Source organism: Heteronotia binoei, chromosome 4, assembly GCF_032191835.1.
Source record: "Heteronotia binoei isolate CCM8104 ecotype False Entrance Well chromosome 4, APGP_CSIRO_Hbin_v1, whole genome shotgun sequence".
Lineage (NCBI taxonomy): Eukaryota > Metazoa > Chordata > Lepidosauria > Squamata > Gekkonidae > Heteronotia > Heteronotia binoei.
In genome coordinates this window covers 20908713-21043385 of record NC_083226.1, presented here as the reverse complement: position 1 = coordinate 21043385, position 134673 = coordinate 20908713, and the positions used below count along the sequence as shown (strand labels likewise).

At 49.1% G+C, this 134673-nt stretch overlaps 4 protein-coding genes across 6 annotated transcripts; 1 reads left to right on the top strand and 3 right to left on the bottom strand.

The window, feature by feature from the left end:
* Positions 1-41190: 41190 nt before the first annotated feature.
* On the bottom strand, positions 41191-50614 carry LPAR5 (lysophosphatidic acid receptor 5). The gene is made up of 2 exons (XM_060236903.1): positions 50153-50614; positions 41191-43576 (listed from the first exon to the last, which is right to left on the bottom strand). Exon 2 carries the CDS (start codon positions 43320-43322, stop codon positions 42207-42209), a length of 1116 nt encoding a protein of 371 aa, XP_060092886.1. The 5' UTR covers positions 43323-43576; positions 50153-50614; the 3' UTR covers positions 41191-42206.
* Positions 50615-66508: 15894 nt separating this feature from the next.
* On the top strand, positions 66509-82505 carry LOC132570352 (protein Wnt-4-like). The gene is made up of 4 exons (XM_060236902.1): positions 66509-66732; positions 73053-73184; positions 75228-75370; positions 81996-82505. The coding sequence occupies exons 1-4, from the start codon at positions 66585-66587 to the stop codon at positions 82461-82463; spliced, it is 891 nt and encodes a 296-aa protein (XP_060092885.1). The 5' UTR covers positions 66509-66584; the 3' UTR covers positions 82464-82505.
* Positions 82506-89795: 7290 nt separating this feature from the next.
* ACRBP (acrosin binding protein) lies at positions 89796-114626 on the bottom strand. The gene is made up of 11 exons (XM_060236490.1): positions 114578-114626; positions 108703-108915; positions 106521-106615; positions 105548-105647; positions 102276-102317; positions 99348-99750; positions 97523-97655; positions 95727-95909; positions 94557-94721; positions 94376-94462; positions 89796-90352 (listed from the first exon to the last, which is right to left on the bottom strand). Exons 1-11 carry the CDS (start codon positions 114624-114626, stop codon positions 90236-90238), a joined length of 1587 nt encoding a protein of 528 aa, XP_060092473.1. The 3' UTR covers positions 89796-90235.
* Positions 114627-118060: 3434 nt separating this feature from the next.
* On the bottom strand, positions 118061-132434 carry ING4 (inhibitor of growth family member 4). 3 transcript variants are annotated; one of them, XM_060236899.1, is made up of 8 exons: positions 132277-132434; positions 128901-128972; positions 128434-128600; positions 126574-126688; positions 123676-123784; positions 122232-122379; positions 119490-119551; positions 118061-118853 (listed from the first exon to the last, which is right to left on the bottom strand). In XM_060236899.1, exons 1-8 carry the CDS (start codon positions 132371-132373, stop codon positions 118814-118816), a joined length of 810 nt encoding a protein of 269 aa, XP_060092882.1. In that variant the 5' UTR covers positions 132374-132434; the 3' UTR covers positions 118061-118813. The 3 variants fall into 3 exon arrangements, with proteins under 3 accessions (XP_060092882.1, XP_060092883.1, XP_060092884.1); XM_060236900.1 differs by having other exon boundaries at positions 122232-122376; positions 132277-132406; XM_060236901.1 differs by having other exon boundaries at positions 126583-126688; positions 132277-132406.
* Between the last annotated feature and the right edge of the window lie 2239 nt (positions 132435-134673).

The window sequence follows — 134673 nt, the reverse complement described above, 5'->3', positions numbered from 1 at the left end:
CCCAGTGAGGCATCCCATAATACTACCAGCAACTCTTTTAGCCACTGCCTACCAGGCATCTTTCTCCCCCCCCACCCCACCTGCCCTCCCCCTGGTCACACAGCCCATAATAATCCCTGGCACACTGTTTCTCCTTCGGCCAGCCAAGCCTGCATGGAAAAAGGACCTTGCTGAACAGTTCACAAGACCCAAATAGCCCCTCTGGACCAACATCTCCCCACTAAGAAACACCCATTGGGCATAGGATAATCCTACCCTGCCCCCCTAGCCATGTACAGACCGTAAAAACCACTGGGGGGCATAGGGCCAGTGGGCACATCCCATAATACTCTGGCATAGCTTGCCAGGATTCTTTATTCCTTCCTTCGGAAGATGCAGACTCTGTGCATCCCATAATCTTTTCATGCAGTCCAACACAGACATTGGGAAAGTCAGACCTTTATAGGCCTCTAGGGCAGACGTCACCCGTGCACATAAGCCTGCGCACATAACAGACAGACAACATGGGAATATGGCATGTCATGGCATCCCCATAAGATACCAAGATACACAAAGACTTTGGTGATTGTCACAGGCATAAACAGTTCTTCTAAGGCACACTCAGTTCTACTTTCCTTATACCTAGGATTCCTTAAAAAACACATACCAGTGTTTTAAAGCATCATATAAACATTTCACTATCAGTAGCTGGGAATATATGCACACATGGCACATCTCATAATGCTACTATCATAATACAAAAATGCAATTTCATAACTGCTCTTTCTTAGATTTCCAGATCACCAATTTAAAAAGAACAACTTAAGTATCTGCTTCTATAAAGCTATAACTACAGTTTTACATGTGCGTATCCCATCACCATAAATCTGTTGTGGCATGCCAATAACCACTCTGGGACCCAATTCGGCAGCATTGTAGAGTACAAAGGTTTTAGAAAAATAACTTGAGTATGCCATAATATTGCCCAAAAGGTGGACAATAATATTCAACCATAATAAACTATAGCGTGCTCCCTCCACTATTATAATCTTATTATTCTTGTGAATTATCCACAATCCAAATCAATCCCATATATACAAAGAAAGATATATTGTGTGTATATTTTAGGGCATTCCAATTTGTTACATTTTTGAAGCGGCCCACTGACATAAGGCTGAGTGTAGCTAGCATGGCTACATTTCAAAACCAGCCTACACTGGGAAGTTATGAGGAAAGGGCAGAGAATCTCAAGTATCAAATTCAAGGCCAGCCTGGTGCTACATTTTGCAAGCATAGATCTACAGAGCAAAATTTCTGTATAATCATAGCCACAAACTTCAGATCATTTTGGGAGAAGCCATGGTTCAGTGGTACAGCATCTGCTTTTTTTGGGATTCAAAAGGTCCCAGGTTCAATCCCTGATGTGATGATGTGGAAGACTTGATGTTTGGGAAAGATGCTGTCAGCCGGAGAAGGCAATACTGACTTTGATGGACTAAGTCAAAGACTTAGTCAAAGTCATGTGTTCACTTAAGATCTCTTGAGTTGACAACATAAGAGAAGTCATGTTGGATCAGACCAATGACCCATCCAGTCCAACACTCTGGGCGTTTTCGCACTCACCTTCAGCCGGCGCGACCCCCCTCTTCACCTCGCAGGATCTGCGCGGATTTCGCACTAAATGCCGCGGAGCAGCCGGAAGAGCCGGAAGCTCCCGGCGCAAAAGTCGCTCAAACGTAAACCGCCAAAAAGCAGTTTCCGTTTGCGCGGCTTTTGCGACGGGAGTTTCCGGCTCTTCCGGCTGCTCCGCGGCATTTAGTGCGAAATCCGCGCAGATCCTGCACGGTGAAGAGGGGGGTCGCGCCGGCTGAAGGTGAGTGCGAAAACGCCCTCTGTGTCACACAGTGGCCAAAAAACCAGGTGCCACCTGGAAGTCCATCAGTGGAGCCAGGACACAAGAAGCCCTCCCACTGTTGCCCCCCCAAGCACCAAGAATACAGAGCATCACTGCCCCAGATAGTTCCAATAATATGCTGTGGCTAATAGCCACTGATGGACCTCCGCTCCATATGTTTATCCAATCCCCTCTTGAAGCTGTCTATGCTTGCAGCAGCCGCCACCTCCTGTGGCAGTGAGTTTCACGTGTTAATCACCCTTTGGTGATGAAGTACTTCCTTTTATCTGTTCTAACCTGACTGCTCAGCGATTTCATTGAGTGTCCATGAGTTCTTGTATTATGAGAAAGGGAGTTTTATTATTTTGCTTGCTGCTAGTCTAGTTTTAAATTTGGGAGTCTAATTTTACTTGGGTTTTAATTATTGTTTTTTATCGTTTAAACTGCTTTAAGGCATGTGGTGGGAAAGTGACCTAGAAACTTATATCTTTAAATGTGCATTAACAGGACTCACCAGAAAAGACAATAGTGCTAAGAAAAGTTGATGGCAGTCGGAAAAGAGGAAGACCCAACACAAGATGGATTGATTTCTGTAAACTTCAGGAAGCCCCAGCCTTCTGTTTGCAAACCCTGACCAAGACCGTCAATGATAGGACGTTTTGAAGGTCATTCATTCATACTGTCACCATAAATCGGAAGTGACTTGACAGCACATAACATACAGAACCCAGCTGTACAGTCCTAGTTATACAGGCTGTTTCTGCATAGAGGTTTTGCTCCAATTTAACATCCAAACTAGAACTCTTCTATTCATTTATTTATTTCAAATGACCATAATGTCAGCTTGGTTTCGGAGGTTAGCTGTGGTGGTCTACTATGGAACGGGTCCATTAGAGTCCAGGAGCAAAGTTCATAACCCTCAAATCTTGTTGGGCCATAAGGTGTGACTGGATTCAAATCTAACAATTGTCAGCCCACAATCATCCACTTTCCAGGTTTTTTCCTGCTTTGCTCCCATCTTTCCAAAACCTGATTTGATACAATCTTTCTGGAACAATTACAGTCTGAGTATGTTTGCACACCACGCGGACACAAAGGTATGCACTTTTTGTATGCATGCATCCAATACAAAAAGAGTATGCTATGTTCCTTTCACAATTATTTATTTTACTGATAGGTATTAGTGAATCTACTGCTGCTATAGATCAATTACAATTTATTTTGTTAGAGTCTAGTGGCACCTTTAAGACCAACAACGTTTTATTCAACAAAGTATGAGCTTTTGTGTGCACACACACTTCTTCAGATATAATGAAAGGGGGAAAAAACACACATGATAGCTCATAAAGAAGGCTGCCTTACACCAGGGGTGGCCGAACTGTGGCTCGGGAGCCACATGTGACTCTTTCACACATGTTTGGCTCCTGAAGCCCCCGCCACCCTGTTACGCAGCTTGGAAAATGCATTTAAAGTTGCTTTCTTTCCACTTCTCTTCCTCCCTCCCTGATCTATTTGTCTTCCTTTCTGTCTTGCAGCTCACAAACATCTGATGTTTATTCTATGTGGCTCTTACATTAAGCAAGTTTGGCCACCTCTGCCTTACACATATTTGCCGAAGTTAGGCCAAGGTATCTCCACCAGTTGAACATGTCCATGGTAGGCTTACTATTTCCCCACTTCTAGTGGGAGGGTTTTTCCTCATAGGTTCTCATGGTCCCCTACGTTTGACTCCCACTCCTCAAACTTTGAAGCTGTGGCTCCATGGCGGAGGGTCTACTGGGCAGTCCCAGGTTCAATCCTTGGTATCTCCAGTTATTAGGATGAGGCAGAAGGTGCTTTGAAAGACCTGAGAACCAGGAGAGCGTCTGCCAGTATGAGTAGGCAACACTGTCCTGGATGGACCAAGGATCTGATTCAGTATAAGGCAGCTTCATGGGCAAACTGGCTGGAGAAGGTCCAGGGCAGGAAATGATGTCACATAACACCTGACACGCTTAGGTCGCATCTGGTTTGGGAGGCAGATGTGATATCGCACAACATGTGATGCCCCATATGCCCCTGCTGTACCCCTAAATCTCCCATGGATGCCAGCCCCTCACCTGAGCAAAGTTTCCGGCATGTTTAATTGTCTATAAGTGGGGTCCCCAACCTTTTTGAGCCCACAGGTGCCTTTGGAACTCCGATGCGGTGGTGGGTACAACCACAAAATGGGCGCCACAGCACGCAGAGCCAACCATAGAATTAGGGTTACCGTTCCACAGTTCAGGGCTTTTTTTCTGCAGGTGCCGACAGGAGCGGAGCTCCGGCTGGGCTGGCCAGGGCTCTGGCTGGCCTGACTTGCCATACAGCAGCCACATGCTCCTAGGCCAGGCAGTGTGGATTTTTTTGAGCAGGAATGCACAGTAATGCAGTTCTGGCTGTTTTGGCATCAGGGAGGGTGTGGCCTCGGGTGGAATTTTAGCAGGAGCTCCTTTGCATATTAGGCCACACACCCCTGATGTAGCCCACCCTTACAAGAGCTTACAAAAAAGAGCCTAGTAAGCTCTTGGAGGACTGGCTACATCAGGGGTGTGTGGCCTAATGTGCATAGGAGCTCCTGCTAGAATCCCACCCCTGTGTGGCCTAAGATGCAAATGAATTCCTACTGGGCTTTTTCTACAAAAAAACCCCTATGTGAATAAATGGTGACATCAAGGGGGTGTGGCCTAATATGCAATTGAGCTCCTGCTGGGCTTTTTCTACAAAAAGAAACACTGTCCCAGTTCCAGGCAGGGATCCTCTGGTTTGGGGGGCTTCTGCCCACCGCCAACCAGCCGGCTGGTGGGGAAAACCCCAGCCCGACAGGAACATTGCACGCAACATCCTAGACATGCTGACACCACATGGAAGTGACATCATCACGTTGGAGATGTTGTACAGTGACGCTCTGGTTTGGGGGCAAAATTCTATGGTTTGATGCTGATTTTACCATAGAGCTTTGCCCCAAAACCAGAACTTCACCCCTGATGTCACCAATGCGACAATGTCACCCGGAAGTGACATCAGTGTGTTGGGGATGTCTCCACCCATTCCCAGAATGCCCCCCAAATCCCTCCATTGGCAAAACAAAGGAACCAGGAACCCTACACAGAATGTTAGGAAGTGATCCATAACTCTAATAGCTAAACTCCTTGCAAAGGGACCTTGAAAACTGATACCCTGAAATCTTGTTGGTATCTATGGTGCTACTGGGCTCAAATGTAGCTGTTCTAGCGCAGACCCTTTGAAAATAACTAACTAAATAATGAAAAGTTACATTTCAGGCAGAAAGGCATTTGTCTGTTTAAATCACTTCTCCAAGCCAAGCCAGCTGGTGGCTTGGACAGTGAATTTAAAGTTAAAGTTGCTTTCTTTCCACCTCTCCCCATCTATTTGCCTTCTTGCCTTTCTTGCAGTTCTCAAACATCCAATGTTCATGCCTTGTGGCTCTCAGACATCTGATGTTTATTCTATGTGGCTCTTATGTTAAGCAAGTTCGGCAAAACCTGTGCATTTTGCAGATTTTTTTTTTAAACAGCCAACTCTGGGGTTGCCAGCTCTAGGTTGGGAAATACCTGGAGATTTTTGGAGTCGAGCCTGGACAGGGAGGGGTTTGGGAAGAAGAGTGAGAGAGCTAGTGTGGTGTCGTGGTTAAGTGCAGCAGACTCTGTTCTGGAGAACTGGGTTTGATTTCCCCACTTCTCCTCTGCATGCAGCCAACTGTGTGACCTCTCTGCCCCACCTACCTCACGGTACCTGTCGTGGGGAGAGGTAGGGAAAGGCGAATGTAAGTTGTTTTGAGACTCCTTAGAGAAAAGCAAGGTATAAAAACCAACTCCTCCCCTCCTCCTCCAGGTATAATGCCATATAGTCTATCCTCCAAAGCAGCCATTTCCTCCATCAGGGCTGGCCTTAGACTGTCTAGCCAAGGCTAACTTTTGGCACCTGCTCCCCACTGCACTGATAACATCACCACATTTGGTGCCCCCAGATAGCCAGCACCCTAGGCAATTGCCTAGTTGCAGGGTCATCCCTGTCCTCCATAAGGACTGATCTTGGTTATCTGGAGATCAGCTGTAATAGCAGGACATCTCCAGGTGTCACCTGGAAGTTGGCCACTCTAACCTACACCCTGGAGAAACAGGGGTGCTGTTTTAGACGCCTGGTGTTAGACCCTCTATGCTATTGGGCTCTGAAAGAGTTAATTAAGGAGTGGGATTTCTGTGGGGGGGAGGGGGAGGAAAAAATTCAATTCATTCTGTGTGCGTTTCTGAACTCCCTTGCAGGGTAGGACATGGTATTCTGGACACCCACATTCTTCACCTGCCCAGCCCAACTTTGGACACCCTTAACCTGGCCCAACTTTACCGAAGCACCAGATCTAAGAGTTATCATTTGAAAGGTCCTATGCTCTTGTAGGATTTGCAAGTCCAGTTCAAGAAATATCTGGGGACTTTGGGGATGGAGCCAGGAGACATTGTGGTGGATCCAGGAGCAAGGTTCTGACAAGCATGATTGAACTCCAAAGGGAGTTCTGGCCATCACATTTAAAGGGATTGCATGCCTTTTAAATGCCTTCCCTCCACTGGAAACAATGAAGGATAGGGGCCCCTTCTTTTGGGGCTCATAGATTTGGACCTCCTGGGCCAATCCTTTTGAAACTTGGAGGGTATTTTGAGGAGAGGCACTGGATGCTATGCTGCAAATCTGGTGCTTCTACTTCAAAAAACAACTCCCCCAAAGCCCCAGTTACCCATGGATCAATTTTCCATTATTCCCTATGTGGGAATCGATCTCCATAGGAAATAATGGCGTGTCCAGCAAACATTTCCCTCCCCCCCAGGTTTCTGATTACCCTGAAGCAGGGGAAGGGCTTCGAACCCAGGGGATCCCCTGCCTCCACCTGGGGATTGGTAACCCTATGCTCTTGAGAGCCCCTTGGCCTGCAAGATCGAATCAGGCAGTCCTAAGGGAAATAAACCCTGACTGTTCCCTGGAAGGTCAGATGGTGAAGCTGAAGCTCAAATAGTTTGGCCACCCAATGAGAAGGGACATATGGACATATGAAGCTGCCTTATACTGAATCAGACCCTTGGTCCATCAAAGTCAGTATTGTCTACTCAGACTGACAGCGGCTCTCCAGGGTCTCAAGCTGAGGTTTTTCACACCTATTTGCCTGGACCCTTTTTTGGAAATGCCAGGGATTGAACCTGGGACCTACTGCTTCCCAAGCAGATGCTCTACCACTGAGCCACCATCCTAGGGAGCGCTCGCTGGAGAAGATCCTGATGCTGGGAAAGACAGAAGGCAAAAGAAGAAGGGGGCAGCAAAAGATGATGGCTGGACAGCGTTACTGATGTAACCAACATGAATTTGAGCAGACTTCAGAGGATGGTGGAAGACAGGAGGGCCTGGTGTGACTTGGTCCATGGAGTCGGCAAAGACTCGGACTCGACTGCGCAACTGAACAACATTTTTCTCTCCATATTGTATCAGAAGCATGTACAGCAGCTGCAAAACTGAAGAGAAGATATAATTTTTGTCCAGAGAGCAAAGAGAAACAACCACCTCAAGGCCTCAAACAGCAGCGTGGCAGAGAGAACTCTAGCTGATGGGAGTTTTTCCCCCATCCCATTTCCAGACCAGAAAAAAAGCTTCACCTGCTTCTTGTCTGTGCCACAATCTGTTGTTGGAGAAGGTTGCCAACATCCAGGAGGGGACTGGATTTCTCCCACAATGCCAACCGATCTCCAGGCCTACAGAGATTGGTTCGCCTGGAGGAAATGGTTGGAAGGGGGACTGTGTGCCTTTATACCCCACTGAAGTGCCTCCTGTCTCTAAACTCTGCCCTCCCTGGGCTCCACACACCCCGCTGCCCAAGAATTGTCTCTGGCAACTGCGTGTTAAAGACGCAAGAAGCGCTACAGAAAACAAAGGCATTTGGCGAGGGCCTTCTCTCTACGGGGAGTGTGTCCATGATCAGAAAAGAGAGACCATTGCAAAAAGAGGCTCCCTCCGCAATGCCAAGCGCCTCGTCCTCGTCTTTCTCCCCCGTCTCCTCCCTCCTCCTCCTCCTCCTCCGCAAGGACATGCTGCAAAAGGTCTCCGAGCAAACCTCCTGGGCAGGCCCCACCCAGCAAAAAAAACCTAGGCACATCCCATAATATCTCCCACAGGAGACATTCCCTAGCAACTGCCCCCACCCCCACCCCGCACGGCCGCCATCCCATAATAGCACGCCCGCTTTACTGGTTCTGAGAGTTGAGACAAGGGAAGGAGGGGGGGGGGAAGACCCAGGCTGGGCTGGTGGCAAGAGCAGGCGGCTGGAGAGACGAGGGGGGGCCCCAGATTGCTGCTGGGGGGGGGGGGGCAGCTGCTTGGCCACCGGCCCAGCAGACGCAGCCAGACACGCCGTCTGTGCCAGCATCCCATAATATTCCCCCTCCCCTCCCTCTTGTCCACAGCATCCCATAGGCAATTCAGAGAGACAGCCACATCCCATAATGAGCTCCCCCAGTCACGTGGGGGCTGAACCGCTGAGATATCCCATAATAGTTCAAACACTCGGGCTTGGAGCGCACACGCACACACAGGCATGCACTGAAACAGACACCCCCCCTCTGCCTGCCTTGCCATCCCATAATAGCCATGGCCTCTCATGGGGCACCATCCCATAATACTCCCACCAGCTGCAGCAGCAGCCACCACATCCCATAGTACTCTCCACCACCACCCACCTTTCCTCTTCCCCTCCCCGCCAAAAAAAAAAGAAGAAAGAAAAGAAAAGAAACCTCTGGTCACAGAAGGCCTTGCTGCCGTTCCATCCCAGAATACCTCTTCAGCTTTCCTGCCCTGTCACCGAAAGCTTCCACAGGCCGTAATAGTGCCAGAGGCCTGACTTCTGAGGGCCGAACCCCAGCCTGCTAAGCCAACTAGTTCAGGATGATGCTGGCACTTGCACATGGGACTTGGCACTGTGGTATGGGAACCAGCTAGGTTTCAGGGCAATGCCAGGCGAATGCCAAGGCCCCCCGAATGAGGGCCTGGGCCTCAGCCAGGATCGCAGTGAAAAATCAAGCGGTGTGGTGTACATCTTTTCTGTGTGGCCAGGCCTGTGCATGTCGGGAGCGTGAAAACTCAGAGGCTGGCTGGGAATCTTCAGTCCCACTAGCTCAGGGGTGTCAAATTCGTTTGTTATGAGGGCTGGATCTGACATAAATGAGACCTTGTTGGGCCGGGCCATGTCGGGCCAGGTCATGTGTGTACCTATTTAAGATTAAGTAGCAGAGCTATACATTTTATAACGAACACAGACAAACACAAATATATATTTTAAAAAACTTGAAACATGCTGAAAACGTTAGCACTCATTGGTCTTAAAGATACTTTCTTTGTATTTCTCCCACGGAATCCAGGGAACTGGACAAAGGAAGCTCTGGCTCTTTCCTTCCTTTGCCAGGAAACTGGGGGGGGGGGCAAGGAGCCTCAGCCAATAGAAGGAAGAGAGGCTTGGCTCAGTAGCTCTGCTGTGCAATCGAGAGAACCTGGCAAAGCAAGCTGTTCCTCTCCAAGGGAGAAGCCTCAGCCAATGGAGAAAATAGAGGTTTTGCTCTGTAGCTCCTGTGCAGTAGAGCAAGCCTTGCAAAGCAAGCTGTTATGCAGAAGGAAGCAAGAAAGAGGGAGAAGGAAGCAGATGACAGTCAGTTACTGATAGGAGCCCTCCGGGGGCCTGATTTGGCCCCCGAACTGCATGTTTGACACCGCTGCACTAGCTGTTTTCCCTATTTTTTTCATGTCTCTTCTCATATGCTTAACTTTCCACTCTGGGATCATCATGTTCAGCACCCTTAACCTGTCTCCCTGTCCCTCTCTTTTGAGCAATTGAATTAAAACACATGCAGTTAGGGCTGCCAACTCCAGGTTGGGATGTTCCTGGAGAATTGGGGGTGGAGCCTGGGGAAGGCAGGGTCCTCAGCAGAGTATAATGCCATAGAGTCCATCCTCCAAAGCAGCCATTTCCTCCAGGGGAACTGATCTCTGTAGTCTGGAGATGAGCTGGGATTCCAAGAAATACCTAGGCCCACCTAGAGGTTAGTAACAGCTTGCAAAATTCCCACAGGTCTAGAGGCAGTAGCTAGAGAAGGCAGAGTTTGGGTGGGGTGGGGAGCCCAGATGTCACTCTAGGACTTAGGCTTCCCAACCCTCCCGCCCTGGCGGGGGACCCCTGGATTTCCAGCCTCTTCCCCCGCTCCCCAAAAAAACGGAAGCGGGAGGAGGGGGGGAAACGGCGCCAAGGAGCGTGGCGAGCCACCCCATCTCGGAGCGGGTGACACCACTGCGCAGCTGCCGCCTCTTCTCCGCTTCACCGTAGCGGCTCCTCCGAGATGGGCTCAGGCTGAGCCCATCTCGGAGGAGCAGCTACGGTGAAACGGAGAAAAGGCGGCAGCTGCGCAACGGCGTCGCCTGCTCCGCTCCGCCTCTGAGGTGAAATCAGAAAAGGGGAGGGTGGAGGGAAGGAAGGCATTTAAAAAGTTGTGAGGTCCCTTTAATTGTGATGGACAGAACTCCCTTTGGAGTTCAATTGTGCTTGTCACACCCTTGCTCCTAGCTCCACCCCAGTGTCTCCTGGCTCCACCCCCAAAGTCCCCAGATATTTCTGGAATTGGACTTGGCAACCCTACTAGGACTTAATGTTTTTCTTAGACTCTATGGTATACCACAGAGTCAGTCCTCAAAAGCTGCCATTTCCTCTGGTTTGTTTGTGGAAATTGAGCTCTGTAGTCTGGAAATGAGTTATAATTCCAGGAGAACTTCAGGCTCCATCTGGAAGATTGCAACACTAATAATACATGTGCTTGGTATTATTACATTTTAACCTTATACGGTTCTTCCCCTCTTCCCAATATCTCACAAAAATACTGTGTTCCAGTTTTAGTGATTTCTGTGGACATCCGAACATGTTATCTATGGAGTTTGGAGGGGGCAATGGGGGGAGGACTTCTAGTGTCCTGGCCCTACTGATGGACCTCCTGATGGCACCTGGGTTTTTTGGCCACTGAGTGACACAGAGTGTAGGACTGGATGGGCCATTGGCCTGATCCAACATGGCTTCTCTTATGTTCTTATGTGACACAGAGTGTTGGACAGGATGGGCCATTGGCCTGATCCAACAGGGCTTCTCTTATGTTTTTATGTGACACAGAGTGTTGGACTGGGTGGGCCACTGGCCTGATCCAACAGGGCTTCTCTTATGTTCTTATGTGACACAGAATGTTGGACTGGGTGGGCCATTGGCCTGATCCAACAGGGCTTCTCTTATGTTCTTATGTGACACAGAGTGTTGGACTGGGTGGGCCGTTGGCCTGATCCAACAGGGCTTCTCTTATGTTCTTATTTGACACAGAGTGTTGGACTGGATGGGCCATTGGCCTGATCCAACAGGGCTTCTCTAATGTTCTTATGTGACACAGAGTGTTGGACTGGATGGGCCATTGGCCTGATCCAACAGGGCTTCTCTTATGTTCTTATGTGACACAGAGTGTTGGACTGGGTGCGCCATTGGCCTGATCCAACAGGGCTTCTCTGATGTTCTTATGTGACACAGAGTGTTGGACTGGATGGGCCATTGGCCTGATCCAACAGGGCTTCTCTTATGTGACACAGAGTTTTGGACTGGGTGGGCCATTGGCCTGATCCAACAGGGCTTCTCTTATGTTCTTATGTGACACAGAGTGTTGGACTGGGTGCGCCATTGGCCTGATCCAACAGGGCTTCTCTTATGTGACACAGAGTGTTGGAATGGGTGGGCCATTGGCCTGATTCAACAGGGCTTCTCTTATGTTCTTATGTGACACAGAGTGTTGGACTGGATGGGCCACTGGCCTGATCCAACATGGTTTCTCTTATGTTCGTATGGGACACAAAGTGTTGGACTGGATGGGCCACTGGCCTGATCCAACATGGTTTCTCTTATGTTCTTATGTGACACAGAGTGTTGGACTGGATGGGCCATTGGCCTGATCCAACATGGTTTCTCTTATGTTCTTATGTGACACAGAGTGTTGGAGTGGATGGGCCACTGGACTGATCCAGCATGGCTTCTCTTATGTTCTTATGTGACACAAAGTGTTGGATTGGGTGGGCCATTGGCCTGATCCAACAGGGCTTCTCTTATGTTCTTATGTGACACAGAGTGTTGGACTGGATGGGCCACTGGCCTGATCCAACAGGGCTTCTCTTATGTTCTTATGTGACACAGAGTGTTGGACAGGATGGGCCATTGGCCTGATCCAACAGGGCTTCTCTTATGTTATTATGTGACACAGAGTGTTGGACTGGATGGGCCACTGGCCTGATCCAACAGGGCTTCTCTGATGTTCTTATGTGACACAGAGTGTTGGACTGGATGGGCCACTGGCCTGATCCAACAGGGCTTCTCTTATGTTCTTATGTGACACAGAGTGTTGGACTGGGTGCGCCATTGGCCTGATCCAACAGGGCTTCTCTGATGTTCTTATGTGACACAGAGTGTTGGACTGGATGGGCCATTGGCCTGATCCAACAGGGCTTCTCTTATGTGACACAGAGTTTTGGACTGGGTGGGCCATTGGCCTGATCCAACAGGGCTTCTCTTATGTTCTTATGTGACACAGAGTGTTGGACTGGGTGCGCCATTGGCCTGATCCAACAGGGCTTCTCTTATGTTCTTATGTGACACAGAGTGTTGGACTGGATGGGCCATTGGCCTGATCCAACAGGGCTTCTCTTATGTGACACAGAGTGTTGGAATGGGTGGGCCATTGGCCTGATTCAACAGGGCTTCTCTTATGTTCTTATGTGACACAGAGTGTTGGACTGGATGGGCCACTGGCCTGATCCAACAGGGCTTCTCTGATGTTCTTATATGACACAGAGTGTTGGACTGGATGGGCCACTGGCCTGATCCAACATGGTTTCTCTTATGTTCGTATGGGACACAAAGTGTTGGACTGGATGGGCCACTGGCCTGATCCAACGTGGTTTCTCTTATGTTCTTATGTGACACAGAGTGTTGGACTGGATGGGCCATTGGCCTGATCCAACATGGTTTCTCTTATGTTCTTATGTGACACAGAGTGTTGGAGTGGATGGGCCACTGGACTGATCCAGCATGGCTTCTCTTATGTTCTTATGTGACACAAAGTGTTGGATTGGGTGGGCCATTGGCCTGATCCAACAGGGCTTCTCTTATGTTCTTATGTGACACAGAGTGTTGGACTGGATGGGCCACTGGCCTGATCCAACAGGGCTTCTCTTATGTTCTTATGTGACACAGAGTGTTGGACTGGATGGGCCATTGGCCTGATCCAACAGGGCTTCTCTTATGTTATTATGTGACACAGAGTGTTGGACTGGATGGGCCACTGGCCTGATCCAACAGGGCTTCTCTGATGTTCTTATGTGACACAGAGTGTTGGACTGGATGGGCCACTGGCCTGATCCAACATGGTTTCTCTTATGTTCTTATGAGCTTCACATATGGACCCTTTTTATTGCAGCTGGTGCCCCCAACTTGGATGGCCCAGGCTAGCCTGATTCCATCAGATCTTGGAAGCTAAGCGGGGTCAGCCCTGGTTAGTAGTTGTATGGGAGCCCACCAAGGTTGTCCACCATCACTACCAGGGTTGCCTGGTCTGCGTTGGAAAATACCTGGAAGTGGGGTAGATCTGAAAGAGGGCGCGATTTGTGGAGGGGAGGGGCCTCCACATGGTCCAATGCCTTAGAGTGCCCCCTACAGAGCAGCCATTTTCTCCCGGGTAGCTGATCTCTGCCAGCTGGAAATCACTTGCAAAAGCGAGAGATCTCCAGGCCCCACCTGGAGGCTGGCAACCCTAACAGAGGCAGGCAATGGCAAATATCTGAACATCTTATATCTTGAAAACCCTGTAGAGCTGCCATAAGTCGAACGCAACTCGATGGATCTTTCCACCACCAGCTTTGCAGTTGACACATGGAAACCATGGATATTCTTCACCTTTTTCAGATTTGAGGCCTGGAGGCTACAGTTGTGGCCCAAGGGCTGCCTTGGATTAGGATGCTTGAACCTGTCAAAGGGAGAACCCAGATTTTTTTTTAATATTGAGCCAAGACTTTCCCACTCCAATGGGACAGCTGTGCACCGCAGGGCCTGCTCCACAACGGTGCCGCTTTCTTTCCTCAGAAGACCTTTCCAAATCAGAGCTTGACTATGCAAGTCTAACTTTTGAGGGCTGGGACTGATCAGGTTTTTAAACAGAGGCTAGATGGCCATCTGACAGTGTAGAGTATTGGAATCAGCACAGCGCCGCGCAACCCGAGCCGCCCGCGGGTCGCCTTGCGCAGCGCGGGAAAGCCACCCCAATCAGCTCCAAGGGCGGGAAGTTCAACTGGCCAGGATTGGGCTGGCCAGCAAAGGGGATGTTCCGGGATGCTTGTATATATTAGCGGACCCGACCGCGTGTTAACCAGTTCGGTAGTGTGCTAGCTATTAAATACTTATGCCTTCACCACGACTCGTCTCTCAGTACACTACACTGGCGACGAGGATGGGATCTAGCTAGGCCAGGCCACCCCGCGGGGAACCAGCCCTGGCCGGAGACGAGGAAGGTGAGAGACCGACGACCGAGCAGCCCGCCGCCACCATGGCGAACTCTAGCGTAACGACGGGCCACCTTGCTGAATTCAACCCAGAGCACCCCGAGAGATGGGAGACCTACACCGAACGGGTCGAGTGCTACCTGAGGGCGAACTTGATCACTGATGATGACCGGAAGAGAGACGTCCTGCTGAGCGTCTGTGGGGAAGAGACTTTCGAAATCGCACGAAACCTCTCCGCTCCAGAAAGGCTGACCGAGAGATCCTACGGGGAGATCGTGAGACTCCTCACGGGCCACTTTGCGCCCCAACCCTCCATCGTCGCCCGCCGATTCCTCTTCCACAAGAGGGACCAGAAGTCGGGGGAGACAGCGGCGGTCTACCTGGCGGCACTTCGGCAAATCGCCGGGAACTGCAGTTTTGATAAGAGGGACGAAGCCCTGAGGGACCGTTTCGTCTGGGGCCTCCGAGACGAACGGCTGCAACAGAAGCTCTTCGCAAAAGAAGAGCTCACCCTACAACAAGCCTTCAACGAGGCGACGGCGTTTGAGAGGGCCACCAAGGCGTACGGCCAGCAACGCGGGGAGGCAGTACACCAGGGTGAAGCAGAGCCAGAGGTCCGAGCAGAGGGAGACGCGTTCCAGCTCCGACGACCGCAAAGAACCGACACACGGGCCCCCGCGAGGCCACGAGCAACGGAGAGGCCCACCGCCACCACCGGTTCCAGGTGCGCCAGCTGCGGCGACCCCCACGAGCGAAGGGACTGCCCGTACCGCCACCTGGACTGCCGCAGCTGTGGGAAGACGGGCCACATCGCCCGGGCTTGCCGGGCCAAAAACAGCCGCCGCCAACCGTCAGCGCATCACGACTCCTTGGATGCCTACACGACGGCTTCCACCAGTCTACAGGTACTGAACCTGCCCCTTGCAGCCCCCGACAAGGTCAAAATGTCGGTCCTGATCGAGGGCGCCCCATGCCTCATGGAAGTAGACTCGGGTTCCTCCATCTCGATCATTTCGGAGGAAACCCTCAAGAGACTATGCCCCCGCCGCCGCCTCCATACGAGGCCAGCGGACTTCGTATTAAGGGATTTTCAAAAAAACCCGGTACACATCGTGGGGTGGGCCCGGGTGAATGTGGAACGAGGGAGTTTTAGAGGACCCCTAGACATCCTGGTGGTCAAGCGCCAACTGACCACACTCCTAGGGCTGGCTTGGTTCCAGCCTCTGGGAATCCAGCTAGTGGGGGTAGACCACATGCGGACCAGCAATTTCGACGGGGTCTGCCGGGAGTTCCCAGAGGTCTTCGACGGGTCCCTGGGGAGCTACAAGGGGCCGCCCATCACCCTACCGATCGACCCAACGGTCCGGCCCATAAGGCTCAAGGCGAGACGCGTCCCGTTCGCCCTAAAACCGAAAATAGAGGCGGAACTGGACCGCCTCACGGCCCAAGGCGTCCTAGAGCCAGTCACATACGCCGACTGGGAGACCCCTATAGTGACACCCGTAAAACCCAACGGGGAGGTGAGGATCTGCGCTGATTACAAGTGCACGATCAACAAGGCTCTACAGGACAATCCCTACCCAGTCCCGGTGGTCAGCCATGTCCTCGCAGCGCTAGCCGGGGCGAAGGTTTTTGGGAAGCTGGACTTAGCTCAGGCATACCAGCAACTGCCGGTCGACGCTAAGACAGCAGAGGCACAGACAATCGTGACCCACAGGGGGGCGTTCAGGGTTAAACGGCTGCAGTTCGGGGTGAGCGTGGCTCCGGGGATTTTCCAAAGCATAATGGACTCTCTCCTTAAAGGGATCCCCGGAGTCCAGCCCTTCTTCGACGACGTTTTGATCGCCGCCCCTACCGAAGGAGAGTTCAGCCGCCGCCTGCGAGAGGTCCTCAGACGGTTCCAGGCGGCGGGGCTGAAGGTGAAAAAAGAAAAATGCTTGTTGGGTGTTCCGCGAGTGGAGTTCCTGGGCTTCGCAGTGGACGCAGCGGGAATCCACCCAACCGCGGACAAGACCAAGGCCATTGTCCAGGCCCCTGCCCCCAAATGCAAAGCAGAACTACAGAGTTTTCTCGGATTGTTGAATTTTTACCACTCATTCCTGCCGCACAAAGCCGCGGTGGCGGAACCATTACACCGTTTGCTCGATAAACAAGCCCCATGGGTCTGGGGAAAGCGCCAAGCCGCGGCGTTCCAGGCGGTCAAAGACCTCTTAGTCTCAAACGCGGTTCTTCATCACTACGATGAAAACCTTCCCCTGATCCTGGCTTGCGACGCCTCTCCCTACGGGGTGGGAGCGGTCCTGGGGCACCAACTCCCGGACGGGAGGGAAGTGCCGGTCGCCTATTACTCCAGGACTCTGTCCCCAGCCGAGAGGAACTACGCCCAGATCGATAAAGAGGCCCTGGCGATCGTGGCGGGAGTCCACAAGTTCAACGACTACCTCTACGGTAGGCGCTTCACCATTGCCACGGACCACAAGCCACTCCTCGGCCTCCTAGCCCCCGACCGGCAAACCCCCCAAATCCTTTCACAGAGGGTTTTACGGTGGAACCAGTTCCTGAACTCGTACACCTACACGTTGGTCCACCGCCCAGGGAAAGCAATGGGGCACGCCGATGCCCTCAGCCGCCTGCCGCTGCCCGCCACAGACCCAGATCCCGCCCCGGCCCACGGGGTGATGCTTATAGAGTCCCTCCCCGAGCGCCCACTACACGCCGAAGAGGTGGCTCGAGCTACGGGCAGAGACCGCATCCTAGCGCGGGTCAGGGACTGGGTGGGAAGGGGGTGGCCAGCGGGCAAGGTGGAAGATGCATTCAGGCCATTCACGTCCAGGAAGGACGAGCTATCGACCCACAAGGGGTGCATACTCTGGGGGAGCCGGGTGGTGGTTCCCCCCCCCTTGCGCAGACAGGTGTTGGAAGATCTCCACGAGACCCACCCGGGCATCGTGAGGATGAAAGCCCTGGCCCGGAGTTACGTGTGGTGGCCAGGCATGGACGAGGAAATAGAGGGGTGGGTTAGGAGGTGCCAACCCTGCCAGGAGTCCAGGCCCAATCCGCCGTCCGCCCCGGTCCACAGGTGGGAGTCAAACGGGCGGCCGTGGTCCCGCCTCCATTTAGACTTCGCGGGGCCGCATCAGGGGCAACTCTTCTTTATACTGGTAGATGCTCACACAAAATGGTTGGAGGTGATCCCGGTCACCTCGACCTCCACCGCAGCAGCCGTCCGGGCGCTCAGAAGGGTTCTCTGCACACACGGGATCCCTGACACCCTAGTGACGGACAACGGCACGGCCTTCACCTCCCGGGAATTCCGAGAGTTCACCGAGAGGTACCTGATAAGGCACATAAGGTCCGCTCCCTTCCATCCAGCCACCAACGGCCAGGCGGAGCGGATGGTGCGGACCACCAAGGAAGCCCTAGGGCGCATTGTCCAGGGGGATTGGGACCACCGCCTCTCCGCGTTCCTGTTCCACAACAGGATCACCCCAAACCCCACAACTGGTTTCAGCCCCGCCGAGCTGCTCATGGGGAGGAAACTGACCACCCGGTTAGATAGGCTCCACCCGGACAGGGCGCCGGAGGTCCGCGGGTCCCCCGAGGTTCGCGAGGCAGTAAGGGGATTCTTTCCGGGCGACCCGGTGTACGCGAAAAACTTCGCAAGCGGCCCGGAGTGGGTAGCCGGGAGGGTCCTGAGAGTAACCGGCTCCCGATCCTACGAAGTGACCACAGCAGGGGGCCAAGTACTGCGGCGACACATCGATCAGCTGCGCCGCCGCACCCTGCCCGAAGAGCCGGAGGCAGCCGGGATCAGGGAACTGCCGGAAACGGAGTCCCCAGAAGGGGCCCCGCCGACTCAAGAACAGCCCATATACGAGGTCCCCGGGGCCGCGGAACCCGTACCAGAGCCGCTACCCGACCCGGACCATCCACCGCCAGAAACGGAGCCACCCGCAGCTGGGTCGGGCTCCACACCAATAGCAACCCCGAGGAGATCAACCCGGGAACGCAGGGCACCAACGTACCTACAGGATTATGTAGTTTAAACTAGGAGGGGAGGAGTGTAGAGTATTGGAATCAGCACAGCGCCGCGCAACCCGAGCCGCCCGCGGGTCGCCTTGCGCAGCGCGGGAAAGCCACCCCAATCAGCTCCAAGGGCGGGAAGTTCAACTGGCCAGGATTGGGCTGGCCAGCAAAGGGGATGTTCCGGGATGCTTGTATATATTAGCGGACCCGACCGCGTGTTAACCAGTTCGGTAGTGTGCTAGCTATTAAATACTTATGCCTTCACCACGACTCGTCTCTCAGTACACTACAGACAGCAATGAACATCCTGTGAATTAAGGGGGAGGTATTTGTGAGCTTCCTGCGTTGTGCAGGGGGTTGGACTAGGTGACCCTAAAGGTCCCTTCCAACTCTATGATTCTAGGTATGAGGCAGTGTTAATTATCATGTCTTTTAGTGTTTTTATAAGCATCTTCCTTGTGGGGTTTTTATCAGTGTTTCGGTTGTCACATCGCTGCCTGCCCTGAATTCTCAAGAGAGGGGGCAAAGCCAGAAATATTTATTACATGATACTGCTGTGTGGCGCAGAGTGGTAAAGCTGCAGTCTGAGCTCTCTGCTCATGACCTGAGTTTGATCCCGGCAGAAGTGGGGCTCAGGTAGCCAGCTCGAGGTTGACTCAGCCTTCCATCCTTCCAAGGTTGGTAAAATGAGTAGTGTAGGGGAAAGTGTAGATGACTGGGGAAGGCAATGGCAAACCACCCCATAAAAAATCTGCCATGAAAACGTCATGATGCGACGTCACCCCAGAGTCGAAAATGACTGGTGCTTGCACAGGGGACTACTTTTTTTTATTTTTTTTACTGCTGTGTTACATTTTACCAATTACCAGGGCTTTTTTTCTTCTGGAAAAAGAAGTACCGAATCTCTCAAGAGGGAAATGAAGGAGAAAGCCATTGATACTCCTTGTGAGCTTGTAAGCTTTTGAGGATTTTGTTTCCACAAAGAGGTTCCAGAACTCCATTCCTCTGGGTTCCCCCAGGGGGAAAAGCCCTGCAATTCACCTACAAGAAAAGCTTTTTGTGTTCCTTCCATGATTCAGTTTGAGGGCACTAATGCTAGGCTCTGTCCGTCATGGCACCCTTACCGTGAACAGCACTCTTACAGGGCTTCTCCAAAATTACAAGGTTTGGGGGGTTTTTTTTAGCAGGAACTCCTTTGCATATTAGGCCATACCCCCCTGATGTAGCCAAGCCTCCTGGAGCTTACAGCAGGCCCTGTATTAAGAGCCCTGTAAGCTCCAGGAGGATTGGCTACATCAGGGGTGTGTGGCCTAATATGCAAAGGAGTTCCTACTCCCCAAAAAGGCCTGCGTGGCAGGTATGAAAGAGTGAGCCGCTTTCCCAGAAGTAGTTAGTTGCAAGCTGACCTATCGTTGAAGCAGTTCCCAAATGAGCAATTCTGAACTTGTTCAAGGGCTGATGGTAGACTTGCCAACATTCAGGTGGGGCCTGGAGGCCTCTTGGAATTACAGCAGCTTTCCAGATAATCAAGAACTGTTCCTTTGGAGAAAATGGCTGTTTTGGGAGACACGTTATACAATGCCAGGACCCCTCCCTGCCTCAAACCCCAGCTTTGCCGGGTGCCACCCTCCAAGGCTGGAATTTCCCAGCCCTTCATTAGCAGCTCTAGCTGTAGATAAGGTTGCCAACTCGTTCCTGTTGCCGGTTTTGTGTAGCGTGGCTAAGAATGTGGGCTCTAATCTGGGAGAACTGGGTTTGAGCCTCCTCTTCTCCACATGCAGCTGCTGGCGTGACCTTGGGTCAGTCACAACCAATACTCCCTCTAAGCCAGGGGTGTTAAACAAATGTTAGAAAAGGCTGGATCTGATATATATGAGACCCTGTTGAGCCGGCTCATGTCAATATATATCCCTTAAAACGTGCTTAAAATGTTAGCACTTGTTGGTCTTAAATGTGCTTTCTTTGTATCCCATGGCATGGGATCCAAGGAACTGGGCTAAGGAAGCTGTGGCTCCTTCCTGCCTGCCTGTCTGCCTTCATGTCTTGCAGCTCTCTATCATCTGAAGTTTATTTTATGTGGTTCTTACATTAAGCAAGTTTGGCTATGCCTGCTCCAGAAGAAAATGCTGGGGGGGGGGAGGTGTGTCTCTTGTCCCTCCCCCTACCTAAAAGTTATCCTGCATGTTCCTCAAAATCTTCCAGGTCGTATGGAGTACAGGGTTCTCTGTACATGGAGGACACCTGTCTCTATTTCTCCCTTCATCTCTCCCAGGTGAGAAGGTGCCATACCTTTACATGGACCTCAAGTCAGCTCCAACTTTGATGGGACCATTCTCTCCTTAAAAGATCAGGTTTCCAGTCCTCAGGTCCTTTTGGGTTCAGCCTTGCTCCTAGACTTTCAGATGTCTAGAGAAGGGGGTGGCCCAGAAATGTCTTTATAAACTTTGTCTCATAAGCCAGCGGTGCCATCTGGTGGAAGACTCGGACCACTGTTGTTCCCGCCTTCCTAATTCTAAACTATTGTCATGAGCTCTATCTGGGTCTTCCCAGCTGGTTCAGAAACCACAACTGGTGCAAAATGCCACTGTCAGATTAACATCAGGTTCAAAGAAGCAGAATCAGATCATGCCTGTATTAAAGTAACAAGGTTGGCTTCCACTACATTTCCAGGTCCAATTTAAGGTGCCACCGTACAAAGTCCCTGCTCCTATAAGAACTTCCCCGTACTTCAAAATAAACCGGCAGGTCCCCACGGCAACTATCAATTTACTTAGAATTGATGTATAAAAAACGGCTTCCCAGGTTGTTGCCCCAGAGCTCAGCAATACCCTTCCACAGGTTGTTTGCCTAGTTTGCGCTCCAGTGGGGGTTCAGGGTACATTCACACATGCTGAATAATAATACCCTTTTAATCCACTTCAGCGACCGTTTGCAAGTAGATTTTGCCATTGCACAAAGTAAAATCCAGATACGAAGTGCACTGAGAGTAGACTTAAAGTGCATTATTTACTGTATGTGAAAGCTTTTTGGAAGTTAGCCATTACAGTCCATCTGTTTTTGTTGATGTTCTGCTATTTTTCTTTTGTAATTTTGTATCATCTGGGCTTTTACAATGTTTTATATCAGTTGGGTTTGTTGTTAAATGTTTATGCTCCTTTAATACTTGTTGTATGCTGGTTTGAAATTTGTCAGTGGTTCATTAAATCCAGTTCAATGAACCATGAAATAAGTCAACCTGGAAGAATGTATATACTCTGGGGCTGTTATGATATCTGAATGTGATCAGGGAAACCCCCAGATCTAATGGGGTTGGGTTCCCACTCAAACCTTTCCTGTTGTTGTTTGTGTTCAAAACCTTGCCTGTGTATAGCTGCTCCAGGCTTCTCACCAGTAGCGCACCAGAACATAGACAGGCTACATCAGGGGTGTCAAACTTGCAGGGGCCGAATCAGGCCGCCCAGAGGGCAGGGCCGGATCTAGGAGGGTCAGAGGGGGGTTCTTGCCCCGGGCGCTAATGGAGGGGGGCGCCAAATTGGGTATGGAGTCCATTGTATTCTATGGGACCATAAGACAAAATGGCCCATAAGGGGGGGGCGCCATTTTTAATTTTGCCCCTCCTCAAAAAACATGTAGATCCGGTCCTGCCGGAAGGCTCTTATCAGGCCCCCGAGCAACTGGCTGTCATCTGCTTCCTTCTCCTTCTATCCCGCTTCCTTCTGCGTAACAGCTTGCTTTGCGAGGCTTGCTCAATTGCACAGCAGAGCTACAGAGCAAAACCTCTGCTTCCTCCTTGGGGAGGAAGGGGGAGGAATAGCTCGCTTTGCCAGGCTCTCTCATTCGCACAGCAGAGCTACTGAGCCAAGCCTCTCTTTCTTCTGTTGGCTGTGCCCCCCCCCCACCGCAGTCCCCTGGAGAAGGAAGGAAAGAACCAGAGCTTCCTTTGCCCAGTTCATACGAACATATGAAGCTGCCTTCTACTGAATCAGACCCTCGGTCCATCAAAGCCAGTCTTGTCTACTCAGACTGGCAGCGGCTCTCCAGGGTCTCAAGCTGAGGTTTTTCACGCCTATTTGCCTGGACCAAGCAGATGCTCTACCACTGAGCCACCGTCCATCCCCAATGGTTCCCTGGATCCCATGGGAGAAATACAAAGAAAGTATAAGAACATAAAAACATAAGAGAAGCCATGTTGGATAAGGCCAATGGCCCATCCAGTCCAACACTCTGTGTCACACAGTGGCCAAACCCCCCCCCCCCCCAAGTGCCATCAGGAGGTTCACAAGTGGAGCTAGAAGCCCTTCCACTTTGCCCCCCGCCCCCCAGCACCAAGAATACAGAGCATCACTGCCCCAGACAGTTCCAATAATATACTGTGGCTAACAGCCACTGATGGTCCTCTGCTCCATATTTTTATCTAACCCCCTCTTGAAGTTGGCTATGCTTGTAGCCGCCACCACCTCCTGTGGCAGTGAATTCCACGTGTTAATCACCCTTTGGGTGAAGAAGTACTTCCTTTTATCCATTCTAACCCGACTGCTCAGCAACTTCAGCCTCTAACTCACACATTTTTGCCTTAACTCAGGAAAAATGGCCCCAGAGCACAATAATTTATGCAGTAGCTCACAACTTTAATACCAGTAGTTCACAAAGTAGAATTTTTGCATGCAAGACTCTGCAGCTTAAAGGGAAAATGGTTGCCAGCCCCTTTGGATGGAGCTGAGGGATCCCCCACAACCAGGCCTCACTGATCCACTGGCTGATGGGGAGGGGGTGGAATTTACCAGAAGAGGGGGGGGGGAGGCCCAGGCTATGTTGCTGGTGACATATGGCAGTCTCGCCTCAGGATTACACCAGAAGTGTCATCATTGTGTTGCCGACACTCTGGGATTTGGGCAAAAACTCTACAGTGGAGGCCATTTTTACCATAGAGTCTTTGCTCAAGTAGCAGAGCATCACAGCACCATCGCAGCATGATTATATCACTTTCATGACATGCTGGAAGTGACTGTCATGTTGCCGGCAAGGTAACCTCCCTCCCGCTCCTGGTAAGTCCTCCCCCCCCCCCCAGAACTGAGTAATTCTCCTGTTATGGTCAATGCATGTCCAGCTGAATGTGTAGTTGAAGCCCTGCATTTATGAACCCTTTCATCAGCTTCCCCTCCTACAAAGACAACTCCCGGTCATTGTCAGTAACTAGGAAATGAAAGATCCCAGTGGGCAGCCGTGTTGGTCTGAAGCGATAGAACAAAGCAGTAGACAAGTGCACCTTTAAGACCAACAAAGTTTTATTCAGAATGCAAGCTTTCGTATGCTCTTAAGCAGACTTCATCAGACAAAATGGGAATGGCAAGCAGCGATTCTTAGCTCACTGCCCGCTTATATTAAGAATTGCTGCTTGCCATTCCCATTTTGTCTGATGAAGTCTGCTTAAGAGCATACGAAAGCTTACATTCTGGATAAAACTTAGTTGGTCTTAAAGGTGAACTTGTCGGCTGCTTTGTTCTAGGAAATGAAAGGATGGTGGGGAAGGGGGGAATTGCTGAAACAGGCTGAATTGTTGGTACCGAAGGCAGAAACCTCCTCAGGGAACTCTCTCTTTAATGTAGGTGTCATTGTCTAGGCCTAGGAGGCCTGGAAAAGCTAGGGTTGCCAAGTCCAATGGAAGAAATATCTGGGGACTTTGGGGGCGGAGCCAGGAGACTTTGGGGGGTGGAGCCAGGAGCAAGGGTGTGAGAAGCATCATTGAACTCCAAAGGGAGTTCTGGCCATCACTTTTAAAGGGACTGCACACCTTTGAAATGCTTTCCCTCCATTGGAAACAATGAAGGATAGGGGCACCATCTTTTGGGGCTCATAGAATTAGACCCAGTGGTCCAATCTTTTTGAAACTTGGAGGGTGTTTTGAGGAGAGGCACCGGATTCTATGCCGCAAATTTGGTGCCTCTACCTCAAAACACAGCCCGCCCCAGAGCCCCAGATACCCATGGACCAATTCTCCACTACACCCTATGGAAATCAGTCTCCATAGGGAATAATGGAATGCCCAGGAGACATTCCCCTCCCCCCTCCCGCTTTCTGATGGCCCTGAAGTGGGAGGCAGGCCTGCCTCCATCTGGGGACTGTACTATTCCAAACTGGCTCTCAAACTGGAGAGAAAGATATAAAACTGGAGACTGGATATAAATGAAGTAAACCAACATCAGGATAGTTCTTTCTCCCTTTTCTTTAAGAAACAGCATTCAGGAGGGTAGAATCATAGAGCTGGAAGGGATCTCCAGGGTCATCTAGTCCAGGGATGGCCAAACTTGCTTAACGTAAGAGCCACATAGAATAAACGTCAGAGGTTTGAGAGCCGGAAGACAGAAATGTCAGATGTCTAAAAGGGAGGGAGAGGTGGAAAGAAAGCAACTTTAACTTTAAATGCATTCTCCAAGCTGCCAGCTGGCTTGGCTTGGCAAACTGATTTAAAGAGAGAAATGCCTTCTCCAAGCAAGCCGATGGAGCGGTGGAGGCTTTGAGAGCCACACAATATGTGTGGAAGAGCCACATGTGGCTCCCGAGCTGCAGTTTGGCCATCCCTGGCCAAGTCCAACCCCCTGCACAAAGCAGGAAACTCACAAATACCTCTCCCCACCCCCCACCCCACCCCCCCCGCCCGTGACATGCTCCCTGTCCAGAAGATGGCAAAAAAAAACCCCACAAACAAAACCAACCCTCCAGGATCCCTAGCCAAACTACCGTGGAGAAAAATTGCTGCCTGAGTTTGAGGTGAGAAAATGGCTTCCTCAAATAACTGGCTGGTGAGAATTTTTAACATACTGAAAACTGAAGACAGATACTTCGCTCAGAAGTCGCCGCTTTTAGCAGAATGCTGGTAAATTCATTCACCAGGGGGCAGCAGAGGAACAGCTACACCGACGCTCGGGGAAGAAGCAGGCGGCCGCGTGTTCCCCTTCGCAGCAGGCAGAGGTCGGGCGCGGGCGCTGCCCTGTACCCAGACGATGAAGCACGTGCGCCACCTACCGGTTGTAACAAAAAAGGGAACGCTACTCAACAATGCTGAGAGAAGCCACACTGGCACAGTGCATGCAATTACGGTCATGGATAAACTCTTGGGTGGGATTTACGTGAACCAACAAGTGACGATTGCAGCGTGCAGGTGCATTAATCCCCAAAGTGCGATCTGCGGGCCTAGTGAGACGTTTATGTGGAAGCGCAAGAAACGCATGACAAACTTCGACTTCCCAAATTAAAGCAAACCAAAAAAACAGATTCAGCAGAACAAAGTCTGAGTCCAGTAGCACCTTTATGACCAACAAAGTTTTATTCACTACATAAGCTTTCGTGTGTAGTTATACCTTGAATTAAATTTTGTTGGTCTTAAAGGTGCCACTGGACTCTAACAACAACAACAACAACAAAAAATGCCAATCTTGTCAGGAACTGAGAGTGGGGAGAACTTGGATCATGGCTTTAGCATTGGGAGATATGTTGAACCTCTCTCCTTTGTAACTTTCCACACAGTGAAAACTGCCCCTAGGGTTACCAAGTCCCCCAACCACCGGCAGAGGATGGGGCGGTTGCCAGCTCCAGGTCAGGAGATACCTGGAGATCTGGGGGTGGAGCAAAGAGACCTCAGTGGGGCACAATTGGAATTTTGATAACGCTTTTGGATACTGCCTTTGGAATTGGGACTCTTTAGCTTGGAGAAACGTCGACTGCGGGGTGACATGATAGAGGTTTACAAGATAATGCATGGGATGGAGAAAGCGGAGAAAGCAGAGAAAGAGGTACTTTTCTCCCTTTCTCACATTACAAGAACTCGTGGGCATTCGATGAAATTGCTGAGCAGACAGGTTAAAACGGATAAAAGGAAATACTTCTTCACCCAAAGGGTGATTAACATGTGGAATTCACTGCCACAGGAGGTGGTGGCGGCCACAAGAATGGCCACCTTAAAGAGGGGTTTAGATAAAAATATGGAGCAGAGGTCCATCAGTGGCTATTAGCCACTGTGTGTGTGTATATATATATATATAATTTTTTGGGCCACTGTGTGACACAGAATGTTGGACTGAATGGGCCATTGGCCTGATCCAACATGGCTTCTCTTATGTTCTTAATTCTGATACTGCTTTCTGGAAGCAGCCACAAAATGGCTGCCTTGAAATGGCTGCCACAGAAGGCGCAGCCAATCACAAAATGGCTGCAGCAGTGTACCTTAAATCCCACAGTAAAGATCCTTGTGCAGCAAAAGCAACTACCGTCCGATCAGTGTTTTTAGTTATCTGAACCGTCAATCGAATCTCCGATAACCAACCAGAAGCTTTGCTGGGCAAAAGCCCCACCTGGGCATACCTGCTTTCTCTCCAAAGTATCCATTTTCTCCAGGAGAACTGATCTGGAGATAAGCTGTAATTTTGGAGGATCCCTAGATCCCACCTGGAGGTTGGCACCCCATTGTCCTACTGGGGATAGTGGGCTAGGAATCTTCTACCGAGCATAATCTCAGTTCAGGGAGAGTGTAATTTTGATCAGGGAAATGGTGCAGGAGTTATAACCAGGTCTCAGATTCAGCAGGAGCTCACAGGAGTGCAGCTCCTGAACCTTTCTAAGGGTTCCCCCTCTTCCTCCTCACCTACCTTGTCCACTGAATAGCAGGTGCAGCTGAATAAAAATCCCTGGATTAGGAGAGCGGGCAACCAGCCAGCCACCCGGGGTTTTGCCACGCCCCCAGCAGCCCTAATTAACCCCTGGAGAAGCCCACGCCATCCTTTATCCACTTCTAATGTGATTTTGGGCGGTGGGCGGCTTGCTGGCCTTTTGATGGGGGGGGCAGCAAAACTATATGATCTTAGCGTACAGCTGTGTAAATAAAAATACCGCTAAGAGACATCATAAATTTTAAACAACAAAACAGTGTAATGTAAAGGTCAGTGGTGTCCTGACAGAGCTTGCTCATAGAACCTCAAATAGACGAGAGCATGTAGCAAGAAGACATTAACGGAAGACAGTTCAAAAGCAGTCTTTTCAATCACCAAGGAGTGACAGTTTTCCAGTATTTAGTTCATGGAACTAAAGAAGCCCTTCCAAAGACGTCTGTTCTAGATATCAAGACGTTTCATCCGTCTTTCTTCAGTTTGGAGGCTTATTTATCACTGGAACCCAATCTTTACAATACAATACATTCACAGGAGACCAGCAAGGTTCAGAACATGTCTGTAAGATAACCTGGAAATCTTACAGACATGTTCTGAACCTTGTTGGTCTCCTGTGAATGTATTGTATTGTAAAGACTGGGTTCCAGTGATAAATAAGCCTCCAAACTGAAGAAAGACGGATGAAACGTCTTGATATCTAGAACTTTGGAAGGGCTTCTTTAGTTCCATGAACTAAATACTGGAAAACTGTCACTCCTTGGTGATTGAAAAGACTGCTTTTGAACTGTCTTCCGTTAATGTCTTCTTGCTACATGCTCTTGTCTATTTGAAGTTCTATGTGCAAGCTCTGTCAGAACACCACTGACCTTTACATTACATTGTTTTGTTGTTTAAAATTTATGGTGTCTCTTAGCGGTTTTTTAATTTACACTTTTGATGGGGGGGGGCAGCCCAGGAGAGTCCTGGGCGAGCAAGGCCTGTTTGGGCAAGCAGGCCTCACTTGCCTGGGGCTCTCCTTTCTTGCATCAGGTTGCTTTTGGCTGAGGTGATATATGCTAATGAGTTATGCTAATAAGCTCCGCCACCTATTTTTTTACAAAACGACCCCTAGTTATAACTTACCTTGCTTATGCACAGCAGAGAGCCTGTGATGGGGAGGGGGCACAAAACACTACAGGGTTTGGTGGGGGGGGGCAAGAAAAATAACCACACCAGGAGATTCCATCACAAATTTCCAAAGTAGCATGTCGTTTGGCCCATCAGAACAATGTTTAGCATAGGCAAAACCAAAGACAGACATCAGAATAACAGGTACAAACATGCATCACTAAATGTTACCATTTCATAGAACAGGGGTGGCCAAACTGCAGCTCTGGAGCTGCATGTGGCTCTTTCACACATATTGTGCGGCTCTCGAAGCCCCCACCGCCCTGTTGGCCGGCTTGCAGAAGGCATCTCTCTCTTTAAATAACTTCTCCAAGCCAATCCAGGCAGTGGCTTGAGGAATGCATTTGAAGTTGCTTTCTTTCCACCTCTCCCTCCCCATCTCTTCCCTTTCCTCCCTGGACTTCCTGCGGCTCTCAAACATCTGATGTTCATATATTACGGCTCTCAAACATCTGATGTTTATTCGATGCGGTTCTTACATTAAGCAAGTTTGGCCACCCCTGTCATAGAATGTTAACTGTTAGGGTTCTGTTTGGGTCTTCCCCCCCTCCCCCATTTGTTAAATGAAGGCACATCCTTGAAAACAGGGCAGCAAATTGTTGTTATTTGGTGAAATAATGGAAAGAATGCATTTCTTTTATGGCAGGTTAAGCCCTGCAGGAGTTTTGTATTGGGCAGGGAGAGTAGTACTTTCTGGGTGTATCCACACTTGCACTGACTTAAGAGTCATCCCATGAGAATTTTGGAAATTGTAGTTCTGAGGTGGAATGAAGAGGCGGATCGCTAACATAATTTTCAGCACCCCCCCAGAGATCACAATTAAGCGGCCAACCCATGATCCTTGGGGTGCTTGGGGCTATGTGGTGTCACTTCCAAGTGACACTCTGGGCTGCCTCCCCGTGTTTCTATGGTTTTCACCACAGAGGCTGCATTTGCTTGGAGTCATGCAGTTCCTTTGACCAGTTTTTTCTCCCTTTTGTCAGACTTTAGAATGTATGTTTTGGGGAGACATGATCCTGCCTTTTTTGCTTTTGTTTCTACCATTGCAAAACTGACTTATGCCATATAAAGAGTTATAACTGGTGGACTACTTCTGCCAGATCTTTCAGGAACATGTTGCCACATGTTCTTGAAGTGTGTGCTCCATTAACCTCAGTCCATGAGCTGGCATGATGGTGTAGCAGTCAAAGCGTCAGAGCAAGCTCCAGGAAACACAGGTTGAAAACCCCACTTTGCCACAGAAATTCGCTGGGTCAGTCACTCTCTTTCTCAGCCTAACCTACCTTACAGGCTGTTGCTGCGAAGGTAAAAGGGAGAATTCGTTTAGCATATGTGTTCCTTGGAGGACCTATTGAGGTAGCAGATTTGATATCTGTGAAGGCACAGTCAGCATGGTCAAACTAGGAGAGGGGCCCCTAATCTTTTTTGAGCCCTTGAGTACATTTGGAATTCTGATACCGCTTTCTGGGAGCAGCCACAAAATGGCTGCACTAAACTGGTTGCCACAGAAGGTGCAGCCAGTCACAGAACGGCTGCTGCAGTGTACCTTCAATCCCACAGTAAAGATCCTTGTGCAGTGGAGGCAACTACCACCCAATCAGTGTTTTCAAATATCTGCACAGTCAATCAAATCTCCAATAACCAACCAGAAGCTTTGCTGGGCAAAAGACCCACCTGAGCATACCTTACAGGGCTTTTTTTGTAGCAGGAACTCCTTTGCATATTAGGCCACACAACCCTGATGGAGCCAATCCTCCTGGAGCTTACAGTAGGCCCTGTACTAAAAGCCCTGTAAGCTCTTGGAGGATTGGCTCCATCGGGGGGGGGGGGGGTGTTGTCAAGCATGCAGCTTCAATGACGAGTCGATTGGATGCAGAACTACGTTTATTGATAGACTGATACGCTTTCTTAAGACAGGTTCTTGAGAGTGATACAGATAATACATTGATACAGTTCTTTTAAGGCACACTTCAAAGGGTTCCCAAAGGTGGGGGCTAGGGATGCTCTCTAACACCTAAACTATCATAAATGTCTACATTCTCACAATGTTATCAGTATCTCGTCCTTGCTTTCCCCCAGATGTTTTCACACTCCCTACCAGGAATGTATAGGAAGGTGTTGAGTACTCTTTATTTTGTTAGTTTCATTTCTTTCTACTCTACTTCACAGCAATAAGCAGGAAGGGGGGAGGGGTAAGAACTACTACAGTCCTCCATGAGTCAAACTACTTCAGTCCTCCATGATACTTCACAGGCCAACTTTATGGAGGGCCATTAAACCATTAGTTACCACTGGAATTTTACCATGCTTGATAGGTGTAGCCTAATATGCAAATGAGTTCCTGCTATAAAAAAAAGCCCTACTAAAAACACTTGGCCAGGGAAGATGCTGGTGGGCACTGTGGTGCCAACAGGCACCAGTCTGGGATGGGACCCCTGGATGAGTATCTGTGAAACCAAGTTTGAATCCCTACTAGGCTATTGGGAAGAAAAAGTGAGATATAAATGTCTCAATCAGTACCACCTTAGGACTTGAGTTTCTCACCAGCCATTCTGGACCCCACACTGCTGCTTCCAGAACATTGCTTTGGTTTACAGGGTAGAGTCAGTTTAGGATTGCCAGGTCTGTGTGGGGAAATACCTGGAGACTTTGGGGCTTGATCTGGGAGAGGGTGGGGTTTGGGGAGGGGAGGGGCCTCAGCATGGAACAATGCCATGGAGTCCTCCCTTCAAAGCAGCCGTTTTCTCCAGGGGAGCCAATCTCTGCCAACTGATGATCCCTTGCAAAAGCGAGAGATCTCCAGGCCCCACCTGGAGGCTGGCAACCGTAAGCCAGTTGCAGTCACTTACCTGAGGACAGGAAAGAAGGCTGTTGAACAACCCACCATGTATTTAACTCCTCTAAACAGGTAAGCCTGGGGGCTCCTCTGCCATGGTAGCTTTGTTAATCTGCTGCAGCGAAATATTCAGGAGCCTTGGAACAGTCTGACGATTGCCATTTGTTCCCATCCAAAGTTTTGTAGGCTGGAGCTCTAGTCCACTGATGCTTCTGCAGGAATAAAGTGTCGTCCAGCTTGAAGATGCTGCCGGGCTCCTGTTTGCCTTAACAGCTAACAAGCCAGACCAGAGCTGAGGGATGACTGATTCTGAAAGCAGACAGCTCTCCCTTCCCTAATCAACAGTTAGCCAAAGCATGCCCCTTTTCACCAGTTGCTTGAATCTATTTATTTATCTCCAGAAGGGCTCCTGTCATTCTCATCTCCTCCATTTTCTCCTCACAACAGCCCCGGGAAGGTAGGTTAGAGTTTGTCACTGGCCCGAGGTTGCCCAGTGAAATTCCAGAAGAGCGGGGGGATTCGAACTTCGGTTTCCCAGTTCTTAGCCTGACACTTTAACCACTACACCATGCTGACTGTGCCTTCTGAGACACTGAAGTTGTTGTCGCAACAGGGCCAGATTAACAGTTAGGCCAAGCAGGCACTGGCCTATGGACCCCCATGCCTTTAGGGACCCCGGGCTGGCTTTCCCCCCAGTTTCCCCCCTGCTTGCAGCCCTCCCAGCCTTCATGCGCAGCCAGCAACTGAGCTGCTCTTTACCCCACTTGCCTGGTGCGACTGATGCTGAGTCATCGCCAAGTTTGCCTCTCTCTGGCTCTCCCCCGCAGCTTTGTCAAAGGAGCTTTTGAGAAGGTGCCTGCAGGGGCTGCAGGCAGTGGGGCGGCTGCTCCAACTCTGAGATAATTTGTAAGGGGGCTCCTGAGATTTTATCGCGTAGGGGCCTTCACAGCGTTTTAATCCGGCCCCATGTCTCAACAAGTCCTCCAATAAACTCATATCTTTAATTTATGTAATGATCGCCTCTCAGAGCCTTTAAAAGAAAGAAAGAAACCCAGCATTCCTTGAGGACTAGTCTTCTAGCATAGCTTCATGCAGGGCTTTTCTTGTGGCAGGAACTCCTAGGATTACACCTGAATTCCTGTGCACAGAGATCTGTCCCTCGGAGCAGGGGTCTCCAACCCCTGGGCTGTGGACCAGTACCGGGCCGTGGCCTGTTAGCAACTGGGCTGTGAGTTGTATAATTATTTCATGATATATTACAATGTAGTAGTAGTGGTAAATAATGATGATGATGTCATTGGGTTTATATCCTGCCCTCCACTCCAAATTTCAAAGTCTCAGAGCGGCTTACAATCTCCTATATCTTCTCCCTCCACAGCAGACACCCTGTGAGGTGGGTGGGGCTGAGAGAGCTCTGACAGAAGCTGCCTTTTCAAGGACAGCTCTGCGAGAGCTATGGCTGACCCAAGGCCGTTCCAGCAGCTGCAAGGGGAGGAGTGGGGGGACCAAACCTGGTTCTCCCAGGTAAAAGTCCACGCACTTCACCACTACACTAAACTAATAGAAATAAAATGCACAATTGTATCATCCCAAAACCATCCCCCCCCCCCCCCGTTTCCTCCTGATCCATGGAAAAAGTGTCTTCCATAAAACTGGTCCCTGGTGCCAAAAAGGTTGGGGACCGCTGCCTTGGAGGAAACAGCTGCTTTGATGGGTCGGCTCTGTGGCGTTGCACTCCACGGAAGTCCTTGTCCTCCCCGGGCTCCATCTCCAAACCTTCAGGAATTTCCCAACTCAGAGTTGGCAACCCCACCTTTGCTACAAGATGCCTCTTAGCCCTCACGGTTGCCCCTGAAGAGGCTGCCAGGGTGCGGCTGTGGGGATCTGATCTGAGATGCATGTGTTTGAGGAAGTGGACATATGCACGGAAACTTACACCTGGAATAAAACTCTGTTGGTCTTAAAGGTGCCACTGGACTCAAACTTTGGTCTACTGTTTCGGACCAACGTGGCTGCCCACCTGAATCTTGGGTAGACAGAGTTTTGTATTGTTCCAAACCCCACAAGATCTGAATTGACCAGGCTTACAATTGAAAATGTCTGTATATACCCTAGAAAGCAATGCCTAAGTGCTTTCTGCTCTGGTAAAATCTGTTGTGTGGACTGCAAATGACACAGCTGAGCATTTCTGGCCACGCAAACCTTAGTTTCTTCCTTAGGCCAGGGGCAGACAGCTGTTTTTAAGAGAACTGAAAGTCGTCTGAGAGAGGCACCTGTTTCCCTGAGGTACTCATCTTTTTCTTCTCAGTGCTGCCTGTGGTCAAAATGGGTTTTAAGAACAATATCAGGCTCTCCAAATCTCCTTACTGGCAGCTCAGGCGAGGGGAAATTACGATTCTTGAGGAAAGAGGGTGGGGCAGGATCAAGAAACATCAATATGGAACTGCTAAAGCTAACTTTTTTACCTCACAGTCACTGAAAGGTCATGAGAGGAACAGTTGTGAGCCTAGCATGGTGTGTTTGCCTCTGCGTGAGAAACTAGCATAATGTTTTGAAGTAATTTTTAATCGTCCACCGCAATCCGAAAGCCAGGGACACTGCAAACATCCTGTTCACATGCTACAGAGCCCATACATCCTGCATGTATGCACTTACATCTGTATGGAAGAAAGATCCAATGCGTGTTCATTTTATACATGGCAACTAGCAGCAGTACCTCGATAAATGTGAATGTTCAGTTGTATGTTCAACCGTACACATGTTGAATAGAACATGAGAACTATTGAACACAATATAGCGTAGTGGCTAAGAGCAGTGGACTCTAATCTGGAGAATTGGGTTTGATTCTACACTCCTCCACCTGAAGCCAGCTGGGTGACCTTGGGTCAGTCACAGTTCTCTCAGAGCTCTCTCAGCCCTACCTATCTCCCAGGAAGCCTGTTCTGGGAAGAGGAGGCAAGGGCAATTGTAAGCTGCTTTGAGACTTCTTAAGGCAGAGAAAGGCTGGGTAAAACGTGCCAGTTTAGTGTAGTGGTTAAATGCGTGGTCTCTTAATCTGGAAGAACTGGGTTTCATTCCCCACTCTTCCACTTGCAGCTGCTGGAGTGGTCTTGGGTCAGCCATAGCTCTCACAGAGTTGTCCTTGAAAGGGCAACTTTTGGGAGAGCTCTCTCAGCCCCAACTACCTCACAAGGTTGTCTGTTGTGGGGGGAGGAAGGTAAAGGAGATTGTGAGCCACTCTGAGATTCAGAGTGAAGGGCAGGGTATAAATCCAGTATCATCATCATAGAATCATAGAATAATAGAGTTGGAAGGGACTTCCAGGGTCATCTAGTCCAACCCCCTGCACAATGCAGGAAACCCACAAATACCTACCCCAAATTCACCGGATCTTCATTGCTGTCGGATGGCCATCTAGCCTCTGTTTAAAACCCTCCAAGGAAGGAGAGCCCACCACCTCCCGAGGAAGCCTGTTCCACTGAGAAATCGCTCTAATGGTCAGGAAGTTCTTCCTAATGTTGAGCCAGAAACTCTTTTGATTCAATTTCAACCTATTGGTTCTGGACCTACCTTCTGGGGCCACAGAAAACAATTCCACACCCTCCTCTATAGGACACCCCTTCAAGTACTTGAAGATGGTGATCATATCACCTCTCAGTCGTCTCCTCTCCAGGCTAAACGTACCCTGCTCCTTCAACCTTTCCTCATAGGACTTGGTCCCCAGACCCCTCACCATCTTCGTCGCCCTCCTTTGGACTCGTTCCAGCTTGTCTACATCCTTCTTAAAATGTGGTGCCCAAAACTGAACACTGTACTCCAGGTGAGGTCTTAACAGAGCAGAGTAAAGCGATACAATCACTTCACGTGATCTGGTCACTATACTTCTGTTGATACAGCCCAAAATTGCATTTGCCTTTTTAGCCACTGCATCACACTGTTGACTCGTGTTCGGCATATGATCCACTAAGACCCCTAGATCCTTTCCGCACATACTACTGGGGTGCGTTCAGACACTCCTTTAGTTCTGACATAGGCACGTTTCCCATTCGGATTTCCTGAGCACGTTAAGACTTCCACATCTGTCACTTGGTAGCAACTCGTAGTCATCCCGACCTGCCCTGGATTGATCTTGCCGCAATTTGACCCCAGAGAAAGTCCGGTCCTTCCTGCTTGGTGCGTCATACAATCGGGTTATTTTTGCCTGAACAGCTCATCTGTGATGCAGCCGGTTTGCACTTCCCTCGACCGTTTCTGGCGCCATTATTAACAGACGAATTCATGCATGCGCATGACCACATAACCGTTTAGCAGAGTTTTGCATTTTCCCTGTCAATACAGGTTGCAAGGGAGCAGAATCTTTAGAGGAACTGGAATATAATATCCCCATTATGTGGGATTCTTCATGCGTCAAAGTCCCATTTCTCCCTGTAAGTAGTTCTCTGCTGATCGGCAGGTTGAATGAGTCTGGCTAGGCTTCTCTCCTCCCTCCCCTTGCAAGGATCCCTTCTCACACAACAGCTGTTTTTCAACTGCACAAAATGCTTTGCAACTACCTCGGGCTTTCCCCCCCAAAACACACGCACTGAAATTGTTATTCTCCAGGAAAAGCTCCGGCTTCCCCACACACTCTCTTCCAAAAGTTTTAAGTGCATCCTTCAGCTCGCCCTGTAATAAAAGAACATCATCCAGATTCGACTCTTTCTCTTTTTAAAAAGGTTTTGGAAAGGGCTGCTTTTCTTTCTTGGAAAGTGATCCGAGATCAACAATAACACTAATAACGGGAGGGTGGGAAGGGTTGCAGGAGGCGTGGAAAGCAAGAAATCTCTCCCTGCTGAACCATGGGTCTGAACCCAACTCCTTTCCCCTCGCCATCCATCTACAAATGTCTTGAGTTCTAGAGCAACCATATTGACAAAGAGATTGCAACTCCTCCCCCTCCGCAAGAGGTTTGTGTATGTGTGTGCGCGTGTTGGGAGGGGGAGAAGAAAGAGGGAATTCAGGGATGCTGCTTTTAGCTGAGGTGCAACATGAAATCCAACTAATGGTTCCTAGGGAAAGAGGCAATAAGGATCTCTTCACTCCCCCCCCCCCACCGCCGCCAAGTGTGTGTGTGTGTGTTTGCTTCTCTCTCCACTCCAGGTTTTGCCGGAACTTGTTATTTCAAGCACAAGGAAGAAGCGATACAGGTCTGCAATGTCTGATCATTCAAATACGGGACCGTTCTCTTTCAGGAGTGGTCGTCTGATCAGAAATGTGCCAATACAAAATTGGGCGGTTCAAACTGGAGCGTGATGCATTCGCTTTTAGTTTAACTTCTGACCGCACCCCTGCTAAGACAAGTCTCCCCCATCCTATAACTATGCATTGGATTTTTCCTACAGAACTACATTTATCCCTGTTAAAATTCATTTTATTGGTTTTAGCCCAGTTTTTCAGCCTGTCAAGGTCATCCTGTATCCTGTTTCTGTCTTCTATTGTATTTGCAATCGCTCCCAATTTAGTATCATTGGCAAATTTAATAAGCATTTCCTCTATTCCTTCATCCAAATCATTTATAAAGATGTTGAACAAAACAGGTCCCAGGGCAGATCCTTGAGGCACTCCACTTGTCACTCCTCTCCAAGAGGATGAGGAACCATTCACAAGCATTCTTTGGGTGCGATCTGTCAATCAGTTACAGATCCACCTAATGGTAACAGGATCCAAACCACATTTTACCAACTTGTCAACAAGGATAGTATGTGGAACCTTACCAAAACCCTTACTGAAATCAAGATAAACAACGTCTACAGCATTCCCCTGATCCAGCAAGGTAGTCACTTTCTCAAAAAAAGAGATCAGGTTAGTTTGACATGACTTGTTCTTGAGAAACCCATGCTGACTCTTAGTAATCACATCCATTCTCTCTCCTAATATTAGAACTTACCCATTGGTAGATCTTAGATTCAGGACAGACAAAAAGAAAAGGAGTATTCTTTGCACAAGCATAATTCGTTTATGATCCTTACTGGCAAGCAATGATACCTTAGATCATTTTAAAGAATTAGATAAATCTCCAAGAACATAAGAGAAGCCATGTTGGATCAGGTCAGTGGCCCATCCAGTCCAACACTCTGTCACACAGTGGCCAAAAAACCCCCAAGTGCCATCAAGAGGTCCACCAGTGGGTCATGATATTGGTCTATAAGCCATGATGATAGCTCAATGGAGCCCCCATAGGAAGAAACAGTGTACCTTTGGATCCCAGTTGTTAGGGGGCAAACAGTGAATTAGGGATGACGCCTTCATGCCCTTCTTGTGAGCTTCCAGAACATATCTGACTGATTGCTGTCAGAAACAGGAGGTTAGATCAAGTGGACCTTTGGTCTAATCCAGCGTAGCACTTACGGTTTCCTACATATTTGCATTTATTTATTTCTATCCCGCTTTTCTCCCTACGCCACACTGATTCTTTGTGTGGTAGTTCTCCCCCCCACAGCTGTCTCTTCTGTTGGGCCCTCTCCAGGGCTTTATTTTTCTAGCAGGAACTCCTTTGCATATTAAGCCACACACCCCTGATGTAGCAAATCCTCCAAGAGTTTACAGTAGACCCTGTAAAAAGAGCCCTGTAAGCTCTTGGAGGATTGGCTACATCTGGGGTGTGTGGCCTAATATGCAAAGGAGTTCCTGCTACAAGTAGGAGAAGAAGAATGTAGATTTATACTCTGCCCATCTCTCTGAAATCAGAGTATCCGAGTGGTTTACAATGTCCTTTATCTTCTTTCCCCACAACAGACACCCTGTCAGGTGGGTGAGGCTGAGAGCGTTCTTAAAGCAGCTGCCCTTTCAAGGACAACCTCTACGACAGCTATGGCTGACCCAAAGCCATTCCAGGGGCTGCAAGTGGAGGAGTGGGGAATCAAACCCGGTTCTCCCAGATAACCACTACACCAAACTGGCCCTCCCTGTTTCCTCTGCTCCTTTCTCCCTTCAGCCTGCGTTCTCCCTGTATCCTTTCCACAGATCCTGACGCTATGGTCCATTCACACACGCGGACCATCGTTTCCTGTCACAGCCCTCAAGCGACCAATGAGAGGTTGCCCGAATGCAGCCTGGAGATTCTGCAGGGCCCTCTGCTCTGGAACTGGGAGCCAACACCGGCCGCTCCCCCCTTGTCTTCCTCCCATGTCTTTGCATCTGCAAGCAGAACTCCAGGTGTGTGTCAGATGAGGGCAGAGATAGGAAAATGGAAGAGAGTGGGGAGAAAAAGAACTGGGAGCTTTCCTTTGTCTTCGGCTTCACCAGTAGTTTAAGGAGTGACAGTGAATGATCCAGCTGGGGCAACCCATACACACCTCTGTGAACCAGCCCGAACTTGGCAGTTTCAAATTTGCAGGTGTGTTTGCAGGTAGGCATGCCATACCCTGCTTCCAGATGTTAAATTTATTGACTATCGCAGTAGTGATCTTTTTCCCCCCAGGGAAACTTTTTGGGCAGTTAAAGCATCCGCCCTCATTGTTTATTTAATACCTTTTTTATTCCGCCCTTCTTCCCAAGAACTCAGGGCAGCATACATTATTCTCCCCTCCTCTGTTTTATCAGAAGAGGAGGAGGAGGAGGAAGAAGATATTGGATTTATACCCCGGCCTATACTCTGAATCTGAGTCTCAGAGCAGTCACAATCTCCTTTACTTCCCTCCCCCCACAACAGACACCCTGTGAGGTAGGTGGGGCTGAGAGAGCTCTCCTTTCAAGGACAGCTCTGTGAGAGATATGGCTGACCCAAGGCCATTCCAGCAGCTGTAAGTGGAGGAGTGGGCAGTCAAACCTGGTTCTCCCAGATAAGAGTCCACACACTTAACGACTACACCAAACTGGAGGAGGAGACTGGATTTATACCCCACCCTTCACTACCCAAAGGAGTCTCAGAGCGGTTTACAATCTCCTTTCCCTTCCCCTCCCCACAACAGACACCCTGTGAGATAGATGAAGTTGAGAGAGCTCTGACAGAACAGAAACTGCTCTTGAGAGGAACAGCTCTGGGAGAACTTGTGGCCGACTCAAGGTGACATCAGCAGGTGCATGTGGAGGAGTGGGGAAACAAACACGGTTCTCCCAGATAAGAGTCCATGCACTTTAACCACTACACCAGACTGGCTCTCAAACAGCTCTGTGAGGTAGGCTAGGCTGACAGAGAGAGAGAGTGACCTAAGGTCACATGACAGAACGGGGATCAGAAGCCCGGTTGCCTAGATCCTTACCTGATGCCTTGTTCTGGTTAGATCTGTCATGTATAATATGGGGGAATGACCTTTCTGTTAAATATTTACATCAAATGGGACCTATGGCTTAGGCACCTCTCCCAATCCAAATAACGCACACACACTCGCACCGAACCCCAGCATGAAACTCCAAAAGCCTATCTGTTGATTGCTCACATGTCCGCACACTATGTGCGAACTGGACCTAAGTGGCTCCAGAGAGCTGATGCGGTGGTTAAGAGCGGCGGATTTTAATCTGGAGAACCGGGTTTGAAGTTCTGCACTGCTATGTCACTTTACTGTTATGTCACTTCTAGGGAACTGCAGCTCTAGGAACCACTGGAACAATTCCTAGAGCTACCTTAACCCCAGGGGTGGCCAAACTTGCATAATGTAAGAGCCACACAGAATAAACTTCAGATGTTTGAGAGCTACAAGATATGAGCATCAAATGTTTGAGAGCTGTGAGGAAGGAAGGAAGGAAGGAAGGAAGGAAGGAAGGAAGGAAGGAAGGAAGGAAGGAAGGAAGGAAGGAAGGAAGGAAGGAAGGAAGGAAGGAAGGAAGGAAGGAAGGAAGGAAGGAAGGAAGAAAGGAAGGAAGGAAGGAAGGAAGGAAGGCAAATAGAAGGAGGAGGGAGAGGTGGAAAGAAAACTAACTTTAAATGCATTCTCTAAGCCGCCAGCTGGCTTGGCTTGGAGAAGTGGTTTAAAGAGTCAAATGCCTTCTCCAAGCCAGCCAACACGATGGTGGGGGCTTCAAGAGCCACACAAGATGTGTGAAAGAGCCAAGCTACAGTTTGGCCACCTCTGCCTAAGCCACTTCTGGGCTTTCCCTGAAAATGGCATGGTGGCACAGAGGGTTCTTAAAAAGAAAACAAAAATTAAAAACAAAAAAAATGTCTCATGCTACCTCTTGGAGAAGTGGTGGGCAACTGGGGGAAGGGGTCTGGCAGCTCTAGCAACGTCTGAAGAGTCCTGATAATTAGATATGTTGTCCCTGCTGCTTGCATAGGCAGTCTAATATGCTGAGCTTGTGCACCACTGTGTGAACTGTCTGGAAGGCACTTTCAGAATTTTATGGAAACGTTCACAGAAATATCTGCATCTAAGAGCCCCATGGCGCAGAGTGTAAAGCTGCAGTACCGCAAGCACTTGAGTTCGATCCCGGCAGAAGCTGGATTCAGGTAGCCGGCTCCAGGTTGACTCAGCCTTCCATCTTTCCGAGGTCGGTAAAAGGAGTACCCAGCTTGCTGGGGGGAAAGTGTAGATGACTGGAGAAGGCAATGGCAAGGAAAGAAAGGAAAGGTCCCCTGTGCAAGCATCAGTCGTTTCCGACTCTGGAGTGACATTGCTTTCACAACGTTTTCATGGCAGACTTTTTTATGGGGTGGTTTGCCATTGCCTTCCCCAGTCATCTACACTTTCCCCCCAGCAAGCTGGGGACTCATTTTACCCACCTCGGAAGGATGGAAGGCTGAGTCAACCTTGAGCCGGCTACCTGAAAACCCAGCTTCCGCCGGGGATCGAACTCAGGTTGTAAGCAGAGCTTAGGACTGCAGTACTGCAGCTTTAACACTCTGCACCACGTAAAACCACCCCGTAAAAAGTCTGCCGTGAAAACGTCATGATGCGATGTCACCCCAGAGTCGGAAACGACTGGTGCTTGCGCAGGGGACTACCTTTACCTTTTTTTTAAAAGAGCCAACACAATTCCCACATCACATGCCAGCCACAAGTACGACCTGAACAAGGGCATAAAAAGATCATATATTTAATTATTAAAATAATGTTCAACTATATGTTTTCTTTTCAGTGCAGAACCCTTTAGCATGTTCTCAAGATCGCCGATGAGTAGCAAGATGTCAGAGCTTGCTGAGGAAGGGCTGCGGTTGCGTTGTTACAACTTTCGTTGTCGCTGTGCCAACAGCCAAAAGCAATAAATAACAGCCTTTGAATAACATTCATGGGAAAGTTGAACACTGGAAATGGCTGATACAGGATTGGATGGTAGCACCTAGCTTTTTGTTGTTGTTGTACAGCTATGTACAGGAGCAGTCTCCCTGAGCAGTGTGAACCTTGAGTTTCAAGAGCCTTGCCCCTGAAGATAATTTTTAATACTCTTTGATGCTTAAGGTCCCCAACCTTCCACTGGGGGCGGGGCTTCCCCTGATTTTGTGGCCTCCAACCTGCTGGCACAGGATTGGCTGGCTGGGGGAGACCCATCCCCAAAGAGCTCTGTCAGGGTCCGACATGCCCAACACGATGACGTCACCTGGAAGTGACATAATCGCACCGGGCACATCACACAGGGGACGCTCTAGCATTTTGGTAAACCCCCCCACTCTATGGTGCCATAAAGGTTTGTGGGTTTTTTACCAAATATTAGAGCATCTCCACATGATGTGCCCAGCACGATTACATCACTTTCAGGTGGTGATGTCGCACAGCACACACTTCACGCGCACGAGGGAAGTCCCCCTACCAGAAGCCAGGCAAGACCTGGCAACCCACCGTTGCTAGTTTCTGGGCAGAAATATAGCATAAACTTGTGCGTTTGCCCTAGACATAATACAAGTGACAACACTGCAGTCTTGTATACAGCATGTGTGTGAAACAGACCCCGCCCAAGAATGAAAACAAACACCTAAAAATAATGTCTGAAACCACCTGAGAAAACATGGATCTGCTTTTGCCTGCCCCTCCCTCTCCATTTTCAAGTTTTCATCATCATTTCCCACCCACTCCGACCTGTTCCAAAGTTGCCAGCATACTTATATTTCAGAATCTTCGATGGGACTGTTTAAAAATATCTTGGGAGGAGCAAACGGCAAATCCTTGCGCGGGAGGATCAAGTGCCGAACCGGGAATCGTTTGAGTTCTGACTTAGTGTCCGCCTGGTGAGGTTTGCTTTGCATCACTCGAGTCTGAAGCGTCCCCGTCTCGGAGTCCCATGCTTGCCCCCTCCGCAGTTTCTTTAAAGTGTTTCGAAAACCCTCCGTATTGAAGTAATAGATCAAGGGGTCCAGGGTGCAGTTCATACTGGCCAGGAGCACCGTGACGACCAGGGCCTGGCGGACAGAATCCTTCGTCTGTTGTTCCGTCGGGAACACCCGGGCCTTAATCATCCCGTAGGCTGCTAGGATGATGTTGTAAGGGACAAAGCAGATAATGAAGATGACCAGGTTCACCACGAGCATGCGAATTGTCTTCTGCTGGCGCAGGCTCTGCTCCCGCCCAGGCTTGCACAGTTTCCGGAAGATTCTAATCGAGCAGTAGGTCACGGAAGTGAGAGGCAGGAGAAAGCCGAGGATCTCCGCCAGAATAACCAAGGGAAAGAGTCCTTTCTGCCACAGGTCATTACTGAAGCTTTCGAAACACAGCGTGACATTCCGGTTTTGTTTCTGACAGGATGTGGTTCTGTGAACGCCAGCCACTGGAACGGAGCCCATCAGGATAAGCACCCACACCACCAGGCAGAGCAGCCGCGCCACCTTAGGGCGTCGGAGGTGGCGCCAGCGGAGCGGGTAGACGATGGCAACAAAGCGGTCCAGGTTGATGCACATGAGGAAGAGGCAGCTGCCGTACATGTTGATCTGGAAGACGGAGCCGGAGACTTGGCAAAGGAAACTCCCAAAGGGCCATTCCCCCACGGCGTAATAGTAGATACGGAATGGCAAAGACACCGTGAAAAGGAGGTCGCTGACGGCCAAGTTCAGCATGTAGATGCTCACCACGGACTTGATGCGCAGGTAGTACAGGAAGATCCAGATGGCCGCGACGTTGAGGAGCAAGCCGGCTGTGAAAATTAGGCTGTATCCGACCAGGTGAAGTTGGTGGCTGGCACTGCGGTCCGTGCACGGTTCCAATGACTGGTTGGAAGCTGACATCCCGGTGATCGCCGAAGGGCTTCAGAAGGACCTCTTGGGATGCCGGGAGGATTCGAGGCAGCAGGAGGACTTCTCCCTCAGAGAAAAGGGGGCTGCGCGAAACCCCCAGCCCCCCGCTTGGAGCACATTTCTTTCCTTGGCAATTCAACTGGACATTCTCTGTGACATTGTTGCTTGGAGGTCTAAGCCCCAGACGCCTTCAGAGATCCTGGTCAGGAGACTTCGGTGCCATTCTGGCGCCCAAAACGATGAGCCTGAAGGGAAACAAGAGGTCATTTCTAGCAGGTGACTTGCTTCCAAAGAAAACCAAGGAACGGAATGGAGGTGGGAAGAAAAATGTAAAACCAAGGAAGGAAGGAAAAGGCAACACAGACAGGATCACAGATATATCAAGGGAGGGGTAGTACGGAGGTTATTAAAAACTTCAGAGGCAGAAAAGGAAGTTGTCTAGACTCGGCTGGTTATCTGTACTAATTTAGCAGCTAACTATGTATCAGATGCAGATATAAGTAATTAAACCTGCAAAGGTTTGTTTTTTTAAAAAAAAAAGTTTCAGGTATGGGTGGTTTTGGGTGGCGAGACAAAAAATGCGACTTACACCTACTCCTGCATTTTGACTCTGCGCTTCATACAATCCCCCGACCACTTTCCCTCGCAACAGGGTTCCAAACACAGTAGATTTAGGGTGGCCAGCTCTGGGTTCGGAACGGAGCCGGGTTGCGAACCAGAGATCTGTACCTCTGGAGAAAATGGCCTCTCAGAAGAAGATGATGATGATATTGGATTTATATCCCACCTTCCACTCCGAATGTCAGAGTGGCTCACAATCTCCTTTATCTTCCTCCCCCCACAACAGACACCCTGTGAGGTAAATGAAGATATTGGATTTATATCCCACCCTCCACTCCGAAGAGTCTCAGAGCGGCTTACAATCTCCTTTACCTTCCTCCCCCACAACAGACACCCTGTGAGGTGGGTGGGGCTGAGAGGGCTCTCACAGCAGCTGCCCTTTCAAGGACAACTCCTGCGATAGCTATGACTGCCCAAAGGTCATTCCAGCAGCTGCAAGTGGAGGAGTGGGGAATCAAACCTGGTTCTCCCAGAGAAGAGTCCACACACTTAACCACTACACCAAACTGGCTCTCTAGAGAGGTAGACTCTATGGCACTATACCCCATGAAGGTCCCTCCCCTCCCCAAGCCCCACCTTCCCAGGCTTTGACATCAAATCTCCAAATATTTTCTGATCTGAGTTGGGGGGGAGATTTGGGGGGGATGGAGCCTGGGGAACAGGGTTTGGGGAAGGGAGGGACCTCAACAGGGTATAATACCATAGAGTCCACCCTCCAAAGCAACCATTTTCTTCCTGGAAACTAATCTTAGCTGTCTGAAGATAAATTGTAATAGCAGACCTCCAGGTGCTACCTAGAAGTTGGCAACCCTACACTATACTGACAAACCTAAGGGTCTGTATCCTACCACGCCAGTAAGTCAAGTGGGAAGCCTTCTTCCTATTTGGCTCTTCTATTGGAGGAAATTTCTCTAGCCTGATACCACCCAAGGTCAGAACAGGAGGAATGCGGATTTGAAAGGCGCTATAAATTTGAAAAGGGGCTACAGAGGAGAACCAGAAGGGAGAGAATTAAGAGCCCCCCATGCACAGCATCTCCCCACAAATACACTACACTCGCTCTACATTTATTTTGTTCAGAAAATCTGAGCAGCCAGTATGATGTGCCTTTCTGGCTTCAGCTCCGCAACTTTAAATCTTGGCCGACTCCTAAGTGGAGAAAACTGTTTCTAGGGCTCGGCTTCATCGAGGAGAGGAAGAGAGTGTTAGGGAATTCCGTTTTAAATTCTATTTCTTGATCTCAAACAGTGCGATGGATCACTGGATCAAATAATCATTGAGAGGCCTTTAACATGAAAGCAAAAACATATTTATTTCTACAGGGAAAGGGCATAGGGAGGTGAAAATAACAAACACTATAGAACTACATGCTTACACTAGGTCATGAAGACAATAGGGAATCAGGCACAGTGTTAACCCTATAATGACTGGAACTTTAGAACATTGCAAAGGACATACAGAACAGATATATATTTAATACAGAGACAACCTTCTAATCCTGGGCTATGATTCCAGTTTAAATTTGGTCGCATCCACACAGGACTGGCTATCGCACAGTGGTTGCCCTCTAGCAGTCATTCCTAACTGGGCTGTCCTGAGGGAACGACGATTAGACCAACTTACGGCATGTGAGTCGGCCTTCCGTATTGCCTAATATCTGTGATTAATTGCTCTGGCAGAGGCAAAAGCTGCACAGGAGGCTCAAAACTTGAAGAAAAACAACATCAGCATAAATCATTCCTCAGCTGAATTCCAGAGGGTGGGGAGGTTGACGTCACAGAAAAGATCGCACATCTGCTGAAAGGATCTCTGGGTGGGGCTGAACTGTAAGATTTTGTTATAACTTGGACTCCTTTCACTGGTAGGGTTGCCAATCCCCATTCCGGACAGAGGATCCCCTAGTTCAGAGACCCTCCCCCTGCTTCGGGGTTAACAGAAAGCAGGAGAGGGGGTATGAATGCCCACTGGTCCTCATAGGGTATAATGGAGAATGGGTACCTGGGGCTCTGAGGGGAGGGGGCTGGCTTTTTGAGGTAGAGGCACCAAATTTTCAGCATAGCATTCAGTGCCTCTCCTCAAAAAAGCCCCTCAAAAAGATTGGATCAGAGGGTCCAATTCTATGACCCCCAAAAGAAGGTGCCCCCATCTTCCATTATTTCCAGTGCAAGGAAGGCATTTAAAAGAAGAAGACTGCAGATTTATACCCCGCCCTCCTCTCTGAATCAGAGACTCAGAGTGGCTTACAGTCTCCTATATCTTCTTCCCCCATAACAGACACCCTGTGAAGTGGGTGGGGCTGAGAGAGCCCTCCCAGAAGCTGCCCTTTCAAGGACAACTCTGTGAGAGCTATGGCTGACCCAAGGCCATTCCAGCTGGTGCAAGTGAAGGAGTGGGGAATCAAACTCGGTTCTCCCAGATAAGAGTCCTCACACTTAACCACTGCACCAAACTGGCTCTACACCAAACATGGTCCTTTCAAATGTGATGGCCAGAACTCCCTTTGGAGTTCAATCATGCTTGTTACAACCTTGCTTCTGGCTCCACCCCCAAAGTCTCCAGGAATTTCCAGAATTGGACCTGGCATCCTTTCCATGACAGAGAAAGGGTTTGAACACAGTCTCTCAGAGATCCTCGTCTGCCAGTCTAACCATGACCCCATGCTGTACCTCAGATGGGCTTTCAAATGCTGCCCAGATGCTTTCATATGAGTCTCCACAACTGCAAAGGCAACAGTTCCTTTCAATAATAGATAACAATGGGAACTCAGCCAAAATGCTAACTGCTGACCACCATCTCCAGTGGTCGACACATGTCAGACTCCCATCCTGTCTAGAGGGAGCTGTTCCTGTTGGTAGCAGAAGAGAGGACTCGTGAGAATGGGTTTCAGTTAAGGGCGGGGAGGTACCGGCTGGATATTAGTAAAAAATTTGTTACAGCAGGAGTTGTGCAGCGGTGGAATCAGCTACCTAGAGAGGTGGTGAGCTCCCCCTCACTGGCAGTCTTTGAGCAGAGGCGGGGCAAATACTTGTCAGCAAGGAAAGGAGAGCCAGTTTGGTGGAGTGGTTAAGTGTGTGGATTTTTATCTGGGAGAACCAGGTTTGATTCCTCACTCCTCCACATGCAGCTGCTGGAGTGACCTTGGGTCAGTCGTAACTCTCTCAGAGCTGTTCTGCTCAACAGCAGTTTCTGTCAGAGCTCTCTCAGCCCCACCTACCTCACAGGGTGTCTGTTGTGGGGGAGGGGAAGGGAAAGGAGATTTGTAAGCCACTCTGTGACTCCTTCACTTAGTGATGGGCAGGGTATAAATCCAATCTCCTCCTCTATGCTGATCCTGCATTGAGCGGGGGGCTGGACTAGATGGCTCCTTCCAACTCTGTGATTCTACGGTTCTATGAACCCGCCCAGCCTCCCCCCCACACACAATTTTTGATGGACCCTGGAATTTCAGCAGGGTGCTGACATTTCTCCTCCCTGCCAGGCAAGATGGAGGAAAGCCATTCTATATCGGGGTGGTCTTAGCTAATGGGCAAAAGGGGCAGCTGCCCAGGGCTGCAAGGAAGCCTCTGAAGAGCGTACTGTGCTGTGCACTGGGCAAGGGGAGTAAGGGGGTGTCTAGTGGCACCCCCAGGTGGGGTAGCGCCCTAGGCATCTCCCTACCCTGCCTACTCTCACATGCCGGCCCTGCTTGTGGGAGGGGGATGCTGACTCTCCACAGCCCTCTCCTTCAAAGGAGGGAAGAAAGAGGAAGAGCAGCTTCCCACCATTCCCTGTACCTGCCCCATCTGGGGCTTGGGCTGCTATTTTCCAAGGGCAGGTGTGGCTCCTGCCCATTGCTTGAGAGGCAAGGGCCCTTCTTTGCTTGGCTCAAATATCCTTGGTGGTGGTGAGGAGGGTGACAGCAGTGGTTCTGAGGCTCCATCTTGGACTTTGGCTCGGAATCAATGAGGTCACCCCAGTTGTATATAAGTCTGAAAACTCGTTTTCATTTCTTGTTCATTCTCTTTAAATTAAACTTTTTTTAAAAAAAATCCCCAACAAACAATATACAACTAGTGCCGTCGAATATTCACAAAATCTTAACCCTTTAAATCCCCCCTCTCCCCAGACAAAAACCTGTAATAACACATCTATACCATTATCCTGGGATCAGATTCAAAGTTCAAGAAGTAGATACGAGATGATGAAGAAGAAGATATTGGATTTGTATCCCGCCCTCCACTCAGAAGAGTCTCAGAGTGGTTCACAATCTCCTTTACCTTCCTCCCCCACAACAGACACCCTGGGAGGTGGGTGGGGCTGGAGAGGGCTCTCACAGCAGCTGCCCTTTCAAGGACAACCTCTGCCAGAGCTATGGCTGACCCAAGGCCATTCCAGCAGCTGCAAGTAGAGGAGTGGGGAATCAAACACGGTTCTCCCAGATAAGAGTCTGGGAGAACCGTGCAGGAAATTCGCAAACACCTCCCATACACACACCTCCCATACACACACCCCTCCAGTGACTCCTGCTCCATGCCCAGAAGATGCAGACAAAACAACCAAATTGCTGCTCCCTATTGGTGGAACCTCACCCAGTTCTGCAAGGCCTGTTAGATGGCTGTATTCCGGCTAGCCTTCAACCGATTAATAAAGACTGTACCCCATCGAAAATGAAATAACATCAAACGATATTAGTGCCTGACTGTTTTAATGTTGACTTGTAATTTTAATTATGATGTAATTATGTGTTGTTATGTGCATTGCGATGTTATGGGTTGTGAGCCGCCTTGAGCTTGCTTTGGCAGGGAGGGCAGGCTATAAATTTAAGAAGAAGATAGAAGATATTGAATTTATATCCCACCCTCCACTCCAAAGAGTCTCAGAGCGGCTCACAATCTCCTTTACCTTCCTCCCCCACAACAGTCACCCTGGGAGGTGGGTGGGGCTGGAGAGGGCTCTCACAGCAGCTGCCCTTTCAAGGACAACCTCTGCCAGAGCTATGGCTGACCCAAGGCCATGCTAGGAGGTGCAAGTGGAGGAGTGGGGAATCAAACCTGGTTCTCCCAGATAAGAGTCCACACACTTAACCACTACACCAAACCAGCTAATAAACCTAAACCTAAATCAAAATGGTTATACTGACCAGATAACTACGTATATGCATTGATATTAAATACAGTCCATAGAAAACTTAAAATATACAATTCCCAAACAATACAATTCCAACAAAGGAGTCCCGACGTGCAGAGAGTCGACTTGGTTCCTCCTGCTTTGATTTCTCTTCTAGCACAGGGTGCTCCATAAATCACATTCTTACAAAAGGCACAATGCCCTGAATAATGCTGCAACACCTCGCAAGGTGCAACGCTCTAAATGGTTCTGCAGCAATGTATTCCAAAACAATTTCAAACTGGCCTTGAGCCATCCCAGAGTGAAGTGCCGGTTGGAAATTATTTTGGAGACTTTTTTGTCCCGTTCATCCATTGAAAATTCTGAAGGGAAATAGAAACGTCGTTGCAGAACCATTTAGAGCATTGTACCTTGTGAGGTGCTCTCTGTTCGGCACCAGAAGGGGAAATCATGCATTGCACTGGCAACTTTCGGAGTTCTGTTGGTTAGACCCAACAGCTCCTTTGGGTTAAGTCTTCACTGGGGGAAGAATTACCCAAAAGATGCCAAAAGTGTGCTCACATCAGGCCTGAAAACCCACCATGGTTCTGTGTTAGGCCTGAACCCTCTCATTGTACAAACAAAAACTCAGGTGCTTAAACCCACATTCTACCATCGCATGCCTAGGACTGCGCACCCCCCCCCTTGGGTTGGTGTTGGAAAACACCTTGAGACTTGAGGGTGGATCCAGGAGAGGGCTGGGTTTTAGGGAGGAGAGGAGCTTCAGCATGGTACAGTGCCCTAGAGTTCACCCTTCCAAGCAGCCATTTCCTCCAGGGAAGCTGATCTCTGCCAACTGGAGATCAGTTGGAAAAGCGGGAGATCTCCAGGCCCCACCTGGAGGCTGGCAACCCTACCCCACATCTCTCCATAGCAGCTGTTCTGCAGGGAACTGCATCTCATAGCGTGCATCTCCGTGACGGGAAGATCTTGACTTTCCACGTGGCACGCGCACATCATGCTCCAATTGAAGAACAGGTGACCTCAGAGAAATCCCACCAAAAGGCTTCATACCACCTGCAGCACCTAAGCCCTTCCGCTAGTTGTGCTTTTACCTCTTTTGATGGGAAGCTTTGTGAGGGGCTCCCGGCCTTCTAAACTTCCTCAGATACGTTGGCAGAAAGCAAGAGCACTTTGGGGCCCACCTGCCAGGCAGCAGACAAGACGCAGCAAGAGCACCAGAAGCAAGGCAGGAAATTTCCCAGCCCTGAGGACTTCCCCAGGTCCTTCCAACCTCGCTGTGTCTGACTCGGGTTTTCCCCCCTTCTTCTTTATAGGTGTTTATCTGCTTTTTTTCTTCTCCCCTGCTTTGTCATCCTCTCTGTGTGGTGGAATTCGGCATCCACAGTAAAGGCAACATGTGGCTTTTGAGAGCTGGCCGCCCACTCTGGTCTCAGGAGCGACTGAGGAGAAAAACAACATCCTTTCCTCGCAGAAATTGTTCTTGCCTCGGAACGTGTCACAGAACGGAAGCGGTCGAGGGGTACCTTGGTTTGCTTTTTTCTTCTCCCCTCCCACTTCCTTATTTCTGTCATCTTTACGTCGATGGTAGAGAAGAGAAACAAGGCTCGGAAATTAATCATTAGCCAGTATCTGCCACATCAGGGATCAGCTGAACAGAGACAGCAATCCACACCAGAGTGTTGGTTTGCCGGGTACAATTCAAGGTGCAAGGCTTTGACTTATGACCCCAATAAACCTCAAATCCATCTAAGACATTTTATCTCACGCTTCCTCCGAGGAACGCCGAGCAGCGTGCTTGGCAGTGTTCCCTCTAAGGTGAGTTAGTGTGAGCTAGCTCACCGTTTTTTAGCCTCCAGCACACACAATTTTCATCTCTGCTCAAGAAAAATGGTCCCCGAGCAAGCTGATGGATGCAGTCGCTCCCAACTTTCATGCCATTACCTCATGAAGTAGAATGTTTGCTCACGAGACTCCACAGCTTGGACGGAGCGTCTGCTCGGCTGTTCTCCCTTCCCTGTTTTTATCTTCACAACAGCCCTGTGAGGTAGGCGAGGCCAAGAGAGGGTGAGTGGTCCACTGTTCTCAAGAGAGCTTCATGGCAGAGTGGGGATTCGAACCTGAGTCCCCCATCTCCTAGCCCGACACACTAACTGTTAACCCACACTTACGAGTTGCCAGGCCCCCCCTGCTGGCCACTTGCAGGGAATGGGGGTGGGGGTGGGATAGGGTTATCAGATTCAGATTGAGAAACTCCTGGAGATTTGGGAATGGAGCTTGGAAAGGACAGAGACCTTCCCAATGCCATAGAACCCACCTCCAAAGCATCCATTTTCTCCAGGGGAACTGATCGCTAGATGAGCTGTAATTCCAGGGGATCCCCAGGTCCCACCTGGAGGCTGGCATCCCTACATTGGCTGCCTTCTTTCTTTTGTACCACAGTAATAGTTAAGATCTGTGAGAGTCACAGCAAAGATGTTTCAGTGCAGGAAATCCCTTGCCCATGATGGAAGCAACGAAAGAGAATATATGGTAGTGTTTGGACTGAGACCAGAAAGCAGGGACGGCCCTGTCACTAGCCAATTGCCTAGGGCGCTGGCCTTCTTGGGGTGCTGAATTGGGCACCCCCATGTGACTTGGTGATGTAATCAGTGCAGGGTGAGGTGTCAGAAGTTAGCCTTGCCTAGGGTGCCAGACTGATCGCTAGAGGAGCTGTAATTCCAGGGGATCCCCAGGTCCCACCTGGAGGCTGGCATCCCTACACTGGCTGCCTTCTTTCTTTTGTACCAGTCACAGTGGTGGATCCCCTCAATCTCTTCTGCTGGCAAAGGCTTCATTTAAATTATAGGAAAGAGCCTTCTCTAGAGGAACTGATTCATAAGATTTATCCCACAGCCTCCAAATCTCATTTGCCTAACTGGGTTGGCGAGTAGCATCACGTACGCTGCCCTAATGAAAACATATATGCTCAGACTGCTTCCCTTTACCCCTGTATTTGCTGTCTAAGGCAGACAGGCCTGCTGACTTCATGCTCTTCATTAAAACAACCAGGCCACCTAAAGAGAGATCTTTTTGGTTCTGTCCAATCAACAGGTCAGTGGTCAGAGATGGGAGAGTGGACCGTACCACTTCATACTGCAGGAGAGGGACATCAGTTCTGAATGTTACCCTACAGTCACCCTCTCTGCAAGAATTACAACTGGTCTCCATAACACAGAGATCTGTTGCCTTGGAGGAAATGAGAGGGGGGGTAGGACGGGCTGCATCAGTGCTTAGTTTTCCTGGCCCTTTCTTACACCCCCAGGAAACTGCTGTTCACCACTTTTGGGTCAGGCAGCAATTTTTCTCCAGGCTAGTTTTGCCAGGCATCCTAGAGTTTCTCTTTCTTTCTTTCTTTCTTTCTCTTTCTTTCTCTTTCTCTCTTTCTTTCTTTTTCTTTCTCTCTTTCTTTCTCTCTTTCTCTTTCTTTCTTTCTTTCTCTCTCTTTCTCTTTCTCTCTCTCTCTCTCTTTTTCTTTCTTTCTTTCTCTCTCTCTCTTTCTTTCTCTCTCTCTTTTTTTCTTTTTCTTTTTCTTTTTCTTTTTCTTTTTCTTTCTCTCTCTCTTTCTTTCTCTCTTTCTCTCTCTTTCTTTCTTTCTTTCTTTCTTTTTATTTCTCTCTCTCTTTCTTTCTTTCTTTCTTTCTTTTTCTTTCTTTCTTTCTTTCTGGTGTCACTAGGGGTGTGGGGGAAGACATTTGTGAAATTGAGGGGAGGGACGGTGGCTCAGTGGTAGAGCATCTGCTTGGGAAGCAGAAGGTCCCAGGTTCAATCCCTGGCATCTCCAAAAAAGGGTCCAGGCAAATAGGTGTGGAAAACCTCAGCTTGAGACCCTGGAGACCTGCTGCCAGTCTGAGAAAACAATACTGACTTTGATGGACCCAGGGTCTGATTCAGTATAAGGCAGCTTCATATGTTCAATTTCCTGCATTCTGCAGGGCGTTGGACTAGATGACCTTAGAGGTCCCTTCCAGCTCTCTTATTCTCGAATTCCAAATGGCTGCTTTGTAGGGTGAACTCTACAGCATTATCCCCTTCCCTTCTCCAAGCCCCTCTCCGCAGGTGCCGCCCCCAAATCTCCAGGAATTTCCCCACCCAGAACTGCCAACCCTACTAGCGTATCCCGTTCTCACCTGGCACTTCTCTAGGGGAAACAGCTCAGGGCTGAAGAAGCCCCTGTCCATTCCAGCCTGATGGCCCCAATTCAAACACCTTCTCTCCAGCAGCTAAGCTTGAGTTTCACTAGGGAGAGATCTGGTCTCCCCAGAAAAGGTCAATTAGGATTTCCCATAAATAGGATGGGGGAGACTTGTCTTAGCAGTAGTATGTGCAAAAAGGATCTAGGGGTCTTAGTGGACCATACGTTGAACATGAGTCAACAGTGTGATGTAGTGGCTAAAAAGGCAAATGCAATTTTGGGCAGTATCAACAGAGGTATAGTGTCCAGATCATGTGAAGTGATGGTATCGCTTTACTCTGCTCTCGTAAGAGTATTGTGTTCAGTTCTGGGCACCACATTTTTAGAAGGATATAGACAAGCTGGAACGGGTCCAGAGGAGGATGACAAAGATGGTGAGGGGTCTGGAGGTCAAGTCCTATGAGGAAAGGTTGAAGGAGCTGGGCACGTTTAGCCTGGAGAGGAGGTGGCTGAGAGGTGATATGATTACCATCTTAAGAACATGAGAGAAGCCATGTTGGATCAGGCCAATGGCCCATCCAGTCCAACACTCTGTGTCACACAGTGGCCAAAAAAAAAAAAACAAGTGCCATCAGAAGGTCCACCAGTGGGGCTAGAAGCCCTCCCACTGTGCCCTCCCCAAGTACCAAGAATACAAAGCATCACTGCCTCAGACAGAGAGTTCCAACAATACGTTGTGGCTAATAGCCACTGATGGACCTCTGCTCCATATGCTTCAAGTACTTGGAAGGGCTGTCATCTAGACAATGTGGAATTGTTTTCTGTGGCCCCAGAAAGTAGGACCAGAACCAGTGGGTTTAAATTAAATCAAAAGAGTTTCCGGCTCAACATTAGGAAGAACTTTCTGACCGTTAGAGTGGTTCCTCAGTGGAACAGGCTTCCTCGGGAGATGGTGGGCTCTCCTTCCTTGGAGGTTTTAAAGCACAGGCTAGATGGCCATCTGACAGCAATGAAGATCCTGTGGATTTAGGGGGAAGCTTTTGTGAGTTTCCTGCATTGTGCAGGAGGTTAGACTAGATGACCCTGGAGGTCCCTTCCAACTCTATGATTAAATAGACTAGCAGAGAGCGGGACTCCCTCCTTGAGTCACGTGTCTTTTCTCTTTGCACCTTCTGCCTGTTTGGTTCTACTCTTGTTTGCCTTTCTCACTCTCTGCGGACACTGCCCCTTCATTCAGAGGGTGACATTCCCGGGGATAAATATGTCCCGGCTGCCTATAAATCCTGGGAGGAGACAAAAGCCTCCCAAACCACTGATCTCATCCCATCTGGTTTTAGTGCCTGTCCCTTTCGGAGCTGAGCCTTGTTGCTGGGATCTTTGTTCCCCGACCTTCTGTGCCTTTTCAAGAATCCAGGCCCTTAAAAAAGCCTTTGAAGGGGAGAGGCTGCCTAAATCTCTTCTGTGGGAGCTCACAGGAGGACAGGAACGGCCTCAAACGGGCACGTCGGTCAGCTGCACGGGGTATAAAAAGCAGCTGCAAAATAATATAATATCTATACCTGTGTAGCTCATTTCAACTGGTCAACCTGCATCAAAAGGATGTCCTTCTAGACGAAGGGTGGCCAAACTGTGGCTCAGGTGGCTCTTTCACACATATTGTGTGGCTCCTGAAGCTCCCACCCAGGGCCAGTGCTAGGCTTTCTGGTGTCCTAGGTGAATCACCCGCTAGCGCCTCCCCACCCCCCACCCCCATTATCAAAAAATATAGGGAAAATGAAGAGTGCCAAACTTGAAATTTTTTCACATTTTTAATTTACTGATTTTTGATTTTTCAAAAAAAAAAACGTGACAAGTTATTTTAAAAATCGTGGGAATAAGTGCTTGTTGGCTACACCAGGAAAGAAGATGGTGAGATAGGATGAGGTGGGAGGCCAAGTCACACATCGGGGAGAGGGGGGTGGCTTGGCTTTGTTGAGGGCAGCTGGGTGATGAGAGAGGACAAGGGGACAGTGGTCAGGAGCCAAAGTCATCATGCATTGGGGAGGGGGTGCCAATGGTGCCCCCTAGGCCAGGTGACGCCCTAGGCGACTGCCTGCTTTGCCTACTCCCACGCACCGGCTCTGCTCCCACCACCCCTTTGGCAGACTTGGAGAAGGCATTTCTCTAAATAGCTTCTCCAGGCTAACCTGCAGCTTTTGTAGAAAAAGCCCAGCAGGGACTCATTTGCATATTAGGCCGCACCCCCAACATTACCTTGTTTCACGTGGGGCTTTTTTTGTTGGAAAAAGCCCAGCAGGGACTCATCTGCATGTTAGGCCACACCCCCTGACTCCAAGCCAGCCGGAACTGCATTCCTGCGCATTCCTGCTCAACAGAAGCCCTGACTTCAGCGAGGTTGACAAAGGTGGTGAAATCCCTTTTCTTGCCTCTTCGGTCTGTGAAGCTATTCGTTCACTCACATGGTTGCCATGAACCCCAGAATTCATTTTCCCAAGGCCGGAAGTGAGAAAGAGCCGCAATCCTTGCCTTACACAGAGGATCACTGGATCCACCCCAGCGGCTTACACAATTTTTGGTCGGGAATTCCACAGGCAAATTACCTGTTTTGTGAAAAAGTACCTTCTCTCTGACCTGAACCAGCTGCCAAAACATTCCATAGCTATACCCCCAAGTTATTAAAGGGAGGGGAGAAATGTCACTATCTCTGTGCAGGTAGGTTCAGGTGGGCAGATGTGTTGGTATGAAGCAGCAGAACAAATGCATCATGGTGCGTGCTAATTTACTGCCTATATGTATGGACTGGGAAATTCCCAGTATTTGAGGAAGTGTGCACACATAATGCACACGAAAGCTCACACCCTGAATAAAACTTTGTTGGTCTTAAAGGTGCCATGGGTCTTCCACTTTGTTTGTCTCTCTGTACATTATTCATAATATTATAAACTGTTATGGTGTGTTAACCCTTAGCTTTATAAAGCTGGCCAACATATAGTCATTATCAGATTTCTGGTCGGTTTCAGATTTCTGCAATTCAAATTCTCTTGCTCCATTTACTGGATGTCCTGTCCTGTGAATTGTATTAGACTCACATTGTATAACAGGGGTGGCCAAACTGAGGCTCGGGAGCCGGTTGTGGCTCTTTCACACATATTCTGTAGCTCTCAAAGCCCCCACTGCCCCATCAGCCAGCTTGGAAAAGGCATTTAAAGTCTCTTTAAATCACTTCTCCAAGCCAAGCCAGCCGGAAGCTTGGAGAATGCATTTAAAGTTGCTTTATTTCCACTTCTCCCCTCCTTCCTTCTTTCCTTCCTTCCTTCCTTCCTTCCTTCCTTCCTTCCTTCCTTCCTTCCTTCCTTCCTTCCTTCCTTCCTTCCTTCCTCTCAAACATCTGACATGTCTTGCAGCTTACAAACAACTAATCAAAGATTTCAGGTTTTCACGGCTGGCATCATCATTAGGGTTTGTAGAATCTTTCGGGCTCAAGTGCCGTCTGGAAGAAAAACTTTCTCCAGTAGAACAAGGCACTTGAGGCCGAAAGATTCTACAAACCCTAAAAAACATCAACTAATCCTTCCTCCCTCCCTCTCAAACATCTGACATTCATGTCTTGCAGCTCACAAACATCTGGTGCTTATTCTGCGTGGTTCTTACATTGAGCGAGTTTGGCCTCCCCTGCGATCTAAGATGCCTGGAGTCACAGTGAGCAAGGCACACCGTAAATAACATAAATAAAATAAGCATCGTTTCTTTTTGAAGCTTTACAAAAATTACTTTCTGAAAAGCCATTATTAACTTTTGCAGAAGTCTTAAGTCCTTTTCAGATGTTGCTACCATGTATATGAAGAGGCCACCAATGGCAGGATACAACATCCACAATGCCCCTAATATATGCCCAGGAGGTTGTTACGTTCGGCCTCCCAACATCTGTTGGCCGTCCACGGCCCAAGAGATGCCCGCCTTGCCTCAACTAGGGACAGGATTTTTTCAGTCCTGGCCCTGACCTGGTGGAATCAGCTCCCTATTGAGATCCGGGCCCTACCTGGCTTATTAGCCTTCCGTAGGGCCTGTAAAACGGAGCTGTTCCGCCAGGCTTTTAGCTGAGGCTGCGGGCGTCTATTCTTGATTTGGTTGGCCTTCCTGGCCAGCACTGTCATCTGTGCTAGGAAATGGAATAAAAGCTGCCATAATGTGAGACAGCTAGGCTGGGCAATATGTGATGACATGGTAATCTGAGTGCTGTTGAGTTGTTTGTTTACAGAATGTTTCTATTGTATTTTATTGTTTTCTCATATGTTGTACTCCGCCCTGAGCCCTACGGGGAATGGGCGGAATAGAAATATACTAAAATAAAAAATATAAATAATACAAGTAATCACCATTTCATGTATATAGGACAACACACATGTACCGATGCTGTATGCAAATAGTAAATCTATGCATTCTCTGTTAACATCAAATGGCAACAGCATATATGGGCAGCATCATGGGTAATGCATGTTGTCACTGGTGGGTTCCTGGTACATATTGCTAACATCTGGAAGGAACTCATACATGTCCTTTTGTTATTTACCTAGACTTGCAGCAACTCCAATTAGCAGGCAACTTTTATTGCCTTTTATGGCTATCCAGACCAAACGGCCTTCTAATTTGTCACACTGTTCTGCTGAGAGAGATGGTGGCTCAGTGGTAGAGCATCTGCTTGGTAAGCAGAAGGTCCCAGGTTCAATCCCTGGCATCTCCAACTAAAAAGAGTCCAGGCAAATAGGCATGAAAAACTTCAGCTTGAGACCCTGGAGAGCCGCTGCCAGTCTGAGTAGACAATACTGAATTTGATGGACCGAGGGTCTGATTCAGTATACGGCAGCTTTATATGTTCATATGCCATGTGATCCCAGCTTTGTATCAGTTTGCCCTCTTAACCCACCAACTACATCTATTTCAGCCCACTGTACCTTATTCCCTCGTCTGAAAAAGTGTGCTTTTAGTACACGAAAGCTTGCATTCTGAAGAAGAAGAAGATATTGGATTTATATCCCGCCCTCCACTCCGAAGAGTCTCAGAGCGGCTCACAATCTCCTTTCCCTTCCTCCCCCACAACAGACACCCTGTGAGGTGGGTGGGGCTGGAGAGGGCTCTCACAGCAGCTGCCCTTTCAAGGACAACCTCTGCCAGAGCTATGGCTGACCCAAGGCCATTCCAGCAGGTGCAAGTGGAGGAGTGGGGAATCAAACCCGGTTCTCCCAGATAAGAGTCCGCACACTTAACCACTACACCAAACTGGCTCTCCTGGTTGGTCTTAAAGGTGCTCCTTGACTCCTACTTTGTTCATATGTGTCACATATCTCATAATATGTACTTAATTAATAAACTGAAACACAGTTGACTGATATTATCATCTTTACAAGTTGGAGACCCGCAAGGGACAGGAGAAACGGCACGAATGACCAGGAAATATCCAAGGCTGGCTCTGCCACTAATAGAAGACTGTTGATCTCTGAGGCTCCAACTGCAGCTATCTATACAGCAATTGTCAAAGCTGGAGAGTGTCCTAAGCACAAATGTGAAGGAAATACTGGGTATTCAGTCATTGAATTCAAGGCTTTACCTGGTGTACTGCAGCCTGAAGAAGGCTAATGAAATGGATAGCGACCAGTGTTCCCTCTAAACTCAGTTAGCATGAGCTAGCTCACAGATCTTTAGCCTCCAGCTCATACATTTAGCTCAGGAAGGATGACCCCACAGCACAATGATTTATGCAGCAGCTCACAACTTTAATGCCAGTAGCTCACAAAGTAGAATTTTTTGCTCACAAGACTCTGCAGCTTAGAGGGAACATTGGCTGGGACGTAGGCAATACATTGCTGCTGTCACTGTAACATTACTCCCATTGCTGTAATATCAACCCTCTGTTGTAATTTCGCCAATTGTTGTTAAATTTTGGCATCTCGTGTTGTTTTGTTAATCATACTGAAATTAAATCGTTTGTTTCAAATTATAGAGTAGCAAGCCAAGACTTGTATTAACAATTGTTACTTCTATACAGTTCTTCTTTTGTTACAAGTGAAGATCTGGCTTTTGTGGGGAAACAACCACCTTTACCTCCCTCAATGTCAGAGAGGCATTTAAAAAGAAACTTATTTTTGTCATCGTGCTCCGAGGCCTGCTAAGCTGAGAGCTCCCCGGGGCTTGGAAGCTGGGAACGTTGAGAAAACTCTGCTTGTCCCTCTCGGCTGCAAATTCAAGATTCAGGTTCGCTTACCTCAAGCTGCACGGATTGTGGCCGGGAACAGAAGCTGGCAGAGAGCTGTGTTGTCCGGCCTCCGCTCCTGTCAGAAACACGGCAGAAGAGCGCCCGCGTTCCTTCACCCCCTCGCCTGAGCTGGCAGCTGGTAAAACCAGACTTCTGGGGTGTGTTGGGGAGTGTCAAAAGATGCAAATCCCAACATGTCTCTGGGACGCAGAGTTTACAATCTTGGAAAATAATAATAAGAGTTAGGTACAAACACCAAACCGAGATGTAACCTCCAACGCTTCCCTGATGAGGACAGGGATAATGGTCTTGCGGACTTGGAAAGTCTCCATCCCCACATCAGGAGTCTCCTTCTTTTCTAGGGCTGCTCACTTTAGGTTGGGAAATACCTGGAGGGGTTTTTTTTGGGGGGGGGGGGAACCTGAGGAGTACAGGGTTTGGGGAGGGGAGAGACCTCAGCAGGGTACAATGCCATAGAGTCCACCTTCCACAGAGTTCATTTTCTCCTGGTGAACAGATCTCTGTTGCCTGGAGATCAGTTGTAATCCTAGGAGATCTCCAGCCACCACCTGGAGGTTGGCAACCCTAACAGATGCAGCCTTGAATGTTGCCAGTGACTTGTGAGTTACATTTTGTGGTGCTGTGAATACACATGAATGCGCATGAAGCTAGCTGCCTTATATCAAATCAGACCAGGGCTTTTTCTGAGCAGGAATGCACAGGAACACAGTTCTGGCGGGCTTGCAAACACTGAGTGTGGCCTACTATGCCAATGAGTTCTTGCTGGGTTTTTTCTGCATTCCCCCGTGAAACAATGTGGCCCAATATGCAAATGAGTTCCTGCTGGGCTTTTTCTACAAAAAAGCCTTGCGGGAAACAATGGTGATGTCAAGGGGGTGTGGCCTAAAATGAGTACCTGCTGGGCCTTTTCTACCCCAAAAACCCTGTGTGAAACAATGGTGATGTCAGGGGGCGTGGCCTAATATGCAAATGAGTTTCTGCTGGACTTTTTTGTAGGAACAAGAGTGCCACCAGGGGGTGTGGCCTAATATACAAATGAGTTCCTGCTGGGCTTTTTTGTAGGAACAAGAGTGCCATCAGAGGGTGTGGCCTAATATACAAATGAGCTCTTGCTGGGCTTTTTTGTAGAAACAATGGTGACATCAGGGAGTGTGGCCCGATATGCAAATGAGTTCCTGCTGAGCTTTTTCTACAAAAAAGCCCTGCCAAAGACCATCCAGAGGTGTGGGTGTTTGCGTGCATAAACACAGAGCTTCTCCTGGGGAGATCAGCCACCATTCCACATGACATTGGCGGCTCAGCAGAGCGAAGCAAGGAGGCGGCTTTCATTCCCCCAAGGGGGGGGGGCCTTTCTTTCTCCCAAGACAGGGCACATGCGCTGGAGACTGGGTTGGGCTCATTCTGGAAGTGCCCCTCTCCACATATGCTTACTTGAGTGTAAGCACCGCTGAGTTTATTGGAAATAAGCCCACTGGAACCCTGACCTAGAAAATTATGTAATGGAAAAGGAAAGGTCCCCTGTGCAAGCACCAGTCGTTTCCAACTCTGAGGTGACGTCGCTTTCACAACATTTTCACGGCAGACTTTTTACGGGGTGGTTTGCCATTGCCTTCCCCAGTCTTTTACACTTCCCCACCAACAAGCTGGGTACTCATTTTATCGACCTCGGAAAGATGGAAGGCTGAGTCAACCTTGGGTTGGCTACCTGAATCCAGCATCTGCCGGAATCGAACTTAGGTCATGAGCAGAGAGTTCAGACCACAGTACTGCTGCTTTACCACTCTGCACCATGGGTCCGCTATCATGGGGGAGGGGGGGCATTACAAATGATCAGTTCTGGGTGTCAGATATGCTGGGTATTCCACTGGAGCTGTGTACCTGATGCAATTTAGGGAAAGGAATTCAAAATGCTTGGGGGAGCCAATCAGAGAGACCGCTCAGACTTGGAGAAACGCGCAACCAGCAAGGGGTGAGACACATACACCAGGAACGACCCTCAGCTGTAGTGTGATGGGTGGGGAATCTAGTTTAACAGAGTTCATGCAGCCCCCATGAGGCTGCTGAAATGCTGCAATGCTTCAGCATATGCATCCCCCGCCCCCAAATATCCCCCCCTCTCCCAAAATGCAATCTTTACTGAGATGGAACTGTGATGGGAAAAACACTGGGCGGAAGGCTTTTTTTTGTATCAGGAACTCCTTTGCACATTAGGCCCCCCTCCCAGATGTAGCCAATCCTCCAAGAATTTACTTAAGGCCCTGTAAGAAGAGGATTGGCTACATCAGGAGGGTGTGGCCTAATATGCATAGGAGCTCCTGATACAAAAAAAAGCCCTGATATTAGGCCACACACCCCTGGTGTAGCCAATCCTTCTGGAGTTTACGGGGCTCTTAGTACAGGGCCTACTGTAAGCTCTTGGAGGACTGACTACATCAGGGGTGTGTGGCCTCATATGCAAAGGAGCTCCTGCTAGAATTCCACCCCTGCCTGAGGGGGAATGGAAGTGCAAACTGATTGCAGCAATAGTGCGATCATCAGAACTGCCACCACTCCCACAAAAACTCCAAAGGCGGCCATGAGTGACAGATCCCATATCCTGTGGGAAACCCCAGAGAGAGGGATATTGGGAATGGCTATAGTTCACAAGTGGAGCACCCGTTTGGCATGCAGAAGTTCCCAGGTTTAATCCCTGCTATCTCCAGGTAAAAGGATGGGATAGTGGGTGATGTGAAAGACCTGAGACCCTGGAGAGCTCCTGCCAGATAGAGGAGATAGGATTGATCCTGAGGGACCAAGAGTTTCACACACTAGAAGGCAGCTTCACAGATGCAAGTGTCATTCAGCCCACCAACAGTAGTTGCACTGTTTCTTTCTCTGTCCCTTTCTGCCTTGAAAAATGAAAACTCAGAGGAGGAGGAGAAGAGTTGGCTTTATACCTCACCCTTCACTATCCAAAAGAGTCTCAGAGCGGCTTCCAATTGCCTTCCCTTCCTCTTCCCACAACAGACGCTTTGTGAGGTAGATGGGCCATTCTCTCCAGGCGAACTGATCCCTGTCATCTGGAGATATTCTGTCATTCCAGATCTCCAGGCCTTACCTTGAGCTTGGCAACCCTGCACACTCTGTATATTTATAATATGGTTTTACTTCTTTTCCCCGCTACATCACAGCCCATGTTGTTCAGCTGACAGTGAAGACAATCTGTGATAAACTTATCCAGAAGCCATGATTAAAACTAAATCGTTTTAAGATGAGCCATTCTTAATCCTATTGGAAACAGGGGAAGGTCTCTTTGATTTTGGAAAATGCTGTGCTTAAGAATCACAAAACGGAGGGGGACAGACGGTTTTGTTCCATTCCTTACAAGTAACAAAGTCACAGAGGTGAAGTGAACAGTGGCAGGACCATACAAGGGTTAAACTTTCCTTCAGCGCCTCAGAAGGAGGGTGACTGTTACCCAGGTGAAACAATTTCTGTCAAGATGCATTCACCCCTACCACCCCTTCATGAGTTTCAATTCTCCCTGTTTCGGGAGCTTTCCCAGTCCTTTGCTGGGGGAGGGAGAGCAAACGGACCCAGCCAGAAAGAGGCCACTGAAGAAAAGGCTTTAGCGGAAATGTCACCTTTTGTGTCCAAATCTAGTATTAGAGGGGGCTGAAAAGAGCCCAGAGGCATAAGAAGGAAGAGACCCAGAGGACGGCAGTCTGAGCTGTCATTTAATGTCACCACAAAGGTGTGGGATAGGAACAAGACATCTTCCCCACTGAACAGGCAGGCAAGAAAGAATCTCCAAAGCGGTCCGACTCCACAGCCGCAGTGAACCCAAGCAGTTTTCTGCTCTTTTTTCCTAAGGGCCTTACCTCAGGACATTCGCTTGGGGCTGCATTGGTTTTGGGATTGGAAAAGGCAGAACAGCGAACCGACTGAAAGGAGGAGTGAACTCCCCAGCTGGGTCTTGAAGCGACAACGGATCCGGGTCAGCGTGATGGTGAAATGCTGAGGAGCTTATGCCCCAACTTGGGTGCATTCCCCTTTATTGATTGAGTGTGAGGCATGAATATTCAAGAACGAGCAGAGAAAAGGACCGGGTGAGAGAAAATACAAAGCAACAATCTGAGCTGTGGATGGTTGGCTTTAAAATCCAGATGTACCTTTGTGGAGTGGTCGGGACTACAATGGAAGCCTCCCAATTCTGCAAAGAAAGCATCGGCATGGATGTCTTTCTGATGTTCACTTGGGGCGATCTCACTCCCCATGCATGGGATATGTACTGACAGGAATTCAGAGGCACCTCATGCTTGCCAAGGGGGCAGGAAAACCTGCCTTCCAACCAAGTGGATTGGTCCCGGACTGTGATTAGACCTTTAGCTGACCTGAGGAGGGAAGACAAAGCAGGAGGATCTGACCAGTGGCATGATGGCCACCTTCCACATGTGGTCCATGATGGTTTTGGTCCGCCACACTCTCGCGGTGAGCTGGTTGTAAGTATGCCACCTTCTGCTCAACTTTCTAAACCTATCAAGCAATGTTCTCTCTAAGCTGCAGAGTCTTGTGAGCAAAAATTCTACTTTCTGAGCTACTGGCGTTAAAGTTGCGAGCTACTGCATAAAGTATTGTGCTCTGGGGTCATCGTTCCTGAGCTAAGACCAAAATCTGTGAGCTGGAGGCTAAAAATTTGTGAGCTCATGCTAACTCAGCTTAGAGGGAACACTGCTATCAAGTTTGCTACTGCATGGCAGTTTCTTTCCACTTTGGAATTAAAACCACAGTCCTTTTTTGTTTTAGAGCCATGTGCTAATCATCTGCCAATCGTCCTTTCCCCATCCTCCGTCTGCTCTTTCTCAAACCTGTGTTACTTCCACTCTTTTAGGAAGAATGTGATCCAGATGTGTTATCATCTTCCAGACAGAATGTGGTGCATTACCATGGCCTGTAAAGGTCCAATCCGTATTGGCACCTTTTTCCTATCATCAGTCCCTTGTGGTTTTATTTATTTTGTTTTTTTATTTGTGTGTGTGCGCGGGCACGTGCGCACCTGGAAGTCATGGTGACCTCTGGTGACTGACCCCTACTGGGGGGAAGGAGGATATTCAGATAGGTGGCTGAATAAAGCATGCCCCTGCCTCCAGGTGCTGGTATTCCAAGAAGGTCTCCCATCCGAGCACTTGCCAGAGTCGACCCTGCTTAGCTTCCAAGATCTGATGAGATCAGGCTTGCCTATGACATCCACGTCAGAGCTCATCAGTCCCTTGCTGATGCCAGTTTCCCCACTGTTCTACCGGAGGGTTTTAAAGAAAAGCAATTGCTATAGCACTATATACCTATAATGCAAAAGCGCTATAATGCTATAGCAATTACTGATTGTTATTATTTTAAATAAAGCCCTCTGGTAGTACAGCAGGGGAGAAATGCCAGCGGCTGATGGTAGAAAACACTTTGCATTCAGAGCTGTGATGAAAGGAACATGGAGCATCCTTGCTCAGTAGAGGCAGCCCCACGTGCTTGAATAAAGGCAGGCCTGTAGCCACAGAAGGGTCTGTGGGGGAACTGCCCCCTGACTTCCAGACAGGGTCCCCTCACCTCCAGGGGGACAGCCTGTTTATTCCCCCTTTTTTTTTGCCATGGCTGAACCACCAAAGCATCAGCAGCAACAGCAGCTGGAGCCGAGAGAGCTGAGCAGGGCACAGTGCACTGCAGCAGCAAAAGTAGCAGGTAAAGAGGAGGGAGGCAGAAGAGTGGGGAGCAGAGGAAGCCCCGTGGAATGGGCCAGGAAGGGCAAATGGATGGATCTGTTGACTGCAAAGTGCTGGGGTGGAGGGAGAGGGAGGTGGAAGGACCCCCCCCACACACACACACACACACTTGCATGCAAGGTGCAGTCTCTTCTTGACTCCAAAGTTTTAGGGTTGGCTGCCTTGACTTGGCCACTTTCAGAGCCTCCAGCTTTTGCCCTACTCCAGAAAGCTTCTGAGAAGCAGCAAGCCTCACAGTGAATGGGAAAGGGTGCCCTCTGACTTTGTAAAAAGCCCCCTGACTTTTAAAATCCTGGCTATGGCTTTGAATAAAGGGGCTGGGGAGGCCGCACTGCAGGAGTGTGGGTTTCACAGGGAAGCGAGAGGAACAGCTTTCAAAACAGGACTGCAAGCAAAGCCAGCCTAAGACGTTTGGGTATCTGAGACAGACAGTTCCAGATATTCGCCGTGCAGGACACCAGCCCAGTGGGGAGTTCTCTTGCAGCAACAAACTGGGAACAAACTGAAGATTCACAAGAGCACTTCCGTCATGGTCTGTGGTTCTGCCGTGACTCAGTCGCCCTTATTAACGCCCCAAATCCTCCACTGGGACGGATGTCTCACCTTGCCTTCTAACTACAGCATCCTTCTGTAGGAATGTGATCGGTCTCTGATCTCCCAGAAAGATGATGACGATATTGGATTTATATCCCGCCTTCCACCCCAAAATCTCAGAGTGGCTTACAATCTCCTTCACGTTCCACAACAAACACCCTGTGAGGTGGGTGGGGCTGAGAGAGCTCTCACAAGGAGAGCATTCAAGGACAGCTTTGCGAGAGCTACGGCTGACCCAAGGCCATTCCAGCAGCTGCAAGCGGAGGAGCAGGGAGTCAAACCCGGTTCTCCCAGATAAGAGTCCGCGCACTTAACCACTATACCAAACTGGCTCTCAAGATGGGGGTGAGTAATCCTATTGCTGTGTGTGTGAGGTGCCACCAAGTCCCAGCCAACTTATGGCAATTCTGTAGGGTTTTCAAGGCAAGGCAGGAACACAGGTGGTTTTGCCATTGCCTGACTCTGCATAGCAACCCTGTGGTCTCCCATCTACATACTATCCAGGGCTGACTCTGCTTAGCTTCCCAGATCTGACTGGACTGGGCTAGCTTAGACCATCTAGGTCAGGACAATCATATAGCGAAGGGAGTCTCTTCTTTCTCCAACGCTCTCTGGCCTCGGTCCCCTTTCTCCTGTTGCGCAGATATCTGGCCAAGCAGCCACCCCCGCGAGGGCTTCAGCGGGATCCCGGGGCCTGCGATAGCCTGAAGGGTTTGGCAGAAGAGCAGGTGAGGATGTGCCACCGCCAGGCGGAAGCCATGGACACCGTGAAGCGCGCGGCCGAGATGGCCCTCGAGGAGTGCCAGCACCAGTTCGGCAACCGCCGCTGGAACTGCTCGACCCTGCAGGGGCTGCCGGTTTTCGGGAAAGTCATTCTACAAGGTCAGATATGGGGAATAAAGCAGAGGCCTTAACACTTGGTGCTGGGTCATACACTAACCGCAACCTGAACCCTAGCTGTGTGTAGAACCTCACGGTTTCACACAGTAATAGGACTTCATGCCTATACTTGCTGCGCTAGAGGCTTTGAGTTTGGTAGTTTCTGGTTTAAGTCTCAGGTTCAAGGCCTTCTGATCAGTTTGTAGACCAGAGCACAAGAAGGAAGGAAGAAGAGTTTGTTTCCCTCTTGAGCCCATGATCATATGAAGCTGCCTTATTTGAATCAGGGCTTTTATTTGAATCAGGCACTCCTTTGCATATTGGGCCACACACCCCTGATGTAGCCAATCCTCCAAGAGTTTACAGTAGGCCCTGTAAGAAGAGCCTCGCAATCTCTTAAAGGATTGGCTACATCAGGGGGTGTGGCCTAATATGCAAAGGAGTTCCTGCTACAAAAAAAAAGCCCTGATCAGACCACTGGTCCATCAAGGTCAGTATTGTCTACTCAGACTGGCAGCAGCTCTCCAGGGTCTCAAAGCAGAGGTCTTTCACATCACCTATGGCCTGATCCTTTCAAGTGGAGATGCCAGGGATTGAACCTGGGACCTTCCGCATGACAACCAGATGCTTCTGTCTAAACTCAATCAATTGGGGTTAGAGGTAGATGATTTTTCTACCGCTGATGAGTCATATATCTTCAGATGTATTAAACTGAGACTATGGGAATCGGAGGAAACGAAATTACGGCCAACTGACCCTTATATTTGCTCTCCAGCTTCCTTAGGTCTTTATGCTTTTTGTGGCAAAATGCCCAATTATCTATCAGACCTAACCACTCCAAGTCATCGCAGGGCATTTATGTTGGCTAGACTAAACGTGTTTCCCTCCAAAGTTTTACAAGGGAGATATCAGCGAGTCCCTTTAGCCGACAGACTTTGCTCCTGTGGAGCAAATACCCCTGACTCAATCCAGCATATATTGCTCGATTGTTCTTTATACCATAACCTCCGTAAAGATTTATTTGGCAAGCTTTCTTCTTCTCCAGATTTGTCTATTCTGCCACCCTGTTATTATTTATTGAGTGATACTGAGGGGGTGGTTAGTGAGGCTGTGGCAAAATTTCTGGCTGACATCCTTAAATTTAATTCTGACCATGTTTGAATGCATCTGTAAACTTGGTTTTATTTTGATTTTATCTCCAATGTTTAATTTTTTATATTCTGTGTATTTTTATCTGATTCTATTATGCCATTAAAGGTTTGGTATGGTATGACAACCAGATGCTCTGCCTCTGAGCTACGGTGCCTCCCCTCCTGCCTCTTCAACCTGACAAACTCACAGCCTCTGCATATTTCTTCAGCCTCTGTCCCCAGAAGCCCCACAGAGCAGCCAGCGTTGTAGTAGATTATGCAGTACATCACAAACTATTTTTTTAAACATAGGTTTCAATTTCAGGCCGAATCTCCCTCTCTTGAACTTTTTAATACGTAACTATGATGCTGCCTCCCGCTTAGTCAGAGCATGATCTACCAAAATTAGTATTTCCTGTGGCGAATGGCTGCAAGCAGCAGAATGATCTTTCACCTCATCTACTTGCCTGATCTTTTTAAGTGGAGATGCTGAATTTGTGACCTCTTGCAAACAAACCAGATGTTCTGCCACTGAGCCACAGTCCCTCAAGCTAGTCCAGATGACTCAGTGATGCAGGGAATGGATGAAATTGTGTTGTGTGTGTGTGTGTGAGGAAATGATTCCTTTCATAAAACACCAACAGGGCTATTTTTGGAGAAAAAGCCCAGCAGGAACTCCTTTGCATATTAGGTCACACCCCTGATGTCACCATTGTTTCACACAGGGCCTTTTTTTTGTAGAAAAAGCCCAGCAGGAACTCCTTTGCATATTAGGCCACATCCCTGATGTCACCATTGTTTCACACAGGGCCTTTTTTTTTGTAGAAACATCAGAATAACTAGAACATCAATGTGCATCTTGGACTTTTAACGATTATAATATGGAAATGATTTTAATTGTTTTTAATTGCTGTTTAATTTATTTTAATGTTTGTTTTTCATTGTTGTTAGCTGTCCTCAGCCCGTCAGGGGAGGGCGGGATATAAACCTGATTAAATAAATAAATAAGTAGATAAATCACCATTGTTTCACACAGGGCTTTTTTGTAGAAAAAGCCCAGCAGGAACTCCTTTCCATATTAGGCCACACCCCTGACAACACCGTTGTTTCACACAGGGGGGTTTGGTAGAAAAAGCTCAGCAGCAACTCATTGGCATATTAGGCCACACCCCTGACATCACCATTGTTTCACAATGTATACGTCCCTGATACCAAGCCAGCCGGAACTGCGTTCCTGTGTGCTCCTGCTAAAAAAAAGCCCTGAGCACCAACAAAACACTTTCTAAGGGAGTGACATGCATCTTTCGGAAAACACACTCGGGTTGCCAAGTCCAATTCAAGAAATATCTGGGGACTTTGGGGGTGGAGCCAGGAGACATCCGGGGGGGGGCAGAACCAGGAACAAAGGTGTGACAAGCATAATTGAACTCCAAGGGAGTTCTGGCCATCACATTTAAAGGGACAGTGCACTTTTTAAAATGTCTTCCTTCCATAGGAAATAATGGATAGGGGCACCTTCTTTTGGGGCTCATAGAATTGGACCCCCCCCCCCGGTTCAATAGTTTTGAAACTCAGGGGGTACTTTGGGAAGAGGGACTAGATACTTTACTGAAAATTCAGTGCCTCTACCTCAAAAAACAGCTCCCCCAGAGCCCCCGAAACCTCCAGATCAATTCCCCATGATACCCTATAAGAATCGATCTCCACATAGGGAATAATGAAGTGCTCAGCAGACATTTCCCTCCCCCCCCACCCTGCCGTTTCTGGCAATTCTGAAGTGAGGGCCTCTCTACACACGAGTTGCTGCCAACTTCTTCCAAGTAACACAGACACACCATCCCAAGAGGAACCCTTTCAATCGGAGACTGAAGCCTCCGGAGGGGGAAAGGCACAAGATCCTCTGGGAGAGGGGCTTCCCCCCATCAGCCAGCTGATGGGGTGGGAAGGAGCCTGGGAAAGCGGAAGAACCCCCCACTGGGACCTGGGGATTGGCAAGCCTAAAACTCACACTGTGTACACTCACTTTGCACATGTGTATGTATCTCCCCATCTCACAGAATCCCTGCGGGTGGTGAAGGGTCCCCCTGTGCTGGGGGGAGCAAAGTAGACATTGGATTTATATTCCGCCCTCCGCTCAAGAGTCTCAGAGCGGCTCGCAATCTCCTTTATCTCCCTCCCCCACAACAGACACCCTGGGAGGCGGGTGGGGCTGAGAGGGCTCTCACAGCAGCTGCCCTTTCAAGGACAACCTCTGCCAGAGCTATGGCTGAACCAAGGCCATGCCAGCAGTTGCAAGTGGAGGAGTGGGGAATCAAACCCGGTTCTCCCAGATAAGAGTCCGCACACTTAACCACTACACCAAACTGGCTCTCAAAGTAGGTTTTTTTCCTGGTCAGAGTAGCACTTTCCTATTTCCATATAGGAATAAATGGTGCTGTAGGTACGGCCAGCCCTGCCGCTAGGGAAACTAGGTGATTACCTAGGGCACCGATCTTCTGGGAGTACCAAATTGGGTGCCCCCCCATGTGACTCGGTGACATTGTCAGTGCGGGGGGGGGAGGGGTTGCCAGAAGTTAGCTTTGCCTAAGGTGCAAGACAGTCTAGGACGAGTCCTGGCTTCAGGGTTGCTATCTGATCAATGGGCTTGGCCTACAAGAACTGGAGTTGCTATAGCGATGTTTATGATGTGTTTAGGGTTGCCAAGTCCCTCCTGGCCACTGATGGGGGGGTGGGGGAGCAGCCGGGTTGCCAGATCTAGGTTGGGAATCTCCTGGGGACTTGGTAGGGTTGCCAGGTCCAACAAACGAAACATCTGGGGACTCTGGGGGTGGAGCCAGGAGCAAGGTTGCAAGAAGCACGATCGAACTCCGAAGGGAGTTCCGGCCATCACGTATAAAGAACTGCTCTATATGGCAGATATCATAACATACCCTACCCGGCCAGACTATGTCCATGTAAGTCTGGATCTATTGAAACCATTTCACATATTCTCCTGTATTGTCCTTTTTATCTAAGTATTCGTGGTCGATTTTTGGATCCTATTCTTTTAAATAAGATGGTTCTGGCTGATTCAGATAAGGTCCAGTTTCTTTTGAAGGATGTTATTCCTGACATAACTGTAAACACTGCCTTATTTCTGTACTGGGCCAAAATGATTCGTCAAGACAAGGAACAGTCTTGTTGTCCCATTTAACTGTGATCTTATGTAAATGTATTTTAATCCTGATGTCCAGTATTTTAACCTATTTTCTGTTTTTCAACCCATTGTTCTTTTAACCTGTTTTTACATGCCATTAAAGGTTGATTGATTAAAGGTATAAAGAACTGCATTCCTTTCAAACACCTTCCCTCAATTGGAAATTCATATACAAAAGACACAATTACTCAAAATCCATCTTTATGCAATGTGCACAAATATAAGGCCTGTGCCAAACACGGCATAAATCCACAATTTCCGGCATGTGAAAGGCTACACAATAAAGTATAGCTTTCATAATAAGCTCTGAAGTTGTTACGGCGCCCAAGAGAAAATAAAAGATTCCCCCCCCCCCCTGTGGATTGACGACACAGAACTCTGCATAGTTTTAGTGGTTATTTTCTACCTTGTATATCCAGCGGGTTCACTGATGAAGGTTATTTGAACTAGATTTGTACCCGGGGTTTCTCGTGTGAACAGAATGTGAACTGTATATTTGAGGAAACTGATCCTCCAGAATCCTTGTCTTGATTGCTCTGGCATATGCGAATTATGAAGGCAACGCTTTCTTGTGAATTTTCATTGTATGCACTTTGACTTGTGGATTTATACAGCGTGTAGCACTGGCGTCATCAGGGGTGGAATTCTAGCAGCAGCTCCTTTGCATATTAGGCCACACACCCCTGATGTAGCCAATCCTCCAAGAGCTTACAAGGCTCTTTTTTATAAGCTCCAGGAGGATTGGCTACATCAGGGGTGTGTGGCCTAATATGAAAAGGAGCTCCTGCTAGGACCCCACCCCTGGGCATCATATTTGAACCAGGGCTTTCTTTGTAGAAAAAGCCCAGCAGGAATCATTTGCCACACCCCCTGACACCAAGCCAGCAGCAACTGTGTTCTTGTGCATTCCTGCTAAAAAACAAAAAACCCTGATTTGTGCACATCACATAGAGTTGGTTTTTGAGTAGCTGTCTTTTGTATAGATCACTCTCTGGATTTTTTGTAATTTTTTAAATATATAGATTGAATTATTAAGCTCTATTACAGTAATTTTTCTTGTGTTAGTACCCACCTGGAGGCTGGCAGGACCAGTGGTTTTGATAGGTCTCCTCTCTTCTTCTTTTTACCTTCACAGGAACCCTGCGAGGTAGATTAGATTGAGAAGTCCAGGACTTTTTTGGTAGAAAAAGTCCAGGAGGAATTTATTTGCATATTGGGCCACACCCCCTGACATCACCATTGTTTCACATGGGGCATTTTTGTAGAAAAAGCACAGTGGGAATCATTTGCATATTAGGCTACACCCCCTGATGCCGAGCCAATAGGGTTGCCAATCCCCAGGTGGGGACAGGGGATTCTCCACTTTGGAGGCCCTCCCCCTGCTTTAGGGTCATCAGAAAGCGGGGGGAGGGGAAGGAAATATCTGCTGGGAACTTTATTATTCCCTATGGAGATGTATTCCCATAGGAAATAATGGAGAATGGATCCTCAGGTATCTGGGGCTCTGGGGGGGCTGTTTTTTGAGGTAGAGGCCCCAAATTTGTAGTGTAGCATCTGATGCCTCTCCCCAAAATACCCTCCAAGTTTCAAAAAGATTGGACCAGGGGGTCCAATTCTATGTGCCCCAAAAGGAGGTGCCCCTATCCTTCATTATTTCCTATGGAAGGAAGGCATTTAAAAGGTGTTCAGTCCCTTGAAATGTGATTGCCAGAACTCCCTTGGAATTCAATTGTGCTTATCACAACCTTGCTCCTGGCTCCACCCCAAAGTCTCCAGGCTCCACCCCCAAAGTCCCCAGATATTTCTTGAATTGGACTTGGCAACCCTACGAGCCAGCCAGAACTGCGTTCCTGCGCCAAAAAAAGCCGTGGAGAAGCCCAAGATCACGGAGCTAGTTTCCGTGACCAACTGGGGATTTAAACCTGACCCCACCCTAGTCTGACTAACCTTCTGGCTGAGGGGAACGGCTTCTGTATAACTCACCTTTTCTCCTGCAGGCACACGAGAGTCAGCTTTTGTCCACGCGATCTCCTCAGCTGGGCTCGCTTTTGCCGTGACCCGGGCCTGCAGCCGGGGGGAGCTGGAAAAGTGTGGCTGTGACCGCAAGATCAGAGGAGTCAGCCCTGAAGGTATCACAGAAGAACCAAGCTAGAGGGGACTTTAGTAAGCCTTTGCTGGGGGTGGGGGGCGGGGAGAAGAGCCGGGGAATACGACAGGAAGAAAAACAAGAGAGAACGTCTAAGCCAGGGGTGGCCAAACTTGCTTAACGTAAGAGCCGCATAGAATAAACATCAGATATTTGAGAGCTGCAAGACATGAATGTCAGATGTTTGAGAGCCGCAAGGGAGGGAGGGAGGGAAATAGATGGGAAAAGGAGAGATGGAAAGAAAGCAACTTTAACTTTCAACGCATTCTCCAAGCTGCTGGCTGGTTTGGCTTGGATAAGTGATTCAAAGAGAGAAATGCCTTCTCCAAGTCAGTTGACGGGGTGATGGGGGCTTCGAGAGCCTCACAATATGTGTGAAAGAGCCACATGTGGCTCCCAACTTGAGCCACAGTTTGGCCACCCCTGGTCTAAGCAAACTGTACAGTAGGAAAGGAGGAATCTCCCTGTTTTTAAAAATACTAAAAGTAGGGTTGCCACATGCCCCATGGCCACTGGGTAAGGTTGCCAAATCCAGGTTGCAAAACTCCTGGAGATTTGGTGGTGGAGCCTGGGCAGGACAAGGACCTCCATGGGGTCCAATGTCATAGAGTCCACCCTCCAAAGCATCCATCTTTCTCTAGGGGAACTGATTTCTGTAGTCTGGAGATGAGCCCTGAAGAGGGCCTCCATTTGGGGAATGGAGGGACCTCAGCAGGGGACATAACACCTTAATATTGGCCTTTCCCGTCCACATTTGGACTGGTTTCCCTCCAGTTGCTCATGGGCCAGATAAGAGCTCTGAATAGGCCAGTTCCATCTCCTGGGCCGTATGTTTAACATGTCTGCTCTAGAGTTTCAAGGGAATCCTAGAGCAACCCACCAGCACAATGATGTCACTTCTGGGTTTTTACTGGAGGTAATGCTGTGGGGCTGGCTCAATGCCTCCTTGCATGTTCCCACCCCATAAACCACCCACCGGTTGCCAGCTGCTTAAGCTAACAGATCTTTCCAGATTATAAAGCAACCAATTCAAACACAATAATTTAAATAATCCTAACAGACAAAGCAAATAAACACATTCCCGGCGGGTCGGATTGCTAATGCTGGCCCCAAGCCACGGGCTGAGAGCCAGTGAGCAAGAACCTTTTAGGCTGGTTCCTCTGGCCACACTGTAGCAAAGGGTTGCCAACCTCCAGGTAGTGGCTGGAGATCTGCCGCTATCACAACTGATCCCAGGCGATTTTGTCTAGACAAAATGGCTACTTTGGAAGGCGGACTCTATAGCATAGCACCCTGTTGGTGTCTCTCCCCTCCCCCAAGCCCCACCCTCCCAGGGTTGCCAACCTCCAGGTGGGGCCTGGAGACCTCCCACTTTTACAAGTTACAGGGTTCAGTTTCCCTGGAGAAAATGGCTCCTTTGGAAGATGGGCTGTATGGCATTGTACCTTGCTGAGGTCCCTCCCCTTCCCAAATCCCACCCTCCCCAGGCTCCACCCCCCAAAAAATCTCCAGGTATTTCCCAACCAAGAGTTGGTCCCTCTACTCCCTCTTCAGGCTCCACCCCCCAAAATCTCCAGCTATTTCCCAACCTGGAGGTGGCAACTCGACTTCCAGCCAAGGAGAAAACCACCCAGAGGTGTTCCAATCCATGCTCCCTCGAAGCTGAGTTAGTGTGAGCCAGCTCACCGGTTTTTTAGCCTCCAGCTCACCCCTTTTTGCCGTAGCTCAGGAAAAATGGCCCCAGAGCAAGCTAATTGATGCAGGAGCTCCCAACTTGAATGCCAGTGGCTCACAAAGTAGAATTTTTGCTCACAAGACTCCATAGCTTATTAGAGAGAGTATTGGTTCCTGTTTGTTGCTAGCAAGCTTGGAAGACCCAGTGTCCCAAAAGATAGGAAATGGGCAGTGTGGGGAGAGAGAGAGAGTAGAGATGGGAAAACCCACCAGCCCCTCACAAGATTTGGCCTTTCCCCGTCGAAGAAGTCTGCAATCCACACCGCCTTTGCTCCTGGGCTTTCCCCGACAGGGTTCCAGTGGTCTGGCTGCTCGGACAACCTCTCCTACGGCCTCGCCTTCTCCCAGGCCTTCGTGGACGGCCCAGAGCGGAGCCGCGGAGCCTCTTCCAGCCGGGCGCTCATGAATTTGCACAACAACGAAGCCGGGAGGAAGGTAAGGAGGCGGTTCGGAAGCGAGGGGACTGCCTGGGAGCGCTCGGGTTCATCAGGGCAGGCAGCTGCTTTGGGAAATATCCACTGGCTAGTTTGGAGCAAATCTAATCCAAGTAGGGTTGCCAATCCCCAGGTGGGGGCAGGGGATCCCCCGGTTTGGAGGGCCCCCCCTCCCGCTTCAGGGTCATCAAATAGCGGGGGGGGGGGGAGGGGGGAGGGGAGGGAAATGTCTGCTGGGAACTCTGTTATTCCCTACGGAGATTTATTCCCATAGAAAATAATGGAGAATTGATCCACGGGTATCTGGGGCTCGGGGGGGGGGGCTGTTTTTTGAGGTAGAGGCACCAAATTTTCAGTACAGCATCTAGTGCCTCTCCCCAAAATATACCCAAGTTTCAAAACGATTGGACCAGGGGGTCCAATTCTATGAGCGCCAAAAGAAGGTGCCCCTATCCTTCATTATTTCCTATGGAAGGCATTGAAAAGGTGTGCCATCCCTTTAAATGTGATGGCCAGAACTCCCTTTGAAGTTCAATTATGCTTGTCACAGCCTTGATCTTGACTCCACCCCTAATGTCTCCTGGCTCCACCCCCCAAAGTCTCCTGGCTCCACCCCCAAAGTCCCCAGATATTTCTTAAATTGGACTTAGCAACCCTAAATCCAAGTAGGGGCCTTAACACCGGGTAGCTCGGGACTGAGCCACACGTGATAATGTTTTCCTGGTGGTGGTAGGGTTGCTAATCCCCAGGTGGGGGCAGGAGATCCCTCAATTTGGAGGCTCTCACCTGCTTCAGGGTCATCGGAAAGCGGGGGAGGGCAGGAGAGAAATGCCTGCTGGGCGTTCCGTTATTTCCCATGGAGACCGATTCCCATAGGGAATAATGGAGAATTGATCTAAGGGTATCTGGAGTTCTGGGGAGGGGCTGTTTTTTGAGGTAGAGGCACCAAATATTCAGCATAGCATCTGGGGCCTCTCCTCAAAACACCCCCCCCCAAGTTTCAAAAAGATTGGAGGGGTGGTGGGGGGGAGACGACAATGTTCCCTTTAAGCTATGGACTCTTGTGAGCAAAAATTCTACTTTGTGAGCCACTGGCATTAAAGTTGTGAGCTACTGCATAAATCAGTTTGCTCTAGGGCCGTTTTTCCTGAGCTGAGACAAAAATGTGTGAGCTGAAGGCTAAAAAATTGTGAGCTGGCTCACACTAACTCAGCTTAGAGGGAACACCGCCGGGGGGCCCAATTCTATGAGCCCCAAAAGGAGGTGCCCCTATCCTTCATTATTTCCAATGGAGGGAAAGCATTTATAAGGTGTGCGGTCCCTTTAAATGTGATGGCTAGAACTACCTTTGGAGTTCCATTATGCTTGTCACACCCTTGCTCCTGCCTCCACCCCCAAAGTCTCCTGGCTCCACCCCCAAAGTCCCCAGATATTTCTTGAGTTGAACTTGGCAACCCTAGGTGGTGGGTCTCCTAGAGGAAGGGTTGACAGGTTCCCCTGGCCACTGGTGGGGGATGTGGGCAGTAGAGTTGTCGTAGGGTTGCCAGCCTCCAGGTGGGGCCTGGAGAGCTCCCACTTTTACAACTGAGCTCCAGTTGGCAGAGATCAGCTCCCCTGGAGAAAATGGCCGTATTGGAATCGGCGAGTTGGAAGGGTGCCCCCCAAGGACATCTAGTCCAGCCCCCTGCACAATGCAGGAACTTCACAAATAAGTTCACAGGATCGGCATTGCTGTCAGATGGCCGTCTAGCCTCTGTTTAAAAACTTCCAGGGAAAGAGAGCCCACCGCCTCCCGAGGAAGAAGGTGGACTCTATGGCATTGTACCACGCTGAGGCCCCTGGATCCATCCCCAAAGTCTCCAGGTATTTTACAACACAGACATGGCAACCCTAGTTGCCGGATCCAGGTTGGGAAACTCCTAGAGACTTGGGGATGGAGCCTGGGGAAGACAGGGACCTCAGTGGGGCACAGTTCCTTAGAGTCCATCCTCCAAAAGCATCCATTTCCAGGAGAACTGATCTCTGTCATCTGGAGAGGAGTTGTAATTCTGGGGGATTCCTCAAGGCCCTAGAGGCCGGCATCCCTACCTAGGGGAACGCGAGGAGCTTGTGATAAGCAATTGGCCCACAGTAGCATTGTCTACTGCTCCAACTGGCAGTGGTTCTCCTCCAGAGTAAGAGACAGAGAAAAGCCCTTCTGTGCACCTGCTCCTGAGATCCTTCAACTGGAGATGCCGCCTAAGGTTGCCAATCTCCAGGTGAGGCCGGGAGATCTCCCAGAATTAAAGCTGATCTCCAGACAACAGAGATCAGATCGTCTGGAAACAGTGACTGCATTGGAGAGTGTGATGTAAAGCTGCCAACCTCCAGGAAGTGACTAGACGTCTCCCACTATTATAGCTGATCTCCAGGCGGCAGAGATCAGTTCACCTGGAGAAAATGGCTTTGGAAGGTGGACTCTTCCAGTTTGGTGTAGTGGTTAAGTGCGCGGACTCTTATCTGGGAGAACCGGGTTTGAGTCCCCACGCCTCCACTTGCAGCTGCTGGAATGGCCTTGGGTCAGCCATAGCTCTCGCAGGAGTTCTTGAAAGGGCAGCTTCTGTGAGAGCTCTCTCAGCCCCACCCCCACCTCACAGGATGTCTGTTGTGGGGAAGGAAGGTAAAGGAGATTCTTCTTCTTCCCCCAAGCCCCACTCTTCTCAGGCTCCACCTCTGAAATCCCCAGGTATTTCCCAAGCCTGGAGCTGGCAACCCTAGTGTTATACCTGGCTGAAGCCCCCCTTCCCAAATCCTACTTTCCAGGCTGCATCCCTCCAGGAATTTCCCAACCCAGAGTTGGCAACCCATTGTAAGGACTGAACCTGGGATTCCTGCATGCAAAACAAATGCTCTACCTCTGAACCGCGGACTCCCTTCACCATGGACTGTGAAGCAGTTTTCCTCAGGTGTCAGATTTTGGGCATCAGATTTTGGCAGAGCAGAAAACCAGCAAATACGGACCCATGGAGCCAGGGCTGGCCCTACCACTAGGCAAACTAGGTGACTGCTTAGGGTGCCGACCATCCGGGTGCGCCAAATTGGGCACCCCCCCATGTGACTCAGTGACGTTATCAGTGTATTGGTGCTGGGGAGGGGCAACAGGGTGAGGGCCTCTGGTGTCTTGGCCTTACTGACGGACTTCCTGATGGCACCTGGGTTTTTTGGCCACTGTGTGACACAGAGTGTTAGATTGGATGGGCCATTGGCCTGATCCAACAGGGCTTCTCTTATGTCCTTATGTGACACAGAGTGTTGGCCTGGATGGGCCACTGGCCTGATCCAACATGGCTTCTCTTATGTCCTTATGTGACACAGAGTGTTGGCCTGGATGGGCCACTGGCCTGATCCAACATGGCTTCTCTTATGTTCTTATGTGACACAGAATGTTGGACTGGATGGGCCATTGGCCTGATCCAACAGGGCTTCTCTTATGTGACACAGAGTGTTGGACTGGATGGACCACTGGCCTGATCCAACAGGGCTTCTCTTATGTCCTTATGTGACACAGAGTGTTGGACTGGATGGGCCATTGGCCTGATCCAACAGGGCTTCTCTTATGTCCTTATGTGACACAGAGTGTTGGACTGGGTGGGCCACTGGCCTGATCCAACAGGGCTTCTCTTCTGTTCTTATGTGACACAGAGTGTTGGACTGGATGGGCCATTGGCCTGATCCAACAGGGCTTCTCTTATGTTCTTATGTGACGCAGAGTGTTGGACTGGATGGGCCACTGGCCTGATCCAACAGGGGTTCTCTTATGTTCTTCTGTGACACAGAGTGTTGGACTGGATGGGCCACTGGCCTGATCCAACAGGGCTTCTCTTATGTCCTTATATGGGGGGGGGGGGCGGTAGAAGTTAGCCTTGCCTCGGGTGCCAGACAGCCTAGGGCCAGCCCTGCATGGGGCACAGCAAGTGCCTTGGTGCAAGCCCCACTGAAAGGAATGAGCTGCGTAAGAGCATCGCTATGGGGAATTTCCTAGTGGACTGTGTTCTCTTGGGAGTGGTTTGGTATTCTGCTGGCTACTGATGGTGCAGCTGATTGCAGGGAGTGGATTTTCCGGTTCCGGCACCAGAATGTCTCAGGCTATCACCGTGCCAGAGGATAACACACCTACCACCATGCCCAGCCTGCTTTTTCAACAGGTTCCCCACCTACCCCCTTAGGCATCAGATTTCCAGTCCTGACAGTACTACAAGCAGGGTTAGGGCAACATCTTTACTGAGCATGCCCAGATGATTTCACTGAGCCCATCCAGATGATGTTCCCAGCCTCACCCCATGCCACAGAGTCAGATGGTAGCATCCAGAGGAGGTAAAGTAGACTGTACCACTCCAGCCTATAGGTGGGGAGGGGGTGCACATGGAAGAGAATTTTTAGCTGTTCCCCTATATGAAAAGCTACCTGCAACTGAACAGGGTAACGCATGAGAGAAAAGAGTCCAGTCCTTTCCCTGCTGAGCTATTTTTCCATTTGCAAGGTTTTGTTTTTTGTTCATACAGAGAGGAACGTTAAAAAGCATTACCTGCAATCTGAAACGGAAATGTCTCAAATGCAGGTTCTTTGAAAATATAAGGAGATCACTGCATTAAGCCTGTAATTAATCAACCGTCCCCTTATATTTCAGAAACCCTGGCTCTTAAAGGTTCCCAGGTTTACCTTAGTAATTGCAAAATACGTTTCAGCCCTTTTAGTCTTTGCATTCAAAAAATAAGGAACAAGTATTTTCCGCTGCTCAAGGTTTATGAATCAGTGAGCTTCGAAGGCAGGGGTGTCAAACTCATTCGTTATGAGGGCTGGATCTGACACAAATGAGATCTTGTCGGGCCGGGCTGGGCCGTGTGTGTCATAAAATGTAATGCCGGGTGGCAGAGACATAAACTTTATAACGGACACAGACAAACACAATTAAAGGTGTTTTTTGTTTTTTTAAACCCTTTAAATAAAACATGCTTAAAAGATTAGCGCTCCTGCAGCATTTGATTTATAATAATAATAATAATAATAAAATTTTATTTATACCCCGCCCTCCCCGCCGGGGCAAGCTTAGGGCGGCTTACAGGGTGTGGCAAAAGCCATGTTGAACAATAAAACAATTATACATTTCTATACCATTTAAAATTTACCATTAAGTTTACATAATATAAAAGTCTAAAATCAATCTAAAATAATCTCATTTTATTGCTATCTCGGTTATATTGATGTTAGTGATGGCATGGTGTTTATTTCAGGTTCTATCTTGGAAGGCTAGCCGGAAGAGGGCGGTTTTGCACGCCCTATGGAATTGGCTAATGCCCCGTAGGGCCCGCACCTCTTCCGGCAGCTGGTTCCACCATTGGGGTGCTTTTATAGAGAAGGCCTGCTCTCTGGTTATTTTTAGCTTGGCCTCCTTTGGCCCAGGTACTTCCAGGAGGTTTTGTGTGCTGGATCGCAGTGCTCTCTGGGGCTCTCTGGGGCATTTAACAGTCTTTGACAACTGAAGGAAGCAAGAGAGATGGAGAAGGAAGCAAACTTGCTTGCGGGCCTGATAGGAGCCCTCCAGGGGCCTGATTCAGCCCCTGGGCCACACGTTTGACACGCCTGTTCTAAGGGAATACAAGGAAAAGTGTGATCCACTTCCTAATCCAGAACCACAACTGGTTACCTGCCTACCTTGTGATAATCCAGCATCTGAAGCAGCTCCACTGTTTACCACAGCAAGACACTCGCCCACTTTCGAGAGTCCAAGTTCTGCAGCTTTCTGAGGAATTCTTGCTCTGTGGCTTTATGAGCTGGAGCCCTCCGCTTGGAAATCTTTTTGGTGAATAATAATAGTATGGTATGGCATGGGGACCCTTTCCCCCTTGCCCTTCTCCATGTGCAATGGAAGCTTGTTGATTTAAGGCATGATTCAGTCTCAGAGGGGTGGCGGTAAAGGTAGTCCCCTGTGCAAGCACCGAGTCGTTACTGACCCATGGGGTGATGTCACATCACGGCGTTTTCTTGGCAGACTTTTTACGGGGTGGCTTGCCATTGTAGTAAAGCATTGTGGTAAAGCAGAGTGGTAAGGCTGCAGTACTGCAGTCGGAGCCCTCTGCTCACGACCTGAGCTCGATCCCAGCGGAAGCTGGTTCAGGTAGCCGGCTCCAGGTTGACTCAGCCTTCCATCCTTCCGAGGTCGGTAAAATGAGGACCCATCTTGCTGGGGGGAAAGCGTAGATGACTGGGGAAGGCAATGGCAAACCACCTCATAAAAAAGTCTGCCATGAAAATGTTGCGAAAGCAACGTCACCCCAGAGTCGGAAACGACTGGTGCTTGCGCAGGGGACTACCTTTTGCTTTTTTGCCATTGCCTTCCCCAGTCATCTACCAGTCTTTGTCCCCCAGCAAGCTGGGTACTCATTTTACCAACTTCAGAAGGATGGAAGGCTGAGTCAACCTGGAACCGGCTACCTGAACCCAGCTTCTGCCGGGATCGAACGCGGGTCATGAGCAGAGCTTGGACTGCAGTACTGCAGCTGACCGCTCTGCACCACAGGGCTCTTAAGGGGGTGGTGCTGGTAACCAGTTTGGAGGTCCCACCGGATTCTTTGCTCTCTGATTTCCAGGCCATCCTGTCCCACATGAAGATCGAATGCAAGTGCCACGGGGTGTCAGGCTCCTGCGAGATCCGCACGTGCTGGAAGGTCATGTCCCCGTTCCGTAAAGTGGGCAACATCCTGAGGGACAAGTTTGAAGGGGCCACCGAAGTCCATCCAAAACGCGTGGGCTCCCGGAAGCTGCTGGTGCCCAAGAGTTCCCGCTTCAAGCCCTACGGCACTCATGACTTGGTCTACCTGGCAGCCAGCCCCGACTTCTGCAACTGGGACCCACACGGAGGGATCTTCGGCACCTCGGGCCGGCACTGCAACCGGACTTCAGCCGCCATGGACGGCTGTGAGCTGCTGTGCTGCGGCCGGGGCTTCCGCACGGCGCAGGCGGAAGTGGTCGAGAGGTGCAGCTGCAAGTTCCGCTGGTGCTGCGCCGTCAAGTGCAGACAGTGCCGGAACTCGGTGGAAGTGCACCGTTGCCGGTAGGAAGAGACGCTTGCTGAGCAGAGAGGCACAAGGGACAGGGGCAGGATGCTTAGCCGAAAACCCTCGATTTAATCTGAACCGACGGGTTTCGATTAAATCGAAAGAGTTTTTGGCTCAACGTCAGGAAGACTTTCCTGGCAGAGTGGTTCTTTGGTGGAACAGGCTTCTTCGGGAGGTGGTGGGCAGTGTCCCCTCTAAGCAGAGTTAGTGTGAGCTAGCTCACATTTTTTTGAGCCTCTGGCTCACACAGTTTTGTCTTGGCTCAGGAAAAATGGTCCCAGAGCAAAGTAATTTATGCAGTAGCTCACAATTTTATTGACAGATGCAAGTGGGCAGGCCGTGTTGGTCTGAAGTCGTTGAAGAAAGCAGAAGTCAAGTGGCACCTTTAAGACCAACCAAGTTTTATTCCGAACGTCAGCTTTCGTGTGCTCTCCAAGCACACTTCATCAGACGAGGGGATCAGGTATTGTGGGCTGAAATACAAGCAGTGTTGATTAAGCGTGCAGGCTGATCACATGATAAACCAGTGTGGCTTGGCCATTTGGTCTGGATAGCCATAAAAGGTAATAAAGTCCTCTGCCAATCGGCGTTTCTGTAAATCTAGGTGAATCACAAAAGGACGTGTATTTCCTAGTTGTAGTCCACCTAATTTTGTGATTCACCTAGATTTACAGAAACACCAAGTGGCAGAGGACTTTATTACCTTTTATGGCTATCCAGACCAAATGGCCAAGCCGCACTGTTTTACCATGTGACCAGTCTGCACTCTCAATCAACAAACTGCTTGTATTTCAGCCCACAATACCTGATCCCCTCGTCTGATGAAGTGTGCTTAGAGAGCACACGAAAGCTGACGTTCTGAATAAAACTTGGTTGGTCCTAAAGGTGCAACTTGAATCCTGCTTTCTTCAACTACTTCAGACCAACAAGGCTGCCCACTTGGATCTGTTGAGTTTTATTGCCAGTAGCTCACAACTTTATTCCAGTAGCTCACCAAGCAGAATTTTTGCTCACCAGACTCCACAGCTTAGAGGGAACACTGGTGGTGGGCTGTCCTTTGGAGGTTTTTGAGATGGCCATCTGACACTAATGCTGATTCTGTGAACTTAGGCGGATCAAGATGGGGGGGGGGGCAGGAAAGGTTGCATTAGAGTTAGTTCTCAGGGCCTTTTCTTATATGCCCAGGGAAATGCCGATTGCCACTTTGGGGTCAGGAAACAATTTTCCTCCAGGCCAGTTTAGCCAGGGATCCTGGAGCTTTTTTGCCATCTTCTGGGCATGGACAGGGGGTCACTGGGGTGTATGTGTGTGGGGTGGGGGGAGGTATTTTTGAATTTCCTGCATTGTGCAGGAGGCTGGACTAGATGACCCTGGAGGTCCCTTCTAGGATGACAGTAAGGGTAGGGGAGGAGTAAGACGGGCACTTCCTTTGGCAGGCTGCAAGGAGGAGGTCTGAACAACAATTCAGGGGCCCACATCTCCCAAGGGTAGCCACAGCAACATCCCTCAGGCAGAGAGGTTTCATGTTTGCTCCATTTCGCTGGCACTGTAATGAAAATAGATTCATCTTGGATAGCCATGTTGGTCTGAAGCAACAGAACTAAGTTTGAGTCCAGTGGCACCTTTAAGACCAATGAAGTCTAATTCTGGGCATAAACTTCCATGTGCATGCACACTTAATGCGCTGATGCATGCGTACTAAAGCTTATTCCCAGAATGAAACATTGGTGATCTTCAAGGTGCCACAGGACTCAAAGTTTGTTCTATTGCTGGTACTATATTTCTGGATACAGGACTGGACACTTGAGTATGCAGCTTGCAAAGCTCTTTGAAGATGAGAAATAAAAAGAATTGAATTAAAGAGGCATACAGAGCCCGAGCAGTATTTATTTGAGCCCTGTACAAACTTACAACACTGGCTCCATGCGCATCCTGACACCCTAAACCTCCACTTCATACATACAATCTCATGAACTGTGGGGAAAAAGTTTCAGTTATGAAATTACTGTTACATATTTGCAGGGCTTTTTTGGTCGCAGGAACTCCTTTGCATATTAGGCCACACCCCTCTTTGTAGCCAATCTTCCAAGAGCTTACAGGGCTCTTCTTATAGCTCCAGGAGGATTGGCTACATCAGGGTTGTGTGGCCTAATATTCAAATAGGCTTCCCAATCCCCAGGTCCCAGCAGGGGATCCCCCAGTCTTACAGGCTTTCCCCCACCCCTAGCCAGCTGGCCGGCGGGGGGAAGCCCCATCCCCACAGTCACCATGTACCTCCAGAAACCTGCAAACAGGTCTGTTTTAAAAATGTGTGCCTTTAAAGTTGAGCAGGAAACAGGAAGTGCTTCATGGGGAAGGGTCAACAGCAATTTCGTCAGAGCACAGACCCTCCATTTGTTTTGCTTTCGCTTTCAGAGCAAGTGAAGTTGTGGAGGAACCAAACCCAGTAAGTGTGTGTGTGTGTGTATATATGTGTGCGTGCATAAGAGGGGGGGGCAGGGGATTCCCCGGTTTGGAGGCCCCCCCCCGCTTTAGAAAGCGGGGTGGGGGGCAAGAGAGAAATGTCTACGGGGCACTCTATTATTCCCTATGGAGAATTATTCCCATAGGGAATAATGGGGAATTTATCCGTGGGTATCTGGGGCTCGGGGGGGGGGATGTTCTTTGAGCACCAAATTTTCAGTATAGCATCTGATGCCTTTCCTCAAAACACCCTCCAAGTTTCAAAAGGATTGGACCAGGGGGGGCAATTCTGTGAGCCCCCAAAGAAGGTGCCCCTATCCTTCATTATTTCTAATGGAGGGAAGGCATTGAAAAGGTGTGCAGTCCCTTTCAGTGTGATGGCCAGAACTCCCTTTGGAGTTCAGTTGTACTTGTTCCAACCTTGCTCATGACTCTACCCCCAATGTATCCTGGCTCCAACCCCAAAGTCCCCTGGCTCCACCCCCAAAGTCCCCAGATATTTCTTGAATTGGACCTGGCAACCCTATATTCAAAGGCGTTCCTGCTACAAAAAAAATCATATTTGACATTTCTGAAAAATGCCCACTTTTGTTGTTTATATTAATAAAACCCAGTAGGCTTACCAGGCAGATTCCCAGTAATTCATTCCAGTGCCTATCATCACGTATCTGGTTGGCAGATGGAAGCAAGACAACCAAATTAGGAGGAGGTGATCTTTGTGTGTGTTCTGGGCCTACAAATCCTACCGGTGATGCTCTGTTTTCTTGGCACAGTGATGCTCTGTATTCTTGGTGCTTGGAAGGGCAACAGTGGGAGGTCTTCCGGAGTTCTGGCCCCACTTGTGGACCTCCTGATGGCACCTGTTTTTTTTGAATACTGTGTGACACAGGGTGTTGGTCTGGATGCGCCATTAGCCTGATCCAACATGGCTTCTCTTAGCTTGATCCAACATGGTTCCTTTTATTTCTAAAGAGCAGCACTTGGTCCTACTGTCTTATACTGCATTATTTTGCCCTTCCCACCAGATGTCCTTCCCTCCTGTTTATGCGAAAAAGGAATTCTGGGTCTGGTAGTTCTCAAAACGATTGAGCCAGGAGGCCCATAAGTTCAGCATGTTGCTTAAGACTCCTGCTCCAACACTGCTTCTGACTGGCACCAGCAAACTCAAACACTGCTTCTGACGGGCACCACCAAACTTCACAAGATATGGACAATAGATACAAGGAAATCAGTTTCTATAGATATCCTCAGGTATAATTAGATTTTATTTATTTATCCCCCCCCACATGCAAATTTATCATAAATTTCTCCTCGTAGTAATGGGGATTGCAGCCTGGGTGTATTCATCCCTCCCATGTGGGGGCCCTGTACACATATATATGGGAGATTTGCACTGGAGTATTCTAGAAGTGGATACAGAGAGACCTTCAAGGAATACTTAATTAATTTTTCCCCTGTTGTAGGGCAAGTCCAGTTTCCTACCACCCACAAATCTCCACAACAGATCTGACTGACTATTAAGGGAGGGATGTCATTCCCCAGCTGGGGGCAGAGGATCCCCTGTTTTTTTGGGGGGAAATCCCACCCCCCCATGCGATGTGCTGATGTCACACGGAAGTGATGTCATCATGTTGGCAATGTCGCACAGTGACGCTCTGCTTTGGGGGCAAAACCCTATGTAAGCCAGTTTGGTGTAGTGGTTAAGTGCGCAGACTCTTATCTGGGAGAACCAGGTTTGATTCCCCACTCCTCCACTTGCACCTGCTGGAATGGCCTTGGGTCAACTGTGACTCTCACAGAGTTGTCCTTGAAAGGGCAGCTTCTGGGAGAACTCTCTCAGCCCCACCTGCCTCACAGGGTGTCTGTTGTGGAAGAGAAGATATAGGAGATTGTAAGCTGCTCTGAGACTCTAATTCAGAGAGAAGGGTGGAGTATAAATCTACAGTTTTCTTCTATGGTTTGAGGGCGATTTCACCATAGAGTTTTGCCCCTCAGATCAGAGCATTGCCACACAACACTACCAATGTGCTGACGTTATTTCTGGGTGATGTCAGCATATTGCAGTGCTCTGCCTCCAGCTCCCAGAAACTCCCTCTCTTTCTCCTGTCAGCACGATCATTGGACCTGGCAACCCTATATCAAGGATTCAAAGACTATTCTGTTACTTGTCTTAATTTTTTCCCCCAAATCCAACATTCATTTAAATGTTATTTATTACTATTATTACTATTTTACTTTATTACTATTTTACCAAGAAGAATTAATTGACTCAACCTCCAAAACCACCTCAGGGAAGGGGAAGAGGAGTTTTGATGTTATAGGCACCAGCTGGTCTAGGCGTTGCCAGTTTCTGTGGCAGACTGGCAAAACAGATTTTCCCCTAGTTTGGGGCTGGATAGGGAATTACATGCCTCCATACCAGGCATCCCCAACCTTTTAGAGCCTGCAGGCACCTTTGGAATTCTGACATAGTGGACACAGCAACAAAATGGCTGCCAGAGGGGGTGGAGCCTGCCACAAAATGGCTCCCTCGGCTTACCTTCAGTTACACAATGAAGATCCTTGTGATGTGATGGCAGCTACTCCCAAAGCAATTTAAAAAAAGAAATATTGGATTTATATCCCACCCTCCACTCCAAATCTTGGAGTCTCAGAGCAGCTCACAATCTCCTTTATCTTCCACCCCCACAACAGACACCCTGTGAGGTAGGTGGGGCTGAGAGAGCTCTCCCAGAAGCTGCCCTCTCAAGGACAACCTCTGCCAGAGCTATGGCTGACCCAAGGCCATTCCAGCAGCTGCAAGCGGCCGAGTGGGGAATCGAACCCGGTTCTGCAAAATAAGAGTCCACACACTTAACCACTACACCAAACTGGCTCTCTGCACAACAGGGGAAAAGGAAGTCTGCACAGCCAATCAGTTCTCCACGGGCCAATCAAAAGCCTTGCTGGGCAAAAAGCCCCACTAGGCCCCATCCTTATCTAAAAACACTTGGTAGGCACCAGGAAAAGTGTTGGCAGGTGTCGTGATGCCCACAGGCACCGGGTAGGGTACCTCCACTGTATTCTATGTGGTGAGCAGGGCCAGTCCTGCCACTAGGCAAACTAGGCACTTGCCAAGGGTGCCAGCCTTCTGGGGGCACCAAATTGGGTACTCCCATGTGACTCAGTGGCATTATCGGGGAGGGGGGTGCCAGAAGTTAGCCAGACAGTCTAGGGTCGGCCCTGGCAGTGAGTGAGCTTTTTGGAGAGCTTGAAAGCTCAGACGGAGTACACCTGCACGTATCCCAGGTGTATCAACAGAACTTGTACCACTCCTTCTCACAAGCTATGGAACAGAAGATTGTGCAAGTTGGTTGTCAAAACACGGGCTTGGGTCATGAGCTCCATATGTGGTTTGGCCTTGCTGAAATAGCAGTAGTGGCGGTGGTGGTGGGGAAATCTAATGCCCCAATGCCTAGAACTCTGCATAGTCCAGGGCTTTTCTTTGTAGCAGGAACTCCTTTGCATATTAGGCCACACACCCCTGATGTAGTCAATCCTTAGTACAGGGCCTACTGTAAGATCCAAGAGGATTGGCTGCATCAGGGGTGTGTGGCCTAATATGCAAAGGAGTTCCTGCTACAAAAAGAAGCCCTGGCCTTGATTATGCAGTGCACTGCAAAATGTGGTCTCCGCTGTGAGCCCACAAAAACCTTTACTTTCACTTACCTAGCATGTTTCTCTAGCCCTCCTTGTTAATTAAACATGCTAAAAATGTATGGACAGTTTCACCTAAAGAACCGAGAAGTAAAGAAAATGGAGAGAATTTCCAAAAGGCGGGGAACGTCACTTGGTTGGGTCTTACTGCATCCCCATGGATAGCAGACTCTGTTCTTCTTTCCTCCATCCCAAGAGTTCTACAGATTCCACCCTCACCCCCAGGGCTTTTTTTTGTAGGAGCTCCTTTGCATATTAGGCCACACACCACTGATGTAGCCAATCCTCCAAGAGCTTACAGGGCTCTTAGCAGAGGGCCTACTGTAAATTCCAGGAGGATTGGCTACATCGTGGGTGTGGCCTAATATGCAAATGAGTTCCTGCTACAAAAAAAGCCCTGCCCACCCAATTTCAAGAATATCCAGTGCTACATTCTCATTATGTCATTTGGGTGGGCAACCGAGGGCTCTTCCTTATTCTCGTTTTCCATGCTTGTATTTCCCTGCTCCTTGGAGGAGGGTCTTTTCTGCATGTGTTTTGCTCCCTCTAGTGGTCAATTCGCTATTACATTACTATGTCTAGTGCAAGGGTGGCCAAACTGCGGCTCAGGAGCCACATGTGGCTCTTTCACACATACTGGGTGGCTCTGGAAGCTCCCATTGCCCTGTTGGCTAGCTTAGAGAATGCATTTAAAGTTAAAGTTGCTTTTTTTCCATCTCCCTCCCCATCTTCCTTCCTTCCTCCCTCAAACATCTGATGTTCATGTCTGGTGGCTCTCAGACATCTGACGTTCATATCTCAGGCTCTCAAACATCTGATATCTATTCTATGTGGCTCTTACATTAAGCAAGTTTGACCATCCCTGGTCTAGTGTATCTCCTTGCAGATTTAAACCACAGGTTTTTATGCCAGACATATAATGATGTAATACTGAATTGACCACCAGAGGGAACTAACCACATGTGGAAAAAAAACAAACACCCAAGCAATAGGGACAATAGATGGGAAACATGAGAATGCAGAAAAGCCCTAAATTTGGGGGATTTGAAATGCAAAAACCTAGACACATGAATCACGTGTTGTAATAATGCAAACACACAAAAAAAGCCATTGAAATGTGCGTGTGTCCCCCCGCCCCCCCAGCAGAACTAAATATAGAGGAGCAAGTGGGAATTGTGGGTTGAAAAAGCTTTTTATGAAAAGGAAAACAAAGCATATCAAGCTAGTACTGATGTGTGACAAGGGTCATGACGGAGAAACGGTGATTACCAATGACAGCTTTCCTCTTGCAAATTCTGTCCCTTACCTGAAGAGCCCCAAGTATTCGGTAAAGGGCAGTTTTTGTTGGAGAGAGAGAGAGAGACAGGTTTACCTGTGCAGTCCTTTTGAGACAGATTTCACAGCAGCGAGAACAAGGATGGTGTCACTTCTAATACCAAACAGGGCGCAGAAGAGGTGGTGGTATTTCATCCCCAGAAGGCAGGCTACACAGAGCATGCTGGAGAAGGGAGCCGGGGCCTGGAGAGGCAGTGGTGATGCTCTTTCTCGGGCCTTCCGCCCTGCACCCCAGTCCTCCCTGTGGAAAATTACTCCTTGGGCATTCTTTCTTGCATTCACCCCTCCGAAGAAAAACTTGAGAACTTCCGGCTCCAGAGCAGCACCTCCTCTTCCCCTTCCTCAGTGCTCAGGACATGGTACCTCTCCTTTTTGAAGCAGCCGCGCCGCAGGACCTGAGATCCAAGCAGGAAAAGCTAAGCCAAGAAAACCAGTCACGGGTGCCCAGCCAGGCAGACTGAGAGTGTGTGGGTCTGGTGCATACCGTACGGTGTGACGTGGGCAATATTTAGCTCTCCCGTGCACATGTTACGGAAGTATGCACATGAAAGATCCAAACATTCCCCAGTTCAGGTGATGTGGCAGGGGTGGCCAAACTGCAACTCTTTCACACATTGTGTGGCTCTTGAAGCCTCCACCCTGTCGGCTGGCTTGGAGAAGGCATTTCTCTTTAAAGCACTTCTGTAAGCCAAGCCAGCCAGCAGCTTGGAGAATGCATTTAAAGTTGCTTTCTTTCCACTCCTTCCTTCCTTCCTTCCTTCCTTCCTTCCTTCCTTCCTTCCTTCCTTCCTTCCTTCCTTCCTTCCTTCCTTCCTTCCTTCCTTCCTTCCTTCCTTCCTTCCTTCCTTCCTTCCTTTCCTTCCTTCCTTCCTCCCTCCCTCCCTGTCAAACACCTGAAATTCATGCATCTGACATTTATTCTATGTGACACCTGACATTTATTCTATGTGGCAGCTCTCATGCATCTGACATTTATTCTATGTGACTCTTACGTTAAGCAAATACGTTGGGAAGCCAGTCATTTTTGTTATTTCTGCGCATTTACTCTGCCACTGAACTTTATGCCTTGTTTTTAATGCCTTTTCTTGCATTTCTTCAACAAAGCCTTCTTTTGCTTTACGGCATGTGTTGCTTGGGGAGTTCCTGAGATCAAACCCAGGTGCAGTCCAGTTATGTTATTGCACGGAGGGTAGGATTCCCAGCTGGAGGGTGGGGCCGGAGGAGGGCCGAGTATAATGCCACAAAGTCCAACTTCCAAAGGAGCCCTTTTCTCCAGGTGAACTGATCTCAGTCTCCTAGATATCAGCTGTAACCAGGGCTTCGTTGATAGAAAAAGCCCAGCAGGAACCTATTTGCATATTAGGCCACACCCCTGACACCAAGCCAGCTAGAACAGTATTCCTGTGCGCTCCTGCTAAAAGAAAAGCCGTGGTTGTAATCATGGGAGATTTCCAGCTACTACCTGGAGGCTGTAGTAGAACCTAGAGGCCCACAGTACAAAGCAGATTATATAAAGACCGACAGAACTGTTGAAAGTTAACGAATGAGTACTGAAAGTACGTAAATTTATAAATATAAATTGATTAATATAGAAGAAGAAGACGACTGCAGATTTATACCCCGCCTTTCTCTCTGAATCAGACTCAGAGTGGCTTACAATCTCCTATATCTTCTCCCCCCACAACAGACACCCTGTGAGGTAGGTGAGGCTGAGAGAGCTCTCACAGCAGCTGCCCTTTCAAGGACAATTCCTGAGATAGCTATGGCTGACCCCAGGCCATTCCAGCAGCTGTAAGTGGAGGAGTGGGGAATCAAACCCGGTTCTCCCAGATAAGAGTCCGCACACTTAACCACTACACCAAACTGGGTCTCTTCAATGTGCAAGGAATAAAGTTCAGAAGTTATTTTCACTTCATCGTGTTTTCTCCAGGGCTAGTGCTATATGAAGCGTTTCGTTTTGTTGTGATGAGTGGGATGCGTCTCTTTGACAAAGGTGTTTCCTGAAACAGTACTACAGGCGGCTTCACTGTCGGAGGCTGTTGGCTACCCACCGCATATAAAGCTTGCACAAAAGATGAAGGTTTTAGTACAACATCTCTGAAAATGAAAGAAATAGTCTTGAAAAACCAGAACTGACTGCATGCGAAATACTTTTGGCACTTGCACTTTCATTTACCCGCAGAGTCAGGCGAATGAATGGTCTTCAAGCGCTTTAAGTCGGAAATTGACACGATGAACTGAAAATAACTTTTGAGCGTTATTCCTTGTGCATTGAACCTTGCGTCTATGATCTGTTGTAAACGGTGGAGCGATATGGGTTTTTGAAAAGTTTTCTGAATAACCAATTTATATTTATAAATTTACTTCCGGTACTTGTTCGTTAATTTTCCACAGTTCTGTGGGTCTTTCTATAATAACCACCTGGAGGCTGGCAACCCTAAGTCCAAGGCAGGGTGCATGAATTCTGGTGAAGTCAAATGGCCTTGCCCTTACAGAGTTAGGGGGCTTTTTAAAAGTCAGGGGGGCACCCTTTCCCATCCACTGCAGGGCTTGCCGCTTCTCCAAAGCTTTCCGGAGTTAGGGCAAAAGCTGGAGACTCAAAGTGGGCAAGTCGAGGCAGCCAACCCTGAAACTTTGGAATCGAGAAGGGACTGCACTTTGCGTGCAAGCAGGGGGGTTTCCTTCCACCTCCCTCTTCCCCACCCTGGCACTTTGCAGCCAGCAGCTCCATCTGTCCCCCCCCCCACCTCCCTGGCCCATTCGATGCAGCTTCCTCCGCCTCCCTCCTCTCCACTTGCTGCTTTTGCTGCTGTGCCCTGTGCCCTGGCTTTGGCTGCTGCTTTGGCAGCTCAGTCATCATGGCAGAAAAAGCAGGCAGCCCCCCTGGAGGGTCCCGCCTGGAAGTCAGGGGGCAGTCCCCCCCACAGACCCACCCTAGGCTTGCCAAGCCCAATTCAAGAAATATCTGGGGACTTTGAGGGTGGAGCCAGGAGACATTGGGGGTGGAGCCAGGAGCAAGGGTGTGACAAGCAGAATTGAACGCCAAAGGGAGTTCTGGCCATCACATTTAAAGGGACGGCACACCTTTTCAATGCCTTCCCTCTATTGGAAATAATGAAGAGCAGAGGCACCTTCTTTGGGGGCTCACAGAATTGGACTCCCTGGTCCAATCCTTTTGAAACTTGGAGGGTAGTTTGGGGAGATGCACAGGATGCTATACTGCTAATATGGTGCTTCTAATTCAAAACGCAGCCCTCCCTCCAGAGCCCCAGATACCAGTGGATCAATTTTCCATTATATCCTATAGGAATCGGTCTCCATAGTGCCCAGCAAGACATTTCACTCCCCCTCCCCGCATTCTGATGACCCTGAAGTGGGGGGGGGGGAGAGAGCCTCCAAACTGGAGGATCCCCCGCCCCCACCTGGGGATTAGCGGAACTATAGGATCTTAGCGTACAGCTGTGTAAATTAAAAAAAAAACGCTAAGAGACATCATATATTTTAAACAAGACAGTGTAATGTAGAGGTCAGTGGTGTACTGACAAGGCTTGCACATAGAACTTCAAAGAGAAAGCATGTAGCAAAAAAACATAAACAGAAGACAGTTCAAAAGCAGTCCTTCCAATCACAAAGGAGTGACGATAGTCCAGTATTTAGTTCATGTGAATGTTTTGTAAAGATTGGGTTCCAGTGTTTTGTATGTTTTGTAAAGATTGGGTTCCAGTGAATGTTTTGTAAAGATTGGGTTCCAGTGAAGCCTCCAAACTGAAGAAGGACGGATGAAACATCTTGATAACTAGAACAGACATATTTGGAAGGGCTTCTTTTAGTTCCATGAACTGAATCCTGGACTACTGTTTGTTTATTTATTTTTATTTCTGTTAACTTACCTGCCGCCCTTTCCCATAATGGGCTCAGGGCGGGTTGCAACACAATAAAACAATCAGATCAACAGTAAAAAACAATCAAGAAATAATACAGCAATCAAACAATTAAAACAGATTAAAATTTAAGGTGAACTTGAGAGGCGGAACTTGAGCGGCATGGCCTGGTTAAAATTTAAGCTAATTAAACAGCTAGTTAAACAGATTAAAATTTAAGCTAGTTAGGCCATTAATTCAGAAGTTGAATCTGAGCAGCGTTGTCACTCTTTTGTGATTGGAAAGACTGCTTTTGAACTGCCTTCTGTATGTTTTTTTACTACAGGCTTTCTATTTGAAGTTCTATGTGCAAGCCTTGTCAGTACACCACTGACCTCTACATTACACTGCCTTGTTGTTTAAAAATTATGGTGTCTCTTAGCAGTTTTTCTTATTTACTCACCTGGGATTGGCAACCCTTGGCCCCCCTGTGGCTATGGGCCTGCAGACGAGAGTGACTCACAAGCCACTCGGGGAAAACGGACCCCGAGTCCTCACCTTCTCTCCACTGAGGCTGTTCTCCAGGCACTGGTGACTCTTGAAAGCACAGTAATTGGGATGTTCGACTCTTTCGGAGTCACAGATCTGGGAGAAGGAACAGAATGGGGAGGACTGAGAGGAACAAGCTGGTAACGGTCAAAAGGAGAGAGGAAAGGCCAGCCGTCCCGTTCCTTCTCACCTTGTCCGGGTAATCTCCTTGCTGGAAGAGAGAATATTCCGTCTGCAGCCAGAGATTGACACGGGGATCGTCGCAGCCGTGAGTGGCCAAGCGGCTACACCAGTAGTCTGCCTTCAAGCCTCCATAGACATCCATCCCGTAATACTCGACTTCTGGGGAGTCAACCTGACGGTACAAAGAGGAGACCTCCACATTGTGGCTGTGGTCCTCGAGACCAGGAAGTAAGCCCCACTTAATAAAATGGGACCTGCTTCCATCTCCAGGTTTGGAATTTCTTGGAGATTTAGGAGGCGGAGCCTAGAGGGAATGGAGGGTGCAGAGCAGCAAAGGAATGCCTTGATCCAAGTTAAAATAGTTTCTCTGTGGCTCCGTGAAGCAGGTTTTGTGGAGAGAAGAGGCGTGATATGACCTAGGAGTACGGTCCATTCTCTCTCCGGTGGAAGTTTTGGATTCCTTTGTAGCAGCATGGAAGATAAAAAGGTAAAGGTAGTCCTCTGTGCAAACACCAGTCGTTTTTGACTCTGGGGTGACGTTGCTTTCATGACGTTTTCACTTTTTACGAGGTGGTTTGCCACTGCCTTCCCCAGTCATCTACCCTTTCCCCCCAGCAAGCTGGGTACTCATTTTATCGACCTCGGAAGAATGGAAGGCTGAGTCAACCTGGAGCCAGCTACCTGAACCAACTTCCGCTGGGATCGAACTCAGGTGGTGAGCATTGGGCTTCGACTGCAGTACTGCAGCTTTACCACTCTGCGCCACGGGGCATAAACTGCACACAAGAGAGAAGGTCACAGCCCTGCAGACGTGATTAGATGGACTTTTTAATCCTCAGACTCTTTCCGTGATTGCATTTGTTACCAGCTGCTATTTGGGGAGCATAATTGTACATTTACGTGTAGTTTCACAGTCTTTGCCAGCAATATGTATGTTTGTACACACGGAGTGTGAATGTAAGTGTTTTTCCAAGGTTCTGTTTATTCTTTTGTATTTATACATCGGGACCTGTTTTTCGTATTACTTTCTTCAGGAGAGCTGATTTTTGTTATCTGGAGACCAATTCTGGGAGATCCCCGGGCATCCCTGTTCCGAGATGATCTGCTTGGAATTCCACCCTGTGTCCTCTACAGATTGTTTCCCCCCAATATCTTGGCAGCCTCATCTTCTTCTTACCTTGGTGCCTGTATCCTGGAACTGGGAGACGATCCCGGGATTGATGTAGGCTGTGTACGTGGTGCCCTCCACACAACGGACGCGCCTCAGATCCGAGGCCCGTTGGCACTGCTCCATCTTCAGGGAACAGAACGCACACATGGGGCACAGGTCGGTGTGGCGTCGGCCAACGCTGTCGCACACCTGGAGAGCGGTGGACCGATGAGAGGGCAAGAACAACATTTAAGATTCCGGAACAATCTTTTTTCCCCCTCCTTCTGTCTCTCTTGAGGCAACTGAGTGGGGATGAATTGGCCCTCCGCCACCTCCCAACATACATGTTCTCGGTGCCCCTCTTGTATCTGGATTAGACCAAAGAGTAGTGTTTATCTAGTAGAAGAAGATATTTTATTTACCGTATTTTTCGCACCATAAGACGCACTCCCCCCCCCCCCCAAAAAAAGTGGGGGGAAAACTGTGTGCGTCTTATGGAGAGAAGGTACCGGTACCTACCTTCCTGGGGGGGGCGATCCGCTGCCTCCGCCTCTGATCCTGGCGCTTTCCCCACGCCTGCCTGCCTGGCTCCAGCTCTGACACTTACAGCAAGCGCCAGGATCGCTCCCTCTGCCCTCCGATCCCGGCGCTTGCTGTAAGCATCAGAGCTGAAGCCAGGCAGGCAGGCACGGAGGAAGCACCCGCTCCCTCCGCAAACCCAGCGCTTTTGCGAGCGCCGGCTGTGGAGAGGGCAGCGTGCCTCCTCCGTGCCTTTCTGCTTGGCTTCAGCTCTGACGCTTACAGCAAGAGCCGGGATCGGTGGGCAGAGGGAGCGATCCCGGCGCTTGCTGTAAGCGTCAGGGCTGGAGCCAGGCAGGCAGGTGTGGAGGAAGCGCCGGGATCGGAGGCAGCGGATCGCCCCCCCCAGGAGGAAGGTGCGTCCTATCGTCCGGAGCGCCTTATGGTGCGAAAAATACGGTATTTATTTTATTTTGGTAAATTTATATTCCGCCCTTTCCCAAACGGGCTCAGGGTGGATTACATCCAAGTAAAACCAGTCAAAGGACCATCCAAGTAAAACCAGTCAAATAATACAGGTAGGGCCTGTATCTCCTAAGGGAGCTGATTCCACCAGGTTGGGGTCAGGGCCTTGGTCAAGGCAAGACGGACGTCCTTTGGGACAGGGATGGCCAGAAGATGTTGCTTGGCAGGTCGCAGCAACCTTCAGGGCTCATACGGGGAGAGGTGGTCCTGCAGTTATGTCGGTCTCATCCAGGCCACATAAGGCTTTGAATGTCACTACTAGAACCTTGAAGCAGATCCGGTACCCAACTGGTAACCAGTGCAATTTGCACAGCATCGGTCGACTGCTTGCCTGTCATATTGGATCTATACCCTGCCCTTCACTCAGAATCTCAGAGTGGTTGACAATCTCCTTCCTTTCCTCTCCCCACAACAGACACCCTGTGAGGCAGGTAGGGCTGAGAGAGCTCTGAGAAAACTGCCCTTGAGAGGACAGCTCTGAGAGAATTGTGACTGACTCAAGGTCACCCAGCAGCTGAATGTGGCGGAGGAGTGGGGAATCAGACCCAGTTCTTCGGCTTAGAGTCCACTGCTCTTAACCACTACTCCAAACTGGCTCTCTAATCTAATAGCTCTACATTCTGCCCTCTGGAGATATCGTAAAAAACAACACAGGAGTGTAGGGGTTTTCTAAGCTAGTAATACTCTGGATCCTGTCCTCAGAAGGATTCCGGGGCAAGAACGAGACCTAGATTTTAGGTTTACCTGACCCTTGCCAGGGACCCAATGCTGACACTTACCAGACTGCCATAGCCAAAGGTTTTGTCCTCTATTTGTTTCCAGGCCTTGCTAACCACTGAGGTGATACAAATGTCTTCGAGCACCGCAAAGCAGAGAATCAACAGAGCATCATCCTTCTCAAGATCTAAGAGTCTAAATGCAATAAGGGAGGGACAGAGAGGAGCAAATTGTGAGAGCCATTTTGATTTGATACGCGACCAACAGGGCTTTTTTTAATAGCAGGAACTCCTTTGCATATTTGGCCACACCCCCTGCATATTGTAGCCAATCCTCCTGGAGCTTACAGTAGGCCTTGTACTAAAAGCCCTGTAAGCTGTTGGAGGATTGGCTACATCAGGGGTGTGTGGCCTAATATGCAAAGGAGTTCCTGATACAAAAAAAGCCTTGGTGACCAGTGTTCCCTCAAAGCTGAGTTCGGGTGAGCGAGTTTTTTAGCCTCCGGCTCTCATATTTTTGTCTGAGCTCAGGAAAAATGACCCCAGAGCAACCTAATTGATGTAGTAGCTCGCAACTTTAATGCCAGTAGCTCACAAAGTAGAATTTTTGCCTACAAGATTCCACAGCTTAGAGCTAGCATTGTATGGAACTGTCCTCCGTATCCAACTCTGAATTTCTACAGGTGCTTTTCAGGAAGAACTGTCTGCCTGAGGTGCCCCCATGCCCCAAGTGGACGTTTTAGGAAGGGTACGTTTGTTGTCAAACGTGGCAGCAGCAAGTCAGGTTCTCCTTGGTCTCCTTGTCACATTTGCCTTATGGATACACAAGGCCTTATAGAATAGTTAACCAGGAGAGTTAAACTCATTTGTTCTGAGGGCTGGATCTGACATAAATGAGACCTTGTTGGGCTGGGCCATGTTAGGTTGGGCTGAGCCATGCTGGGCCACGTGTACCTATTTAAGATTGGGTAGCAGAGGTATACATTTTATAAAGAACAGGCAAATGCAAATATATATTTTTAGAAACTTAAAACATGCTTAAACGTTAGCACTCATTGGTTTTAAAGATGCTTTCTTGCTTTGTATTTCTCCCACGGGATCCAGGGAACTGGGCAAAGGAACTGGCTCTTTCCTTTCTTCCCCAGGGGACTGGGAGGGGGGAGCCTCATCCAATAGAAGGAAGAGAGGCTTGGCTCAGTAGCTCTGCTGTGCGATTGAGAGAGCCTGGCAAAGCAAGCTATTCCTCCCCCCCTTCCTCCCCAAGGAAGGAGCCTCAGCCAATGGAGAAAAGAGAGGTTTTGCTCTGTAGCTCCTCTGACTGGCAGTGGCTCTCCAGAGACTCATGCAGAGATCATTCACATTGTTATAAATGATGTGAATGAAAGAATAGAGGGAATGCTTATTACATTTGAAGATGATACTAAATTGGGAGGGATAGCAAATACAATAGAAGACAAGGATGATCTTGACAGGCTAGAAAACTAATGGAGATTAATGTCAAATTCTGTATTTAGTTTGGGGGCCTCCAACCCACCAGAACAGAGCTGGTCAGTGGGGGGATCCCTGCCCATCAAAAAGCTCCTTCGATGCCTGATGTGTCCAGTGCGATGATGTCACCCAAAAGTGACATCATCATGCTGGGCACATTGTACACAGGACACTCTAGTATTAAGGTAAAAACTCTATGGCACCATAGAGGTTTTTTTTAACCCAAGTGCTAGAGCGTCCGAAATGCGATGTGCCCAGCACGATCATGTCACTTCCTGTTGGCATTTCATGGTGTGCACACAAGAGGCTTCCACCGCCAGCAGTCAAGCAAGACATGGCAACCCTATACCAAGGGGCAACAGGCTCAACCACTTCACTGATACCTGAGTTTTGTCCTCACCTGCCTTTGGACTTGGTCCCTAGGCCCACTTCTTGGATATTAAGTATTGTTGTGCCTTCAGGAGCTTCAGTACTCTCCTCATGCTCCACGGAGACAGCTGTGCTCACAGGGTGGTGGAGATTTTCCTCTAGCTGCTGCTCTGTCTCTATAATCTCCTCGGATGCCTGGGCAGCTGTTTCAGAGACGGGTGTGACAAGCCAGATTTTGGAGCGGCCCGGATGTTCCTCATGCACAGGGACTTCGATAACTTCCTCGGTGCTGCTTGTCACTGGGAGTTGTTCCCGGGGCTCAGGCTCCTGACCCGAAACGGCAAAGGAGTATTTCAGAATGGAATCAATGCTGGAGAGGAGGTCCTTGTCGTGGAGGGGCTGGGAAACCCGGACTGGGTGTGTGGTGTCCGGAACTGTAGGGAGGACAAGACAGAGAGCAGATGGGGTAGGAACGTAAGTTTGCCACTCTTCTGCAGAAACAGAGCTGCCAGCTCTCCCCTGGAGAAAATGGCTGCTTTGAAGGGCGGACTCTATAGTGTTGTTCCTTGCTGAGGCCCCTCCCCTCCCCCAACCCCGCCCTCTCCCAGATCCACCCCCAAAGTCTCCAGGTGTTTTCCAACGCAGACCTGGCAACCCTAGAAACAGATCTTCAGCAGGGGGGTGGATCCCTAAACATTTTGAGGCTGCTGCAGGCCCCTTTGGAATTTGGACTCAACCGCAAAACGGCTGATGCAACCACAAAACGGCTCCCCAAAGAGTCGCATTAGGCCCCAAAATGGCTGCCACACAACTGCTGCAGGAGGTGGAGCCAGTCACAAGATGGCTGTCACAGCTTACTTTCAGTCACACAGTGAAGCGCCTTCTGTTGTGGGGGCAGCTGCTGCCAAAGCAGCTTTTAACTAAATCTATACAGCCATTCAAATGTCCAGTGGCCGATCAGAAGCCTTGCTGACCAAAAGACCTACCTGATCCTGTCTACCTTCTAAAAATACTTGGGTGCCAGAGAGGGTGTTAGCAGGCACCACAGTGGCCATAGACACCACGTTGGGAACCCCTGACCTTCAGCATCTACACTTCCCACAGAATCCACTTGATATCAAGGGAGACTGGCGCTTTAACTTACCAGGAACACTCCCAGTGGACCACTTTGGTGGAAAACTGCTAGCAGTCACAAAAGCCACCTAAGTCTCAGCAGTGCTGGCTCCTGGGCCACATGAGCATCCCAATCCACCCCCTGATCTGCATTCTTATCCCTCTCCATATGACCCCCATTTCAAGTCTTCTCACCACCAAAGGCAACATCATGAACAAAAACCTAAATTGAAATATCAAAAGCAATGGCATAAAGATGTATGGCTGCCAAGCTCCCACTGTGGGTGGGGAGGGCCCCAACCCGGGAGGGCCCCAACCTGCCAGCAGGGTGCTGAGGGAATCCTGCCCCCAAAGAGCCCCATTGGTGTGCACCATCCTCAGCATGATGACGTCACTTGGAAGTGATGTCATCATGCCGGTGATGCTCTAGGACTCACACTAAAAACTCTATGGCACCATAGAGTTTACCACAAATCCTAGAACGTTTCTGATGTGACGCTGTAGGAATTGTGGTAAAACCCGGCGGAGGGACTTGGTAATCCTATAAGGATGGCTTGCTTGAGTTAGCAGATAATGACTGGAATGTAATCTGGCAATCTTCATGTTATACTTCAAAAGTACATAGCATTCAGATACAAACAGTAACATTGATAATAAGAACATAAGAACAAAAGAGAAGCCATGTTAGATCAGGCCAATGGCCCATCCAGTCCAACACTGTCACACAGTGGCAAAAAATTTTTATATGTGTGTGTGTATATATATATATATTTATATGTGTGTATATATATATATACATACATACATACACACACACTGTGGCTAATAGCCACTGATGGACCTCTGCTCCATATTTTCATCTAAACCCCTCTTGAAGGTGGCTATGCTTGTGGCCGCCACCACCTCCTGTGGCAGTGAATTCCACATGTTAATCACCCTTTGGGTGAAGAAGTACTTCCTTTTATCCGTTTTAACCTGTCTGCTCAGCAATTTCATCGAATGCCCACAAGTTCTTGTATTGTGAGAAAGGGAGAAAAGTACTTCTTTCTCTACTTTCTCCATCCCATGCATTATCTTGTAAACCTCTATCATGTCACCCTGCAGTCGACGTTTCTCCAAGCTAAAGAATCCCAAGCGTTTCAACCTTTCTTCATAGGGAAAGTGTTCCAGCCCTTTAATCATTCTAGTTGCCTTTTTCTGGACTTTCTCCAATGCTATAATATCCTTTTTGAGGTGCGGTGACCAGAACTGCACACACTACTCCAAATGAGACCGCACTATCGATTTATACAGGGGCATTATGATACTGGCTGATTTGTTTTCAATTCCCTTCCTAATAATTCCCAGCATGGCGTTGGCCTTTTTTATTGCAAACGCACACTGTCTTGACATTTTCAGTGAGTTATCTACCACGACCCCAAGATCTCTCTCTTGGTCAGCCTCTGCCAGTTCACACCCCATCAACTTGTATTTGTAGCTGGGATTCTTGGCCCCAGTGTGCATTACTTTGCACTTGGCCACATTGAACCACATCTGCCACGTTGACGCCCACTCACCCAGCCTCAACAGATCCCTTTGGAGTGCCTCACAATCCTCTCTGGTTCTCACCACCCTGAACAATTTAGTGTCATCCGCAAACTTGGCCACTTCACTGCTCACTCCCAACTCTAAATCATAATGAGATGGTATTTCCCACCAGCGATTTCCCACCCTCTTAAAACACTGAACCCACTTGCAGGAAGCAATGTGGTCAAATGGGCGATTACATGGTGGGCTTGTATTTTTTTACAACAATTTTGGAAACAGATAATACTGCGTATATCCTCTGTTACTGGCATACACTCACCTCTGGCTCCTGAAATTTCGTTGCTCGGCGAAATGTCAGACTCTACACACAACAAGCAAAACACAGAAAGAATCCATATTTTATTATCTGTCGCCAGAACTATATTAGCAACGAACTGGATGGACAGTGTATGTCCTCTGACCTCCTCCGGTCAACCCTCACCCAGTTCTGCAAGGCCTGCAAGGCAACACTTTTTCGGGTAGCTTTTAACTAAAGTGCCAGCTAGCCTCTAATTAAATTGCCGATATAGTAATACAAAAGGATACCTAAGAGCATGAAGTGCTAATATCGAAAATTTGATACTAGCACCAAACTGTTTTATTGGTTTATATTAGGGTTGCCAAGTCCAATTCAAGAAATATCTGGGGACTTTGGGGATGGAGCCAGGAGACATTGGGGGCAGAGCCAGGAGCAAGGCTGTGACAAGCGTCACTGAACTCCAAAGGGAGTTCTGGCCATCACACTTAAAGGGACAGCACACCTTTTAAAACGCCTTCCTTCCATAGAAAATAATGGATAGGGGCACCTTCTTTTGGGGCTCATAGAATTGGACCCCCTGGTCCAATCCTTTTGAAACTTGGGGGGGGGTATTTTGGGGAGAGGTACTAGATGCTATACTGAAAATTTGGCGCCTCTACCTCAAAAAACAGCTCCCCCAGAGCCCCCAATACCCACGGATCAATTCCTCATCATTCCCTATGGGAATCGTTGGTGGAGGTGCATAATGGCTGTGGGGGCTGGGCTTCCCCCGCCGGCCAGCTGGCTGGGGGAGGGGGGAAGCCTATAAAATCGGAGGATCCCCCTCTGGGACCTGGGGATTGGGAAGCCTAGTTTATATTGTTTTAATTGTTGCAATTGCTGGATTGATGTTTTAATTGCAATTTATTGTTTCATTGTTGTGCGCCGCCCTGAGCCTGCTTTGGCAGGGAGGGCGGGATATTAATCTAATAAATCTAAATCTGCTATCAAGGGTTGGCAACAATGTTTGTGGGATCATTTTATTATGAACAAAATACCTATTAAAGTTCAGTTACCAAGTTTGGAATCCTACGAGTTACAGCTTGTAACTCTCTAGTTTCCTATCCTTACTTAGCTTGCTGAACATGTTCTCCCACAAAAGCCGATATATAATCAAACGATATATTTCTAATATTTGTTAAGGAATGTGTTTACGTTAACTCTGTCTAGTTTATTATAGTTTACATCTGTGGATAGTATTTCTTCACTTGTATGTTCTGAGTATCTATTTATGGGGAGGAATGTTGCAAACTTGTTGATTGCTTAATAAAGATTTCAGTTAAAAAGAAGAAGAAGAAGAAGAAGAAGAAGAAGAAGAAGAAGAAGAAGAAGAAGAAGAAGAAGAAGAAGAAGAAGAAGAAGAAGAAGAAGAAGAAGAAGAAGAAGAAGAAGAAGATGATGATGATATTGGATTTATATCCCGCCCTCCACTCCAATCTCCTTTTCCTTCCTCCCCAACAACAGACACCCTGTGAGGTGGGTGGGGCTGGAGAGGGCTCTCACAGCAGCTGCCCTTTCAAGGACAACCTCTGCCAGAGCTATGGCTGACCCAAGGCCATTCCAGCAGGTGCAAGTGGAGGAGTGGGGAATCAAACCCGGTTCTCTCAGATAAGAGTCCACACACTTAACCACTACACCAAACTGGCTCTCTTCTACACCAAAAGAAGAGAGCTGCACCCCCCAACACAGTGGTTCCCAACCTTTTTGGCACCAGGTTGGTGTAGTGGTTAAGTGTGTGGACTCTTATCTGGGAGAACTGGGTTTGATTCCCCACTCCTCCAATTCCACCTGCTGGAATGGCCTTGGGTCAGCCCTAGCTCTGGCAGAGGTTGTCCTTGAAAGGGCAGCTGCTGTAAGAGCCCTCTCAGCCCCACCCACCTCAGGGTGTCTGTTTTAGGGGGAGAAGATAAAGGAGATTGTGAACCACTCTGTGATTCGGAGTGGAGGGCGGGATATAAATCCAATTTCTTCTTCTTCAGATACCGGTTTCGTGACTTGGGAAGCTGAGAGCACCATGCCTATGCGGCCCGGTTGCTAGCAGGCTATGGACCAGTATTGGTCCACGGACTGGGGGCTGGGGACCCCTGCTCCAACAGATTAAACATGCAGTAGCACTTCCCCTGAAGATGCTGAAGCTGAAGCCCTCAAACTTCAGGTCAAACCCTCATTAACGTAGGCAGGAAAAAAAGAAACGAGTGCATATTGCCAGGTCCCCTCACTGTTTCGGCAGGGGGATTTGGGGGATGTTTTAGGGGTGGGCAGGATGTCATGCACTGTGCTGTGTTTGGGGGACAAAGCTCTATGGGGGGGTTTGCTTTCAAAACCATAGAGCAGGGGTGGCCAAACTTGCTTAATATGAGCCACATAGAATAAACATCACGTGTTTGAGAGCTGGGAGGGAGGGAGGAAGGAAGGAAGGAAGGAAGGAAGGAAGGAAGGAAGGAAGGAAGGAAGGAAGGAAGGAAGGAAGGGAGGGAGGGAGGGAGGGAGGGGAGGGACAGAGATGCGGAAAGAAAGCAACTTTAACTTTAGGGACTGTTAACTTTAACTTCCCTTTAAATAGGGGAGGGATGGTGGCTCAGGGGTAGAGCATCTGCTTGGTAAGCAGAAGGTCCCAGGTTCAATCCCCGGCATCTCCAACTAAAAAGGGTCCAAGCAAATAGGCATGAAAAACCTCAGCTTGAGTCCCTGGAGCTTGAGACCGCTGCCAGTCTGAGTAGACAATAGTGACTTTGATGGACCGAGGGTCTGATTCAGTATAAGGCAGCTTCGTATGTTTAAAGATGTTTAAATGCATTCACCAAGATGCATGCCTTCTCCAAGCTGACTGACAGGATGGTGAGGGCTTTGAAAGCCACACAGTATGTCTGAAAGAGCCACAGTTTGGCCACCCCTGCCATAGAGCATGCCTGAAAAAACAGCACTGGTGTGACATCCCAGGCAAAATGACATCACCAGGAAGTGACATCATCACGTTGGGGCTGCATGATGTCCCTATGTGGGGCTGGTTTTTCCCCTGCTTACCAGCTGGACAGCAGCAGATCAAAGCCCCCCCAAAGCAAGGAACCCCCACTGGGACCTGGAACCAACTACCTGGGGGCTGGCAGCCATTTTGTTTCTAGTCTCACACAGATTCAGGCAGGCTTTTCTTTGTAGCTCTGAGACCTGGTCCTGGATTAACTGATGTCCACGTGAATGGGAAACAGGCAAAGACTTTCTGGAGGGAGGAGTCTGGTGTGGATTTCTGTCCATACCTGCTTCCTCCATGGGACTAACTGATGTTTCCAAGGGATCTGGAGAATGGGGTGCCTCTGTGATCATCTCTCCAGCAACCAAAATAGGACACTCGATCCGCTGCGCAGGGAAGAATTCAGAAACGCTGGGGAAACTGACTAGGCTCTCACTGCCTACAACCACCTCCACCCCACCCGGCTCCGCAAACATATGGCCTCTCGTTAAAGGCTGCCAAGTCTAAGTTGAGAAATTCCGGGAGACTGGGGGGTGGAGCCTGGGGAGGGCGGGACATAATGCCACAGAGTCCGCCCTCCAAAGCTGCCATTTTCTCCAAGGGAATTGATATCTGCTGTCTGAAGATCAGTGGTAATTTAAGGTCATCCGGCCCCACCTGGAGGTGGGTGACCTTGCCTCTGTTCCGCTACCTGGTATCCCCTCCAATCAGAATTCTTTGCCCTCACATGGGTAGCCAATCAGAAGCCTTGCTGGTCCAAAGACTTTGCTGGCCAATTGGGCTAGCCCAGGGGTGGTCAAACTGAGGCTCGGAGCTACATGTGGCTCTTCCACACACATTCTGTAGCTCTGGAAGTCCCCACTGTCCCATCAGTCGGCTTGGAGAAGGCATTTTTCTCTTTAAATCGCTTTTCCAAGTCAAGCCAGCCAATGGCTTGGAGAATGCATTTAAAGTTAAAGTTGTTTTCTTTCCACCTCCCCCCTCCATCTATCTTCCTTCCTTCCTCCCTCCCTCCTTCCAACATCTGAGGTTCATGTTTTGCACCTTTCAAATATCTGATGTGGCTGTTACGTTAAACAAGTTTGGCCTCCCCTAGGCTAGCCCAATCTCAGAAGTTCAACAAGGTCAGCCCTGGCTAGGAGTCGGATGAGAGACCCTCAAGGAATACCAGGGTTGTGATGACGAGGCAGCCTACAGCAAATCAACTCTGAATGTCTCTTGCTTCTACTTTTACCCCATCATTGTTCTTTCCACCTTACCTTGGTGTAGAACTTCTCATCCAAGCAGCGAAACTGGGCAAACAGACAGAAGGTCTCGAAACGCTGGGTCTGTGGCACGTTAGCACAAATGGGTCCTGGAAGCAGTGGGGGGTGGGGGGGAGAAGACCATTAGCTTCACTGTGGAAAGCAAAAACGCATCTCCTCCAACACAGAAGAGAATCCAAACGAGCACACCTGGTTTCTCTCAGTAGAGGAAGGAAGCTGTGTTAGAAGAGGGAGCAGCAGTGGGGTTGGCAGCTATCACCTGGCTCCTGGTGGGGGATCATAGCGCATGCGGTGCAATGATGTCACCCAGAAGTGACATTATCTTGCTGGGCACATCGTGTGTGTGTGTGGGGGGGTAGGACACTCTAGCACTTGGGGGAAAACTCTATGGTCATCACAGAGTTTTCCCTCAAATGCTAGAGCATCCTCCTATGACGTGCCAGGTGCAATAATGTCACTTCTGGGTGATGTTATTGTGCTGGGCACAGGGCTGGCTCTCCCACTAAGCAAACTAGGTGCTTGCCTAGGATGCCGGCCCTGGGGGCACCCAATTAGGCACCCCCCACCTTTTTTGTTTAAAAAAATTCCTTCCCCTCCCTCCCCAAATTGCTTCTTTTCTTTGCTGCTGCTTCTCCAGGCCTCCTTGCCCTCCCTCCCTGCTCCAATCGCTGCTGCCTTCTTCCCCCTTTGCCGCACTTCTCCCGGCCTCCTCCCCACTCCGAAGGGGCAGCCAGGAGAGTGGGATTGGGCCGGTGTGCGGCAAGGCTGCCTGGGGCACTGTCGGTCCTAGGGCTGGCCCTGGCTGGGCATGTTGCAGTGAACTGGTGTTCTTCAGGGATGGGGCTCCCCCGCCAGCCACTTCTGTGACAGCGGTTTGGGGCCCCCAACATCAGGGGAAACCCCGCCCCTGGCAGGAGGCTGGGAACCCTAAGCAGCAGACTAAATGAGCCAGCGATTAACTTCTCTGGGGCCTCTGTGGTATTGAAACTGCCCTTTACCGAGTCAGACCACTGGTCTATCAGGGTCAGTCTTGTCTACTCAGACAGGCAGCGGCTCTCCAAGGTCTCGGGCACTTCACCAATTACCAGATTTTTTAAAACCAAAAATGCCAGGGGAATGAATCCAGGACCATGCACATTCAAAGTAGATATTAAAGGTCAAGGTAGTCCCCTGCACAAGCGCCGGGTCGTTACTGACGCATGGGGTGATGTCACATCAGGACTTTTTCATGGCAGACTTTTTACAAGGTGGTTTGCCGTTGCCTTCCGCGGTCATCTACACTTTCCCCCCAGCAAGCTGGGGACTCATTTTACCGACCTTGGAAGGATGGAAGGCTGAGTCAACCTCAAGCTGGCTACCTGAACCCAGCTTCCACCAGAATCGAACTCAAGTCATGAGTTGGACTGCAGTACTGCTGCTTTACCGCTCTGGCCACGGGGCTCCTCCCAAGCAGATATTAGATTAGATTATTAGATCAGATCAGATATCCTACCACTGATCCACCGTCCCTCACGCTTGTATCTTTTCAGTGAGAGCAACATATAGCACAATGTATTTCTTCTGATACAATTTCAGAACGAAATTAAATGAAATCATGTTAACTGTCTGTTGTGCGTTCCATTGCTCCAGGCACACGCTGTTATTTCGTTAAAATTTATACAAAAAGCAATGTGTTTTGCTGCTGTCACTGGGCAACTGCTTGCACAAAGCGAACTGTGCTAAGCCGATTTTCCTCTCCACTCGTGCCTTGCTGGGTCCAACTCTGAGTTCTCCCTCAACCTTCCACAATAATCAAAACTAGGGCTTTTTTTGGTATCAGGAACTCCTTTGCATATCAGGCCACACCCCACTGATGTAGCCAATCCTCCAAGAGCTTACAGGGCTCTTAGTACAGGGCCTACTGTAAGCTTTTGGAGGATTGGCTACCTCAGGGGTGTGTGGCCAAATATGCAAATGAGTTCCTGCTACAAAAAAGCCCTGATCGAAACGTCTTCCCACTTTCCCCTCAGGTCACACAGAGCCATTTGGGCTGATGTCTTACAAGGGCAAGGGTTGGGGCCTGGTTTGAACACAGAAAGGCTGCTTGAAAATAACCCCTGAGGAGAAAGTGCAACCAGGGTCACGCTAAGAGTATGCTGGACGGAGTCCAAAGCACGCGCCAGGGAGCACCACGTACCCTCTGGAATCTGGCCGTGGTTCTCAAACTCATCAAGCTGTTTGATTTTCGGACTCTGGCAGCCTTTAGTGCGCCGGATCTGGCACATCATGCTTGCCTTCCACTCCGGCCTCAGAGCCGAGAAGAAGACTTCGTACTCTTCGTCTGTGAGGGGGCTGCCTGGGACCGGGGATGATGTACCAGAGATCAGCTGTGACAGGAAGAACGGGAACCCTGGAGAAGAAGACGAAAACGACATGAGGAGAGAAGAATTTTCATCAGAAGGAAAACTTGAACAAAGCCAGTTCTACAGCATCAGCTATTGATCTCATCACCCTAAGATTGCCAAGTCCAATTCAAGAAATATCTGGAGACTTCGGGGGTGGAGCTAGGAGACTTTGGGGGTGGAGCCAAGAGACACTGGGGTGGAACCAGGAACAAGCATAACTGAACTCCAAAAGGAGTTCTGGCCATCATATTTAAAGGGACTGCACACTTTTTAAATGTCTTCCCTCTACTGGAAATAATGGATAGGGGCACCTTCTTTGGGGGCTCATAGAATTGGACCCCCTAGTCCAATCCTCTTGAAACTTGGAGGGTCTTTTGAGGAGAGGCATCGAATGCTATGCTGCAACTTTGGTGCCTCTACCTCAAAAATCAGCCCCCCCCCGAGCCCCAGATACCCACAGGTCAATTCTTCATTGTACCCTATGGGAATGAGTCTTCTTAGGGAATAATGGAGTGCCCAGCAGACATTTTCCTCCCCCCACTTTCTGATGACCCTGAAGCGGGGGGAGGGCCTCCAAACTGAGGGATCTCCTGCTCCCACCACAGGATTGGCAACTCTACATCACCCTGACTAAGTGAGCTGTGACTCATGAAAGCCCATGCCAGCAAAAATGGTGCTAGTCTCAAAGGTGCCACTGGACTCCTGTTTTATTGGCATCCAATGCCTGCATTGTTCTTGTAGCAAGAGTGATGATCAAGTAGATTTAATCTGCACACACACAGTGCCTTCTCCAGTTAGGATGGGAGAGAGGGGAACATTGGAAACACCCTCTATCTTTCATCCAGCTTTCTTTTCTTTTTTTGACCTGGACAGCCCAGGCTGGCCGATCTCAGAAGTTAAGCAGGGTCAGCCGTGACTAGTATTTGGAAGGGCGACCTCCAAGGGATATCAGGGTAGCTACGCCACAAGCAATGGTAAACCACCTCTGAAACCTCCCTTGATTAAAAAAAAAAGAAGTCTAGCTCGCTACCTAATGGTGCATAACCAGGGTTGCCAAGTCCAATTCAAGAAATACCTGGGGACTTTGGGGGTGGAGCCCTGAACAAGGTTGTGACAAGCATAACTGAACTCCAAAGAGAGTTTTAGCCATCGTATTCAAAGGGACCGCACACTTCTAAAATGTCTTCTCTCCATTGGAAATAATGAAGGATAGGGGCACCTTCTTTAGGGGCTTATAGAATTGGACCCCCTGGTCCAATCTTTTTGAAACTTGGAGGGTGTTTTGAGAAGAGGCATTGGATGTCATGCTGCAAATTTGGTGCCTTTACTTCAAAAAACAGTCCCCCTGAGCTAGGGTTGCCAATCCCCAGGTGGGGGCAGGGGATCCCCCGGTTTGGAGGCCCTCCCCCCGCTTCAGGGTAGTCAGAAAGCGGGGGGAGGGGGAGGGAAATGTCTGCTGGGAACTCTGTTATTCCTTATGGAGATTTATTCCTATAGAAAACCATGGAGAATTGATCTGTGGGTATCTGGGGCTCTGGGGGGGGGGGCTGTTTCTTGGGGTAGAGGCACCAAATTTTCAGTATAGCATCTAGTGCCTCTCCCCCCAAATACCCTCCAAGTTTCAAAACGATTGGACCAGGGGGTCCAATTCTATGAGCCCCAAAAGAAGGTGCCCCTATCCTTCATGATTTCCTATGGAAGGAAGAAATTGAAAAGGTGTGCCGTCCCTTTAAATGTGATGGCCCAAACTCCCTTTGGAGTTCAATTACGCTTGTCACAGCCTTGATCTTGGCTCCACGCCTAATATCTCCTGGCTCCACCCTCAAAGTCTCCTGGCTCCACCCCCAAAGTCCCCAGCTATTTCTTGAATTGGACTTGGCAACCCTACCCTGAGCTCCAAACACCTGCAGATCAATTCTCCATTATCAATTGGTTTCCATAGGGAATAATGGAGTGCCCAGCAGACATCCCCCCCCCCCCCGCTTTCTGATGACCCTAAAGTGGAAAGAGGGTCTCCAAACCACTTGGGGATTGGCAATCCTATGCATAACACTAAAACAGCTAGAACTTCTGGCTGCCTGATAAGATCTAGCTATACTACCCAAACAGCTATTCCATAGAAATTACTGTTATTCTTTTAAAAGGAAAAAGAAGCTAATATCCCTTTGCTCATATGAGACACTGTCAAGTCTTTCTGTGTGATGTGCTTAGGGTTGCCAATCCCCTGGTGGGGGCAGGGGATCCCCAGGTTTGGAGGCCCTCCCCCAGCTTCAGGGTCATCAGAAAGCAGGGGGAGGGGAGGGAAATGTCTGCTGGGAACTCTGTTATTCCCTATGGAGATGTATTCCCATAGGAAATAATGGAGAATGGATCCGCGAGTATCTGGTGCTCCAGGGGGGCTGTTTTTTGAGGTAGAGGCACTAAATTTACAGCGTAGCATCTGGTGCCTCTCCCCAAAATACCCTCCAGGTTTCAAAAAGATTGGACCAGGGGGTCCAATTCTATGTGCCCCAAAAGAAGGTGCCCCATCCTTCATTATTTCCTATGGAAGGAAGGCATTTAAAAGGTGTGCAGTCCCTTGAAATGTGATGGCCAGAACTCCCTTTATAGTTCCATTGCGCTTGTCAAAAACTTGCTCCTGGCTCCACCCCCAAAGTCCCCAGATATTTCTTGAATTGGACTTGGCAACCTTAGATGTGCTGTAAAACCGCACCTGATTTATGCTGACTCCGTAGGGTTTTCAAGGCAAGAGAGAGGCGGTTTGCCATTGCCTGCCTCGGGTAGCAGCCTTGGACTTTCTTGGTGGTCTCCCATTCAAGTGCTAACCAGGGCCGACCTTCCTTAGTTTCCAAGATCTGACCAGCCTAGGATCCTTGCAAATAACGCAGGCCTCAGCCCCTTTAAACGCATTCCTTTCCACCCCTGAGCGAGCAGCATGTGTTCCTAAATGGAACAGCGCCACCTATGGTTCAGCACAGAAATTCCAAATTTTTCTGGATATTCTTAAACCATTGGGGTGAAAAATCAGAAACTTGAGGAAAATTTGAATAGAGGCCAGGGCTTTTTTTTTTTAGCAAGAAGGCACAGGAATGCAGTTCCGGCTGGCCTGGTGTTAGGGGTGGCCTAATATACAAATGAGTACCTGCTGGGCTTTTTCCACAAAAAAGCCCTGTGCGGAACAATGGTGACGTCAGGGATGTCATATATGCAAATGAGTTCCTGCTGGGATTTTTCTACAGAAAAGGCCCTGTGTGAAACGATGGTGACCCCAGGGGTGTGGCCTTGTATGCAAATAAGTTCCTGCTGGGATTTTTCTGCCAAAAAAAAAAAAAAGCCCTGACTTCATGGGTTGCCAGTTTCCAGGGTTTGCCTACCCTGATACACACCCATCTTCCTGATGTGATCTGTACATGATTTCCCTTCGGAATATTGAGAGTCAATTAAAGGAAAAACAAAAAGTAGTGGAGAAATCGCCCTGTCCAGTGCCCTGTCAGCTTGCAGAATCTCAGAGGTTTTTTGAGTCTAGAGCTTTTTCCTCAAGCCAGCTCTATCAGAAAGAAAAATCGATTTGGATTCCATTCATGTTCATTTGCAAATAAAATTTAGACCTGATTGGTACATGGTCACCCAGCAAACTTCCATGGCAAGGCACCTTCCAGTCAGGTGCCTCAATATGTTCAGTTCTCTCACGTCTCCCAGCCAAGCTAGCCAGCAGCCTGGAGAATGCATTTCAAGTTAAAGTTGCTTTCTTCCCACCTCTCCCTCCTCCCATCTGTTTCCCTGCCAGCCTTCCTTCCTTCCTTGTGGCTCTCAATCATCTGATGTTCATATCTTGTGACACTTACATTAAGACAGTTTGGCTAACCCAGGGGCCGTCCAGGAAAGAGTTAGCATCCGGCACAGTACAATAATTTCAAAATGGATTCTGCCTTTGAATATGAAGGCACCATCTCCTCCCCACCGCCTCCTGGCTACAGCAGTTGCTAGAGTGATCCTCCATGAAAATGTCTAATCTGCTTTTATAGCCGCCTGAGCAAACTGCAGTGAAATCACACGCGGAGAAACATTTTAGTCTAGTCTGACCGCCTATCTTCTTTTTTTTTTTTTTAATGAGAGTTCCACAATGATGAAAGTGGAAGAAAATTTCCCTCTATCTCCTCATCACGGATCATTTTGAATACATCTAACATTCAATCCCATTGTCTTCTTTCTAGGAATGGAAGAAGCAGATTGGGCCCAAATAGCTTGTATAGTTAAAGCAATAATGGGTGTATACTGTAACATTGCTTCTCTTTTCTCTGCAGGCAGGAGCGGAAAAGGGGAAAGCATTTATCTGGCAGTCTTGTGTAGTAGTGACCATCCTCCCCCCACACACCCGCCATGGCAATTGTTATTTTAACAGAAGCTCTATGTCTTGATTTTTTCTGGTTTGTCATTCTGCTGCTAGAAACAGAGAGCCCAAGGCTAGAAATCTTAACACTTTCGGGAGAAGAAGATCATTCCCCACTATGGCCTGTCTCAGACATAGGTCTTGAACAGAAATTACTTCAGAAAATGTATAACTGAGTCAGTCACAAGTTCTCGCAGAGCTTTTCTTCTCAAGAGCAGTTTCTGTCAGAGCTCTCTCAGCCCCACCTACCTCACAGGGAGTCTGTTGTGGGGATGAGAAGGGAAAGAAGATTGGAAGCCGCTCAGGTAGTGAAGGGCAGGGTATAAATCCAATCTCCTTTTCTTCTCCTTCAAAATAATTGTGGGGGCTGAATTGCTTTAAGGATGTCAAGCCGAAACAGGTTGGAGGCAGGGTTGCCAGACTCCAGGGGGCATCTGGATATTTCCCGGAATGACAACTGATCTCCAGACAACGGAGATCAGTTTCACTGGAGAAAACGGCAGCTTTGGAGGGGGGACTCTATGGCATTCTACCCCACTGAGGATTCTCCCCTCCCCAAACCCCACCCCTTCCCAGGCTTTGCCCCCCAAATCTCCAGGAATTTCCCAACCCAGAACTCGCAGCTTCCAGCGGGAGGGAAAATGCCTCACTTGTCAGGCACACAGAGGTCATATTTATAATTTTAACTGGGGGGGGGAATCAATTCAGTCTTCATCACGCATAAGCAAGTTTGCCCTACTAGAAGCATCAGTCTTAAAGATGTTTTGGCTGTACCAGCATCCATGACTATTATAGGCCTGTCATCCTGCCCTGGAAATAGGGTTGCCAAGTCCTCTCTGGCCACCAGCAGGAGATGAGGGTTAGGGTTGCCAGCCCCCAGGTGAGACCTGGGGACCTCCTGGGATTACATGCCATCTCCTGGAGAAAATGGCTGCTTTGGAGGGCGGATTCTGTGGCGCTGTACCCCACTGGGGGTCCCTGTCCTCTCCAGACTCCATCTCCAAATCTTCAAGAGCTCCCAAACACGGATCTGGTTACCCTATCCCCCATCTCCTGCTGGTGGCCAGCAGGGGGCACACCTGGCAACCCTAGTTGGGAGTGGAGAGGACCTCAAGGCCTCTAAAGCATCCGTTTTCTCCTGAGGAACTTCTCTGTCGTCTGGAGATGGTCTGTAATTCCAAGGATCCTCAGGTCCCACCTGGAGGCTGGCATCCCTACCTAGAAAGGAGCAGTTTGGACAGGCCCTCTCTTGGAGTACAGACTAATCAATCACTCACCCACCAGAAAGGCCCATAGTGAGGTCTTGAACCTCAAGGTCTCCTCCATTTTTCAGTTCTCCTCCTGATTCTCAGTAACAAATCATTTGCCATTTTAAAGGTCAGCACAGCCAGAATCCAATGGAATGAGAACACAGTGACCTCACAGTCGGCCCTACTGCAGGAAGACAAGGATGGGGGGCCTCTGTGGGTTGAGAGAACATGACGGATGTGTTTATCTGTGGGGAGAAAAAATGGGCAGTTGCAGCGACAGGAAGAAAGCTCCAAGCAGTGGGCATTGCCTTGCAGCTGCAGTTACGATTTGCCTCATAGGTTACAACCCCTCGTAGGTTACAACACACGTCACTCCGATTCAGCCATTGATTGTGCAAGAGAAGCTGGCGGAGCATGACCTATGCTCACGGCATCTCTCTGGCCTACTAATAGCCTCACCTTCCTTGCCTTAAAGAAGGTCCACTTGTTTGTGGGAGACATGAAAAGGGTCAAGTCATACTAGGGATCCTGTACTTTTCTCCCTCAAAGAACCAAAATTCCTTGGGCCAGCCGTAGAAAGGGTAATATTATATATATGAGGGAATGTGGAAAGGGGGATAAGTATAAAGAAAGAGGCTACATAAAGAACCATTTCTTTCACTTTTGGGGGCAGGTATTGTATGTGCGTATGCGCCTGGAAGTCATGGTTGACTTTTGGTGACCTCCAGTGGGGCTTGGAGAACCTTACCGTCTAGAGAAAACTGAGCAGCTGGCCAGGAAATTGTTGACAGTATTTGAGGTTCCAAAAAGAAAGCGTTAAGAAAATAAGAATATAAGAGAAGCCACGTTGGATCAAACCAATGGCCCATCTAGTCCAACACTCTGTGTCACACAGCGACCAAAAAACCCCACATGCCATCAGGAGGTCTACCAGTGGGTCCAGGACACTAGAAGCCCTTCCACTGTTGCCCCCCCAAGCACCAAAAATACAGAGCATTACTGCCCTGGACAGAGTTCCATCAATATGCTATGGCTAATAGCCACTGATAGACCTCTGCTCCATATGTTTATCCAATCCCCTCTTGAAGCCGTCTATGCTTGTAGCCGCTGCCACCTCCTGCAGCAGTGAATTCCATGTGTTAATCACCCTTTGGGTGAAGAAGTACTTCCTTTTATCCATTCTAGTCCAACTGCTCAGCAATTTCATTGAGTGCCCACAAGTTCTTGTACTGTGAGAAGGGGAGAAAAGTACTTCTTTGCCTTCTCTGTACCATGCATAATCTTGTAAACCTCTAGCATGTCACCTCTCAGTCGACGTTTCTCCGAGCTAAAGAGCCCCAAGCGTTAACCTTTCTTCATAAGGAAAATGTTCCAACCCTTTAATCATTTTAGTTGCTCTTTTCTGGACCTTTTCCAGTGCTATAATATCTTTTTTGAGGTAATCTTGACAAAGGGGACACCAAAACGCCAAGTACAGCAAGACACTATGACTCACAGGCTTCATGATGCATGGAGTTCATTTCAGAGACCAAATCATTGCTGGAAAGATGTTAATTTGAACCTCCTGTTGCAAAACGCTGTTGGTTTCTGTTATTACATCCAAGGCAGAGTTTTATCTTTTTGTGTGCGCATCTCAGTGAGGTAGCTTACGTATGTTGTTTTCAAGTGGAATGAAGTGTTTTATGCACCTGTGTACGCTTTTGAGTATTTAAACCAGCTTTGGATGTTGATATAAATTTAACGAAGTGTGATTTTAGTACAAACAAATTGAGGCATTCATTGAACTGACATCATTTCTAGCTGGATATTTTCAGGACTGTGGTCACTTACACGCCAGAACTTCTTTTTTTTTTAAAGCTTCTGAGAACTGACAAGATTGGGCTTGCCTGGGTTATCCCAGTTAGGGTGATCAACAAAGAACCATTTCTTGTATTCCACACACACCCCCCTCATTGGAGAGGCACTGGAATTAATTAGGTTGAAGAGAACGTGCCATTTTTCTGATAGAGGCATGGAAAGCAGGACCGTTTGTGAGTTTTGACAGGGCTTATACTGAATCAGGCACAATCGATTCAGTATAAGCCGTCGAAGTCACAGCACGATCTCAAGTCACAGCACAGTCTCCCCCTCCTCCGGTAGCCAAACCATTTTGCACGGACGCATAAAGGAGCCTTATACTGAATGAGACTATCTGCCTATCGAGGTGAGACACGCAGTGGCTCTCTAGGATCTCAGGCTGAGGTCTTTCACATTGCCTGCTATCCGGAGAAGAAAATGATATTGGATTTATATTCTGCCCTATAGTCTGAATCTCAGAGCGGTAACAATCTCCTTTACCGTCTCCTTCCACCCCCCAACATACACCCTGTGAGGTAGGTGGGGCTGAGAGAGCTCTTACAGCAGCTGCCCCTTTCAAAGACAACTCCTACAAGAGCTATGGTGAGCCCAGGGATTGAACCTAGGACCTTCTGCATACGAAGCAGATGCTCCACTCTTGAGCCATGACCATGAAATGAGGCTGAAAAGCTCCATGCGTAACTATTCAGAGGCCCAATAGCAGGAAGAATGGCAGTGAGCGCAAGAAGTAGAGACAAAAACACCTTGTTACAAAGCAGACGGTTTTATGCTGGTTCTAGTCAACAGACAAACTAGCCTCTAAGCATTTTATAAGTACAGCTGATGTATTTTGTGCACTGCAGGCCACTTTCACCCTCTTTCCCTCAACAGAGGCATGCAAAAAGCTTCCTCCAGCCAGTTTGGTATAGTGGTTAAGTACGCAAAACTCTTATCTGGGAGATTCGGGTTTGATTCCCCTCTCCTCCACTTGCACCTGCTGGAATGGCAGTCATCTCTCATAGTTGCTCTTGAAAGGGCAGCTGCTGTAAGAACTCTCTCAGCCCCACCTATCTCACAGGGTGTCTGTTGTGTGGGAGGAAGGAGATTGTGAGCTGCTCTGAGATTCGGAGTGGAGGGCATGATATAAATCCAATATCATCTTCTTCTGAGCATTTCGTAAGTAGATCTGATGTGGTTTTTGCATTGCAGGCCACTTTTGCCCTCTCTCCCTCAACAGAGGCATGCAAAAAGCTTCCTCCACGCTTTAAGCACAATATTCGGGTTCTTCCGGTTAAGCACACTTTACTGTTGGTTGCCCAACTCTAGGCCCTGCCCACTCTACTCCTCTGTTAACGCCTGTCTGCTTCCTTCTTAATGCCACCACCTTTTTTCTTTCCTGGGCTCCCAGCTATGAATAGCTCAGACAAGAGCAGACACGGCTGCCAAAGCATACAACACAGGCATTACATCTGTCGTGGAGGGGGAGAAGATATAGGAGATTGTAAGTCGCTCTGAGTCTCTGATTCAGAGAGAAGGGCGGGGTATAAATCTGCAGTCTTCTTCTTCCTAAGTTCTTGAATTCTTTCTCTTCTGAGATCTGAGGATTCCCTGTCAACCACTGGGCCAATTCAAAATCCCAGCCCTCTGCCTTGAACTTGAGAATCGCCCCACGAGTTCGTTGAACTGACTTTTATTTAATGCTGTATCGTACAACGCCGGATTTCGACTCCCCCCTAAACAAGCAGCACCAGGAGAGGAGCAGATCCCAGCTGGCCCCCTTGACGGAAGTGTGGACCGCTGAGTCACGAACGCTTCATTTGGCAGAGATGGTGGGAGAGGGAGGAGCTCACCTGGCGGGGGGAAGGGGGGGTCCCCTCTCCCCAAGAAGACGAGACATAATGCCCAGCTGGCCCTAAATGGTTTCTTTTCCTTCTAAAGAAGAATGAAGGGAGGTGAAGGGAGGGAAATACCAGCTTGGGAACAACCAGGCAAGGGCTCACCTGGCTGTTCCTCTGACAGGGCCACAAACCAGGAAAAAAGGAACTCGTAGGGAAGATCCGCTAGTCACCTGGGTTATCCGGTTGTCACTTCCTCGCCCTTGAAAGTCTAGACTGCAAACAGATACGGGGGTTGTGGAACAAAAGACTGCCAGATGAAGAGAGCTTGCTACGTCCTGTGGAATCTCCCCCCTCCAAGGTAGCTGCCGCACAGTTACCGTACTTCCTGGAGGAGCCAGGAAGTGGTGAATGTTTCAGTACACGCAGGAACTGTCGTGAGGACACAAAACCATTCACGGGCCGCTCTGCTCGCCCAGGTTCAGGCCCCCCGTAACTATGAGGGCCCAGGAACTGGGAGAAGAGTGCTGAATCCCAGGGCGGGGGTGGGTGTTCTGACAACAGTATCTGGACTTCAGGGGATGGGGAAAGTTTACTTCTTCTTCCTCTCCTGGGAACAACGAGGGCAGAACCTGTTGGTGAGAGACAGAGAGGGGAGATAAGTCCAGACGCTAACTGGAAATGCTTAGGAGAGCGAGTCTGTATGAAGAAATTCCCATGTCTACGTAGCAGAAATCAAACGGTACAACAAGAACGAACTGGACAAAGTGGTTGTAGGGTATACAGAAATGGCTTCACCGTGAGGCACGAGGGGGACGATCACGCCGCACAGCAAATTAGTCCAGGTGGGCAGCCGTGTCGGTCTGAAGCGGTAGAACAAATTTTGAGTCCAGTGACACCTTTAAGACCAAGCAAAGTGGAATCAAGGTATGAGCTTTCGTGCGCAGGTGCAATTCCTCTGCCGTATCTTTTGTCGGTCTTAAATGTGCCACCGGACTCAACATTCGTTCTACAGCAGACTGGGGTGTCTTACCATGAGGCACAAGGATGGCAAATCACCTTAGGCAGCCAATATGGGTGCCACCGGATGGCACAGTGGCTAACAGCCCCCACTGACCCATGGGACGCAAACCACTGCATTTTGGTTATTTAGAACAGTCATCTAGAGATCCCCAAGGGCAGACATTCCTCCAACTGGATTTTCAGTCTCCCAAGACCATGGCTCCTAGTGAACGAAGGGACTTTCCCAGCAGTCCATGATCACTCACCATTTTCCTCTTGGCTTGGTCGTCAACCCCACGCAAGCAAAATGGAACCACTCGATGGAACACTGCAAGAGAGCACCGAGAGGATGGAAAGATAGGTCAACCAGCTCCCCAGTTTCCTCATTTTGGGGCTTCTCAACCCTGCCCCCCCCCAAAAAAAAAACCCTCCCTCCCTCCCTGACAAAGGGCTGTCATTGCCCTCGGGAGCAGTGTTCCCTCTAAGCTGAGTTAGTGTGAGCTAGCTCACAGTTTTTCAGCCTCCAGCTCCCACATTTTTGTCTTTGCTCAGGAAAAATGAGCCCAGAGCAAACTAACTGATGCAGCAGCTGACAATTTTAATGCCAGGAGCTCACAAACTAGATTTTTTTTGTTCACAAGATTCCACAGCTTAGAGGGAGCATTGCTTGGAAGCCAGTTTTTTGTCAGTCTAAAGCAGGGGTGGCCAAACTGTGGCTCGAGAGCCGCATGTGGCTCTTTCACACGTATTGTGTGGCTTTTGAAGCCCCCACTGTCCCGTTGGCCAGCTTGGAGAAGGCATTTCCTCTTTAAATCACTTCCCCAAGACAAGCCAGTCGGCAGCTTGGAAAATGCATTTAACATTAAAGTTGCTTTCTTTCCAGCTGTCTCTCCCCCATCCATTTTCCTTCCTTCCTTCCTGTCTTGCAGCTCTCAAACATGGGATGTTCATGACTTGCAGCTCTCAGACATCTGCCGTTTATCCTCTGTGGCTCTTACATTCAGCAAGTTTGGCCACCCCTGCTCTAAAGTTTCCTTCCTTTCTAACACCCCATTCTTGAAGAGGAATTGCAAATTTATACCCCGCCATTCTATCTGAATCAGAGACTCAGAGCATCTTACAATCTCCTTTACCTTCCTCCCCCACAACAGACACCCTGTGAGGTGGGTGGAGCTGAGAGGGCTCTCACAGCAGCTGCCCTTTCAAGGACAACTTCTGCTATTGCTATGGCTGACCCAAGGCCATTCCAGTAGCTGCAAGTGGAGGCGTGGGGAATCAAACCTGGTTCTCTCAGATAAGAGTCTGCATACGTAATCACTACACAAAACTAGCTGTCTTGCCACCCCCAGAACATCTTACTCTCTGTTCCATGAGACTTATCCTCCCACCTCTGCCTCTCTTCAAAAACAAAAAAACAAAAAAGCCGACAGGAGATGAAGTGTCGGGGAAAGCCGACAGAAGATGAAATGTCTCTGGTTCGGGAGGACTCGTCTCAAAGAGATGAAGGGTTGGCTGCTATTTTTCTACCGGGTAACGGATCTGAGTTGTCCACTGTGATGGTGACAAACAGTATACAAGAACTCGTGGGCACTCGATGAAATTGCTGAGCAGACAGGTTAAAATGGATAAAAGGAAGTACTTCTTCACCCAAAGGGTGATTAACATGTGGAATTCACTGCCACAGGAGGTGGTGGCGGGCACAAGCATAGCCACCTTCAAGAGGGGGTTAGATAAAAATATGGAGCAGAGGTCCATCGGTGGCTATTAGCCACAGTGTGTGTGTGTGTGTGTGTGTGTGTGTGTGTATTTTTGGCCACTGTGTGACACAGAATGTTGGACTGGATGGGCCATTGGCCTGATCTAACATGGCTTCTCTTATGTTCTTGTGTTCTTAAAAAAAACAAGAGACACAGGTTTTTAGTAAGACTTCTAAATCTATGGAAAAATACAAAGCAGCCCATCCCAGGCTGTTTTGGAACCTCCTTCTGAACCCTCCCAAACACAGCATAAAACAAAAGAACCTCACGTTCAATGTATCCCTTGGGCTTCAACTTTAAATAAAATAAACACAGGTAGCTGAACGGCAGATCAAAGAATGATCTGCTAATTGTGGAATTTTGTATCTTTGAGTGTCTCTGTGTGGCCGATTTGCTTAAATGCCACAGTTTGAAAATAAATAAATCGACATTTGGGAATCTGAACTCCTTAAAAGGCTTCCAATAAATCCTTCAAGACGTCACATGAACACATAAAGCTGCCTTATAGTGAATTAAATCGCTGGTCCATCATACTCGGAATTGTCTATTCAGACTGGCAACAGCTCTCCAGGGTCTCATATCAGGCAGGGGTCTTTTAAACCACCTTCCACCTGAGCCTCTTAGCTGGAGATGCCGGGGATTGACCTTCGGCATGGCAAGCGTATGCTCTGCCACAGTGCCGTGGCCCCTCCCCACACGTCCTCCTCTGCAAATGGTGGGTTGTCCCTTCAATTGGTGTAATGTCAACTTATATCAGGGTTGGCCAAACTGGCGTAATGTTAAAAGCCACACAGAATGAATGTCAGATGTTTGAGAACAGGGAGGGAGGGAGGGAGGGAGGGAGGGAGGGAGGGAGGGAGGAAGGAAGGAAGGAAGGAAGGAAGGAAGGAAGGAAGGAAGGAAGGAAGGAAGGAAGGAAGGAAGGAAGGAAGGAAGGAAGGAAGGAAGGAAGGAAGGAAGGAAGGAAGGAAGGAAAATAGATGAGGGGAGGCACGAGGGAAGGAGAGGTGGAAAGAAAGCAACTTTAAGTGCATTATCCAAGCTGCTGGCTGGCTTGGCTCGGAAAAGTGATTTAAGAGAGAAATGCCTTTTTGCAAGTCATTTGGCAATGGGGGCTTCGCAAACCACACAATATGTATGAAAGAGCCACATGTGGTTCCTGAGGCGCAGTTTGGCCACCTCTAACATATATGGAGACTGTTATTACAGCATCCCCTGTTGCCCAACTTCTACCCCCAGGGAAGCGCTTACGTCTGGGTTGTCACAGCCGATCATCTCCCCGTAGGAAACCTGGTGGCACAGGCAGTAGGTGGGCTCGTTGGGGTCCACGGGCATGTCCAGCACGTCGGAAGGATGCACGTTTCCGAAGGTCACTGAAGGCATCCCGTACTCTGTGCTACTACAAGGGGTCAAAAAATAAGGGGGGGGGGGGGAGAAAACAGCTAGTGGGGTCACTGACAAATGGCTGCTGCCTCTCCCAACCTGCATGCCTCTATCCTGCTTTCTCCAAGAAAAAAAGGGCTAAGAAACCACAACCAATAACCTTGGCAAAGATTCTGGGGATGACAGTGACTGTGCTGCATGGCAAGGAAAGGAAAGGTCCCCTGTGCAAGCACCAGTCGTTTCTGACTCTGGGGTGACGTTGCTTTCACAACGTTTTCACAGCAGACTTTTTGCAGGGTGGTTTGCCATTGCCTTCCTCAGTCATCTACGCTTTCCCCCCAGCAAGCTGAGTGCTCATTTGACCGACCTTGGAAGGATGGAAGGCTGAGTCAACCTCAAGCCGGCTACCTGAAAACCCAGCTTCCACCAGGGATCAAACTCAGGTCATGAGCAGAGCTGAGGACTGCAGTACTGCAGCTTCACCACTCTGTGCCACGGGGCTCTTTTTTAAACTTGTAGGTTAAAGCTGCTGCATGACGCCAGAACAAAAACAGACTGACCCCTGAGGTCTTGAACCTTCTCAGGCCAGAGACTCGCCTGTAACCCCAGGCACCAGGAAGGGACAACCCACCCTGATTCAATTTTGGTAGCTGCAAACTTCGTGTCTGTGCATGAAGGAACTGAAATCGGGTTCCATTTAACAGCCTGAAAACGGAGGAAGCTCTGAACTGAAACGTCTTAGAATATCTGGAATGGGCATCTTGTGAAAGGCAGAATGTATTTCCTGTCCTTATCCCCCATCAGAAAAGTGTGGACTTACTGCTGACTATATTATGAACTATTGGGGGGAGAAACTGAAAGATGATGAAATCACTGTATACACTGGGATATGAGATGACTCAACCTGTCAAGTTTTGCGAATGACTGTTATGTGTGTTTTTTACACTTTGCTACGGAATAGATGCATGGTTGAAATGTGAGAATTGTTCGTACGATATTTCGGAGCTTAGTGGTTTTTCTGTTGCCTAAGCTTTGAGCACATGGCAGGAAGTAACGTGACATCATTGCCATTTGGAAGGAAGAGGAGGAGCCAGAAACTCCAAGCCTAGCCGTGCTCAACAGAAGCAAAGAGCTGCTTCTCCGCTGCTCCTGTTAGGGTACTTGCACAAAGATGATCTGGAGGTCTGGTGTTTTTGCCCTTCCCAAAAGCAGCCTGAAAGGTATGTTCAACAGGCTCCGCAAACCACCTGACGGTCCCAACCCACCAGATGCCCCCACCTCGTCCCATCGGTTTGGGCCTGCCCCTTCTTACGTGCGGACTAATTTGAGTTTCTTCTGGGCCATTTTTGGCACCTCCTCATCGGAGTTCTTCCCCTTTGAGCGAGCCCGGGCAGCCTTCTTCTCCTTCTGGGCCCGGCCTTCTGCGCGTAGAGACAGAAAGAAAGAGGAACATGTCAACTTCAGAAGCGACAAAAACAAAGACGTCACTTTCTTGGATAAGAATCACTTGTGTTTATTTGGAAACATGGTCCTCTGCCTTCTCATGCCAACACGCCCCCCCACACAAAAAGTTCACCCCTTTCAAAATTCACTGCCCCAGCTTAATCAAGACCAGCAGAACATCACACATCTGTACAGCAGAAGATTATAATTATAATGCTTGTATGGCAATGGGGGGAGTGTAGTAAGGAGATCTGAAAATTGTCTGGCAGGCAAAAACTCAAGGGTTTTTTTTGAGGCAAGCTAGGTTTATTTTGCGGACTGAGAGAACTGTGACTGACCCAAGGTTGCATAGCTAGCTTCAAGTAGAGTAGTGGAGAATTCGGGGTGGGGGGTTGTAGCAGGAACTCCTTTGCATATTAGGCCACACCCCTCTGATGTAGCCAATCCTTCAAGAGAAGACGACGACTGAGGAAGAAGACCGTAGATTTCTACCATGCCCTTCTCTCTGAATTAGAGTCTCAGAGCAGCTTACAATCTTCTTTATCTTCTTCCCCCCACAACAGACATCCTGAGAAGTGGCTGGGGCTGAGAGAGCTCTCCCAAGAAGCTGCCCTTTCAAGGACAGCCCTGTAGGAGCTATGGCTGACCCAAGGCCAATCCAGCAGCTGAAAGCAGAGGAATGGGGAATCAAACCTGGTTCTCCCAGATAAGAGTTCACGCACTTAACCACTGCACCAAACTGGTAAGAAGAGTTTACAGGGCTCTTCTTACAGGGCCTACTGTAAGCTCTTGGAGGATTGGCTACATCTGTAGCTGACAGCTGCTGACAAGTCCTCCATGAATTACAGTTGCCAGCCTCCAGGTGGGGCCTGAGGATCTCCAGCTGGCAAAGATCAGCTCCTCTGGAGAAAATGGCTGCTTGGAAGTGTATGGCACTGGACCATGCTGAGGCCCCTCCCCTCCCCAAACCCCACCCTCCCCTGGATCCACCCCCCAAAGTCTCCAGGTATTTTCCAACACAGACTGGCAACCCTAATTTGCCTCCTTTTAAATCCATCGCTATAATTCAGTTGCAGAGAATTCCAGCAGTTTTGTTGCTACGAAGATGCTCCGTTGCTGCTGAGCTGCTCAGCACCCTACTTCCCGGTTCTGGATTAGGGTTCTCTGGCAGAGAAATTAATTTGGGAGAAGGGCGGGTCAAGGACTGCTGGCAGACGCTGTCACTGTAGGATGGGAAACAATATGGATGGAGCAGTGCTTACGAATCATTCCAGGGAATGGCCTCAAGCTTCTGGATTTCCAGTCCCTTTTGCAGCTGTCCCGGCTGAGACCCTCCAGGATTGCCACTGGTCCCAGCCACCCCCCCCCCCCCCCCACAAACCGTCACTGTACTGCTGCTCAGCAGGCGCCCCCCCCGGGCCCGCCCAGCCCCGACGATCAAGAACCCCCAGCCCCCACACTCACCAGGGAAATGAGGGTGGCAGCAGTCATCCCCACAGCCCATCGCACAGCCCTCCCCGGGGGCGGGTCACGGAGGCCCACAGCGGCACGGGCGATGGGAGCCGCCCAATGCACCGGTGAGCCCGGCCCTGGCTCAAGGCGCTGCGGCGAACATCCTCTCCTGAGACTCCACCAGCCAGGGAGGCCGTCAGGAGTGGGGGGGAGGCAGCAGGAGCAGGGCAGCCCGAGTGATGGCCCACCCAAGCAATGGCCCGTCAACGCAGGCCCAGCAAGCCCCTGGGAGGGGCAGGAACGGCTGGGCATCTGCCTTTAAGACAGGAGGCGGAGCCTGGGGTGGCAACCACTCAGAACAGGCGCAAGAGGGAGGAGGGGGAATAAAAGGAGGGCAGGGCAGCCAGAGGGAGGTTGATGATGGCCTGGGAGTGGAGTTGGAGCCATAGCTAGGGAGCCATGTTGTAACAGAGAGAGAGCGAGCGAGCTCCAAGGCGGAAACCAGCCAGAGGGGCGACAGCGTGAGGTAACCCGGCCCACCACTCCACTCTGAGACCTTGGTTGCCCTGGCTTCGCCAGGCGATGGCAGCGTGAGGGGCGGGGCATCCAGACCAGGCGGGGCATGACAGCAGCAATCAATATCATATTTGAAGAAGAAGAACTGCAGATTTATACCCCACCTTCTCCCTGAATCAAAGACTCAGAGCGGCCTACAATCGGCTATCTTTTCTCCCCACAACAGACACCCTGTGAGGTGGGTGGGGCTGGAGAGGGCTCTCACAGCAGCTGCCCTTTCAAGGACAACCTCTGCAAGAGCTCAGGCTGACCCAAGGCCATTCCAACAGGAGCAAGTGGAGGAGTGGGGAATCAAACCCGGTTCTCCCACATAAGAGGCCGCACACTTAACCGCTACGCCAAACTGGCTCTCTCACCAAACTTGGGTTCCATCCTTCCTCCCAAGAAGACATGCCAACATGCTTCCCCCCACCCACTCTATTCCCATCAGAACAATCTTGTAAAGCAAGGTGAGGCTGAGAAAGGGTGACCCAGGGAGCATATTGGTGGAGCTGGCGTTTGAATACAGGACCCTCCGAAACCAAGCCCAAGACATCACATTTGCTTTTGGAGTGCCCCCTCTCCTTCAGCAACACTGCCTCAAACCCGGTAAATTTAGCCAATCAGATCCCAGGCCTCTCTTTTTTTCCTTCGCGCAGTGGCTTGCTCCAAAACCTTCCCTTCTGCTGTTTCGGTTGCCGGGCCCCCTCTTCCCGCTTCTGTCCCTCCCGGCCTCGCCCTTCTCCTCCCCAGAGCTCACTCTTTTTGCCTTTGCTCGAGGAGCTGTCGTAGTCACTCGACTCAATCTGCTTCTCCTTCAGGTCGGCTTCAAACCGGGCAAGGTCCGTGTCCAGCCGGCGGATGTGCTTATCCACCTGCGGGCACAAGAAGGGATATGATCTGAGACGATACCCTCCAAGCATCCCTGACCCGGATGGCCCAGGCGAGCCCGATCTCATCAGAACTCAGAAGCTCAGCAGGGTCAGCCCTGGCTAGTACTTGGATGGGAGACCACCAAGGAAGCCCAAGATCGCTACGCAGGAGCAGGCAACAGGAAAACACCTCTGGATGTCTTTTGCTTTTAAAACGCTACGGGGTTGCTGTAAGTCAGCTGCAACTTGACTGCACTTTGCACCATCACCCCCCAAAGCTCCAGGAGGGGGGGAAAGAACAAAAAGGTGGGGGAAGGGGACCAAGACCTCTGCAAGGGGCAAGATGAGTTCACTTGGGTCAATGATTCCCTACCACGGTGCCCAACAATGCATTCCCCCAGGGCTTTTTTTGTGTAGCAGGAACTTCTTTGCACGTTAGGCCACACCCTCCTGATGTAGCCAATCGTCCTGGAGCTTACAGTAGGCCCCGTAAGAAGAGCCCTATAAGCTCTTGGAGGATTGGCTACATCAAGGGCGCATGGCCTAATATGCAAAGGAGTTCTGCTACAAAAAAAAAAGCCCTGCATTCCCCAGGGACTGCTTCCTTCTTCCTCAAAGTAAAGAGCCAATTCGGACATTCCTCCAGCACACTGGTGGTGCCTCAGAAGACCCTCCCCCAAAGAATCGCCTTTCTGTCTGCAGGGAGCGACCCCAGGGGAAGAGCCCGCTTATTTCATTACTGTACTTATACCCTGTGCTTCGCTCACCCGAAGCAGCTCATTTCGTTCTCCTCTCCTCCACTTCACCCTCACCTTAACCACATGATGAAAATTAGGTTGAGACGGTGGTGACTAGTCCAAGGTCTCCCGGCAAGCTTCTAAGGCAGAGCAGGGATTTGAACTTGGGTCTCCCAGATCCTAGTCCAACGCTCTTAACTACCATGTGGCTCTCTATCGTAATTGCCTCCATCGCTGGAGGACACGTGGCCTGGAAACTGTTCCCCCCTCCCCGGCATCCTGTGACTGACTCCATGGTGACCATATTGCGGTTGGCCGTACTCCCCTTTGGCAGCCATTTTTTTGGCAAGTACCTACTACCTGTTCTCAGAAGCCAGAAGTGCCCATAGGTTCAGCAAAGTTGAGAGCACCTGACCCACGCTGGGCGGCTTTTCAGATGATCTGAAGATTCATCACAGAAACGCCAGACTCGTTTGGAAGAGGGGGAAAACCCACATACTGACCTCCACAGAAGGAAGACAGGATAAATTCAATAAACAGCATCATAAAATCATAGAGCTGGAAAGGATCTTCAGGGTCATCTAGTTCACAATGCAGGAAATTCACAAATACCTCCCACACACCCCCCCCCTGCTCCACTGACCCCTGCTCCATGCCCAGAAGATGGCAAAACACCTCCAGGATCCCTGGCCAAACTGGCCTGGAGAAAAACTGCTTCCTGATTCCGGTACATAAAAACCTACCAGTAAAAAAATCTACCTACTGCATTTTTATCTCATGCCTCCCTGAAAGGGCTAAGAGTGATATACATTGGTCTCCCTTCCTGCCATTTTACGCTTTCGAAAACCCTGCAAGGTAGGTTAGGCTGAGAGAGAGTGACTGGCCCAGGGTCATCCAGTGAGCTTCATGGTGGAGAGGGGATTCAAACTTGGGTGTCCTGAGTTCTAGTCCAGCACTTCAGCACCACACCACACTCCCCACCACACCGAACCCCAAGGCTGTGCCTCATACCATCTCATATGTCTGCATGGCTAGTTGCACTTTATCGTCCCCAAACTCCTTGCACTTCCCGTACGCCTCTTGGATTTGCTTGAGTAGCCCCAGTTTCTCCTCCGAAGACAACGTCCGTGCATTGCTGATATATTCCGTAGCTAACTTATCGATTTCTGCCTTAAGATCTGAAACCAAAGGCAGGGGAAAGCGTTATATTGAAGGCCATACTTTGTCAGATGCCAGATTCTAGCCAAAAGGAAGGGGAAGTCCCCGTACACCATCCCTCAGAAGCGTCACAAAGGGTGCATCTGAAGGACACCTTGCTACTGTTGTGCTGGGTTGCCTTGCCCTGAGTCGCATTCTGGGTCACATACAACAGCTATAGAGCCATAATAGCATAAACAGCAGCCCTGAATGGACACAAAGCCATAAAGAGAAATGGATTCATCCAGAGTCCAACTCTTGGTTCAGCCTCCAGGGCTCACCTTCCGTCCGTTGGTCCAGATCTCGCATGAGTTGGAAGTTCCTCTGCAGCTCAAAGGGGAGGTTCTCGATGCCTGAAAAAAAAAGGGTCACAGGTCAATCGAAAAAGAGAACAAGCCAGGGAAAGGGGAATCTTCTTCCGGCGCTGTTCTTCCTAGCTTCTTATAGTAAAACAGCAATACGTTCGTTCCACAGTGACTGCATAATCGCAGAGATGACGATTTTATGCCAAGTTGCCGTGTTGTGGTCCACAAATAGATTACACGGAGACAAACGCAGATGTGTCATCAAGCAAGAGCTCAACCGGGCGCTTCAGCCTGGATTGGCTGTCCAAATAACATGCCTACATGATGTGCGTGTGTGTCCAACAGCATAATAACGCCAGGTGCAATTTTAGGGCTGCCGAAAAATATCCTTTCCCTTGAACAGATGATGAATGTATGTAAAGGGGTAAATGAAGCTTTTCATCACACGGAGTTCATCTAGTAGTTAACATTCCATTGAACCTCCCTGGAAGAGGCAGGGCATTTTTTTCCAGGCCAGTTGGAAACCCCATCTCACCCTCCATTAGAGGTCTATCAGTGGCTATTAGCCATAGGATAGTGATGGAACTCTCTGTCTGGGGCAGTGATGCTCTCTATTCTTGGTGCTTGGGGGCGGGGCAACTATGGCAGAACTTCTAGTGTCCTGGCCCTCCTGATGGCACCTAGTTTGTTCGGTCACTGTGTGACACAGAGTGTTGGATTCGATGGGCAATTGGTCTGACCCAAATGGCTTCTCTTATGTTCCTTTCTGGTAACAATGGGATACACTGGATGGAGAAGCTTCACTTGTCCTCACCATTCCCTTGTTATTCTTGAAGTTTCCAAGGGGAATCATAGAGCTGGAAGGGACCTCCAGAGTCACCCCCTGCACCAGGGGTGGCCAAACTAGCTTAACATAAGAGCCATACAGAATAAATGTCAGATGTTTAAGAGCTGCAAGGCAGACAGGCAGGCAAATAGATAGGGGGTGGGGGAGGATGAAGAGAGAGGTGGAAAAAAAAGCAACTTTAACTAACCTGCTACCTTGGCTCGGAAAAGTGATTAAAAGAGACAAACGCTTTCTCCAAGCCAGCCAGTGGGGTGGTGGGGCTTCAAGAGCCACACAATATGTGTGAAAAAGCCACACATGGTTCCTGAGCTGCAGTTTGACCACTTCTGCCCTGCACAGTGCAGGAAATTTACAACTCCTTCCCCCCTGCAGCTCAAGTGACCACTGCTCCATGCCCCCAGATGGTGAAAAAAACCTCCAGGATTTCTGGCCTGGAAAAATTGTTTTCTGACACCAAAATGGCGATCAGCATTTCCCTGGGTGTGTAAGAAAGGGCCACAAGATCTAAGCACTGATGCAGCCCTTCCTGCCCTCCTTCCCATGATCTGCCTAAGTTAACAGAATCAGCATTGCTGTCAGATGGCCGTCTAGGCTCTGCTTAAAAATCTCCAAAGAAGGAGAGCTCACCACCTCCTGAGGAAGCCTGTTCCACTCTGATCATCTAATTTGTTTAGCCAAATAAAATTTCAACCTGTTGACTCTAGTCTGCTCTGGAGGATGATTTCTTCTTCATTAACAAAGTTTGGATTCAGTAGCACCTTTTAAGACTAACCAAGTTTCTGTGTGCAGGCAGACTTCTTCCCACACATTCTTCAGAAACAATGAACCTGAAGTAGTTTGAGTGGACACAAAAGAATAACTCTCTGTTGGTCTTCAAAATGTCACTGGACCCAAACTCTGTTTTGCTGGTTCAGAGCAATCTGGCTACCCACCTTAACCTTTCTTCCTCATTAAGACATACCTTAATGCTACAGCTGCCAACCTCCAAGTGGTATCTGGAAGTCTAACAGTATTACAATTCATCTCTAGATCAGGGGTCCCTAACCTTTTTGGCACTAGGGACCGGTTTTGTGGAAGACAACTTTTCCAGGGACGAGGGTGGTGTGGGGGGATAGTTTTGGGATAATACAATTGTGCACTTCATTTCTATTAGTTTGGAGTGGTGGTTAAGTGTGTGGACTCTTATCTGGGAGAACCAGGTTTGATTTCCCATTCCTCCACTTACTGCTGCTAGAATGGCCTTGGGTCAGCCACAGCTCTCACAGAGTTGTCCTTGAAAGAACAGCTTCTGGGGAGAGCTCTCTCAGCCTCAACCACGTCTGTTGTGGGAGAGGAAGTTAAGGAGATTGTGAGCCGCTCTGCGACTCTGAAATTCGGAGTGGAGGGCAGGATATAAATCCGTCTTATTATTATTATTATTACTACTACTGCATTGTAATATATAATGGAAGAGCCCCGTGGCACAGAGTGGTAAAGCTGCAGTACTGCAGCCCTAAGCTCTGTTCACAACCTGAGTTCGATCCCAGCAGAAGCTGGGTTTTCAGGTAGCTGGCTCGAGGTTGACTCAGCCCTTCCATCCTTTCGAGGTCGGTCAAATGAGTACCCAGCTTGCTGGGAGGAAAGTGTAGATGACTAGGGAGGTCAACGGCAAACCACCCCGTAAAAAGTCTGCCGTGAAAACGTTGTGAAAGCAAGTCACCCCAGAGTCAGAAACGACTGGTGCTTGCACAGGGGATTACCTTTACCTTTTTAATATATAATGAAATAATTATGCAACTCACGGCCTGGTTGCTAACAGGCCACGGACCAGTACTGGTCCATGGCCTGGGGACCCCTGCTCAAGACAATCCAGTTGATTTAAGAAAATGGCTGCTTTGGAGGGTGGGCTCCATGGCATTATATCCTGCTGAGGTCCCTCCCCTCTCAAACTCCCCTCTTCCCAGATTCCACTGTCCCATCTCCAGGTATTTCCCAACCCTGAGCTGGCAACCCTATTTAAAGCTATCAGGACACTTGATCTGCAGAGGACCTGCAGAGCTTTTCACGCCCCTCAAAAATGTCATTTTAAAAACATATTCACATTTTAAAAACCACTGTCAGACGGCACCTTTGTAAAGCCACTTCCTTCCCCTTCCCTGCCTCCTTCCAAAGAAAGCCAGGGATCGATTTACCCGCAGGAAACGCCCCCAAAACCTTTCACATTTTTAAGGGCACCCTGGAAACAAAAGGTGTGGATGTGTGACACGCAACAGCCTACAAACGCGTGTCTCACACAGAGGCTCCCGTCAGGCAACCCTGATTGGCTGCAGGTCCACATTACGTAAGCAGCCGGGACCAAACCCGAGTTTCCCTCCTTCGTAACGTGTGAAATCTGATCTACGAATAAGCAAAACATGCTTTCCACCTGTGTCCCCCCCTCCCCGGAAACGCCAGACAAAGGCGAGTGCTGGCTTTTGCAGATCTTTCCCCTCCCCGCAATCCCCAGAATCCCGCGCCGCGTCTTACTGTCCAGGTAATGCTCCAGGTACATCCCCGCCGCCATTTTGGGTACCAAGCAAGCGCCCGGGTTGTAGCCTCCTTCGCCCCGCCCCTTAGCCTTCATTTCCGCCACTACTGAGCCCACTTCCGTTGCCAGGAGAAGCGTTTCCGCCCTGCTTCCCCAGCCTCTTCCGCTGCTTTTCGGGTCCCGCGGGTTAATCCTCGCGTGGTTCATTGCGAAGAATTGATGAGGCTGGAGACTTCCGAGGGGTGGCCAAGATTTCTTTTTGTTTTATTGAATCCCTTAATAAAGGTCAGCTTTTGTTCCAGCAAAAAACTTGGGTGGACTAGCAGCCATTGTCTTCTGGTGCAACGTGTGACTCTTCATCATGTTGCATTCATTTTATGTAGGCAGTAAAAAGGGGGGTGGCAGCAGGGGGGGGGGGGTGGCGTAGCAGGGTGAAGAAGCTTTGAATTTGAAGTAGTCCAGGGCAATGTTCCCTCTAAGCTGCAGAATCTTGTAAGCAAAAGTTCTACTTGGTGAGCTACTGGCATTAAAGCTACGAGGTAAAGGTAGTCCCCTGTGCAAGCACCCGTTGTTTCCGACTCTGGGGTTTCACAACGTTTTCACGGCAGACTTTTTACGGGGTGGTTTGCCATTGCCTTCCCCAGTCATCTACGCTCCCCCCCCCCCCCCCCCAGCAAGCTGGGTCCTCATTTTACTCTGAAGGATGGAAGGCTGAGTCAACCTGGAGCCAGCTACCTGAACCAGCTTCTGCTGGGATTGAACTCCCCTGGAGAACATGGATGCTTTGGAGGGTGGACTCTGTTCCCTATGGAGATCCCTGTCCTCCTCAGGCTGTATTCCCAAATCTCCAGGAAATTCCCAGCCGGGAACAGCCAACCCTACCCCGCTATCCCCCTCTGGTGGCCATGGGGGGGACCTGTCAACCATAGTCTGTGGGGGGGTATGTCACAATGGGTTGAGAGAGAGATGAAAATATCAAGCACAAGTTGAAGAGTCAGGTCCAAAGGACAATGGAAGGCATTTGTCAATTAAGCAACGGAAGCCCTGCATGCTCCCCTCCTGCACGTTGGATTTAAACAGGCCTTAGATTCAGCAGGAGCTCACAGGAGTACAGCTCCTGAACCTTTCTGAGGGTTCCCCCTCTTCCTCTCTACCTACCTTGTCCATTGAATGAGGGTGAGCTGCATAACAGTCCCTGGATGAGGAGAGCAGGCAGCCAGCCAGCCACCAGCAGTTTTGCCACGCCCCCAGCAGCCCTCATTAACCCCGGAGAACCCCACATTACCCTTTCTTCACTTATATTATTTTGGGCAGCAAGTGGCTTGCTGGCCTTTTGATTGGGGGGGGGGCGGCACAGGAGAACCCCAGGCGAGCGAGGCCTGCTTGGGCTGGCTGGATTTCTAGCCAGCCCAAGCAGGCCTCGCTCACCCAGAACTCCTTTCTTGCTTTGGGCTGCAGGGGGTGGTGGTGGTGGTGGCATATGCTAATGAGCTCCACCACCTATTTTTCTACAAAACAGCCCTTGGATTTAAAAGCTGCATATGTCCACAGCATGCTCATCTTGCCTTTAAAAGCATTTCACTCAGTTTAAAAGAGAAAACATTTCATAGACTTTTCTTCAGTACTCCCCCCAGATTTCCAGTTCTTTCATGAGGAAAACTGTAAGAAGACTTTGAGGGAAAAGTGCCCTCCCCAGTTCTTCTGTTTTTATGTCCCTTCTCGTTCATGTCTCTATTCTTCACATGCTCTGTTCTCTGAAAGGAAAGGTATTCTGTGCATGTTCAGAGGTATTCAGCTTGAAGGTGTCAGAAGGTTTGGAAATGGACTTAGGCTAGACTGGAACTGAATGTTAGAGAGGTTTCATAAAGAAAGGGACTGTGCTTGTGGGTGCGTGTAGAAATTGCTTTTTTTGCCTTTTTTTAAAAATTAAGACTGTTGTGTCTTGAACGCAACTGTTAAGGCCAAATTAGGTTATGGAACGCCACTTCAAGATGACAGTGTGTGGCAAAGTTTAAATGCATTCAGTTAGCTGAAAAGAAATTTCATGAGGTAAGCATTTCTCAGGACAGGAATATTTACAGTTAATTTTTCCTATGAAAATGTTTGGAAATTCCTCATTTTTATCTTGATGGAATCTTCATTGCTACAGCTTTTTTGCTGATGCAATAAAGACAGACTGGCTATTTATTTCTCACCTTTTGGTCTGGGAGGAAAAAAAGCCATACGGCAGCTAACAAAATTTAATCCAAAGCAACCCTACAAAATTAAAACGCAATCACAATTGCAGAGAAATAAAACAAAGCAGCCACCCCTCCCCTCTCCCACTCCCAGTCTGAAGCAGAGCTATCAAAACAGGGACAGGAGCAATTTGAAAGGCTTTTCTTGTAGCAGGAACT

Excerpts from the sequence above, each read along its gene's own strand:
- LPAR5 (XM_060236903.1), bottom strand. The coding sequence starts at position 43,322 with ATGTCAGCTTCCAACCAGTCATTGGAACCGTGCACGGACCGCAGTGCC.
- LOC132570352 (XM_060236902.1), top strand. The coding sequence starts at position 66,585 with ATGTGCCACCGCCAGGCGGAAGCCATGGACACCGTGAAGCGCGCGGCC. Across the intron at positions 73,185-75,227 it reads CAGAGGAGTCAGCCCTGAAG|GGTTCCAGTGGTCTGGCTGC; the intron begins GTATCACAGAAG and ends TTTCCCCGACAG. Across the intron at positions 75,371-81,995 it reads ACAACGAAGCCGGGAGGAAG|GCCATCCTGTCCCACATGAA; the intron begins GTAAGGAGGCGG and ends TCTGATTTCCAG.
- ACRBP (XM_060236490.1), bottom strand. The coding sequence starts at position 114,626 with ATGGAGGAGACCTTGAGGTTCAAGACCTCACTATGGGCCTTTCTGGTG. Across the intron at positions 102,318-105,547 it reads TAGTCCCATGGAGGAAGCAG|AGTCTGACATTTCGCCGAGC; the intron begins GTATGGACAGAA and ends TGTTGTGTGTAG. Across the intron at positions 97,656-99,347 it reads GGGACCAAGTCCAAAGGCAG|ACTCTTAGATCTTGAGAAGG; the intron begins GTGAGGACAAAA and ends TATTGCATTTAG.
- ING4 (XM_060236899.1), bottom strand. The coding sequence starts at position 132,373 with ATGAAGGCTAAGGGGCGGGGCGAAGGAGGCTACAACCCGGGCGCTTGC. Across the intron at positions 123,785-126,573 it reads CTCGAGCAAAGGCAAAAAGA|AAGGCCGGGCCCAGAAGGAG; the intron begins GTGAGCTCTGGG and ends CTCTACGCGCAG. Across the intron at positions 119,552-122,231 it reads TCGGCTGTGACAACCCAGAC|TGTTCCATCGAGTGGTTCCA; the intron begins GTAAGCGCTTCC and ends GCTCTCTTGCAG.